Below are 144,179 nucleotides of genomic sequence, written 5' to 3' on the forward strand. Positions count from 1 at the left end.
TTCAGTTGCAGAAAGCTGATTTCCTGCGGGTGAATTCCTGTGTATATGTGCAGTATGAATCAAGATTTATCCATTGGTGTGAAAATGTGACAAGGTTGATGCAGTGTTGCCATTTAAAAAGACTATTTGGCAACATTGTTGTAAAATTACTGCAACAGGTGTGTTTTAGGTTAATTAATGATAAGCAATGAAAATTTGCACATAATTGATAAAACTAATTTTTATTCCAAAATTTGCGATATCGCAAATTTTTGCATAACAACAGTCAACAGTGATTCACAAAAAGACTCTTTGCAAATGCAACTCATTCTTACAAGCAAAAACTTACCTGCTTTAATCTTGAAGTAACACGAGACCTTCTTCCCTATCTAAATCTTGGTGGAACCCTACAGATATAACCGAGAGCTGTTTTTGTGTAGATGAAATAATGAAAAATTTAAATGTTCGAGTCAATATTTTTATTAATATACAGTAGAATAAATGGAACAAATTACAATACTATTAAACGGACGTAGTAAACTTATTATCTTTCGAACATATATAACAAAAATAACCAATATTATTCCAACAAAATCATCAAACTACGTATTTTCTTTAATTAAAGTTATGTTACCTACGATTGTCGGAGAAATATATATTTCGAATGATCATTATTTTGTTCCCATTTCACCTATTAAATGGGCGTTTATTTATTTATTTATTTATTTTATTAAGACGAAATAACAAGAAGAAACAAGAAACGCTCATAGTTCCGTGTGCGTAGGGAATTTTTTAAGTATTGCAAAATATAAGTTCTGAAATGCATAGAAACTGACACTAATGATCATTGTGAGAACGACTCCGAAGACCATGCTCAGGAAGCTGCCGTCAATGATAGAATCCGGGTGTTTTGTTCGAGATTGTTCCACGCTTGCTAGACTGCTCTTCGATTTCATTAACATCTTCATGGTCTCTAGCCGCTGCCTTAATTCTTCGACTGACTCGTGCAGTTCCTCCACGGAAACTAAACATAAACAAGAAAACATAAATGTTAAGATTAGGTTTGACCTAAAATGTTTATGAAAAGCACATACATGCTGAAACTAATTGGATAATACATTTATTGTACCTTTGTTGAACTGCATATATACGAGGGTAAGTCAAAAATTATCAGCAATTTTGACATATAACTTCTTATATTGTTCATATTGAACCCTGTCCTCGTCTATTTTATTGTTATGCTGTTGTGGCCATGCTATGAAAGTTTAATCCAAATTCCTCCATTTGTTTACCTTTTGTTGCAGATAGATGATGGCCGCTCCATTAGAAGTATGCCCCGAGAGGAACAACGAGGAGTGATTCGGTTTTTGTGGTCGGAAGGTGTATCAGGGACCATGACTAATTTCCAGACGACGTGCCACTTCATCAATAGTCATTCGTCTGTCTAACAGAACCATGTTACGTCATTTTCATCATTTTCATCATTTGTGGCCGTAGATGGTCTTCCGGCTTCTTCCTCGTGCGTAACATTTCTACGACCATTTTTTGAATTTTTCAATCCATTCGTAGACACTCCGCTGCTGCAAGACACTGTTCCCGTATTGTGCCATAAGTCTTTGATGGATTGCGGCCCCTGATACACCTTCCGACCACAAAAACCGGATCACTGCTCGTTGTTCCTTTTTGGTGCAAATTTCTAATGGAGCGGCCATAATCTATCTGCAACAAAAGGAAGGAGAAATTTGAATCAAACTTTCATAGCATGACCACAACAACATAACAATAAAATAAGTAAGGACAGCTGTTAGTATGAATAATATAAGAAGAGTTATGTCAAAATTGGCTTTTTTTAATACTTACTCTCGTAGTTTAGGCATAATAGAAGTTTAAAATGATATCAGTGTAATCGTGAGTGCTTCTGTCGTGTGATTGATTTATAGAAATCTTACACATGAGTTCTTTCAATATTTGAGATATCACAACAATAAGAAATGAACATAATACATAATTTGAATAACAAATCAAGATATAACACTTTCAAATTTGAAAGAACACACAGTTAACAATTACACTTAGTGAATGTCGAATCTATAAGTGATCAGAATACTCTAGAATTCTTTATACGACATGACATACCGGTAGATGTAAGACATTTGATGTGTAAATTGATTTCAATCAATTTCTATTATTTCAATCATATCATTTTATCGTGTAATGTGTGCTAATATAAACTTTTATCAAATATAACATTGTAACAATATAGGGGTGTCCCACTTTTCTATCCGTGGTTACAATTATTCATAAGGCTTAAAATATGATACATAGACAAATACATCTTATCTTGAATTGCATGTAATATATTCAAGTTTTTATTTACACAATTAATAAATATTTACGTGTGATCCCTTCGTTGTTAGAAGGACATCTAAACAATATTTCAATTCCATCTATGTGTTAGTCAATATTACAGAGGGTTGAATGCTACGACTTCAGTAACTCTGTGTCGTAATGCTCCAATGCCGTTCACTGATGTTTGGTAAACCTGGTCATTACAGAACCCTAAAGGAAGAAATCCAGTGGTGTTATGTCCGGTGATCGCGGAGGCCTGTTTATAGGACCATCACGCCCGATCCATCTTCTCAGAAATGTTGTATGCAAATAGGCAGGTACATCTAATCACCAAGAGTTCGATTCCCGGCGGAAGCTCATGTGGTTCGGATTCCACGTTAATCAGTAGGTCCACGTCTCATATAGCCTCACTGCCGAACGGGAAGCTAAACTAAAATCAACTCAACTCAACTCTAATCACCAAGGAGGTGGCGCGCCATCTTTTTGGAAAATGAAGTCCAGAACGCCCTGAATCTGTGGCACAACAAATAACTGCAATATATTAAGATACATATTGTCTGTGATCGTCTTTTCACTGAAGAAAAAAGGTCCTATGATTTTATTGTGCATAAGACCGCACCACATGTTCAGTTCAGCTTAGGGTTGTCTCTGACGGTCTCAAACACCGCATGGGGATTCTCTAACCCTCAGATCTTAGTTTCGTGTCTGTTGACAACACCATTCAAATGAAATCTGGCCTTATCTGAGAAAAGGATACGTTTCAGATAGCCAACATCTTCCTTAATCTCAGACAGCATGGCAACGGAAAAGATATTTATGTAGGATGCGGTGCACTGATATCATAGTAATTTGTATTTCGCGGGAGGCTCTGAGGACTGAGTTCTTGGGACTTCTCACGAAGGCGTCTTTTACTATCTGGATCGTCTGCGCACTAGGTTCAAGCTTGCCTGTTGTAGGAAGATTACTGACGCTGCCTGCTTTCTTAAACTTACAACGGACACCAACCAAGTATCCGGCTCCGATTTCAATGATTTTTTTCTGACAAAGGGCATGTATGCATTATTTGTGATGACAGAAATTTTTGCCATGGTGCATGCTTTCTATTTTTTAAATATAATTTTTAGGAGTTGTGATGTGGTTATCAGAGATTACTGCAGAAGTCCCTTACTACTCTTTGTAAACGGAGTGTTAATGAAAGAACAACCATGTAGATAAATATAAGGCCTAGGGAGAAGTCGAATGGTAGGTATGACCTTGACAGCAGTCATCTTAAAATCCGCCATTTTGAATTAAGGGCAAGTTTTTTTTTTTTAATGGGAATAGGGTAATATGATACATAATTTCGGGCTAGAATTCAATCAGGAAAACAATGGTGAAGTTAGTTTTAAGACACGCTCATTTGGGGAAAAGTTACAGCATATTAATTGTTTATACTTACTGTGTACGTAAGTCCCTTACCCCCGCTTCTAACTTGCGTATTAATGAAAATAAGTGGATATAAGCTTCGATAATACATATTATGCCTAGAGGCAGATGATACGGTAAGGGTAACCTTGACGGCAGCCATCTTGAAATCAGCCATTTTGAATTAAAGTGAAGTTTTGAAAAATGAAAACCATAGCATGTGACACCTCATTTAAATGGCAATTTTTCCGAAAAAGCCAATGGTATGCTATTTTTCTTCTATAGTTAACCAGAATGAATTTAGGACTCTTCTAATGTGCACTAAAGGTCCATTATTCGATCTTTCAAATTGGCAGCACTTAATTTTCACCACATGTTTTAAGATTTCAACTGGCACTTTGCAATTGTTGCCATAACTCACGTTTTCTAAATTTATTACATTTTTTAAGAGTTGCGATTTGTCAGTTCATGAATAGTGTTGGTATAAGCATCCAGCAATCTTTAGTGTTAGTTGTAGTTTGTAGTTTGTTTGTTGTGTTTGTACAACTAACACAAAACAAACACTAAAAATTGGGAATTGTGGTGGAGTACTTCTATATATATATAGTACTTCGTTATATCAACTTTGCTGTTTTACCCTAGTTAATCCTAACACTATTGCATGATGAAATAAATACAATTTTGAATAATTACCACACTGAAGGAAAAACTTGCTGCAGTTTTTTGATTTTTATTTTTCATAAAAAAGTAGAAGAGCATCTCACAAGGGAACATCTTATATTGATAGTAGCGTTGCACAATCAAACAATGTGCAATCCATAGATGAGTGAAGAAAAGTAAGAAATCCAAAGTTTTACGGGCCGACACGCAGAAACACAGGAGATACAGAGGAAAGAAGAATCTAGAATCATGTGAAGATAGCAATGCAAAAGATACACTGACACAGAAAGAACTTCAAAATGATTAAAGTAATCAAAATGACATTTACGCAACAGTATAATAAGCAAACATTGTACCCATAGACATGCTCAATAACATCATATGTAATGCAGTGTTGCCAACTGAACACAAAATGAAGTTTTGCTAAATGGCACGGAACACAAATTATAACATGTAGAAAATCTAATTATGAATAAAACCATACCTGTGAAGTCATGATGTACTGTGTTGCCAACGTTTGAAGATAGGCCTATATGCATATCGGAGTAGAAGAGAACATGCAGTACACGATTCAAACTACTTAAAACCAAAATATGAGATCACAAATAATAATATAATCAGTGAAGCACGAAAATAAGTCACTAATTACAGTGTCGAAGCAGGTTTGACCAAGTGGAAAATCGGAATAGTATCAAACACAACACACAAAACTGATATGATGCTTGCTCTTGAATTGGCAATTGATTAACAGGCTCACATTTCTGATGCACGTAATATTGTATCATCTCACACATTATTGGTAGTCAATTTTTTAGTGTTGCTGTTGATAAAGCGCTCCGCAGTGTGTTGGTAATGTATGTACTCTTCTACATCCGAGATTCATGTAGGAATTCATATAGGCCTATCTTCAAATGTTGGCAACACTGTACATCATGACTTCACAGGTATGGTTCTAATCATAATTAGATTTTCTACATGTTTTAATTTGTGTTCCGTGCCATTTAACGAAACTTCATTTTGTGCTCAATTGGCAACACTGCATTACGTATGATGTTATTGAGCATGTCTATGGGTACAATATTTGTTTACTATACTGTTGTGTAAATGCCATTTTGATTAGTTTAATCATTTTGAAGTTCTTTCTGTGTCAGTGTGTCTTTTGCATTGTTATCTTCACATGATTCTAAATCCTTCTTTCCTTTGTATCTCCTGTGTTTCTGCGTGTCGGCCCATAAAACTTTGGATTTCTTACTTTTCTTCACTCCTCTATCGATTGCACATTGTTTGATTGGGCAATGCTACTATCAATATAAGATGTTCCCTTGTCAGTGATCGACTCGCAATTATCTTCAGTGAGGCTCAAATTGATTGTGTAGCCATGAATTCATAAAAGTAAAATGTATTAAATTATCACACAGGCTTTAAACTAAAATCAATGGAAACAAACTACACAGGCATAAAATTAAATAAAACAAATTTTGAAATATTCATATGTTACAACAACATGGCTCTTTACTGGTCTTTTGTTTATTAAAACAGAACACGAAATTATGATTCGTCAGAAATTACACAAACATGTAAGTAATTCCTAACAGTTACGTACCTCGTTCATCTGTGTCATTTTGCATTGCTACAGAATTTATACTTAATATCTTAACGTGATGGAAAGTGAAGCTTTCCTTGTTTTGACGAAATGACTCCTCTTCACACTAAAAGGAAAAAAGAAATAAAAATAAAAATAATAAAGTTTAACTATATCTGACTAAATTTCACTTTATGTATTAACTTACATTGAACACTAGCTATGTACAGAGCCTAATTTTGATTTGCATGTGGTGGTACGGTAGAATAGTTCGAAAATGTTCGGGGATAAAATTAGATCTACAACGGTCGACAGTAGATCAAGAATTGGAAACAGGAAAGGTGAATGGAAAAACACTGTGCACGAGGATTTCCTGGAAGTTCTTCCGTTCCCATTTCCCCACTTTTTTCATTCCACTATTTCACTCATTATCAGCATCACCCCTTAATCTCGGAGCATAAATGTGAAATGTTAAATATAAAATTAAAAAAGAGAAAGAGAAAGGTGAAACGTAAACATAAAAGAAAACGAATACCCGATAATAGAGTATGAACTGGGGCATATGTATTATCCTAAAGAAAAAGCATACTTGGTGTTTGATATAACCCTTTGACATAACATCCATTTAGAAAGCAGTCATCTTATTATTAAAACGTGAAAAATTGAGGTGAAATTCGTGATTATTATTGGCCTAATGCTTTTTCTTTCCTTCATATTTTAAAAATTCTTCTACGCAGTTATTTAATACTTAGAGAATGCTACTTATCGAAATACTGTTTGTTGTCATTGTCCACCACTGTCAAGGAACACTTCTAAATTGTAATGTAGGCTTTCATTGTTTTTTTTTTTTTTGGAAAGAATGCAGACCCTCTAAAAGAAAGAGAGAGAGAGAAAAAAACTAATTGAGCAGTATCTTGTATGAATTAGAATTACATTATCCTTTGATGCCTGCAATATTATGTAAGAGTGAAAACGTCGGAAAACTAGTTGAGCAATGTTAGGTAGATAATACCATAGGCTTAGTACTGAAGCGAAATTATGATTTTTCAAATTTATCATTTGTAATCTAAAACATTTGTTTCTGTTTCTTTTTCGATAAACTTTATGAAATGAAATCTTTGACGTCCTACGTCCCACAGTTATGCCGATTAGGTTAAAGGAGACGATGATGATGAGAAATGAATTAAATGGTGGAATGAAGAAAGTGGGAGGAAACGGGAGAACCCCGAGGAAACCAACGCACACGGTGTTTGTCCAACACAAAGTAATATCATAATTGCATCGCTATAGAACTTCTGTGGTATCTGGTTAAAAAAAATCGTGACCGTGGTTTTCACAGACCTCTTTTAAAACTATATTAACACCACTAAGGGAATTCTGCAGACATCTAAACAAACGATACTCTGAAAATTCCAGATCCGGGCTATACGGTGGATGATTGAAACTCCCCAGACAGGTTATCGCAGTTTCTAACAGATCGTTAAAAATGTATGCATTCTGATAGTGTCAAGCATGATATACGACACCCTTTCTGTTGATCAGTTCCGGTCATTTCTTTTGAGTTGCTAGGTTCACTTGCACTATTTATCGACAGTGCAGTTTCAAGTCTGTGGTTTTACCAGGCGGCAGCAAACTGTAATGCATAGTGTCCTTCCAATTCCACCAAATACACAGTATAATCTTCCTGGTCGTCAGTGTGTGCTTTGCCACAGACTGTAGAGATTTTCCTTCATCGACCACAATATTTTGAGCACACTGTTGTTGTAGGATATCTACTTTTCGTCAGTCGTAATCAACATCTCCAGAATCAATTGGCTTGAATAAATGTTGCTGAGTAACACCATGTGGCACTCAAATATCAAATTTCTTTTAGCAGCCAGCGTTCTCTAAATGATTTACCGCTCTTTGATGATGGATGTTTAGATCTTGGCGATATAATGGTTTCTACATATCGGTCTTGTTCGATTTTTGCCAGTATAGCATCCACTTTTGCCGTAGTTGGTCGCCCACAGTGAGAAGCGCCTTGGACACCGAAATTTCCGGAACGAAAGCGAATGAATCATCTTTTGGCTGTTCATAATGTATCTTGCAGATACACAAGACAAATTTCTTGACAGGCCTGCGTAGCATTTGTGCCTTTATCGAAATAAAATTGTAAGATATTTCATGACGCAATATCTTACGTCTGATCATAAGAATTTCATCAGTTTTGCACACCTAGTAACTTCAACTGTCAACTGTTAGACCTGGCCCATTGCGACGCATATACCCTGATATTTAGGACACTACCTCCATCTCATGCTCCACAGGCTCACTATTTTTTTTAACTACCTAATACAAAGGTTCCTACTAAATAGGATTCAGTTACATTAAGCTTAATACTAGTGCTGTCGAATTTTTGTGACATTTGCGGTGCGGTTTTTGGTTTTTGAGAAAACCGCCTTTCTGAAAACAGAAACTGCAAATGCGGTTTTCGAAACCGAAACCGCAAAAGCGGTTTTCAAGACCGAAACCACAAAATCGGTTTTCAAAACCGAAACCGCAAAAGCGGATTTCAAAACGGAGTCCGCAAAAGCTCTTTTCGAAAGCGAAAGGCGCCCGAAATCGTGTTTGCGGTTTTATAAGCGAAACCATGTTTGTCCTTTTTAAAGCAGAAACAATGTTTGCTGTTTTTAATTACACCTTTCAACAATTGTGAAAGCATCAATCAATCGAGACAATTGTATTGATTTATATGTGTGTTTTAACTTTTTTTTTTTTTAATTTGCTCCAAGACTATTACGGTGCAGCACTGTGCGAAAGGGATAGTTCGATGGTTGTATATACAAGTCACAGCTAAATTAGGGTTGCCATATTTTAAAATCAGAAAAGTGGGGGTTCTAAGTCGTAAGTACTGATGTGAACTTGTGTGTTACAAATAGTGGCCTGGGATCCTTCGGAATTTATTTATTTATTGATTTTTTTAGTTATTTCTTTGATGATAGTTCCAATGTACTTTTCGGCTGCAGGGAAGAAAAGTGGACCCCACCTAATTTTTATATATTTTGTAAAGTAGACCACGAGGAACACGAATCTGAAGGCATTTTGAATTTCGGAACTCGAGATATTCGAACATAAAGTGACCACGGAAGCAAAAAGGACCCCATTTGATTTTTATATATTTTGTAAACTAGACCAAAATGAGCAATAATATGAAGGAATTTTGACATTCCGACTTCCCGAACTCGAGATACTAGAACTTATACAGTAGTTTTATATAGTATGTATAAAAGTAACGAAGAAAGTTCTGTCGCTTTTTGACCTATCACCTTAGAGCATCAATATGTCACTTAAGACGTACCTGGAAGATTAAAAATAGTACCCATCAGTATCAACGACCTTCTTCCAACTTTCGGGATGGGCATTGATTCCTTTGTGGTAGAACTTGGTTTGCCGTGAAGCGAAGAAGGTATCAAGTGTATTTTGCACCTATACTACGGAGTTCAACTGGAGTCCTCTAAGAAGAGTATCCAAGGAATGGAACAGGTGATAATCGGACGGTGCAATATCCGGGTAGTGTGGCGAATGAAATAGTGTTTCCCATCCAGGGCGTAGAATGATGTCTCGCGTCATTCTAGCCATGTGGGGCTTAGCGTTGTCCAGTAACGGGAGAACCCCTTAGCGATTGAGAAGTGCTGGCTACAGGGTTTTGAGTTTTTCGTGAACACGCCTCAACTGCTGACAGTAGACAATTGCATTGATGTTCTGCTTTGACCAGTCGGTAGCAGTTCCCGATGCACGATGTCGCGAGCAGTCCATCAAACACACAGCAGGACTTTCTGCTGCATTACTGGTTTCAGCTGTTTTGGAACCGGTTCATGGGATTTTAACCAATGATGACGACGCCGTGGAGCTTCGTACAGGACCCGCTTCTCATCACATGTCAACATCCTGTCCAGAAATGGCTCCTTCCTCAGACGAGACAAAAAAAAAAAGTGTCTGCTTGCGTAGCCTTCTGACCCGGAGTCAAATCATGTGGGACCCATAGACGCAACTTGTAGTTCTTCCCAAGTTGATGGAGGTGTTGCCGAATAGTTTCTCCACTCACATTGAATGTTAGCCCCAGTTCCTCACATGTCTGACCACTGTTTGCCTCAATTGCTACCTGAAGATCTTTATTTTGTACATGTGTTGGTCTTCCGGCACGTAGTGCGTCTTTCGTGATTGTTTCGTCACCGCCCTTAAACTTGCTAAACCACCCTTGGTCTATCTGCTTAATCACGACACCCTCACGAAAGGCCTGAGATATCTTCCGCCCCGCTGCAGTGGCGTTTGACCCAAGTTTGAACTCGTACAGCATACACGACCTTATGACTCTCTGTGGAGGTTCCATATTCACTGTCCTTACACAAGTTCACGTTGTAACTGAACTGCCACAACCAGGTAAAATGTTGGATGTACCCACACCAACATGACTTTCGCCTTATCTCCATTCGCATTCAACTCACGGTGTGATTACCAATTGAACACAGACCTCCACAAAAAACGAAAGAACTTTCTTGGTTACTTTTATATATCTCACAGGACATAATATGTTTCGTATAGAGAATATTGCGTTTTTTCATATAGATACATAACGTCTATATTAAACTTTAAGTTGTAATATCTCGGAAGTCGGAATGTCAAAACTCCTTCAGATTCGTGTTCCTCGTGATCTTTTTACAAAATATATAAAAATCAGGTGGAGGCCGGTTTACTTCCGTGGTCACTTTATGTTCGAATATCTCGAGTTCCGAAATTCGGAATGTCAAAATTCCTTCAGATTCGTGTTTCCCGTGGTCTAGTTTACAAAATATGTAAAAATCAGGTGGGGTCCAGTTTGCTTCCGTAGTCACTTTATATTCGAATATCTCGAGTTCCGAAATTCGGAATGTGAAAATTCCTACAGATTCGTGTTTCTCGTGGTCTATTTTACAAAATATATAAAAATCATATGCGGTCCAGTTTGCTTCCCTGCAGCCTACTTTTCAGACGAAACTGAGTTTTTCAGAGTGTACATTATGCTTCAAACTGAGTTCTGCCCTGGCTAACATACGTAAATTCGCTTCTATAAGTCTTTAAAGCTACACTTGAAATTGTCGTTCGGCATTCTTGTAGCTTATGAAGACATGAATAATTTAAATATGTTTGTCGTGGCTAAGCGGTTAGCGTACGCGCCTTTGGCGTGGGAGACCCGGGTTTGATTCCCGGCGGGAGCTCATGTGGTCCTGATTCCACGTTAATCAGTAGGTCCACGTCTCTTTTAGCCTCGCTGCTGAAAGAGACGCTAAACTAACATTAACTCAACTCAACATCTACAAACGAATATTCATTAGTATAGAACTTCCAATACATTACATTAAAAACACATGAACTACACAAAGAAAACCATTGTGCATTAGGGCAGATCTCTTATTAGCAAATGGCCCTGCACGCGCGCACTGCTCAGAAAGCGTCTGAGCCTGAGCGCGAGTCCAAATTTAACTCAATCGCGATTGAGATTGTCAGAGGTGGAGCGGTTTATGTTGAATATACCAACACTTTATCAACTAAGTCGTCTTAGATTTTTCTCCAATCCCAAAAAGCGGGTAGTTTTTCATGATTAAGATATGATTAAGCGGGGGACGAATATAGAACCTGAAAATCGGGTGGTACCCGCTAAAATGGGGTAATATGGCAACACTAAGCTAAATAGAAAATAAGGTATATCCCTATTTAAGATCACTACCAGTGACGACGCCAGAGGGGGGGCAGGGGGGCGAGCGCCCCCCTGGTGGCTACACCTGCCCCCCTGACTGCCATCCAGACTGCCCCCCCAGACTCCTACAATCATAAAACATTCTACATATAGTATTTTATATCAGTATCATAACCAATCTCATTGTCAGATCGTACTTCTTTGAGCGTCTGGGTATGCGTGCATATTTCTGTTTTCTAATTTAGCGTCTTTTCCGGTAAATTTTAGTTCTTTCTTATGAATTTTAATTACTGTGCCTAGCGAACAATAGATTTGGTCGACTTGTTTTCTTCTCATTAGATCAACTTCGATTAGAAACAAAAGGAAGGTAAAACCAGTTACGTAAGTTGTTTGTATTTATCCAGGTTTGAAGTTCTCAGTTTCATATTTTGTTTTATTTAAAGGTTCTATACTTCTATTTCCTGAAACATTCTCAGCTTTCAATATTCGGAGGATGGGCTTATAACAGCTTAATTTGCGACTACCAGGCTTAATTTTTTGAAGAAAAAAAAGTTGAGTTTTCCCTTCCTGCAAATGATAATAATAATAAATATATGGAATTAAATCGATTATTTATTTAGCTCCCAATAAAACGTATTGTCAGTGTGTTGATCTTTAGTAATTGGTATGCACTAGTGCTCCCTTACTTATTTTGTTTAAAAGTACTGACATGACGTCTACCATATTGACTAGAAATGTACGTGGAGCTGCTGAAAAATTCGTAGCCCAACCCAGGAGTGCACATGGAATGGTAAAGTTTTACTTCTACACTTCCCCCGAGAGTCAATATACTACCTTGTACAGTGCTCCAGTTTTGCAGAAGTTAAAAAAATCTGGAGACTTCCTCGCACCACTGTTCGTAACACTACCCTTATCAGATCTAAAGTTCAATCAGATCTAAGTTTGGGAAATAAATACAGGCAATAGTTAGACGGAGCTAAATTTGGGGAATAAGGATGATGATCTAGACATTGAAATACTAGATTATGCAATGATAATTGTGTTCGCAGGGGTTCGATGGACAGGTGTATTCTCTTAAAGGAACACAATTCCTTTCTTTTCATTTTCCGCGGTGTTGAACTTTGAATTTTTCTTTCAGTTTTGTGAGTAATGTAGAAATTCTGAATTAAATATCTGACCGTTGCGGAGGTAGTCTATGAGTAGGACTCCATACTTATCCCAGAAGAATGTTGCAAACACTTTTTCAACCTACTTCTGTGTCTTGAACTTCTTGGGGCGAGGGAGAAATGAGTGCTACTACTCCATTGACTCCATTTCAGGATCATAGTGGTACAACCATATTTCGTTCATGGTTACTTTTCGTGAGCGAAGTGATCAGCATTACATTCAAATTGGAAGAAGACTTCTCTTAATGCCGTCACTCTTTTATTCTCCTGACAGATTTTTTGGAAACCCATTGTGTCAAGAACTTGCGCATACCCAAGCCATTCTGAATTATAGTACCGACGCGTTCCAAAGAAATGCCCACAATCTCTGACACAAGTTTTACTGAGACGGTAAAAACTGGGGAAGGTGGTTGCAGCCAGACCTCAGACTGTAATAAGTATATCGTGAGTTTACTATACACTTTAAAAAGTGTATAAATAATAGCTTAAATTGTTTTTGTCAGTCAAAAAGTGGGGTGACGTAGGAACCCCGGCCCCAGGTTATATCTACCACTGGCCGAAATGCTGCAATTTTCAAGAATAATGTCACAAATTGCATCCATGATTTCGGGAACAGTCAGTGGATGTAAAGCATAATTTGTTGAGAAACCGCCACGTTTGAACTAAGCCATCACTTCTTCACCACTGTATATAATGGAGGAGAGTCCCGTAGTGCTTCACTGATTTTCTCATTAATTTACTTTGGTGACTATCCTTGGTGGAACAAAAATGTTACAATAGTTGTGATCTGGATGTTCGTGAAATTCGCTGTTTGGGCACACATAATCACTTCAGAGGCCTGAGAAATGTATAGTACTAGACGAATTTGTTACTTGTAGCAAACGCGAAAGTAATTCAATTTAGGTTTCAAAAGTTGCATTGAAAAATATTTCATGCGCAGACGTTACTTATTTGTTAGTTACAAATTTTACTTGAAATAAGTTTACCATATAGACCTAATATAAAACCAACAACGAAATACAAAATGTAAAGTAAGTCAAACATAATATATGTCATTTTTGGTGTGGAAAATAGCCGACCCCCCGAAAATGTATCTGCCCCCCCTTTGCCCCCCTAGGAACTTACAGCTGGCGTCGTCACTGATCACTACACATGAAACTCATGAAATTCAATTTGAAATCTCATCCACTTAGACTGAGACCTTTTATAGTATTATTATTATTCTTTCCCCTTGTTTTTAATAGGGATGGCCAGAACCGGCTCCTAGTGGAACCGGTTTTCGGATCTGAACGGATCCGGTTTTAGAAGATCCGGTTCCGGTACCGGTTTTCGGATCCGGGTCTGGAACCGGTTTTCGGATCCGGGTCTGGAACCGGTTCTGAAAACCAAATCTCCAAGAACCGGTTCTTCGCGGAACCGGTTCCGCTGAAACCGAAACTTTGTGACCATCCCTACGCTAAACCCAAGCTACTGGCAGGCTGTGAACAGTGTGCTAGATGAATTGGTGGAAGCGACAGGCAGGCGCCCGGGCGGCAGCCGCTTGTCTCATTTGGCTAAATAAACTGGGTACTGGCAAACTCATTGGCTAAACAAGCAAACTGGCCAACTCATTTGGCTAAACACCCACTGGTAGACCAAAAATTTTTTTCTGGGGGCATAAGCGGGTCTGGGCGCGGATAGCAAAAGCGCATGGTCCTTTTTACAGTGTTTTGAAGGTGAGCTTTGTGCCTTCTTTACGGGTCTTTGGGGGCTTTCAAATCCAGGTCTGGAACCGGGTTTTCAGATCCATATCTGGAACCGGTTCCTAAGATCCGGTTCTGGAACTGGGTTTTCGGATCCAGGTCTGGAACCGGTTTCGAAGATCCGTTTCTGGAACCGGGTGTTTGGATCCAGGCCCGGAACCGGTTCTGAAAACCGGCCATTCCTAGTTTTTAAAAGTAGTACTGCCACTTTTTGTTTTGTTAACAAAAAAGCACCACCTCCCTTTTTTAAAAAAAGAGAGAAAAAGAAAGAAAAGAAAAGAAAGAAAGAAAATGTTGATCGCAATATACAATTTTATTGTTGATTTGTTGCCACTGCGATAAATGTGAATATTGTGGTTTTGCATGTGTTGACTGGTTTCTTATCCCAAGTCCCAGACACCTGCAATAGTTTATATGTGAAGGAGACACTGATCATATTTTATTCTGTATCTTTTTACTTCCCAATAACGATAGCCATGCCTCTTTGTGAGAAATTCCAACTTATTTTTTTATTCTGCCAGTTGTAAAAGTATACTCAACATGAATTTCTTTACACTTTAAGACATTTTAAGAAAAAAATACCTTCTTTCCACTCTGCAAATTTTGAGCATTTTTTTCTCTACGCCGAGGGAAATTTCCCTCCATCTGGCAACTGTGAGCCGAAGTTGAGAAAGATTCTTTGCTGTTTTCTCGTCGTTACTTGATATTAGTGCTGTCGAATTTTTGTGACATTTGCGATTTGCGTTTTTTTTGAAAACCGAAAACCGCAACTGCGGTTTTGGAAACCGAAACAGAAAAAGCGGTTTTCAAAACCGACATTTCGGTTCTATGGAATTTCACTTTTTTCAAAAACCGATTTTCGTTTTTTTCAAAAAACGATTTCGACAGCACTACTTAATACTGACTACAAATCCGAGTGAGATTATAGTTTTTAATGTATATCCTTTCCAAGAACATTACTGTTTTGTACTATAACAGATAAATACTAATATTTTATTTAAATATACATAACCATGATTATGTTTCTTGTTATTTCCAGCATAAAATAGCTGTGGAATTTGTAGCAACTTCTTTTTTATGAATAAATAAGATATATTAGAAACTCTTGAATTGATAAAACTTTTGCGTTTAATTTTGAAGACTCAAAATACCATTTGAGCTTTTTCGTTGTATATGCCTTCCCCGCTGGTGTAACCTTCACCGCTAGCGCGAGCGCACGTTTGGTGTACGGGATAGTTGGTTTGATTCGTGGTTGGAAGAGCTTTGAAATCTGAACACATTACGGTGGTTCGGATTTCACCTTAAATTGGAACCATATCTCATATGTGATATACTCGTTGCTGAAAAGGGATGCAAAACTCCAAATATAACCCGTATAGTTATATTGTTTGCCTTTCAAAAGAAGAGCTGGATTATGTTCCCAAGAAAACTCAGATGGTTAGAGATCCACGTTGAATTTCTATGTTTGCACAGAAATACAGGCATGGAAGGAGGGAGGAGAAATTAGAGCCCATCCTACCCGAAATGGGTTTCAACTGTTGTGTGTTTATTAAACTGCTTAATTATTTAATACTTTCAGTAAATTCATCGTGTTTATATAGAATGTGAAAGAAGACACCTTAAAAAAATTAAACTACGTTAACACTAAAATAATTAGAACAACTGAAATTAATCATCCACTTTGTACTTTCATTTACTAAATTGCGCACGTACACAGTTCCGAATTTACTACTCCATAGGCGAAGCTACGAGGTGTACTCGGTATGCCTTTGCATAGTAATTAAATGGTTTGGTTATTTTATTTTATTCAACTGTCATGTATCCTAAAATTTTGAAATCCTCCAAATTGAAGTAACATTTATCTGATTTTTAACGCGCTTAAAACTCAATAAAATAACCACTTGAGAATTATGTACTTATTTTATGTGTATTATGTTCTTATTTTAGTGAGAATTCTATAGGTGTGGCGGCCTTAATTATTTTTGTGCAAACCCATATGAGAATTTCTGCTTTATTCACTCTTGTGCACACCCACATGAAAAGTACTGGTTAGTCTCATGATATTGCATAAGTGTCATTTTGATGTTATTTTTTAAATCATTTATATCAACATAAACAGTCAAATAAACTGAATTCCATAAACAGCTTTTGTTTTCTTATTAATAGCTTATTTGTACATTTCCTACAATCTGCGATTCTAACTTCACATTGTCAAGACCTTTCTAGAAGGTAACTTATTGATAACATAATAATAATATTCATGTGTAATATGTATGCATATTTAGTGAGTTATTAATGGCTTCATATTCTGATAGAAGACCTTTGGTTTGCTGTTAGCATGTAACAAACTCGAGCTCCCTGATAAAGTCATGCTATCCCTAGAACAACTTGCTGGCCACACCACTGGATTTGCATTTTTAAAAATTGACGAGAACCGCTTATTGCTATTATTAATATTGCTGATTAGGTGATTTACTAGTATTTTCAATGTTGACCACAGGAAACCAATGTAGCGGGTTTTTCAGTTAAAACGTGTTTTTTTTTTTTCTAAATGAACTATGCAAATAAAAGAATGAAACAAAAAGTGACATAAGTCTTAGGAAAATGTCATAGGGCGCATGGAATGAAGTGTCCTACTTGACCCACAGGATCTCCTGTCGTATAGTCACGAGAGTTATTCGAAAATTTTAAATAGTAAGGTATGTACTTTTTTTTTTACATCACTGAAAAGATAATGAAAAAATCGTAGGATGTAGTTTTTTCCCTTACAAAACTGTCTGTTTGCGAAATGGTCACCATTTAATTGTGAATTGTTGCTTAGTCAGTACAGTTAAATGATGGCTATTTCCGAAACGGTCCCCCACACGAAAAATGTTTTTCCTACAGAAATTCTTTCTTTGTCCATGATCGTTTTAATGGTATATCAAATTATATACTTTACTATTTACAATTTTCAAATGACTCCCCCTCTGGGCTCCACGATGGGGGGCATATATATTAAGCAGAGCATGCCATTCGATGAGCCTTATGATATCTTCTTAGACCACACCTTTTATTTAATCATTTTATCTCGTAATTGTTTGTGATTTCTAAGTACTGAAGATTTTATGTTAAACGTACTGTGTATACATATATTTTTGTAGTAAACATTACATAGTACCTTAAACATATTCTCTATGTATGCCTCTGGTCAACAAACATAATTGTGCCCCTTTATAAGCGAAGGTCCATCGCGCATGGTTCCAGGTTCGATTTCTGGTGGGGATACTTGCCTCATTACCAACCCGACTATTATTCTTTAATTCCAAACCTCCTTATGACAGTAAATCCAATCATATAGCCTTAGCGTACGCGCCTTTGGCGTGGGAGGCCCGGGTTCGATTCCCGGCGGGAGCTCATGTGGTTCGGATTCCACGTTAATCAGTAGGTCCACGTCTCATATAGCCTCGCTGCTGAACGGGACGTTAAACTCAAAATCAACTCAACAACCATCATACAGCCGTAAAGGGCTAGCGACCTATTGAAGGGATGTCGTAATTGATCAATGAAAAGGAAATACGTATGCACTGCACAAGCGCCCCCCTCCACACACATACATATATATATATAACTTACAGCAAAATTACATCTTCAAATTTTGGAAGCGATTCCTAATGTGAAATTGAAGAAAAACAGTTCTGCTAAGAACATGAGTAGGTTGAAAAATGCCCCCTTTCAGAACTGCGAAAAATTCGATTTTCAAGTTTACTTTGAAACGGGATTCGCCTGTGGACGCCCTCAGGGTAGGGAAATTTCCCTTCCGCAGGTTTTCGAACTGACCTCACTCTTCGAAATGCATGCCAAAACATATTAGATTTGCCTTGTCACACATTACAGGATTTAATATATTGATATTAAATGCTATAGTATAAAATTATGCATATGAGTAAATAGCTGTTGTTTTGCATTTGGTATTGTACACGCGTGTGCATCGAAGTGCGTGCGTATATTAGAGACTGCCTTGTGTTTCGGTCTTCTGGACACATCCTTCTTGAGGGGGAAAAAAACTTATGGGCATCTTAGCAGAGCCTAAAAATCCTGCGGCCTATATTTATTGGAAATACTTTTTCATTTAGTTGATATAAAGAATCAGTCCTGGCCCCGCGTAGCGTAGTCGCTAACGCTCTCAACTTCGGTGCCAGCGGTCCCGGGTTCGATTCCCGGTTGGGTCACTCGGTCGAAAAAGTGTAACACGCTTTTTCAGGCCAGCCACCCTGAATGAGTCTTTCCTGGGTTTTCCTCATTCACACCAGGCAAATGCCGGGGTGGTACCTAACTTATAGGTTCCAGGCCGCTTCCTTCCTTCCCCAATCCTTCCTTCCTTCCCTTTCCCCGGATTGTGTGCTCGTCCTCAAATCGTGACGGGCTAAATGGCCTTAGATGCCGAAAGCCCAGAAATCTAAATCTTAAATCCTCTAAAGAATCAGTTCCCTTATTTGATTTCTTTTAGCTGGAAATGTCACTATTACATTTCAAACACACACACACACACACACACACAAATTCATACCAGAAACATGGACAAAGAAAAGACTGTAAGCTTTCAAAATGTGGACGTGGAGAAGAATGGAGAGAATTAGTTGGATCGAGCTTAAAATGAATTAGAGAATGTTAGAAATGTCGGGGAGAAAAAAACAGTTTAAGTTATTACTGAGAAGAGGAACTGGTTGGGACAATGGCTAAGAAGGAATTGTATCATGAGGGGCGTGCTAGCAGGTATGGTATCATGAAAGAGAGGGAGGGGGCGAAGGAGATTACAATTAATGGACGATATCAAAACAGAAAAATCGTACGTGAAGACGAAGAGGTTAGTGGAAGACCGTGGTGTATGGAAGCTTCTCAGTGACCTGCCAATAATGACAGATCTTATGATAGTGATTATGAGCAAACAAAATTAAAACACTTACATTTTTCTTTCAATATTGCATTAATAACACTGGTACAAAACAATAATAATTGGCCGCGCCCGGTTTCATGTAATCCAGTTCTCTTGGAGGTTAGTGTAATGGGGAATAACCGATACTATGAGGCTTGGTCTTGCATAATGTACTGTACAGCCTCCAAGTACATCAGATTTAAGCCCCGGTCGTGGTTCATAGCTCACGCTAATGGTAGGTTTCGTCCTTCGTGGTGTTGCATAAGGACGCAAACACACACACACACACACACACATAAATAAATAAATAATAATCTATATATTAAAATGCTAGGTTTATATCTTTGTGGTCAAGAAAAGTTTATATGTTTGTGGCCAATTCTTTTGACAATAATATCTCGAAAATCACAAGTTCTAGAAAGATACGGTTTTCGCTGATCGATTGCAAATTTTGTGTACATTGTTCAGTTCTAATTGAATATATATATATATATATATATATATATATATATATATATATATATATATATATATATATATATATATATATATATATATATATATATTAAAAAAATGGCCATTATTTCTTTATTAATTGTTTTAGGGGTACACTGGAAGTATTGAAATTTTAAAAAGTAGAGCATCATATAGTGAGAGTTATACATTCAAACACAACACATTTGTATACGGGATTAGTATATATCTTTGGCGTTTGTTTCATGGCCAAATGATAATCAAAATCGAAGGATAAACATTTCTCCAGTCTAAGATGAATCTTTATTGTTTGGCGTGTTTTGCCCAATGAACACCATATATCACTGGCATTATAATTAATTGTGTGCGTAATGTATTTTCTTATTACACACTGAATGCAAGAAGAAACAAAACACTGATCATTCATGTAGAAACTCCAACCGGAAGTAGGCTCAAATCTTACAAACGGTGCGAAATACTAAAAAAATCTCCTCATTATGATACCCCCTTTATCAAGACGTCCTTTACCTGTCTGTAAAAGTATATGTATAGATCTGAGGAATGACAAGGAGATTCATGCTCATATGTGAATGATGCGCTGTGTAGAGACCGCAAGTTCAGCTAATAATAATAATAATGATGATAATAATAATAATAATAACGAAATAAAGTGAAATCATGGCATATTATTGTTTAGGTAGGTATCATACAATTTTATATTTAAATAAAAATGAAATGAAACGAAACCTTTTATTCAATGTCCTGCTATTATGGCTTTTAGGCTAAATAAGCTCGATGATTAATGAAAATAAATGAGCATGAAATCATTGGTGGAATGAGAATGTGACAGGGAACGCAAAAATTCCGGGAAAACCTATGCCCATGATATTGTCCACCATAAACGCAAATACCCTGCGATCAAACCAAGGACCCCTCGCACAAGATCATCGATCTACAACTGAGCCAACTTGTCCCAGATTTTATGTTTAAGCACACATGACCAACGACATTATAAAACATAAAAAAGAAGTTTCAACTTTTGTTTTTCTAGCTTGCTTTTGATCAAAATAAAACCACTTTTAAAAAAATCCACGGATTAAATTTCCTCTTTTAGAGATCATATGTAATATACGTAAGATAAAAACTATCAAAAACACTGTATGTGTTCAGTTTCGTATTCTAATTCAATCGTGACTTTATCATGAAACATAAACACGTACTACTTAATATAGTTGTAAAATTACAAGAAAGACACGAAAAAAATAATATATGGTTTAGCTTTTATCTTACCAATTATCCACACGCAAAAGTTCACTTGGTTTCAGATGAAGATGCTTTCTCTCGTTTCCTGCTCTGATGTCTTCTTGTGATGCAGAGGTATTGATCCAACGACAGAAGCGCATGTGCACCAACCACAAAGGAGTGTCCCTTCAATGAACAATTACTGTATCTGTAGATTTACGTAAAATGAGAAAAACAAACAAAATACGTCGCCAATAATTATTCACTGTGTGATACCAAAAAAAATGTTTCTACTGATTTACCGTAACGTTTAAGGCAGATCACGTTTGTATTAATATTTGAATCTGTTTTTGAAGACTTTATTTGATTAAATAATTTTTGCCACTTTTTTTTTTTTTTTTTTTTAAATATTGCTTCTGGGTAATGCAAACTATGTTTAGCTTCCTGTCATTTTTTTCATTAATTCCGAAGAAAGAAAAAAAAATGTTTTTCCTTTGATCATGCCCTTGGATGATTATGTAGAATGAGAATGTGGGAGGGAACGGAAGTTTGAGAAATCTCACGGACACGATGTCTACCAGAAACTTGTACGGCCTGGATCCAACCAGGAACCGCTTACACCACAGTTGAGCGCTGTTAAACTTTTATTTATATATTTAATTTTACTTTAACTATTTCGCACTCTTATTTCATGTTTCTTCCACATTTTGTTATTACCGGACTCGACAGAGACACGAATTCACAAACATCAAGGACAGTTAAAAACGACCATATTCTTCAGAGTGATTTCAAATCTGAATGCATTTCGCGTTACGATCGTCAGCCTAATATTTCAGAAATGAAAAGTTTCAGTTTTACGTCCCATGAGTCTGCTGTGTAGACTGAAGGAGACGGTGATGAGAATGAATGAAATGGTAAAATTAAGAAAGTGGGAGAAAACTGGGGAACTCCGAGAAAACTCACGCACACAATGTTTTGTCTACCACAATCCCCTCTTGGTACGAGCTGGGATCGAACGAGGGACCCCATCAGATGTGATGCCTCTACCACTGAGCTACAGTGACCAGGTACCTAATGCTTCAGATCATTCGACCACACCAAACCAGCTTGAGGGTGCGTTTTTTATGAATCTCGAGAAAAAATTCAACAATGGCAGTGTTACCGTAATATCAAGAAGGCACCAAGAAAAAAAAGCTCTGTTGCAAATTGAACTCACGCAAGCTAGTATATATTAATCCGGTACAGAAGGCTATTTTAAATCAGTCTTTCTGCAGAGATACGTAAAACAAAAAAAAAAAAAAAAAAAAAAAGGAAAAAATTCAAACTGAAGTTTTACTATATTGCAATACATAGAATAACTCATCTAGCAAATTAAACACAATTGACTGTGTTTATATGTCACGCATATCTATAAGGGTTTAGTTTTTTTTTCCTGAAAGGGATATTTTGAAAAAAAAGAAATAGAGAGTGTTTGTTGGGGCTCCAGTCAGCTACAATCACAAAACGTAGTTCCAAAAATTCTACATGTCCTAGCCCAACATGTGTTTTCCAAGTTTCATTAACGAAGAATTAGAACATATGAAGGTATAGAAGGTTTTCGAATCGAAAACGTCATTTTTTTTTTTTAATTTTTGTCTAGAAAGTGTGAATCCTGATAGAGCAGAGGAGAATCGGAGAGTCCAAAAGGTTATTTCATTATATATATTTGATAAACCATATCCTTAAGTATAAGAAGGGATACATAACCATTGTATCCAGTGGCATGCAAATACCAGTGGAATTATATTGCCCTTCAATGAGTTATGTGCTGATTCAAGGATTTTAAAACAATTACATTTCTAATAGTGAGTTATTTTTGTTCCAACCTGTGTATCGTATATAAATTTCTCAAGAGAAAAGAAAAAATACATAGCATTAACTGTACTGAACAAACTTCCTTAATCCTGAGACGTTTGGTTTTTACTATGTATTTTAGACAAATCATGAGATAGCCGAGAATATTCTATTTGCTATATATATAATTTAACCAAACGTCTTTTGTCTGTGTATTAATACCTCCCAAGCTATTGTCAGTAATGGTTTAAGTGTAGGCATCCAATATCCATATCTTCTGTTTAAACGGTGTTATCGCGTGACATGCTTCCAAACTTCAATCGAAACAGAGTAATATCAATGTATTAATTTTGTAAGATCTACCTTAAGATTAGGAAAGAGCGTTTTATACACGATGAATTTGAGTGTTTATTTTGTCATTACTCACAATTCATAGGCTGTTTGTGTGTTTACTTTATCATTATTCCTCGTAGAACATGATTTTTTAAATATTATTATAATCTGATTGCATATTATGATATTAGGACATTTTTCTACTTCTGTTTACATCCAGAAGCAATTTGATGACCTAGAGAATACCTAAGTGTAAACGTTTCAACATCAGTTGGCGAGCATGCAACTCAGAAATATAGTGTTTAAGATTTTTATTCTTTATTGATAGTATTGTGCTTCACCACAAGAACAAGGAAATGTATTTTTCCGGTAAAATCTTTGTGTTCATAATCTGTGCTGCAATTAATTCAGATACTAATTATTATTTCACGTATTTTATCAGTGCTAATCCAAATGGACGTTTTGTTAACAAAAGTAGTGAAGTCCTAATTGAGAATGAGACACATCTATCCGGAGAGAAATTGCTAAAATACATTATTGATGTCTCCCTGGCTTGGAAACACAAGTACTTCGTGATTGTTTTCAACTCTAATGTGAAAGGTAATTAATTACTCCTATTAAATGTTCTCCTTACTTATAAGTCTGAGTTATTTAGAGAACACTAGGCCATAAGCAGGAAACTAGCAGTGGTATTATAAAACAGTGTTTTTCATTCTTCATTTTTTTAATGAATGTACAATTATTATTATCCATTGTAACGTGGACCCCTTGAAGAAGAATTTTACCAATAAACTCAAATGTTATTACTTTTGCTCCTCTAAGTTTCTATAGATCGTTTGAAAAATAATACTATTGAACGCCAAGTTTTCGCTTACAACTGTCAACATTTTCAAAACCAGAGTAAGAAATTGTATTTAATTAAGGGGTAAAAGTGGGTCTCAAAAGATAGGGGGATGCATGACGTCACGCCGCCCCTCGTGCCTAACTTTGCCCATTGTAATTTTTTAGAAAGTGGGGGGACGCCACATATATTTTCTGGAAGTGGGGGGACGACGTCCCCTTACGTTCTCCCGCACTTTTATCCCTGATTTGCTAGAATAACATCATTGACATCTTCACCAACTACTGAAAAAGAAGAAAGATTTAAAATGTGTTTTAATTTTTGACTATAAAGATTTAATTTCTGTACTTCTATCCATACCTAAATACAGTTTATTTGTACTTTTTGAATATTATCTGTAAGAATTTAGAGGAGCAACAGTAATTACCTTTGAGTTTATTCACCAATCATTATATTGGTCATTACATTTAGCACAAGTGTCTTTCATTAGTACGTAAATACCAGCATCTTCCTTACCTTTGTTTCATCACATCACTCGCAGGATCATGAGTCAGGCATCTTAGCAATTTGGAAAAAGAATACAGTTCGGCTGACACCAAGAGGAGGTATCATGGCGCATATTTATATCAATTATTTCGTTAATTGTATTTGATCGCAGCATTATTATTTAATCTTGTTACTGTCTCTCATTACAGGATTAGTGTTTTAAGTTTCATATGGTTATTTGATAGTAAACTTACTGTATACTAATACTTCCAATTACGAACTATTGTGATAAGAGCACATCACCTCTGGTGCGTGGGGTCCTTGGTTCGATCCCAGCTCAAACCAAGTAGGCTTTGTGGTGGTGTGCATGGGTTTTCTCGGTATTCTTCCGTTTCCTCTCACTCTCTTTATTTTATCATTTCTTTCATTATTATCACCCTTAGCCTCGCAGTATAAACTAGGGGATTTAAAAAAGAAGAAGTAAGACTACATGCGCCAATAACTCAACAGCAAAATCAGCGTTTTTTTAGTTAGAGGCGGCTTTTTTTAAATAGTCGTTTAAAAGTAAAGTATAACAGATAATAATAACGTTTACAAACATGTAACTATGTAAATTAGACACCTTAACTGTGATCTATTGATTTCTTAGGTCATTTTAGTTATGTTAGGTAACTGGGATAGACAAGGAAGTAATGAGGCATATATGAAAGTATATGGAGTTTACCCATCTAATATTCAATTCCTAAAGAACGAGCGGATACAGGGAGAAGGGGTATACGCTATATTTTTGAAAACGGTCGAACGTATATCTTTTTTTTTTTTTTCGGAAAAGATGTTTCCCAAAATGACTGTTAAAAATAACTACCTGATTTACGGTTCTATAAATTATTAATGTAATTTATTTCTCTTGAAAACCTACAGGAAGAGTGTCGTGTGTTAATTCTTTTTGTATGGTGTGTTTTGGAGAATGGGTAATTTAATGTTCATATTTCAAAAAAATATATATCATTCAAAGTGCTATAATATACTTCATTTTTGTTCGAAAAGGAAACAAGAGACAATAGTTTAGTAATGGGGTTGAGTTTCCTTCACGCAATATTTCTCTAGAACGGGTGTAGTGATTTTGTTCATATTTTATAAATTAACATTTCACTAGCAACTCTACAATATGATATTTTTTTTCAAAAAAAATCAGGAAGGTAGTTTATTAGTGAGGAGTTTTATTCATTAACATCACTACGACATTATTTTAATAATAGTCAATCGTATTTTAAAGAATGTCAATCCTCCGAACATTTTTGAGGCTGTGAAGAGTACACAAATAAAGCAAAGTTTTAATAATGAATTAATTATTTTCAATTCTTGTGATCAATGTCTGAATACTATATAGAATTTTCGACATTAACTCAGCTTACGGGGCAATTGAGAAGTTACTTAAATTAAGAAGTAGTAAACTCCGGTCTAAAAAGCCTTGGTAATGGCGTTGGAATTGGTAATTGGTGTGCTGACCACATTGCAAACCACCCAACTAAAATTTGGCTCGCTGGCGTAACTCATTGGCTGTAGCGCCAACGATTTTAGTTTTAACCTTACAAATCATTATCATGTAAAGCTCTTTGACTCCAGAAATTTTATCTGATTCATAATAAATGTTTGTATTTTAATTTTGCTCTAGGTTCATTGATAAGAGAATTAAATGTGGTAGCTCATGGGATGACTCGGGCACAATTGAGGATTGCGTTTCGTGATATCAATTCAAGAGATGTCACTCCAATAGCAAACAATCAATATCCTCCAACCTGCTACGTAATTATCAACCATGATAATGGAACGAAGCAATTTCTGGCCAAGGTATGACGCTAATATTGAGTTTCGAACATCTGAAAAAAGAAAGAAATGATATAGTCTATACTATATTCTTGACTACACATACACACACACACACACACACACACACACATATATATATATATATATATATATATATATATATATATATATATATATATATATAGCAAAGGGTGTCGAGTAATATATCGTTGGAAAGGTAATATACCGCGCTTCCCCTCCCTCTTGAAAAGATTCCGTTGTTTCGGTCGGAAGAGACGAAACTGTTTTTTTTTTCTTTATGTCAGCGGAAGGACGATAGCATGTAGCAAGCAAGTCGACCCAGAAAGTTGCACGTAGTTTAACTCCTTGCAAGATGGAAAATAAGTTGTATATCCCTTTCAAGACTATGTTTACATAGAGAAATATTATAGGGTTTCAAGATTTTTTTATGACAGCTACAAGATTCATGTAAAATAGAAACGCGGTTCCACTTTCTGGGCCATCTTGCTTGCTACCTGCTATCTCTCCTCCCCCTCCCCCGCGGACATAAAGAAAAAGCAGTTTCACCGCTTCTTGGATTCTTTTGCACGAGGAGGGGAAGATCGCCAAAATACACGTTTTTAATGTGGAGGTTCACTATTTGTCCACTAGAGTGCAATGCTGCACGGAAGGAGATATCTTTCTTGCTTTCAAAAAGTTGTAATGTGTAAACAGTATATAGAAAGACCGGGCTACAATATTTTTTAATAAAAGCTACAAGATTCTTGTAAAGTGACAACCCAACTTTAGAGAAACTGAAAAAGGAAGCCGGGAAAACTCCAAACCAGACTCGTTCCAATATCATAAGTAAAAGAAAAATGTTGCTCTTATAAAAAGTAAGAGTGCAAACCAGTGGCGGCTGGTGACAATTTATTAGGTAGTGACAGAACTATATTATTATTATTATTATTATTATTATTATTATTATTATTATTATTATTATTATTATTATTATTATTATTATTATTATTATTATTAGAACATATATAGAATTTCAATTTAATTATAATCGATTGTGCTTACATTATCAGTAATCAGGTAGGTACTGGTTCTCTTGCTCCTTTCACTGAAATTCAATTCTTCTTCATGCCAGTCAGTTATATATTGAAGTGAATTCAGAAATCAAATTTGGGGAATAAATCTTGAGATGCTATTATTTAAGTAAGTTTGTTATTTATCTTGTTGATAAAAAAGACACATATACACTGATATTGAATAAAACACGAGTACACTGTTTAAAAAGAAACACTTCACTTGCACTGTTTATTCTCTTCGAACTTTCAACTGAACACGTTTGGTTGACTAGTTAAGATGCACGATACTGAAACTCCATGCGACGATTTTTCTTGCTGGAAAAGGCGTCGATTTTTTTTTTTTTTTTTGTTAAAATTATCTATCTCAGTAACGAATGTCTTTTCACATAACAACATGCCTAACGCAGTTAATCTTTCCTCTTTCATAGTATTTCTTAGGAATGTTTTTATTCTGTTCAACATTGAGAAACATCTCTCTGCTTCTGCTGTTGACATTGGCATAGTTATCAATAACTTTAAGAGTTTAACTGTTTCTTGAAACGTGTCGCACAATTCATCGTCTATAATGAACATTAAGAATGACACCGCGCCAGACACCATTCTCAGTTCGCGTCTCGAATAGCACACTTGAAGTTCGCTTTTTAATTTCTTTTCCTCCAAGAAGGGATATTTTTTAACCATCTCACTGAGATAATTATCGGGGAACTCCTTTTTGTAATTGTCAAATTCTTCTACAGCAAATAATCTCGTAGCTACAATGTGCTCAGTGAAGTGAAATCTAGATTTGATCTCCACTAGGATTGCATCACAAACTTCTAATGCTTGTCTTTTTTTGTCGTTATAGAACGCCTCACTTGGCCATATTTTTGCACATTCTCTTGCAGTTTCTAATTCGGTTTCTACTTCCTGAATAATGTCAATTTGTTCTCTGACTGACTGCATACCAAGTTGAAAATTACGCAGATGTTTTCGAACCTTGACAGGATCAGTACATTTCTTCTGTAGTTGGCTGAAAATAATTTCTACGTGTGGCATAATCTTGTGGAAAAAAGTCAACCAAAATACGAAATTTTCTTCATTTAATAATACCTTGTACGCGGAATGTTATATCTTCACAGTTTTCTATTGCTAACATAACATCAATTAGATCTTTTCGATACTCGTAAACTGTATTTACTCCACAAGACTGAAAATTCCACCTGGTGTGAGAAACCCGCGGCAACCCCCAAGCAGTGTATATGAGATCGTGAAATATCGGCTGCTTTCGGATTCTGCGTGACAAGCTTTCGGAGCACCACACAATATGACGTCACTAAATGTGATAGTAAGTTGAGCAGTGTTTGCAACTGATTTGGTGTCAACTTATTAATTTTATACTAAAGCGTTTTTCACAGTCCTTTGCACCTCTCATAAACAAACCGCGTAACTTGATGTTGTATCACTGCGCGCACGACTATTGCTGATTGGTGAAGAGGAAATTGTTTCGCCTGTTTCCCGCAATATTTCTGCTGCAGCACGTGCATGTATTTCTACTACTGCTATGTGCATTACTCGTTTCACTCTCATACCATCGCCGTGATATGGGGCAAAATACTCAATACTATCCTCCTTTAAGAGCAACTGAACATTGTTATTTTTCTCCAAATTGTAATTACAGATGAAACTGCAATGAGTTATGTCAAATTATCAACTGAACGATAAAGAGATGGCGCTGGTATGTAACAGCAAGCATACTTACGGGAGATTATTTCTTTTTCATCTATTACCTAAATCATTACGCATATCCATGAAAACAGATAGTACTTTTCCCCCTTAAGTTTAATTTATTGATGTGCTTTCTTACATTGTATAGCATGCGAATGTACAAATAGTAACTTCAGTACTACAAAATAAGCAAATAAATATTCTATGAGAACATAAAAATTAGCTATTATAGGTCTTAATTTTCTTCAAGTGAATTGAACAACGTTGATATCGTTTGATGAAGTATTTGCTTTTCTTCTGCACTTACTGGTTTGCCTTGTTTATGTTGAAAAGAATAACTGGGAGCAGCCTGGTAACCTGCTGGCTTCCTTAGGCGACATCTTTAAATTGTGGCGCGCACTTCGCGTGTTTTGTCATTTATTGTAACAATTTTCTCTTACAAATTCGATTTTGGTTCAAGATTTCGATCCCATATAGATACATACTTTGAGCCGGATCCTAAATGTTCTTACTGTGCCTCAACAATACATTAATTACCATAATACATTGCATTTATTGTGTACTATTTGCTCATGGAAGAATAAACTGCTATTAGTCTCATTTTCAATGTTGCTAACTCACAGTTATTTTTCAGTTTTTCTCAAAGAATGGTTGTCAAACAGTTGTCATTTCATGAAAATGGGCTAAGAAAATGAAAAAGAGAAATCAAGTGTACCCGCTGTTCTTATTGAAGATAATTATTTCCTTATAGTATTTCAGATCATTGTTTGACCTTTCATTAGACATGAGGAAATAGTCAATTAAAAAAAGAAAGATAGAGTAAGGGGGATAGAGAGAAGTTAAAAAGGATAAAACCAGCTTTAGTGATTCATTACGAAGTAATATGAGGCTAATTTTTTCAGTTATAATTTGTATATCGCCTTTTTAAAATGCGATCAGAATAAATGACCATTTAAAAGATGCAAAAACCGAATATTCGGTGCCAGAAATGAAATAATGTACACAGGAATCTTCAACATTTAAGAATTTTATAATATTGGATAGGAATGTTCATAATTTTTGAGTCTTATTTTTTTTCTGGCTGCAGTGAAATTAAGAGGGTGTACTATATGCATGTTAAATAATGTGTCTTTATTTCTATGTAGAATCTAAAAAGTTTCTTGGAATTTGTTGAATAAGATGTCGATAGAGTCTTCACACTCTCATGATTGATATTAGTTTATGGCGTAACTTTTCTGTTAGATATCAAATGAAAGGATAAGTCACGAAGATTCAAAACATATTTTATAGGTATTTTATTAAATATAACAAAGGAAATAATAAATTCTCTATTCAATAAATAAGTAAACTCAGTAGTTTTCAAGTTTTTGCAGAATTAACAATAGCTTGTTCCAAACACTCGCTCGCCTATGAAATGAAATCTTTTGAGTTTTATGTCCCACGATTATGCAGGCTAGGCTAAAGGAGACGGTGATGATGAAAACATGAATGAAATGGTGGAATGAAGAAAGTGGGAGGAAACTGAAGAACCCCAAGGAAACCCACGCACACGGTGTTTGTCCACAAGATTCACTTGGCGCTAGCTGGGAACGAACCAGGAACCCCATGTGCTAGAGGTGAACGCTCTACCATTGAGCCACCGCGGCCCCCCAAGAGCTCAATTTTGTATAGAAGTCGTGAGTACAACTGCACATGTTTGAGATCTAATAATTAACTCCGTTGTGGCTATATGATCCGCGTACTCGTCATCGGGCGGCAGACCCGCGTTCGATTTCCGGAGGAAATTTATGTAGTTCGGATCGCTCGTTCGGCTGTAGGTCCAAAGTTGAAGGAGACAATAAACTTTAATCCATCCATCCAACCATAGATCTGCTAGTAGGGCCACTAAGTCATCATGTAATAGTGGCTCTGAATCCTAACATTTTAGGTAGATTCTCAGCTAGAGGAAACGTTAGGAGTGGGGGTAGTAAGTTTTAGTTATTATTTACACTGGTAGAGGAAATTCAACGTTCTGCCCTTCTTCCTACTGGTGCGTGTCTGCATTTACACAGTAGTTCAAAGATTCAGGAAAGCAGTGCGTACGCCACCGCAAACGAGAGAAAATGGTTCCTGATTCTCCTATCATAAGCCAATGCCATTTCATTTTTAATCTCATTGTTTTTCTCCCTTCAGTTTGTTTATTAATTTCTTAGCACAAAATTACATATAACATTTTTTGTTTAATTAGTTGGCAACATTTCTGCACTGCAGTCTGCATTGTTTACAAGGGGTGCAAAGCTTCGTGAAAATCAGATTAGAGTAACAGACCGGTAAAGAAAATATGTTTACAAATGATTATCTGTTAATGAAATAATATACTTAAAGAGATATTTGTATATTTGTATGAAAACATAGCATCTCCACACGCGAAATTTGATGATGTGCTCCGCGAAAGATTTGTTGCCACAAAAAATTTGGAGATCCACAATATACAATTGACATAAAAATTAATGATAGGTCTACATCATATTAATATGTGATAGGCCCTTATCCATGGGGTCTAGGGGGCGGGCCCCTCTAAATTTTTAGGGTACTGGTCCCCTAAAATTTTTACAGTACGCTTGCAAGTGAACTATAATAGGGTGCAAAATTTCAAAGTCAGACGCACTCGCCAATCCAAAAATAATGGTCGCCAGTATCATTCACGTACAAATTGAGATGTCCCCCCCCCCCAAACGGCCTTTGGTTTGACGAAGAAAGACTTCACATTCCGTGTTTTCTCTCATTCAGTGACAATTATTTTCTTACGAAACAGAAAATGCGCTGCCCTGTGAGTTCAGGCAGAAACCATTCCTACCGAACACTGGTCGCCAGCTCTAAATTCTAATCGCCAATTTCTAGTCGAAAAATTGTACGCTGAGCTATAATATGATGATTAACTATAATACGTTTGGATTGGGACTCCCTCCCAAACTTCTACCGGGCTTCCCCTAGATTTTTGGGCTGGTTACCAGCCTAGTATGTGATAAGTGACAGGGCCGTAACTTGAGGAGGGAGAGGGCAAATGCTTCCCCAAGGAAGCTCCCCTCCGCTCGAGGAGACCCATTTTAAGACAAAATTTTCTTACTCCGTATACGATACGAACATGAAATTATAAATGAAGCATTGAATATGTCCACTATAATACATAAACAAAACAACACATAAAAGGTAATTAAAACAAAAATGAGTCGTGGGCCCATTTCAAAAAAAAAGTTTCTATTAGGGGCCCTAGAAGTAATGTTTATTCATATGGCTTTGATATTTGTCAATATTGCCCCCTTAATTCATTTTTCATGTATGGAACAAGATCAAAGGTGTAACTAACGACCCGGGCCCATAAAGAGTAAGAGAAAGATGGAAAGAGGGAGCCCAAGATTAGAGAAACAACTTTCTTCTAGGAGCACCAAATGCTTACCCCCTCCCAAGAAAACAATCTAAGTTACGGCGCTGGATAAATGGATGCAGGTGTAGAATACATAAACATAAAAACAGTAATTTATGATTAAAATGAATGACTGCGTGTGAAAGAGGACTGTACTACTAATTTGTAAAAATTATATATTGTTTACTGTATGTAGAAAACGATGGTGCTGTCCTATTTCATGAGTTTGAATTTGCAAAATTTACGAAAGAAGTATGTAATATATTTCTCGGGTTCTGTGGGATTACGGGGGACCAAAACTACGTAAAAACACAATGATTATAGGTGGAATGAGTTCATGTTGCGGAAAGATAATTGATATTGATATGTGAGTAATTTGTGAACTTAGTAGACTGGAAATGCCGTGTACTGAATGGAAAATTTTGCAATTACTATTTGCTATTAATTAGAATGGACAAATATAACGTGCATTGCGGCGTTCTAACCCGACTTCGCTTGCTAGCGCTCGCTAGTCAATATTTATTTATTTATTTATTGATACAAGTCATGGCCATTACCGGCATCTATGGCCTTAAACACGTCAGGTTGGAGGGATGACATCCTCGGCGAGCACACAATCACGGTATGGGGGAAGGATATAAGGAACGGATAAGGAAAGAAGCGGCATGAGTCCTGTAAATTAGATACCATCCCGGCATTTACCTGGTGTGAATGAGGAAATCCCAGGAAAAAACTCATTTAGGATAGCTGTTACATCTTTTCGACCGACTGACCCTGCCGGAAATCGAGCCCAGGACCGAAGGCGAGAGCATTAGCGACTACTCATGCTCAGCAATACTGTCTGAAACTCTTTAGTTAGTGGTATGTTTGGCTTTAGGAAGACTAACCTCAAAAATATTTAAGAAAACAGCAATGATTTTCAACAAAAAATGCTTTTTCCCAGTAATCCGACACATGGCAGTTTTCAAAGCACATACTGAGAAAAAAAAATTGTAGGTAGCGTACTCAAAACGGTAGGTTACATTCGTAATTCCTGTAGTTTTTGGACTTAACGTACAGCAAACGTATAACTGAAAACGCATGTTTTATAATACTTACTTTCCGTATAAGTGTTCCATCTATACGTACTTTCCGTATGAAACAATATAGGCGGTCAGGATCTCACATACAAATCGACGCAGAATGTCCATAGTAGAATAGAATATAGCTGCAGAATGTAACATAGGTGATATACGAAAAACTGTTAGATGTCAGACATCCTGCAATGGCATGATGTAACATCTAAGGGCAGTGCGTATGTAGCATATGCTCCATACTGATTTCTGTAGTAAGCAAGAGGATTTTGTATATTTGTACAATATACCGCTGTCCGGAGAACGGATTTTTCTTAGTGTGCAGTTCATAAGCAAGGGCGCCCATGTTGTGGTTTGCAAGGGGGGCAAGTATAAGCGACGTTTCAAATATAGTTTCAAATTTTGCTGTAAGTAATGTAAAAATTCTATTGGGTTTTCAGTATTCCCAGTGTGTACAATTTCCTCTTAGGGGGCGAGCGCCCCACCTTGCCCCCCTTGATGGGCGCCCTTGTTCATAAGTAATGCAGTTATGTGGGTGCTGAACCTGTGGGTTCAGTATTTCTTGATAAATCCATTAAATGTTGTGCGTGTAATCCACAACGCACACAGATATAAGCGGGAACACAGATATAGGCGGGAATTCATGTCACTTAATGACCTTCCCATTTTAAGGCAGTAATAAATGTGAAAATTGTCGATAAGTGATTCGCCTAGTTTGATTTTGCGAATAGTTCGTATTATGTGCGACTTTGTCCGTGCGGCGTCTAGGGTATGGTCGACGTCGATAAGCTAATAAAACGAAACACTTCAAAAGTTGAGCCAGTGAGTAGTAATCGCGGGACTTGAGGCAAATTTTTCCGCCCCCTAGAGCGTGGTGCCCGCCGCCGCCGCCAAAATTTTGCGCCCCGGGCGCCCGGCGCCCATTTTTGGGGTTACATGTTATGACGTCATAGGGTCACGTGATGTTAGGCCATGCCTTTTTGGGTTACGTGATGTTAGGCCCTGGAGCATGGAGCCCGCCGCCAAAATTTTGCGCCTCGGGCGCCCGGCGCCCATTTTGGGGTTACATGTTATGACGTCATAGGGTTACGTGATGTTAGGCCATGCTTTTTTTTTGGGGGGTTACGTGATGTTAGGCCACGCCTTTATGGGTTACGTGGTGTTAGGCCACGTCTTTATGGGGTAGTTTTACCGAGGGGGGTTGATTTTGTTTTCTTTTACGGCATAAAATTTTTGGAGATCGTTACTTTTTAATGGAATATAGGTGTATGTATAGTTTACTTTGCGGTATATATTTTCAATTTAGCGCCCCTAGGCCACACCCCCGTTCGCCTTTATGGGGTAGGTTGTTGATTTTGTTCCCTTTACGGTATAAAATTTGGAGATTGTTACCTTATGATGAAGTACAGGTGTATGTATAGCTTATTTTGTGTTACTTGATTTTAACTTTTGCGCCCCTGGAGTGTGACGCCACTGAAATTTTGCGCCCCGGTCCCTTTAGTTTACATAGTTTACGATCCGCCTTTATGGGGCAGTTTCACGTATGAGTTTATTTGTTTCTTTTTATGGTTATAAATTTGAAGAATGTTATTTCCTTTTTACCTTATAGGATGTATATATAGCTTACCTTATTTTTGTTCCCTTTGATACACCCATGCGCACACCTTAGCATTACGTCATGGGGTCACGTGGTGTTAGGCTTTATGGGTAGACCTACCGAAGGGGTGCAGGGGTACATAGGACCCCCCCTTAAATTTTGGAAATTGCCAAATCTAAAAATTTGGTATGGTAGCCTAGGACCATAGTATGTACCTCTACTAGTATTGGGTGTCTATGTCGTTCCCTTTCATGGGTAAAAAATTGCCAAAAATTCAAATTTCGGGGTTTTTTGACCTAATTTATCCCCTTTGATGAGGTGTTATTACCCTATATGGATATATGTGCATATACAGGGTCAATTACCTTTCATAAGACATGGATATATTTGTGCACCCCGGCAGGAGTACATTGGCCCACCCCTTAAATTTTTGGAAATCGCCCAATTTAAACATTTGGTATAATAGTATAAAACCCTAATATAGATCACTATAAATTTGGGTGGTCTACCTCGTTCCCTTTTAGGGGTATAAAATTGCCAAAATATAAAGGTAAGCAATACGTTGTATCACGTGTTTGGTTTTTTGACCTAATTTATTCCAATGGATGAGGTCCTATTACCTTATATGGTTATATGGTCATGTATAGGGGTCCATCCCCTATTATGAAACAGGTACATTTGTGCACCCCTTGATTTTTTTTGGGGGGGAATGATACTTTGGCCCACCCCTTAAGTTTTTTAGAAATTGCCAAATTTAAACATTTGGTATCATAGTACTGGACCCTAATATATATTACTATAAATTTGGGTGGTCCACCTCGTTCCCTTTTAGGAGCCATTTTGTTCCGCTTTAGGGGTGAACATGGATACAGTGGGCCACCTCGTTCCCTTTTAGGGGGCATTTTTGTTCCGCTTTAGGAGTGAACCTTGCAATCGTCCCGAGTTTGATTCTTGGAAATGTTGAATTTAACGTCCCCGCGAAAACGATGAGAAATGATAGGACGAAACATGAACTTACTTGACTGAGGATTGAAGCAGGGACCTCATACACTAGAGACAATCGCTGAGCCATCGTACACGTGTGTTGATTACTATGCAATGGTCCCGAGTTTGATTCTAGGTGTTAGTTTCAGGAAATGTTAACGTTCCCTTGAAACGATGATGAGAAATGAGAAAACATCATAAACTTACTTGCTTGCGGATTGAAGCTGAGACCTCACACATCAGAAAAAAAAAAAACGCTGAGTCACCGTACTCCATTCAGTGCGAGCAGTTTTGCGTATGAAAAGAACATGATCAGATTATGTTACATTACTACACATTTCTGCTCGTTGTTACGCATAGAAGTTTGTTATTGTGAAATTGCAGCATGTGCTTATACTACATCAGCATTTTTTCTCAGCTGACGGACTTTTAAAGCTCAACTTTACATTTATGTCAAAGACAGTTTCGTAACATATCGATGAGTGTTACATTTTTTCAATCAAGTTTAAGGAAAATGAATCACATTTTAGATGTGATAATTTGAATGTCGTATTAAACTAACGAGTCAACGGTATGATGTCATGATCAGAAAATTGCGATACTAGATGTCGTAACGATTGATGTGTAAGGGGAAAAACGTGAATAATGTCACAACCAATCAGATTGTTTCTTACATCACGTTTCGGCTCATGATACATGATGAAAGCTGTGTTTTCATTGGTTCTCCGTGATGTCATTGATTCATTTCCTCGTTTCTGATTGGCTGATAGTGTTGTCACTTTATAGTTGAACCGTTTCAGACCTAAATAAATTTCTTAATTTCATTTTCAAATCCTACTTCCACGAAGATCTTGAATGAACGTAGGTGTACCTCTAGTGACAGCGTGACTTTACTCCGTTCCTTGAATTTGAGGTAAGTATCAACCGCGTTTTCTTAACATCAATGGAGTGTTTTTTTTGCATGAGGATAACATTGTTATCATTGTTTTATTTTAACACGAAATATTTAGCAAATGGAAGAATAACTTGACCGGGGATCGAATTAGGAATCCCACACATTAGAAGTAGGCACGAGAAATTTGTTGATTTTGGTTTAGCGTCCCTTCAGTAGTGGGGGCTAGGAATACAGCTTAATGTTGAATTTGAGCGCATACTGGGTGTTGAACCGGGCCAGAGGTGCGTAACGCTAACCACTTGGCTCAGTTTCTGAAAGTAAACAAAGAAACTACGCACGATTTTGTTCCCTACAACGTGAGACGTGGACTTGCAGTTTAATGTGGGATCTGATCTCCCGCCGAGAAACGAATTCGAGTCTTTCTTGTCTTAGCTCGAGAAAAGCAAGCGCATGAGATTTTGTTTTCGTTTCATGTTCGTCATACGTTTTAAAGTTCAGTGTCAGAGGAAAAAATGCTTACTACAATGATTCTCTTAGCACGCTTAGAAAAACAATTTCATTCATTCTTTTTATCACTACAGAAAGTTAGGTCAGTTACATGTTGGTCCCGGGTTTGATTTCCAGTATGACGACAATAAAAATTTTTAACAGTAAAACTATTTGAGATATGATAATTCTTTTAGGATTGATCGTGTAGTCATTTTGATACAGTTAAACATGTTAGCGATTTTCTGAATTCAATTTAATTCGTGCTTTTTTTTTTCGTTTTAGATATTTGTTTTTCTTTGCCTATTCCTTTTTTGCTTACCTTACCTTTTTCCCTATTTGAATATGGCTACTTCTGGCTTTACTGTCTTGCGAGAAATCAATAGACATTATCGGCGTTTTAATCTTGAAGGACGAATGCTGGAAATTCAAATTAATGCTCCGACCAGTGGCACCGATATTGTGGAGTGGGTTCAGGCCTCCTTTCAACAGATGTTGGATTATTTATTGGAAAACGTCGACGAATCATCGATGGTTGGATTATCGATTTTATCCCACGATGAGAAGAACAAACCGTTTTATCTATCTTTCCGGCATGCAAGTAATTTGACACTGGAGACTTTATGGGCATCCTTTGATCGCATCCTTCAAAGTAACGATAGTTTTCTCATGAACGAACCGTTCATTGTCCATTTTCATCATGTGGATGTGCCCCGTGGATTTGGATTGGTGCGTCGAGGTCTTTTATCAAACGACGAATTATTAAAGTGCAAGAAAGGCATTTTACGTGTAAAAAACACCGACAAGAAATGTTTAGCGTATGCGATTGTGATTGCTATTGGCCTAAAGAAATATAAAGATACAAATCAGAAACTGTACAATCAATATCGCAAACAGCTCAAGTTTGTTGTTATTCCAGACGTACATGAACTTTTGTCCAGATCATCAGTGAATTTAGATCATGGGGGATCCGTGGAAGAATTGCGACAATTGCAACGCTACTTGACAAATTATAAACTTACCGTATACACTAGCTTTTCCGGAGAAGATATTCTGTATGAAGGGCCTGGTGGCGAAGACAAGATTCCAATCAATTTAATGTGCATCAATTCTCATTATGACATCATCACATCATTAACGTCTGTTTTTTCTACCAGCTATTACTGTACTGCATGCCACAAAAAATATGATCATCGTAATGCACACGTCAAGAACTGTTCGGCCATGTGTGAGAAATGTTTGCAGAAACCGCCATGCAGTAAGACCAATACGGAGAAGCAGTGCCCAGAATGCAATCGTGAATTTTATGGTGAAACATGCTATACAAATCATCTGACTGTACCATACCATAAAGGCCAACCAATATGCAAGATGGTGAAACAGTGTGCCAAATGTCTACGCATTTATTCGTTTGTCCATACAGGGGAAAGAAAACATGATTGTACTGATTATTTTTGTAATGTGTGCCATAAACATGTTACGTCTACCCACCAATGCTACATGAAGCCTGATACGACTCAATTAAAACCTGGAGTTCCATCAGTGTTACATGCCAAGAAAGCTATGATTGTCTTCTATGATATCGAAGCCACACAGGATACTTTCTTCGATGAAGACACGTTCATTCATAAGCCCAATTTACTGGTGGCCCAACAAGTATGTTACAACTGTGTTCAAGATGAGGATATACATCATCCGTGTGAAGTTTGTGGACAGCGAGAACATATTTTTCAAGATGATCCGATCAATGCCTTTCTTGCGTATTTACGTCAACCACGACCCAGCATCAAACTTATTGTATCTTTGGCACATAACTGTAAGGGATATGATGGTCATTTTATTCTTAAATCTTTAGTGGAAGAACATGAATTGAAACCTACTTTGATCTTGAACGGAGCAAAAATTTTAAGCATGAAAGTGAATCACTTATCGTTTATTGACTCCTTAAATTTCATGCCAATGGCTTTAAGTAAATTATCCAAGGCATTTCATTTACCAGCGACCAAAGGATATTTTCCACACTTTTTTAATACTGCTGCAAATCAAACGTATGTGGGAAAATTACCGGACATCCATTATTATGGTGCAGATGAAATGAAAGTGGATGAACGAGAGAAATTCATGACATGGTACAACGAACACCAGAACGATACGTTTATTTTCCAAGAAGAATTGGTAAACTATTGTGTCCAGGACGTCAACGTACTTCGAATGGCTTGTATATCTTTCATGACCACTTTTGAACAAGAAACTCATGTCAATCCTTTCCTGGAGGCTATCACTTTGGCGAGTGCGTGCAATTTAGTATTTCGACGAAATTTCTTAAAACCTAATACTATTAGCATTCTCCCTGCACGTGGATACCGTCACAGAAACAATCAGTCACGGATTGCTTTGCAGTGGCTTGCCTACATGGAAGAAAAAGAGGGTCATTCAATTCAACATGCTGCGAGAGGAAAAGAAGTTTATGTTGCTGGTTTTCATCTGGACGGCTACTACCAAAATCCCGACACTAAAGAGGAACACGTGTATGAATTTGAAGGGTGCAAATTCCACGGCTGTCCTCTATGTGTCCCTACAGGCCGTGATCAGCCCATTTATGAGAACTCCGAAGAAACGATGAACTATCGTTACGAGAGAACACAGCGTAAAATGAAATTATTACGATCCATGGGATATAAAGTACATGAAATGTGGGAATGTGAATTTCGTCAAGTGTTAAAATCCAATCCAGCATTGGCCTCTTCTTTAAGCACACATCCTTATATTAATAAGACACCATTAAATCCAAGAGACAGCTTCTATGGTGGCCGTGTTAATGCCATTAAATTGTATCACGTCGCAAATGAAAATGAAGGCGAAGAAATAAAATTCTTGGATATCGTTTCCCTGTATCCTTATGTAAATAAATGTGGACGGTATCCAATAGGGCATCCACGAATATATCTACAGGGAGATCCAGAAATGCCCGACATTCAAGATGTCAACGGATTGGTCAAGTTGAAGATCTTGCCTAGCAGAAATGTGTTTCATCCAGTGCTGCCATTTCGCTCAAATAAGAAGTTGTTGTTTCCACTTTGTGCTGCCTGTGCCACAGCATTAAATCAAGATTCTGAATGTACACATTCGGACAGTGAACGAAGCCTAACAGGAACATGGGTGTCCTATGAAATTCAAAAAGCCATTGAACTTGGGTATCAAGTCATTGAAATTTACGAAATTTGGGATTACGACATCACCGTATATGATCCAGAAACCAAGACTGGCGGATTATTCAGCGAATACATTAACACATTTTTGAAATCTAAGCTGGAAGCTTCTGGATGGCCTGCCAATTGCGTCACCGAAGAAGAAAAGCAGCAGTATATTCAAGTGGTACAACAACGGGAAGGCATAACTTTAGATGCAGCAAATATAATGACAAATTCAGCACGTCGTAGTCTTGCAAAACTCTGTTTGAATGCCTTCTGGGGACGACTCGCTATAAGAGACAATTTCAGCCAAACGACCATCATTAACGACCCCAAAGAACTGTATCAGAAATTAACTGCTCCAGACATAAAAGTCAACCAAATTTTACCTGTTAACGATTCGATGTTATACCTTTATTGGCAGTATGAAGATGATGTTCCAGTACAAAATAACAATGCTAATGTTGTCCTTGGAGCATTTACAACGTGTCAAGCTCGTCTGGAACTCTACAAATATTTAGAACTGCTGCAAGAAAGAGTATTATATTTCGATACAGATTCCGTGATATTCACGCAGCGACCATCAGAGACCACAATAGAACCAGAAGTATTTCTTGGTTCAATGTCAAATGAACTGGAATCAATTGGACCAAAAGCATACATTAAAAAATTCGTGTCTGGTGGCCCAAAACAGTACGCCTTGGAAATCTACGACCCCGACACGAAATCAACCAGTTATGTATGCAAAATTCGTGGATTCACACTCAATTATACTGCAAGTCAAAAGTTAAATTTTAATAGTCTGGAGCAAATGATCATAAATCAATCGAGTGAAAAAATCTCCATTAGCACGCCGCACAAAATTTACAGAACCCACGATCATCATCTTGTCACAAAACCTGAAGAAAAGAAGTACAGTTTCAACTATAAAAAACGCCGATTAATATCAGACACATACGAGACATTGCCCTATGGGTATAAAAAAGCCAGAACAGAATAACAGCCATATTTTTCCCTAATCCCACCAACATCACCTCCCAAAGACGGGGCAAAGAATCAACGCAACACGGGACATGCTTCAACGATGCACGAGCGAAGACAAAAACTCAGATGACATCACCTTGCAGAAACCCGTGGAGAAAAAAAAAAAGGAATTCAGGTACGTCACATTTGCGTTTCTTTTCTCACCTCACTCTCTCTTGATCAGTTAGTTCGATGTTAATAATCTGTTTTTCTTCTTTCACAGGAAACAAAATAAATATTACCATGTATATTCATATGTTTTATTTTCTCTTTACAGAATTTGTACCCGTCACGGACACGTCTTCCTTTGAAGAAAAAAGAAATTCTGTATTCATTTTCACATGCTAAAAATAAATGTACAAAAACATGATTCTGTGTTTTTATTTCACATCCTAAAATCAAATTCTTTTTCCTGTACTGCGATTTCAATTTCTTTTTTCTGAATCAGTTTACCGGTAAAATAAATCAATGTTTTACGAAAAAAAAAATCAAACTAAATTTTTGTTTCAGAAAATTTTTAGTGTACGAAAAAAAAAACTGATTCAGAAAATTTTTTTTTGTACGAAAAAAAAATGTTTTCAGAAAAATTTTTTGTGTACGAAAACAAAATTCTGTTTCAGAAATTTTTTGTGTGTACAAAACAAAAACTGTTTCAGAAAAATTTTTATGTACAAACAAAATTCTGTTTCAGAAAAATTTTTATGTACAAACAAAATTCTGTTTCAGAAAAATTTTTGTGTGCAAAACAAAAATCAGTTTTCGTCACGAAACTGCTCCGACTAAATGAATCGATTCATTCTGATAGTGTTGGCAACACTGGAAAAATTTCGGTAAGTATCGCTCAGACCCTGAGTTACAGCGAACACAACTAGATTCGAACCAGCAACCTTACATGTCTGATTCATCTCTAAATACAGCCAACTAAACAATAAGATTATGTGTATACGTCAATGCTTTGCACTGAGTCACCAAAGTTTTCTTCAAGGTCAAAGTTGCACACGAAGTAAAAAAGATGACAACGCAGATCTTCTATCTTTCTATATGAAACATAAACCTAGTATAAACTGCTCGCACTGAAATGTGTAATGTAACATAATCTGCTCGTCTTCTTTTCATACGCGAAACTGTTCGCACTGAATGGAGTACGGCGGCTCAGCGCTTCAATCCACAACGAAGTAAGTTCATGTTTCCTCCTATCATTTTTCATCATCGTTTCAAGGGGACGTTAAACTCAACATTTCCAAGAATCGAACTCGGGACCATGACATAGTAATCAACAAACTGAACTTCTCAATCGAGTATGGTGACTCAGCTCTTATTTCTGATGTGTGAGATCTCTGCTTCAATCCGCAAGCAAGTAAGTTTATGATGTTTTCTCATTTCTCATCATCGTTTCAAGGGAACGTTAACATTTCCTGAAACTAACACCTAGAATCAAACTCGGGACTATTGCATAGTAATCAACACACGTGTACGATGGCTCAGCGATTGTCTCTAGTGTATGAGGTCCCTGCTTCAATCCTCAGTCAAGTAAGTTCATGTTTCGTCCTATCATTTCTCATCGTTTTCGCGGGGACGTTAAATTCAACATTTCCAAGAATCAAACTCGGGACGATTGCAAGGTTCACTCCTAAAGCGGAACAAAAATGCCCCCTAAAAGGGAACGAGGTGGCCCACTGTATCCATGTTCACCCCTAAAGCGGAACAAAATGGCTCCTAAAAGGGAACGAGGTGGACCACCCAAATTTATAGTAATATATATTAGGGTCCAGTACTATGATACCAAATGTTTAAATTTGGCAATTTCTAAAAAACTTAAGGGGTGGGCCAAAGTATCATTCCCCCCAAAAAAAAATCAAGGGGTGCACAAATGTACCTGTTTCATAATAGGGGATGGACCCCTATACATGACCATATAACCATATAAGGTAATAGGACCTCATCCATTGGAATAAATTAGGTCAAAAAACCAAACACGTGATACAACGTATTGCTTACCTTTATATTTTGGCAATTTTATACCCCTAAAAGGGAACGAGGTAGACCACCCAAATTTATAGTGATCTATATTAGGGTTTTATACTATTATACCAAATGTTTAAATTGGGCGATTTCCAAAAATTTAAGGGGTGGGCCAATGTACTCCTGCCGGGGTGCACAAATATATCCATGTCTTATGAAAGGTAATTGACCCTGTATATGCACATATATCCATATAGGGTAATAACACCTCATCAAAGGGGATAAATTAGGTCAAAAAACCCCGAAATTTGAATTTTTGGCAATTTTTTACCCATGAAAGGGAACGACATAGACACCCAATACTAGTAGAGGTACATACTATGGTCCTAGGCTACCATACCAAATTTTTAGATTTGGCAATTTCCAAAATTTAAGGGGGGGGTCCTATGTACCCCTGCACCCCTTCGGTAGGTCTACCCATAAAGCCTAACACCACGTGACCCCATGACGTAATGCTAAGGTGTGCGCATGGGTGTATCAAAGGGAACAAAAATAAGGTAAGCTATATATACATCCTATAAGGTAAAAAGGAAATAACATTCTTCAAATTTATAACCATAAAAAGAAACAAATAAACTCATACGTGAAACTGCCCCATAAAGGCGGATCGTAAACTATGTAAACTAAAGGGACCGGGGCGCAAAATTTCAGTGGCGTCACACTCCAGGGGCGCAAAAGTTAAAATCAAGTAACACAAAATAAGCTATACATACACCTGTACTTCATCATAAGGTAACAATCTCCAAATTTTATACCGTAAAGGGAACAAAATCAACAACCTACCCCATAAAGGCGAACGGGGGTGTGGCCTAGGGGCGCTAAATTGAAAATATATACCGCAAAGTAAACTATACATACACCTATATTCCATTAAAAAGTAACGATCTCCAAAAATTTTATGCCGTAAAAGAAAACAAAATCAACCCCCCTCGGTAAAACTACCCCATAAAGACGTGGCCTAACACCACGTAACCCATAAAGGCGTGGCCTAACATCACGTAACCCAAAAAAAAGCATGGCCTAACATCACGTAACCCTATGACGTCATAACATGTAACCCCAAAATGGGCGCCGGGCGCCCGGGGCGCAAAATTTTGGCGGCGGGCTCCATGCTCCAGGGCCTAACATCACGTAACCCAAAAAGGCATGGCCTAACATCACGTGACCCTATGACGTCATAACATGTAACCCCAAAAATGGGCGCCGGGCGCCCGGGGCGCAAAATTTTGGCGGCGGCGGCGGGCACCACGCTCTAGGGGGCGGAAAAATTTGCCTCAAGTCCCGCGATTACTACTCAGTGGGTGCGTAAACGTAAACCTCGTGTAGCTTAGGTATAGGCTGCATAATTACTTTATTACATCAGTGTTAATATGCATCCTTAAATTGGGATAAAGCAGTTTCCGCAGTTCAGATAAACAATACGTGGACAAATTCATATTACTTCGAAACTCACATTTCTTGATGAAAATAGTGTCATCACGCCTTCTAGGCTGTACATGTGTTGGCGCATGCCAGTGATCCACCAGAAACAGGTAAAATTCAGGGGCGCTACAGGAGATAATTGTTCAAAAATTACATTTTTTTTTAATTTATGGGTGCACACTTAGTAATGGTAATAATAGTAATATAGTATAGTAGTAGTAAGGCAGTAGTAGTAGTAGGGTAGTAGCCAGGCCCGCAACCAGAGGGGGCTAGGGGGGCCAGGTCCCCCTAAACTTTTTGTGGCCCCTCCAGACTTCAATACATAATTTTATTATTAATACAAAAACACAATTTAGATATTTATAAGATAATTTTAATGACTTGGCCCTCCCAAACTTTTGTAGCTGGTTTCGGCCCTGGTAGTAGCAATGATAGTATAATAATAGGCTAGTAGCAGTAGACTGGTGTAGGAGCAGCCATTGCCGCCGGCAGTCATGCAGAAAAAGGAATTTGTGCACTTTTCGTTATTGCTGCCAAAATAATCAATAGTAGTAGTATAGTAAGGCAGTAATGGTAGTAGTTGAGTAGTAGTAGTAATAATAGTATACTACTAGTAGTAGAGTAGCAGTAGTTCGGGTTAGGTTAGGGTAGGTTTAGGCAGCGAAATAGTCATATTTCAAGTCCCTTGTACATTAGTTTGCAGCCCAGGAATAACGTCCTTATGGAGAGTTTCATAGAAATGAACTCATTATCTTATTGCTGTATCTATGTCCACAGATGGCATACATATTCTGCGCCCCCATAAATAAATTCCCTAAACATTTGTCTTTTGTTCTGAATTAACACCTTTTACCTGTAAATTGTAATTTTAAAAATTTCCACGTATTCTTAATCCCGTTTCTGCCACTCCAAAACACTTACTAAACCTACAAGAGTTCTTTGGTACTAAAAGAAATTGATATATCATGAATGTCAGTAGGGCTCAGTACACTTATAAAATAGAACATAACTGAGGAAACCTGAAATTTCAATCTTGATACCAGTATCAGTGCGCAGCACGAAATGAGATTTTTTTTTTTTAATTCCGGCGTTCTTCCCACCTTTGATGGGAGAAGCCACAATTATTTATGCATTATTCAGTGCATTGTTTGTGTATAATCTTGTTCGTTTGTTGAATGTAAAACGCAACTCACACAACCACTGTAACAACATAATGTGTTTTTTATTGTCCACCAGTACACGAACAAATTCCAGGTATGTCTTAAATTATAATCCACCTTGGCATATTATCTCAGCCGTAATGCTGTCAACAGAGCTGCCTTGCTTATGGATACACTGCGCATGAAGTGCTCCAGGGTAGTGACGACATTAAGTGACGTCATGTCCTGTTGCTCTGGTTGTGTCAACTTAAGAACTCCCCTTTCGTTGTCACGAGCTAGAAGCAATGGACACGCAATGGAAAGCCTTTCCCGTACACAGCTGATAGGGCGCGTATATGGTGATACCACTATGCCAAGCAGTATTCAGAAGCAAGGGCCTGGTGACAGTCACCGAAGCAGAGTTGCCATCGCTAGGTCTTTCGCGCTAGGTCTTGCGACTAAATAGATACGGCAGCGGGCAGAAAAAAGGAAGAAATTCAGAAGCAGTTATGATATTTAACTCGCTTTCTTTTAATATTCTGAATCTTCTACTTCTCAAGGCAGTGACATGTCACGGCGTCACTGCCTCAGAGGCCGCCACTGGTGCAAACATTGCTCGTGTCATTGTGAAACAAACAGTTTATTTTTTGTTCTCTGTGAAATTGTCGGGAAATATGCAAGACCCAGAAAAAAAGGAATAAAATTGTTAGGGAAGGGAAGATCTTTCGCATACAATTCTCTTGCGTACTACTGGCCCTGTATGAATGTTATTGCTAGAATTTCCACCAGAAAGCAGTTTATTGCGGGCAGAAAAAGAGAAGAATTAAAAAAAAGACTGTCCGCGTCCGTACCTGAGAGTGTCCGTAAAAGGGAAGGGTTTGTTCCGTAAGATAACATATATTTTTGCCGGGGCAAAAAAAAAAAAAAAAAAAAAAAAAAATCTGTCCGTATTATAGAGGTGTCCGTTATTGAGAGGTGTCCATTATTAAGGGAAGTTTCACTGTATAAGAATATTTGAAAAGAAGAGATAGAATGATTGCACACATTGAACCCTGGGGAAGTCACTTTTTTAACTATGGAAATGAAAGAAACTTACTACTTCTAAGACATATTACCTAGGTACTTACTAATTACCTGTTTTGCTCTAGCTTTTAGCTTAAATTATTATTATTATTATTATTATTATTATTATTATTATTATTATTATTATTATTATTATTATTATTATTATTATTATTATTATTATTATTGATATTATTATTATTATTATTATTATTATTGATATTATTGTAATATGATCACCATTGTACAAAATGGGGCATCTTTCGGGAATTTGCCGGGCCTGAGAAGATGCCAATTGATTGTTATAAAGACCCGCAGCGCTCATGACCTGCAAATTACAAAGTGAAAATGAACCTGAGGAAGATACTAAATAAATAACCGTCGCAGCTTCCTTTTCATAGAGGGATTTATTCCAGGGCGCTGTTCCCCTTCCCTCTGTTGCCCCTAAGTAATCTTAACAGCCAAGTAACAAACTAGCATATTGATTAAACATTCATGCTAGTTCTTTTGTACATATAGTGACTCTAATTCCTAGTAACGTTTTTAGCCTCAACGCTACTAGAAAAAAAAAAGTGGGGAAGGAACATACTTACCTTAACAAACACTGAATTTCATCACATGAATAAGAGAAACTTAATTCTTAGTAACGGCTTGATTGTTGACCTTTTAAACAGTAATTTATAAATTAACAATCATGATCTTAAGTAGCGTTAAAACTTTTGAACAATGAAAAAAATTCTTTGTCTAATTTTTTGTATGAACTAGCTGAAATGATCGTTATTTGCACGAGAATAATTACAATTACGGAAATATTCAGGGCATATCTCCCTTTCAACCCGTTAGGATATGTACTTACGATACTTTTTCTTTTAATCCTAGAAAGTCCGTGCTCACATCTGCTACGTGAAGGTCCAAGGGGGGTCAAATTTGCCCCCGTCGGTTTTAAGTAGCTTTTAGAGTATATTTGTTCAATTTGAGTTAATGTGTTGAACTAAATTTCAAAAACAAAATTTTTCAAGGAATTGTGCTTTTTGTTTGTAAAAAAAAAAAGAAAAGAAAAAGAAAAAAGCTAAACACAATGCGTAGAACAGCTTATATATTATACCAAATTTCTTATAATACTATGCAGAAAACCAGTATTATAACTAACGCTTGACAAGTTCTATGAAAACATAAGCGTTTATATAAAGGAGAAAAGTAACATTTTTAAAAAGTATTACAAGTTTTAGGTATAAAATAACAAATGAAAGGAAAACAAAGGTGGGTAGTACCTATGGCCAAAGGGGGTTTCAAATCAGCCCTCACAACATGATTTTTTTTTTTACAAAAAAACAATGCAGTATATTCCAGTTGAAAAAAGCGAAAATGAACTTTATATCAAAAGGAACAATAACAATAAAACAGAGAATCCTGAATACATATTAATCCATATAAACTAAATAAAAAAGAACTCGCGGACAAAATTAACCCCCTTCTCCTTGGTCTTTCTAGGGTTAATAGATTGAACTTATAGAAACCCAACTGGAGCCAAGTATTGTTCAAAACCCATTTTCAATGGGTTCAGCCGTGTTTCCTTGAAAAGGCGACATACAAAATCCAAAATATTATATTCTCTTCCTCGCTTTTGAAGGTTAATTTTCAAAAATGCTTTCGTCACGTGTTCAGTTATTCTTAATGAGGGATTTATAAGTCGAACCTCAGATATTTATACGAAAAAAATAAACCCTTTTTGTCTCTTTAGGGTGTTCACTGCAATGAAACTGACATATTGAAAGCTTAAGGCGGATTTTCATGCCCGCGTTAGAACGGAAGCATCACATGTAGCGTATTCACCGTAAATTATTTTCGTTTTCATACATCCGTGCGTGTATTGCGCCAAATTACTACTCCCTAGCTAATGCGCATGCGTAAAATAGAAAGTTTGCGACTTCCGCCATGTTAGTCAGTGAATACAATAGTGTACGCGCGCTACTTCCGTCAGAATTGAACAAATTTCTACTCTGACGCGAGTGTAGCGCGCCATCTCCGATGCGTGATTTCATTGGCTGTTTAGCACAATCGCTCGCAACTCACGGAGGTAAAGGACACATGAAAATCCGCCTTTAGGGTGTTCAAGTGATAAAGGCTGGTTTGCATTAGTGGAGTAAATGAAGGAGTAAGTGAACGAATAGCAGCTCGCCAATCTACTCGATTAATGTAAACAATCAGGCGAGTATGTATGTTGACGACCGAGTGCCAGGCCTAGTGGGGTGGTTTAGGCGGAGACCCAGTAACTCGACCACTCGCCTTCCCCTCCACCAATTTTTATGCTTTGCAAGCGACTTGTAACGTACTAGACCTGTGTAAAAAGTCAGTCGAGTGTGCCAGTCTATGAAGAAAGACAGTGACGGCATAGAAAACCATTCGTTTCACTGTTGTGTAAACACTCCTTTCCTACGGGGTAGAGTAACGTTCTGGGATCAGTACTAGGCCGAGTATAATCGTTCATTTAATCCACCAATATGCTAGGCTTTACTATGTTCAAAGGGTCATTTTAAACGATATAGCTATTCTTTCGTGACGATATAACAGTCCAAGAAAATACTGTAAAAACTACCCCTTTCCCCTGTAGAACCTGAAGTTTTGAAAACTCTAGACCAACCACTTATCTTTATTTACGAGTATTTTACTGTGAAGTTTATTTTCGTAACGTAAAGGTCTACATCGTGTACAAACTTCAGAAGATAGAATTCCTCATGCAACAAAAGAAAACTCCCTTTATTAAGAACAGTCCTTGGATCATATCCTCGTACAAGCATATCGTATCTCAATATCAAAGATGAAAATATACAAAAAGTTCCGTCACTTCCATGTTTTGCCTGGCATTATTACTCCAATTTGGTTCATGTTAAAGCTACTCCATAAATAACCCATTATATCAAGATTGCAAACGAAGAGTTGAAACATAAAATCTATCAAAACATCTGGAAAGACCTAACTCAGCAATTCGATGCGGATTCTACATTTATATATACTGACGCTTCAAAATATTCACTTGACTATTGAAGGAATTGACTTGAAATGAATTTTCAATACAGACTACATACAGTCCCTTGCAGAGACGGCTCACAGTACACAAAATTTAAATCTTGATTTGTGTTTTCTGAATTGGAAGAAGTTTTGGATTAATGTATTAACACAAGACAACGTATGTTCAAAAAAAAAAAAAATTCTAAAATCTGTTTTGTACTCTTCTGGAAAATAAAGGAAGAAAGAAAGAATATATATGTACTTACGTCTACGTAACCAAATAATTGAAACTGACCGTCAGTAACTTAAAAGATAAATAATAGTTTCAAATTGTGTTCTGTATTGAAAGTTTTGTTTGAATCTTATATAGTCGTTTGGCAATCAAATGAATTAATTCGGGATCAGATAAAGAAAAATTTCTGTTTCCTTTCAAAGCAGAATTTGGTTCTTTTGTTTTCTATATAAACAAATCTTTGGAAGAACCCTTACTGTTTTGTTGCAGGCACAAAATATTTTGTCATTTTAAATAAAATGTTAACATTTAATAATACAGTTTCAAGGAAAACTAGGGTAAAATAAGTATTTATAATCTTTTGGATAATCTATTTTAAGAAAAAATAATTTAGCAAAACATTGTATTATTTTAACAGGCTAATCTTACGAACGGCAGTAGATATATTATGATCCTGCCACTTACTGTTTCAATCACCCAGTTCTTCTCTGATATCCCTACGCCTTTCAACAGTGAGGTTTATGTGCTTCAAGGAGACATACTTACAGAAATTTATCGCATTAAGGAAAACTTCCCATTACTTACAAACTATGTAGGAACATTTGGAGAGAAATCTGGGCTTTCCCTTACCAGTATTTCCATTTGGGCTAGACGGAAGAACTTACACGGAATACAGGTTTCTGCTACATCTGCATCTGTAAGTAAAAATTTCAGACAGGAAATCAAAAGTTAGATGTTACATCTTTACTTCAAATAATATTTCCCTTGAAGTGTAATTTAAGACAAATATAACAGTACAGTGTCCAGTTGTTTGATTAATATAGTAATCTATATTCTAGATTTTGCCAACAACTTTTTTTAAACATCATCATAATTTTCAATTCATATTTAAGAACAAGAGTTACATTACCTGCAAAGCGAGTATACTGTAATCTGTAATTAAACTCAATCTATTAAAACACCATTTTACAGTGTCTAAATTTCTGTTAACTCAACTAGATTATAAAATATACAATATTATTACACTGTAAAAAATCGTTGTGTTATTTCAACGACATGCCTATGTGTTAACACGATTGTGTTAAAATATAACACAAACAGGTGGTTAGAACAACTCACTCTCCATTTGGAGTTGTGTGCCAAATGCCGGTAGTTGAAATGACACACAGCCTGTGTGTTAAATTAACACAAGTGTAGAACTTTCGGTGTTGTTTTCTGCGTGATTGCCAAATATATTAGGCTTCTAATTATAAAGACTCATGAATTGAAGCTACAGACAAATGCAGTAGAAAGAAATACTTAAACAAATCCAGGTATACGCAAAATTTCAACATGCGAACCGCGCGATGTGTTTTCAATTGTTTTACATAATGTTTCTGAAGAAATACGTCAACAGCGAGAAACAGCATCATATTACTGTGTCACTTGTACACTGCACTAGAGCTCACCAGTCAGCACCAGGGTCTGTGCTTCAAAAATGGCGGAAAGCAAGTAGAATCACGATTAAGAGGCAAACATATTATAAGGATATAGTTTCCTATCATTCTTGAACATTCTTTCCTACCATTCAGATGTTGGTGAAGGTTGTGTTTCGCACCATCAAGAAATACTTCACAATAAATGTTGGAGAGCACGACAAAAACTTTTATGAAGATTTTCTATATGAAGTGTTCTGTAGTTTACTATTCTTATTTTAAAATTAGAATCTTCGGTAAGCGTAAGCATGCACACCACATAGTTTTCCAACCAGAAAAATTGTTATATCAACACCACACACGAAGTTATTTCAACACCGAAATAGGTGTCGTAGTAACACAGATGTGGAGTCGAATTAACACCAAAAATGGTGTTAATGTAGTGGTATGACCTTGAATTTTAACACAGGAAGTGTTGAATTAACACCAAAACGGTGTTACTTATATGGTTTTGACCTTGAATTATGATACAGATTGTGTGTTGAAATAATAAGAAAATGATGTTGAGGTAACACAGGGACTGTGTTATATTGATACTTGACATCGTTTAATATTAACACAAAATAATTAACACACTACACACTGTGTTACTTTCTTTGTGTTGGTGCTACACCGTCACAAGTAACACTCAACACTTTTCTCCACACTACCGACCCTGACGTGGTGTTGAATCTACACCGAAAATACTAACACTGGTCCGAATTTAATACCACTCAACACCGGTTGTGTTAAAAATGTAACACACCCCTTGTGTTAAACGCCACACCACGGGGTTTGTGTTGAACTAACACCGCATAGTGGTAGTCACACTGGAACCACTGCCCTGTGTTAAAATTGAGTTGAATTAACACAACCATTTTTTACTGTGTACTTGTTGAGGTGAAATTGATACTGAAATATACCCTCATTAATCATATGTGTGAAATATACCACATATTCGTCGCTATGCTACACGTAGTTCAGTCGATAGCTAACAGATAGCGTTGAACAGGCTGAGGTCCAGACAGGGCTGTTACGTCAGTCGTTAGTGTAGTTTCTTACAATATATGTAGCAAAATACACTTAAGTAGTAGATTGAATCAATTCTTGTTTGTATTTTCCATCAGTGACGCATATACTTCTTTACGCTCGTATGAGCCCCTCGTGGCTGAGTGGTTAGTGTACAAGTCTATGGCCGTTGAAGACCGATTCCTGACGGAAGCTCATGTGACTTAGATTTCACATTAAGCTGTAGGTTCACGTCTCATAAAGCATCGCTGCTGAACTGAACGCTAAACTCAAAATCAATTCAATTCAATTTACGCTCGTACTATTGTAAAATACATATTTTATCACAAATTGGACTAAGTTTTAATTTTGTTTATTAAGTAATTGTTCTCTGACATTTTTCACATATTGCTAAGTAGTATTACCACTCTGGTATTATTTTAAAACCGATCAATTTGGTAAACATTTCCTTAATTTTGTAACTATATAGAACACAGATTGGCAATATGAATCATATAGGGGTCGACGTATTATATTTAAGCGTATAATTTGATTAAGAAAAAGCAAACTTTTGTAGTCCTGGACAAAACTACGTTAGGAATGTTTATCTAGCTGATTACGCATGAAAATTTAGATCTGTTGATATCTTAATTTCTACATCTCCCTTTGTTATTGTGCTATGGAAGTGTTAATCCCGGTGTGGGTTATAAATAACTTTTAATTACACATTTAAATTCATGGACATAATGGAAATTTAAGGAACATTTAAAATAATAAATTATTGTTAAAATTTATACAGGATCCTCCGATTATATTTGCTGAAGAAGACTCGAATAATAAGATTACTGTGTCTGGATATGTTGGAAATCTATGGAACCACCTGGAGCAAGAACTAAATTTCACGTAAGTTTTGTAATTGAGAAACTTATTTTCAAAATACTCCATTAAAAAAAAGTGACTTTTAACGGTTTCTGAGTCTATGAGATGAACTCTGGATTATACGATAAGGTTTATGCAAACTAATGATTTTTAAATAAAAATCACAGTGTAAAGTTAGTCGTGTCTCTCAAAAACGAATATATCCACCTCGTTCATCCACTTTTACTGTAAAATGGGTAATTGTGAAACATTTCATCTCAAAGATTTAGAAACCATTGAAGTTAAATTTAGCCGAAAACTGGATATAGAAATGTTCCTTTTGAAAATAAGATCTTCAATGACATACTGTTATAAGTGCTATCTTCGTAAGTAGCACTGCTAAGAACGTGTACTTTTGGAACAAAGACAATCCACAATATTATAATGAATTGAAGAACAGTCCATTATATGTCGTGATTTGAGATGTACTATACAGTAAACATTTGATAGACCCTTATTGTTATGTATGTGTTTTATTGGAAGTGACAGGAATTTTGGACCATTCTGGAAAGTTGATTGATAGATTAATTTGAGGTTTAATGTCTCGTTTAGCACTCTGACTATATGAAACGAAGTCCTACAATTTTACGTAGGGTTCGAACTATATAAGTGTCTACCACGAATTGAACCCGGATCTCCCGCACCGAAACCACGTATTCTAATCAGGTGGCCAATAGTGTAAAATATAACATAATGTATTAATGTATAATTACATCACACTTTCATAAACTCTTAAATCAACCATTGAAATTAGGATTTATCGTATATAAAATGCACTTTTACCCGTAAAATGGTCTGTACATGTTCTCTTGTCAAGTAACTCCCTAGTGAATTGATATATTAAAGCAGAATTTTCAGCATTCTATAATGTATGGTAATCGTGTAAAAAATGGAAAAGTATCACTTTAAAACAAAATATCGAAAATTACTCAACAAGATTTTAATATCATAATTATAATATTTTATTTATTTTTTGTCTTCACATAAGGTTATATTTTTTGTTTAACAATCTTAAAGCTGGTGTTTTATCTAGGTATTAATTAACTAGGAACTATATAACTAAAAATGTGTTTCAATGAAAGTTTAGGCAGGCACATCAAAGGTTAATTTATTAAACAACACGTCAACATTTGGTATAAAAATAGTGTTATATAACTTTTTCTTTACTCAGTATTTGACAGACGATCTTCATAGGTACAACGTTTCTTGAACTTAGTATTCGTTCTTATATGTTCTAAAACATCAATATTTAGGTTTCGTTTTGAAACATAAGCTTAAACTTTCTTATTAGTTTACTTTGTGGTGAACAAACACCATGTGCATGGGTTTTCTCTGGATTCTCCCGTTTTCTCTTTTTTTATTCCATCATTTTCATTCATTTCATCATCACATCTTCCTTATCCTCTGTATTCGTAGAATGTTAAATTAAAAAAAAAGCAATTTGTAAAAGAAATGATAAATTATGTTACATAAAAGTTACTGTCAATTAGCTTTAATATATATATATGTAACTAAATTAAATTTGCTGTACTCGTTCCGAAGATATTAACAAAGCAAAGATAATAGTATGTGTATGTACACAACTTTTTTCTAGTGACTGAACAAAACGTAAACTGAGTACTTTGATTTAGTTTAAGAGACAGATTATTGTTCATAGGGAAGAGAGATTTTCCAGTGAACATGGAGACTTGTTTTGTTCAGAAGGTAAAGGTGGAAAAAATGCTGATAATTCTAGAAAAGCTATATCTTGAGATGATGTGGAAATCCGAAAACGGGAAAATGAACTATATTTTCACATGTTTAAAATAAAGGCGCATGATTGCTAATGTGAGTAAGGAAACTATTGTTGGTATAATTGCGTATCGTTGATACCTGGAAGGTCTATAATTTAGTGATCAGCCTAAATTATAATTTTACAATAAGACAGCAGTTTTCAATTCGCATACATAAAAAGATAGTTTTGTAGCATAAAATACAGAAAAAGACTGCACCTAAAATATCTTCAATATTATTTGAGTTTAACAAACAAAAATGTTTTAAGATGAGACGTATAAACAATCAACAGATCTAATATGAGTTTAACAAAATGATATAGGCGAGTATAACGTACCGGTTTACCGATAACGGTATATTGTTTTTTTTTTTGTTGTTGTCTGTGTTATTATTCTGTGGCACCCGTATAGTTGATTAGTGCAGCGTTGGTACTGTTAATATGTTTGTTGGAGTGTATTTGTGGTCAGGTTAATTTCCCATTGATTCTTTCTTTGATTCACTATAGTTGCTTTTGTGTTACTATTCTTGACCTAAGCCGTAGGCAACTGTTGACTTGCTATTGTTCGTGTGAAAGTAAACAAGCCAATATGCGTGATGTCACTCTCGTAAACTTTAGTATAAGATTACCGCGATAATATTGACATTGGCAAGTTATACTAAATCTGAACATCAAAATAGAGTAAATTAGTACATAAGATATAAATAATAAATTTGTAGATTGGATTACGTACACTGTAAAGTTTTATAATATTCCAATGCTTACCAGAATTCGCGTTTGCAATGAATGTTATGAGTGTACATTTAGTATCATTTTCTTCGTGTTAATGAAGCTTGAGACTGATGACGACAGTTGCTATTCAACTATCAATAACAAGTAATACGTTACTCTTTTGTTTAGAAAGCTATGTCTGCTGTTGCCTGACCCAAATAAGTGAGTGAGATGAAATTATCCTGAACGTCTTTAGAAAGTTAAAGTTTAGCAGAAAAGGGATAGGATGCAATTTTAATAATAATATTAAGATATACATGGTTGCAATAACGAATAATTCGTAGGTGTTTCAAAATAATTACTATATATAGTTACTGTGTGCGAGTAGTTATGTTGTATATATATATAGAAGAAGAAGAAGAAGAAAATATATAGTTAGTGGTAGAAAGGTGGTAGGGAAACTCCGATATGTTCAAAAAGTTTAAGATGAGAAATTACTACTTTTGGAAAACCTTTGCTAAATTATTACTTTTGGACAAACCTGTGCGATATTTTGGTCTCAACGGAGTTCCCGTCAAAAATTTTATTTAACCTGTTTTGGCTATACCACCTACGAGCTAATGGTTCCATGGACGTCATTTTGAAGTGGACTAGAATTTAGTAGACGTAGAAATCAGGACATAAGGGGAGTCCAACCCTGAAAGAAATTAAAGCAGAGTCGGAGTGTCACTCGTGTCAGGAATTTTCTGCCTACGGGTAGAAGTACTTGCAGTTCAGGTAACCTAATTTCCTATATTTAATTATCAGGAATTGAAGTTGCCAGCCCAAGATGGCGACGACGGAGCTACAATCATAATGCTACCGTGATGATATAGTGCATGTGTAGGAACTGTGATGACAATTTCAGCTTAGTTAAATATGCAAATGTCTCAAGTTATTAATATGTGTAACTAAATTAGCGTTGCGTCACGCATCTTATCCATCTTATAAATGTCTCCACTTCACTATTTCTTTACTAGAGAATGAAATCTATTATTACAGTTTTACAACATTTGGTATTGATATAAGACTTGGAACAAATTTCTTTCCGTTATCAGTATTCCTATTAGTCAGAATCAATTTAGTTTTCGGACTGTCACATTGGGAAATAGTTGTTGCTATATAAACATTTAAAGAAATCGTGTAGAATATTATTTAGCCTCATGTTTCATTTAATGTGAATTTAGCTTCAGTTTGCTGCCCTTCCTATAATAAGACTGACTTATAATTATTATTCTGGTTAGATTAAATGCTGGTGCTGATCAAGAATATAAACGTTATGTCTCCCAGCTGTAGGTCTTGATATGTAGATTGCTAAAACTGCGTTCCATTGTAATACTAATAGTCTGTCACTTAGATTTTTTTTCCTTTTATTCATTTATAACTGCATGACATATGTATATATTTCATAGATCATCATCAAGGAATAGTTATAGTGTAATGGTATTCTCTTTTATGGCTATATGTAATAGCCGGAGATGTTTAGTATTGGCTACTACTTTGAAATTGATTTATAAAGAAGATAGATTGTAGCAATACATGCGTCCGATATCTAATTAAGACTGACTTAACACACTATATATATATATATATATATATATATATATATATATATATATATATATATATATATATATATATATATATATATATATATATAGTGTGTTAAGTCAGTCTTAATTAGATTCCGTAGATGGCTATCCATAATACTATAATGAACAAAATTTCCAATGTGAATGGTCCAATTAAATAATGAAAGCCAAATAATGTAATTTTTATTGAATTGTAATTAATCAAATCGAATAATACATTCAAAATTTAAGTACAGACTGAAATTTTGTGAAAACATAAACGTGTATGAATATCAATTTGAATACTATTGTAATTTATCTCTGACGAAATTATTACAATTTCCTTCGCCTTGGATATTTGGATTGATATAGTTTATGGCTTGTAACAATGATATTATCTGAAAGCAATTTAAGCAATTATTCAAATTAATATTATATTTTGAGTAAAATATTTCGTATCAATACATACATATATATATATATATATATATATATATATATATATATATATATATATATATATATATATATATATATATATATATATATATATAACGGTGAAATAAGCAATTTGATGGATCTCATGACTGGGGTAATACTTTAGGAAGAATCTGAATCTTTCTTTTCGTGCATGGGTTAGTTGTGCGTTTTGGGTTACACAATCTCTTGTGTATTTATTTTTTTATTTTTTTTTAAATGTGTATTTCAAAATTGGCATCTTCAGGATTTATTTAGTATGTTTTCTTTTCTTTTTTCTTTTCTGTTATGGAATGAAAGTCCTGTATCAGGATTGAATTTACTCATTCAGGATTTTGGTACTTTGATATTTGTCCATTTTAGATAAGTAAATGAAACAAAATAGTATATATCAAGAATAGTAATCCAATCCAGGATCCATTTCCGTGGAAACGAAAATGTTAAATTTAGTTAACTGGGCATAATAAGCATATAGCAAAATTGGCGACTACATCCAAGATTTGTGATTTTTTTCGAGAAGTAGATACCTATTTCAAAAATGGCTTAATTCAGCCAGGATATTAGTTACTTCTATACTATTTCGTTTTTAAATAACTTGTGAAAACGAGTGTAGCGCAGCTTTCGGGAATTCGAGAAAAAACGAATTATTTTGTAAACCTAAAAACTGATGCTGACCACGATAATCATGCCACCTATGAAGGTGAAGCTGACAATGAAACTTCAATTTTTGTTTACTATTATGTTGTGCAAAGATGAGACATATATTACTTGAGAAATGAAATTGACATGAACAAAATGGAATGCTTGAAGGTAAATTAACATTGCTTCACGTACAGGTCTAGTTTCAGTAAATTAACAAGCTCGACAAAAACTAATTTTTATGGCCCTAAATACTGAGTCATACATTGTCAATAATGATTGATAGTTTTTATTTATTTATTTATTTATGTAATGTACATTTAAAAATATATTATTAGTTAACAGATTGCATATATTATTGTTGATCTCCTCTTAGTAGTGACACATATGCTCCCAACAGTGTCATATACTACTTGTAAGTGCTACAAACAGAATGAATTGTCTCGATGATGAATTATTCATTTACGTTTACTCTGATCACCCACTGAGTATAGACCAACATTTAGGTACATGAAAAAAATGTGCAGGTCCAAGTTACTAAGTGCCAAGAAGTTAAAAAGTACTTTTTTTTCTAAATGGTAACTTGAATAACGGTATCAAAATTGTGTTTCGGACTCACTGGACTTGGCCCGTGGGCTCCGTTTGCAAACCATTTCTGTATAGTTTTCTTATTGTTAATATATCTTTACAGAACCATAATATATCCCTGTGTGGATGGAAAATGGGGTACCCGCTCTAAAAATGGAACATGGAATGGTATGATAGGAATGCTTCATAGGGGTGAGGTCGAAGTTGCTGTAGCTCATTTTATTGTAACGGATATCCGGTCGCAAGTTGCAGATTTCACAAAGACTATCACAGTAATAAGGTATGTCTATATACAGGAAATTCGGAAGATGCAACGAGAACCAACTTTGGTAATGATTGCTCATACGAAAACAAGAAAGCAAATTATAGGCCAACATAGTTTGGATAAGATGTACTTACGCATCATATCGGAGATATATGTGTAGCTCCCTAAAAATTTAAGTAACGACATCAAAATAGCCATTGCTCAAGAATGAAATGCCAGATAAATGTTGGGTAAGAACACTGAGTGATTAGCAGTAGATTCCATTAATGTGTCAGTGGGTAGGGCTGGATTTTTCTTTAATGCCCCCATACATCCAATCACATCTACCGATCCCTGTTTTCCTGTCACAGATGTAAAAAGAAAGTGTAAACTGTTAATTAAAAAGCAAACAGATAATAAAAATAGTCAAATTCCCACTTTTGACACATTAAGAACAGCTACATTAGGGGATGTCTTTACATTACTACAAAGTACTTTTAATTGCTCCACTGCATGTGTATACGGTGCATTTGACAATGAAAACAAATTTTCATCCTTGACACAGGCACGTAGCCAAGGAGTGGGTCCGGGGGGTTCGGACCGTCCCCCTTAGAAACCATAAATGAAAAAAAATTAAGGAACGATTAAACAAAAAGAAACGAGGAAAAGAAGAATCAGCGTTAAAAATATTATATAAAACTACAGCAAACGTTTGGTTACTCTTTTTATGAGGAGCTTTGTGTGGAGGAAACGGAAGGGGTTCAAGTTTAAAATGAACATTATTATTGGAACGAAGCATTCCGAATTCCATCTAGCTCCATGCTAATCCTATGGACTACAAATGACAATCGATAAACCGGTTCGATCAGATAGACTCTCAGATAGAACATAGGAAAAGCCCACAATCACCAATAATATGAGCCTGGCAACATAGATTCCAGTTATACGTGTTAAAGAAATTTTCAATTTCGCAGGAACACTAATCCATTTTATAGGATGTCTTTACTGCCAAAGAGATCTCATTGTTATCCTTGACGGCATTAAACGAAGATAAGAAAAAGAAGAAAGAAGACAAGACGAAGCGAGTTTGAATGACCTCGGAACACTATACCTTTTTCAATATTTTAAAATATTATTTTACTGGAGATTTCTTTATAGTTTGTTATTAAAATACTTGCTAACATATTCTGATTTTATTGTCCTAATAAACCAATATGGGTATGTTGCCAGTAAAATAGATTAGATAGATCGAGCCCCTGGTGTGTAACCACAATATTTCATCTCATGACCCCCCTCCCTATTACGAAATCCTGGCTAAACGAGCTAATATATGTTTCCGGTAAAATATTTTAGAACGATTCAGCCCTTAGTGTGATAACCACAGTGTTTCGTCAGGACCCCCCTATTACGAAATTCTGGCTACGTGCCTGCCTTGACAAAGTACAAAAAATCCAATTGACTTGTGAGCAATTTGTGACATCTGTAGAAAAAATAATTTTTTATGTATATTTGGGTATAAATCTTGTAGGGATTTTTTTAATGCTAAAATTTTATAAAGTTTACACAATGACAGGGTATCACATTAAATATTTTCTTATAACAAGAAGGTATTCAAATAAACATATTCAACTGCAACTGATTGGTTTTTAATATATAACAAACTCTCACAAGTAAACCTTACGTTTGGGTGAATCGAGTTGCTGATTGAGACATATATGAGAAAGTAGTACTAAATGTGGTCAGTATTTCAGTGAAGTTGTAGGTGCGAAGCTCCAGGGGTTTAGGAGATACTGCTACCAGAACATCACATGGAAGTACAGAATAGTCTTCATACAGTTGGAGGTAACAGCTCTGTAAGACCTCTTGTAACGACAAAAGATGAATAACAAATATATGGGTACATATTAGGACTAGGGGGAAGTCATATAATAAGGGTATACCTGACGGCGGCCATCTTGAAATCCGCCATTTTGAATTAAGGTTAAGTTTTTAAAAATAGGAATAGGGTCATGTGATACATGATTTAAGGCGCAAATTTAATCAGAAGCACAATGGTGACGTTACTTTTGATTTACGCGCAATTGGTAAAAAGTTACAGGGAAATTAAATATTGTTGCAGCATATGTATTAGTCCTTTACCCCACCTTGTAAATTTTGTGTTAATGATAATAATTAAATAAATAGCAGGTGGATAAATATTAGGTCTATGGTAAGAGTTGCCTTGATGGCGGCCATGTTCAAATCCGCCATTTTGAATCAGACAAAAGTTTTAAACAAAACGCATAACATTGACATCGTATTAATAGCAAATTTTACCATAAATCCAACGGTATAACCATTTTGGCTTTATCATTAACCAGCACAAAATTAAATGGGAATAGAGTAATGCAATAGTCTTCGGACTGATACAGCAGTAACAGAAAGTGACGTGAACATATGGCGTCGTGATAGGTTCATATAACTTTAGTCGTTTACAATTTACCAGTTCAGTGCTCCTCGTTTTCGCAATATGATTCGATTCGCTTTCAATCAGGTTGGATATTTGAATGAAGAACCTGGACGTTGGATCGCTCCTTACGACTACTGCTTTGACGGAATTGTTAACGACAAATGTGTCAACTGTAACGCGATTGCCTTTGTCAGGTGTGCTCACTGTGAGCAGAGCATTTGTGCAAGTCATGCACTCTTTTCTGAACTACATATTAATTGTACTAATTGAGGACTTTTCTGGAAGAAAGACCCAAGTTCAATTATGACTCAATTCCACTTTGGTCATTTTTCCTTAAATTAGCAACTTGTTCATGCGATAACAAATGCTGGTTAATAATAAAGCAAAAATGGTTACACTGTTGGATTTATGGTAAAATTTGCTATTAATACGATGCCAATGTTATGCGTTTTGTTTAAAACTTTTGTCTGATTCAAAATGGCGGATTTGAACATGGCCACCATCAAGGCAACTCTTACCATAGACCTAATATTTATCCACCTGCTATTTATTTAATTATTATCATTAACACAAAATTTACAAGGTGGGGTAAAGGACTAATACATATGCTGCAACAATATTTAATTTCCCTGTAACTTTTTACCAATTGCGCGTAAATCAAAAGTAACGTCACCATTGTGCTTCTGATTAAATTTGCGCCTTAAATCATGTATCACATGACCCTATTCCTATTTTTAAAAACTTAACCTTAATTCAAAATGGCGGATTTCAAGATGGCCGCCGTCAGGTATACCCTTATTATATGACTTCCCCCTAGTCCTAATATGTACCCATATATTTGTTATTCATCTTTTGTAGTTACAAGAGGTCTTACAGAGCTTTTACCTCCAACTGTATGAAGACTATTCTGTACTTCCATGTGATGTTCTGGTAGCAGTATCTCCTAAACCCCTGGAGCTTCGCACCTACAACTTCACTGAAATACTGACCACATTTAGTACTACTTTCTCATATATGTCTCAATCAGCAACTCGATTCACCCAAACGTAAGGTTTACTTGTCAGACTATCCGCCCTAGTTCCAAAAAAGATAAAAAACACTGTGATAATACGAGATTTTTTGAGCGATCTACTCGTCTTGTAGCGCTTCATAAAAACATAGCTTTAACAAGGAAAAGCAGTTATCTATCAAGGACTCTTCAAAAACTAAAAACTTTAAGTTTTGTCTCTTTTAGGCCTATCTTTTTGAATTCGTGCAATGATTTATCAGTAAACAATAAACAAGTTTAAAACATTTTTTTAAAAAAATTAGGCCTATGTTTCAGGTTAATATTGCTTTATTTTAAAATTGTATGTATGAGCAGTGTACATTATTTTATCTTTCGTGCAATATAAGTTGCACATTATAAAACTTATCTTAAAATGTGAACAATATTTTTATTCTTGGACTTTCTATTTCTGTATTTTTTTTTAAAACTACAGTATACTACTTAAGAAACATTTATAAATACTGACCTGTATTAAGTGGTCAGAAATGAGTTTTGGTATGGGTGAGGCAAGAAGTGAGCTATTATAGAACTCCGGCCTATCTGACTTTTTCATTATCCGGTCTGCCCTTCCTCCACATTAGACCAGATAGTAGGGGGTCGACTGTATATTGGAATAAACATTTTGCGGAGATTCAGTGGCACTGCTAATATCATGAGATTTCTTATTAGTTAAGAATAAAAACTTGTTTGAAAACTCATAGTAGCTTAAATATCGCTAATTTCGTAACACAACTTTTTTTTTTCAAAATTGACAAAAACTTCAAATTTTAACTTGCCGCCCTGGGTCCATGTGGCCGACCATGCACTGGGTATCGGGCAAGAATGTCACAAAGTAAAAGAAAAAAATCATGAGACCTTCTACATAAATGAATTATAAATCAGAAACTGTAAACTGATATACACTTCACATCCTCTTGTATATTGAAGGAGACCACCGCTCAAAATATTCTCAAAATGTTTTACTTGACCTCTATCGAACATTTTATCCTCTACTTATGAATCTTCTTGTATCATGCCTTTCAAATTTCGATGGGCTATGTCTCCGAAATGATACATTTACACATCTATGTTTGGTATATAACTTTCTTCATCTTCTTGTATAAGGAACAATTTTCCAAAGTTTGTCAGTGTTGTTTTCGAACACCCTATATGTGCTTACATTGGATAAGAGGTGAAAAAGTAGCCCTGCTCCAATAGTATGAACACAATATAAGTTGCACACATATGGTATAGTATAATATAGTATGAACACATATGAAAGACAGTATAGGATGAACATATATGGAGGACAAGGCTCGAGTATTTTAGCGTTTATATCAGAATATGTTCAACCATCACGAAAGTGTATGGATTGTAAAGTCGATCATTTTCAGCATCTTTACTATCATATAAACACACCAGAATTCTCCACGCTCTTTTGTACGTTTCTAACACAATGGTGCAGGCTATGATAGTAAAGATGCTGAAAAGGAAGATGTAGGTTATGATAAATAATTATTATCACCTTTATTGAATACCACTACAATTACTAATAATAATAATTTTTATTATTTAACAATCAAGATTGTTGGAATTCTCGAGAAATACTGTTATTATCTGTAAAAAGATTAATTTCATCCATCAGCATAGCTAATTACATTCATTCTCAAAAATTTAAAGCGTTGACTGGAATTCCAAGACATCTTGAAATCTACTTTATGTATTTGTACTTTATGATGTTTTATTTCAATACTTTTGTTTATATATGTTTGACCAAAAGCATTTTATTCTGTAAAATTAGAAAATACTGGAGAGTAATTAATTTCAAACTAAAGATTAACAACTGTTATTTCCCTAATACTGTTTGATATTTATTAGTATTGAATTATAAGTAGAGCCTACTGTATATTGAAAACCAGTTGTTGCCATTTATCATGGAAGTCTATGAAAATTTCAGATTTCATTCCAAACAATTTCTAAGAAGCTTGAATATAAAAATCTTGAGTGTACCTAATGTAGGAACATGCCTACGTAGAATCAAATTAATAGCATTTTTAAAAAATCATTTTCAGATACAGAATGTTCATAAAACAACCTGGAGAGGCATCTGCTTGGGATTCGTTTATCATTCCTTTCTCTCCTGGACTCTGGTGGTCAGTTGGAGCATGCATAACGGTCATGACTATATGTCTTTGGGCACTGTATATAGTTTCCCAGAGATTTAAAATTATTCAAACAAGATCCCATACTGCCTCATTCTTCGTATGTTTCCTAAATATTTATGGAACCTTCTGTCAGCAGAGTAAGTGTACATGAAACTATGATAATTTACTATAATGTTCAATACTATAATATTAGGAAGAAACCAGATATTTTCCTAGTCGGAGGGTCAGCTATAAATTTCACTGCTTGCGAAGTGGCTTTACAATCAAGAATTAATCTTTGAATAGTATTCACTTTAATGCATATGCCTGGATATAATTTAATGCATATGCCTGGATTAAGTTGGTGGGATGTGAACCGAAGAACGTTTTATATTTGACCGAACTTGAAAACTATAATGCTTAATTGTCGTTAGGCTTGTGAGAAAATAAATAAATAAATACAAGATTTTAGATACAGTGTGCTTTAAAAAAAATCATACAATATTTAGAAAAATGATCAGCTTAAAATAAGAGGCTGGCGATTTAGTAGTCGCACTTTCTCAAATCTAAATACAAGTGAAAGCTTTGCCCATTGAATGGTGCAATCATTTCATTTTTAAATAACTAGACACTTGTAACTTGGGTGTGCGAATTCATTTTTTGGAACAATGTTTGTTCTCTGTTTTCATATTGTTTAAAATTAACTATAAAATAAATTTTAGATTATAGATTATTAATTTCTAGTTAGAAACAATCTAAATATTAAAATGCTATCTTTATATGTTTTTCTTCAAAAAAAGTTTATATGTTTGTCTCCAATCCTTTCGACAATAAGATCTCGAAAACCACAAATACTAGAAACTGCCGTTTTCACTGGTCGAATCCAAAATTTGTGTAGATTGTCCAGTTCTAATTGGATATTTAAAAAAATATTTGGTCTAGGAATTAATTCGTGCGGGTGGACAAGAGATGGCGCAACGAACGGAGCGTCCCACAGTTCCGTGTATCCACACATGTGTTGCAAACCCCTGTCATCGCGTATCGTTCGTAGTATAGGGCAGTGGATTAAAGCGTCAACAACACCAGTTTGTAGTTAAGTGAACATGGCGCAATTTGTGCCTGATAAAGTGTTTTTGCGGGGAGTCCTGCTGCATTACTTTAACATGCAGAAACGTGCGACTGAAAGTCATCGTATTTTGGTGGAAGTGTATGGTGACCATGCTCTAGCTGAGCGAACGTGTTAGAAGTGGTTTGTACGGTTTAGAAGTGGTGATTTCGGCTTGGCAGACCAAGAGCGAGCTGGACAGCCAAAAAAATTTCAAGACGAAGAATTGACAGCATTGCTCGAGCAGGATTCGTGTCAAACGCAGGAACAACTTACAGCAGCATTAGGCGTTGATCAAACAACAGTCTCCAAACGCTTGAAAGCCATGGGAATGATTCAAAAGATGTCACATTGGGTTCCACATGAATTGAAAGACAGAGACGTTGAAAGACGAAAAACCATTTGCGAATTGCTGCTTCAACGACAGAGCAGAAAGGGGTTTCTGCATCGAATTATTACGGGTGATGAGAAGTGGATCCATTACGAGAACCCTAAACGAAAAAAGGCCTGGGTGAAACCAGGTGAACCAGGTCCATCACAACCAAAACGAGATATTCACTGTGCAAAGGTTATGCTGTGCATATGGTGGGATATGAAAGGTGTGGTGTACTATGAGCTGCTGCAACCGGGTGAAACTATGAATGGAGAACGTTATCGACGACAATTAATGCGTTTGAAGCAAGCTCTGGCCAGAACACGACCAGAATGGGAGAACAGACATGATAAACTTATTGTTCAACATGATAACGCTCGCCCACATGTCGCAAAACCGGTCAAAACCTATTTAGAAAATGTCGGATGGGAAGTTTTACCCCACCCGCCGTATTCACCAGACGTTGCTCCTTCGGACTACTACTTGTTCGATTGCATGAACAACGATTTGATTGGACAGCGGTTTACTTCTTCAGAAGATATCGAAACATGGGTCTCTGACTGGATCGCTTCCAAGGATGAGGACTTCTTTCGCCACGGAATCCGTACATTGCCTGACAGATGGGCGAAAGTGGTGGCTAGCGATGGACAATATTTTTCTTAAGGTATTTATGTATTTTGTGTTTGTACTACAGCTTCAATGTGTGCGTACCAACCGCACGAATTAATTCCTAGACCAAATATATATGGCCATTGTTTCTTTATTACATTTTTTGGGGTACACTGTAAGTGAGGCGCCTAGTATCAAAATCCGCCACATCCACTTCAGTTAGTTTCCTGGATGCAGTGAACGTGCAGGGAAGCTCCATATACACGCGTACAAAGTCCCATATTTGAACTAGTTTAGTATGAAATATTAAGCTTTTAAACAAAATTCTGTTCCCATGGAATTTCTTTAGATCAAACATATAACAAGCTATATATAACTCGATTTCGGTAGAAAATGGATTTAGCGGCTTTTAATACTAGGCGCCTCAAGTGTTGAAACTTAAAAATGTAAAGCATCATATCCTACAAGTTATACATTCCAACACCACACGGTTGTATATAGAAGTTGTATATCTCTTAGGCGTTTGTTTTATGGGCAAATTATGAAAAACGAAAGATAACCATTTCTCCAGTCTAAAATGAATCGTTATTGTTTCGAGGATTTTGCCCAATGAACGCCATACATCACTGACATAATTAACTGTGTGTGTATTGTATTTGCTTATTACATACTGCAAGCAAGAAAAAACCTGATCATACATGAATTAGAAACTCCAGCCGGAAGTAGGCTCAAATCTTGCAAACGGTGCGAGATATTAAAAAAGTAGAAAAATCTCCTTTATGATACCCCTTCCCGATTTTTATCAATAAGTCCTTCACTTGGGTCTGTAGAGGGACATATACAGACGTTGTGAACAATGGCAAGGAGATTCATGCTCATATGTGAAGAGAGCGCAGGTTCAGCTAGTCTATATATTAAAATGTTAGGTTTATATGTTTGTCCGCAATTCTTTCGACAATGAGATATCGAAAATCACACGTGCTAGAAACGTGCCGTTTTCGCTGGTCGATTCCAAATTTTGTGTAGATTGTCCACTTCTCATCCAAATTTTCAAAAACCGTGTCGTTATTGTTCTATTCAACATTTTAGTGGCCGTTTTGAGCCCATAAGATTAACATTGTTGCAGGCCGAAACTACGGTGTTAGGCAACCAATAGAGAAGTTACGTGTAGTGAGTTGACGGACATTGCAGGTGCTTTGCTTAAATCTGAATGGCAAAACCTATTGCATGCTGGCAACTTCAAAAGCATCAAGAGATGCATTGAGGCGTACTCGAACGGATATGGATTTATGGGAAGAAGATTCATGGTCATGACAGAACGATGCGCTGAGTAGACAGCGCAGGTTCAGCTAGTGCTTGATTAAAATATTAACTCTGAGATTTCTAAGGTGGTGTTTTGTAATTCATTATATCCTTTAGTGTTTATTCTTTTTAGTTCTTCATATATTAATATACACTGCCTAAACTTAAGATTAACATCATTTCGAGGGGAATAAGGTGGTAGAGCGCTTACCTCTCGTGCATAGGGCGCCCAGCTCGATCCCCGGCCAAGTAAGTTTGTGGTGGACAACATTGTGTTCGTGGGTTTTCTCGGAGTACTCCTGTTTCCTCCTACTTTCTCGTTCCATCACATCTTCCATCATTATTAACTTGCCTTAATTATCCTCTACCTTATCCTAAAGTGTTAAATTGTGGGACGTTAAACTGAAAGATTTCATTTCATTTCATTCTCACTTCATTTCGAACGTTACGTTTCGTGAATGTTCTATTCTGTATGATTAAGAATTGATTTCAATTCCAGACAAATACGCAATAACTCTTAATTCTCTCAATCTTTTCTCCTTTTGTCGATTTGAGATGTATTCCTAAATATATAAAGGTGACCAAGAAAGTTCTATCGCTTTTTGTGGAGGGTTGTGTTCAATTGGCCCTCACACCGTGAGTTGAATGCGAATGGAAATAAGGCGAAAGTCATGTTGGTGTGGGTATATCCAACATACTACTGGTTGCGGCAATTCAGTTACATTGTGAACTTGTGTAAAGAGAGATCGAACATGGAACCTGCACAGAGAGTCATAAGGGCATGTATGCTGTACGAGTTCAAACTGAGGTCAAACGCCGCTGCAGCGGGGCACAAAATATACCAGGCCTTTGGTGAGGGTGTCGTGACTACGCGGACAGTGCAACGGTGGTTTAACAAGTTTAATGACGGTGACGAAACACTCGAAGACACACCACATGCCGGAAGACCAACATATGTACAAAATGAAGATATACAGGCAGCAATTGAGGCGAACAGTGGCCAGATATGTGAGGAACTGGAATTACAATTCAGTGTGAGTGGAGAAACCATTTTGCACCGCGTCCATCAAGGTGAGAAGCACAACAAATTGGGTCGATGGGTCCCACATGATTTGACTCCAGGCCAGAAGGCAACACGAGCAGACACCTGTGTTTCTTTGCTGTCTCGTCTCAGTAAGGAGCCATTTCTGGACAGGGTGTTGACGTGTGATGAGAAGTGTGTCCTGTGCAAAGCTCCACGGCGCCGTCATCATTGGTTAGCATTCCATAAACCGGTTCCGAAACAGCACTGCACCAGAAGAAGATCCTCCTGTGTGTTTGGTGGATTACTCGCGGCATCGTGCATCGGGAACTGCTCCCAGCTGGTCAGAGTATCAATAAAACTGTGTACTATCAGAAGTTGAGCCGTGTTCAAGAAAAACAATTGATACAATAGTCTGCTTAGTCGAACTTGTTAGTCTGAGAACATCTCTTAATTTATAGCCAAGTAATAGATAGTCCTAATGATCTTTCCAACTAATATAATGGATTGTAAGAAAGATTGACGAATAAAGAAGAAAACAATTGCAAGTTTATTTGCAACTGGAAATATAAAATATTGTACGCTGGGAACTTCCATCAACACAAGTGACTAACATCAAATTAGAAATATCTAGTTTCACCCTCTCAGAAGAGCTCGTAGAAGAAAAACTGGACGCTGACCAAGGGAAATTAAGAGCTAAGTTAGACTTACAGTAGACGTGCTTGCTTACTAAGTTGTAATCTTCCATAGATAATTTCCATTACACCTGGACCCAGAACAACTTTTGTATTCATCACTGGTAAAAAGTCCAACAAACTCATTTTGTGAATACAAAATGTGTGATTTTAAATTCCGGCACCTGGTAAATTAAAGGAAGTTAGTTTATGGAGTAAGAAATTTTCTTTATAGTACGTTTGGATCTCAAAGGGTTTAGACTTGAAAAGATTAGGAAACGCTTCCTTTGGCGCTATAGATATGGGTTGTGTCTTACTTGTGTAAATAGTTTCTGGAACTCGTGCCTCTGCCGTGAATCACCTTGTAATGTGCTCAACTTCGAAAATTACATTATATTATTCAATTATTTGCTATGACCATTAGAGATTTAGATCGCAGTCATTATCAGAAGCCCAACTTTTTGATCTGTAAAGAATAACTACATCAGAATATCGTTTTCCCAATACCTTTGTTCTATTATATTACAGGTGCAGATGTCACTCCTCCCACTTTATCCACCCAAGTTGTGTTTCTATTGTCCTGTTTCACTGCGGTAGTAGTATATGCTGGATATTCTGCATCATTGATGTCTTACCTTACAATGGACCGCAGTGTGCTACCTTTTACCAATCTACGAGAATTGCTAGAGGCAGATGATGATTGGAGAATTGGGTTTGTGGCTGGTACTGTTGTTGAAGATTTATTCAAGGTAAGAAACTAACAGGATAATCACGAACTGCGGCAGGGTTGACAAGAAACTACATTTCGTCTGTCAAAAATAACAGTATGGAGTCCAACTAACCATTAACTATCTTAAATAAGAGTCAGTTGCAATAAGCAATTCATTACGCTTTGTCTATCAGAACACATCTCGAACACTAACCATAAATTGTAATCTAACTGATTCTCGTCTTCCTAAACTCATCACCTCTACTATGGAGGAAAGAGTATCCTTCCTTCATGCACGAACTGGCAAATACCACCAGCTTCACACCGATCTAATTGATCCTTGACTGATTGATGCATCTTGCTGGAAATAGATTTCGGGCAACATACCAGAATATGCATAAAGCTTAAATTATTGCCTAAACAAGTAATGTTTCATAATTAACTATTTCTCATCAAATTCATAGCACACTATGGCTTGTGAGGAGCTTAATTTCGTTTCCATTTGTCTTAAATCGCTTTAATTTATACTCTAAATCTTGTTATAAGCTACGACAGGAAAGCAACGGGAGTGAAGTACGAGTATGTTGCGCCTGATTTTCGCTTGAAGTACACGCTAATTAAAAGCGAGTACATTTTTAATGCAAAGTTTGTTCCAAACATGGAATATCACGTGATGTACATATTTTCACGGTCTACTTTGTTCGTGTGCCTGTTCGCGGGGCCATTTTTCACGATTAGCTTTACCGAAGTTTGAGTCCGACTGGAGTCGAACCTCGGTTCAGCTGAAAACGCTACACATGCGGGGATTCGTCCGCTGCGCCGTCTGACTATGACTTCCCCTCCTACTTCACTTCTAGACCAACCCCTCTCCGAACGGATCCCAGGGCTTTGGAGAAAGGCAAGTCTTAAAAGTGGAATTTAAAGAAAATGTCATAAACGCTAAATAAAATGTTTTGGCCAGTTTTCTTTCACATGCTGCATGGCTGAAATACAATCACGCTAATGCAATTCGATTGGAATAGCCTGGCTGACCATCTCTCAAGAAGCAAGTGAATTCTTAAATGTTTAAGAATTTAGTTGCTGCCTGATGCAATTTTTAGACTTTACTAAAAGTATTTTTTAAAATGAAAATAAAACCTAGTATTTAACTGAGTGATTTGAGTGAATGGCGTTAGTGATAGTCAGCTCAACTATCACCAAAAACACTAATAGTATAGACTCAATAATAATAATAATAATAATAATAAAAGGATTACTGAGTTAGCCAAAGTAAATAAGTTAAAGATGTTTTACATAAATGAAAACAGTTAGGAATTTGATAACGGAAATAAACTTTTAATGATTAAAGAAAAATTTGAATGTGAATATTAAATGAGTCAACAATAATTTTGATTTTCTTTTCCTTGAAACAACAATAAAATAAAGAAATAAAAAAATGGTTACGTAACAGGAATTTTGTTATAGAAATAATTACCGTGACTTTGAAAATGGTTAATAACAATGACCTTTTTGCAATCTTTTTAATTTTACAAAGAGAATTGAATCTGTTATCTTGTTTGAGTACAAGAATATTATTTAAACCACATTCACAATATCAGGCCTTAAAAATCCTTTTTGACACCTAAATGAATTGAATTGATTTTGATCTACCTTTTACGAGATAGTACATTGATACACAGGTATCGAGTTACACGTAAAATGATTTATTACAAACAAATACCATTTATTAAAAGAAGAAATATATTAAAAAGAGAAAAATGATGAAAGGAGAAAAATACTTGAGTAATTTAGAGGTTGTGGATACTTTTGAATTTCTGTGCAGTCATGACTTGCTAGATGAGTGAAAGCTCGAAAATATATGAGAGATAGATAGAATAAAAGTGCACTTACGAAGTTTAGAATATATAACGTTAAGTTTGTATATGAGCGTATGAAATACATTTACACAAATTAAACATACGAAATAATTATTAATTATATATAGATATAGATATAGATATATAACCTTAATACCAAATCATTTTTATCTTCACAATCATATAAATATATGTATATAAAGCACTTGATACACAAAACTACGTCTAATAATACACACAGAAATATTCATACTTGTACATAAAAAAATATTGACGTTTACTTATTAATTGGTCATATTTATAATATCGACATTTATTTAATGAAAATTGACTCGTGCACAACCTTACGTTAACTTGGCTATAGGTTTAACGTTGTATTGTCCTAACAGTAAAAATTTAATTATGAATATATTTGACTTGATGTCTAATAATGATATAAATCATACCATATTAATTGCTACTTTGATTATAACAATCTGACTATGAACTGACCATAGTATTAATTTTGTCATCAATGACATGGATAATAAATAAGAAAGCGATTTTACAATATTTGTGAATATTAATTTATAAATGGTTTCAATTTACGGAATACATATCCAATAATTAAATTATAACCACTAGCAACCCTAAATCATTAAAAGACCGATGTAAGTAACAGCTTAGTTCAATCAAAAAAAAATAGTTATGGTCGTTATTATTCCAATTTGATCATAAGGATAGTTTTTATTGCAGGAAAAAAAATAGTTTTAATTTCGCACACAATAAAAATAAGAGTCACTTCTTCTTTCGGGAATTAAATATACATTATTGATAAGTCTCCAAAATAACGAACGTTGAAGTTAAAGTTCGTTGAGATTCCCCCAACACAGAAGCTATGGATAGGTGCAGCAAAAGGTAATGTAATGGATGATAACCACAGTGGCCATGAAACCGTGATCCATCGCACATCCAACAGTCTGATTAATAAATAAAGATTTAAACAGCCTACCTCAGTTTTAATGTGTGAAAACTCTTGATCCCTTACTTCGCTATTACTCGTATACACTCGAGATTGGAGGCTGGAGGCTGAGTCCTCTCCTTCCCTCTGCGACAAGCAAGTCGTAAGCTCTGGTACTGACATTTCTTTGAAGCTTACTAGCCAAGCCATGTTACTGCACACAAATACACTGTCCAATACACACATCAGGAGAGAGTGAGTCCAGATAATAAACGACGTTCGGCACATTTACGAAGACGACACTGGTAACTTTATCGATGCATGATTATGATGTTAGAATATACAAAAAATTGCACTTCGAACAAAGAAGGCACTGTCTACCGTGGTGTCTTTTCCAATGCTTCCGTACAACTGCCTTAGTTTTTAAAATTTTGTCTTTCTCTCTCTCTCTCCTGTTAATTTTAAAATTTTGTGTGTGTGTGCGTGTGTAGTTCGTTAAGATGGCTGGGGTTTCTTCGCCACCCGAGAACAATAAATTACCCTAGTGACAAGCGAGGGTGTCCTGTTGGATGCTGAACGTGATGACCACTGCCCAGTTTCGTGAAAGAAAACGTAGACAAAAAAAATACATCCAAATTGAAACAAAAATAGGAAAAATAAAAATACAAATTTTTATTTAACAATATAAATACAATTGTAGGAGGTGACGACTGTCATAATTACCCCCCTCCTAAATGAAGCACGAGATGAAGTGAAACTGAAGATCTGCTTCATCTCAACGAAGTCCTTGTAAGTGACAATGAGTCACCGACAACAATTATGCAGATATGTTTTACATGAAAATCCTGACCCTGATGTTGCTTTAACCATTTTTTGTTTAAGGGTTATTAAAGAACTTTTTTCTGTCAAAGCGTAACACATTGTAGGGTTTCGAGTCCGATTACAGTTTGACGAGCCGCTAGAGTGCTATTTATGTTTGCTTTATTTTGCGTATTTTTGGCGCCATTTATGACATATAAATATATTGTAACAAATTATTATTAAATTTTTTTTAACGCAATTTTAACATATTTTGAATGCAAGGTTATTGGCTTTTTGATATTTATTTATTGATGTGTTGATATATTATTTATTTATTTATTTTTTTTTCGGGGATGCGTTTTGGTACGTCCGGAGGGTGCTGTTGGAGCTTTTGTTTTTTTTTGTGAGGTTAACTTTTTTATTAATACTTTAGCTTGTACTTTTGTTATGCTGTACTAATTTTACATGATCCACTTGGACTTCGTCTATACAATCAATTAATAAAATAAGAGGACGTTTTCTATTTTTTACCATACTGGGTAGGAACAAACTTATAATTTTGGTGGACTCTGAGGAAGTTCGCTGCTTTAAGCGAGTATGTACTCAAGCTTGGCGCGTTAAGTCCTACAGAAAGTCTACACCTCAAATACGAAGGAAGGTTGCGTTGAGCTTTTTAATAAGTGCCTCTAACGCAAGCTCTACTTCGGAGCTCAATCGGGACCGTAGTACAACCGAGTGCTCTAACTTTTATTTTTTTTCAGTCAACAAGTGTCATCTTCATTGCCAGCCACAATACGTGGTTATTTACATGCGTAAAAACCTTCTTTTTAAATTCTCCTCCGTCGTCAGTATCGCATCTCTCCGTTTTTAGATCGCTTTTTTCAATTATTCTTAAGCTTAGTTTTTAAGCATTAATTACGTGTTTTCTTATGTTTTCTTCTTTCTCTCCCTTGTGAGAGCAATGTTACAGCGATATGTTTTTTAACTTTGGGAGGGCGCGCTGTTTTTGTTATCACAAGAGCGCTGCTCACCTTGACCAGATAGTCTTTTTTTTTCGATTTACATTACTACGAATTTTCTCTTCCTGGCGCGTTTCTTACATGACAAGTAGCGGCTTATTCCTCTGGCACTCTATTTGATCGTAAACTCGAACCATGGAGTTACCGGCATCTAATAATTTGTTTGGCTTAGCAATATGCTTCTGATTTTTAATATGTTGTTCTTTTTTACAAATTTTTTCAGTGCATTTTCTGTCTTCCTCTTTTCGGAGACTTTCGCTGGCCACAATAATTTCACTTGGCATTTTTTGCTCGCACTCAACATCTTGGACATTATTTAATGCATTTTCAGAAATTTCTTCTCGTTCTTCTCTTACCTTCTCAGACTCTTGCATTTGTTTTTCATTTGATCTCTGCAAGTTTTGGGTCTGCGCCTCTACGTTTGAACAGATTTGCCGCACATTTTGCAGCAACTGTTCTTGCTTTTTTTCAATTTGGTGCACCACTCTTTTTTCCATTTCTCTAATTTTTTTGCTTAATCCCTCTTCAAGCTGTTGTAGCTTGTCTTCTAATATCTTAATTTGTTCATTCTTCCGTTTTTCCTGTTCTCCTATTCGTTTTTTTTCTTGCTCTTCTCGTTCCTTTTTTTGCTGTTCCACGTACATGCGAAACCATACTGGCATTTTTATGTCGCTCTGTGTACTGTTGTTCGGCGTGACGCCTTCCTCGGATGTATTTTTTACATCCATAGTGTTCCCTACTTGTTTGTTGCCTAGCTGTGCCGCCTTCGTTCCAGTGCCGTTTGAACATCATAAATTATCTAATCTCTCTCTCTTTCGTGTAAATACTCACTAATATTAGATATTTTTTACATTATATACAAATAAATCAAGATATCCTAGCAGTAAATACTGTACATTTAACATACTAACAGTCATAAATAGAAAATATAAGACCAATAAATATACAATACTTAACACAAGAAAATAAATATATTGATGTTTTATTAATATAATGTGGAGCATAAAAATGAATACTTAAACTTAAAACGTTACTAAACTTACGAGTATATAAATACCTCATGAATAGAATAATACTAATAATTGATTAACTGGGTTTGAAGTAGATACATATAACAAAAGATAAAAAGAATAAATTAACTTAGAGTTAATTGTACTTACTTTTTTATATTTACCTGCTTTTTTTCGGTGTTCCGTTTATTTTTGTCTTTTACTTTTCATCTCTCTTTTTTTTAAAAAAAACAGTTAAGTTTAGGCAAAGGACAGAAAGAAAACGGACCATTTTAGGCTTAGCCAATACAGTACTTTTTATTTTATTTTTTTTTTAACAATAGTTAGAAGGTTCACCCCCTGTCGCTAACGAAGTCTTTTTGACCTGAGCTTTTTTTTTTGTGATTTAAATATTCAGAAGAGTAACAAAAAAAATTGAACGGTTGACAGAATGTGATTCTTTTTTTTTTTACAGGATACTTGGGTCCCTGTTCGGGCGCCATTTTTCACGGTCTACTTTGTTCGTGTGCCTGTTCGCGGGGCCATTTTTCACGATTAGCTTTACCGAAGTTTGAGTCCGACTGGAGTCGAACCTCGGTTCAGCTGAAAACGCTACAGATGCGGGGATTCGTCCGCTGCGCCGTCTGACTATGACTTCCCCTCCTACTTCACTTCTAGACCAACCCCTCTCCGAACGGATTCCAGGGCTTTGGAGAAAGGCAAGTCTTAAAAGTGGAATTTAAAGAAAATGTCATAAACGCTAAATAAAATGTTTTGGCCAGTTTTCTTTCACATGCTGCATGGCTGAAATACAATCACGCTAATGCAATTCGATTGGAATAGCCTGGCTGACCATCTCTCAAGAAGCAAGTGAATTCTTAAATGTTTAAGAATTTAGTTGCTGCCTGATGCAATTTTTAGACTTTACTAAAAGTATTTTTTAAAATAAAAATAAAACCTAGTATTTAACTGAGTGATTTGAGTGAATGGCGTTAGTGATAGTCAGCTCAACTATCACCAAAAACACTAATAGTATAAACTCAAAAATAATAATAATAATAATAAAAGGATTACTGAGTTAGCCAAAGTAAATAAGTTAAAGATGTTTTACATAAATGAAAACAGTTAGGAATTTAATAACGGAAATAAACTTTTAATGATTAAAGAAAAATTTAAATGTGAATATTAAATGAGTCAACAATAATTTTGATTTTCTTTTCCTTGAAACAACAATAAAATAAAGAAATAAAAAAATGGTTACGTAACAGGAATTTTGTTATAGAAATAATTACCGTGACTTTGAAAATGGTTAATAACAATGACCTTTTTGCAATCTTTTTAATTTTACAAAGAGAATTGAATCTGTTATCTTGTTTGAGTACAAGAATATTATTTAAACCACATTCACAATATCAGGCCTTAAAAATCCTTTTTGACACCTAAATGAATTGAATTGATTTTGATCTACCTTTTACGAGATAGTACATTGATACACAGGTATCGAGTTACACGTAAAATGATTTATTACAAACAAATACCATTTATTAAAAGAAGAAATATATTAAAAAGAGAAAAATGATGAAAGGAGAAAAATACTTGAGTAATTTAGAGGTTGTGGATACTTTTGAATTTCTGTGCAGTCATGACTTGCTAGATGAGTGAAAGCTCGAAAATATATGAAAGATAGATAAAATAAAAGTGCACTTACGAAGTTTAGAATATATAACGTTAAGTTTGTATATGAGCGTATAAAATACATTTACACAAATTAAACATACGAAATAATTATTAATTATATATAGATATAGATATATAACCTTAATACCAAATCATTTTTATCTTCACAATCATATAAATATATGTATATAAAGCACTTAATACACAAAACTACGTCTAATAATACACACAGAAATATTCATACTTGTACATAAAAAAATATTGACGTTTACTTATTAATTGGTCATATTTATAATATCGACATTTATTTAATGAAAATTGACTCGTGCACAACCTTTCGTTAACTTGGCTATAGGTTTAACGTTGTATTGTCCTAACAGTAAAAATTTAATTATGAATATATTTGACTTGATGTCTAATAATGATATAAATCATACCATATTAATTGCTACTTTGATTATAACAATCTGACTATGAACTGACCATAGTATTAATTTTGTCATCAATGACATGGATAATAAATAAGAAAGCGATTTTATAATATTTGTGAATATTAATTTATAAATGGTTTCAATTTACGGAATACATATCCAATAATTAAATTATAACCACTAGCAACCCTAAATCATTAAAAAACCGATGTAAGTAACAGCTTAGTTCAATCAAAAAAAAATAGTTATGGTCGTTATTATTCCAATTTGATCATAAGGATAGTTTTTATTGCAGGAGAAAAAAATAGTTTTAATTTCGCACACAATAAAAATAAAAGTCACTTCTTCTTTCGGGAATTAAATATACATTATTGATAAGTCTCCAAAATAACGAACGTTGAAGTTAAAGTTCGTTGAGATTCCCCCAACACAGAAGCTATGGATAGGTGCAGCAAAAGGTAATGTAATGGATGATAACCACAGTGGCCATGAAACCGTGATCCATCGCACATCCAACAGTCTAATTAATAAATAAAGATTTAAACAGCCTACCTCAGTTTTAATGTGTGAAAACTCTTGATCCCTTACTTCGCTATTACTCGTATACACTCGAAATTGGAGGCTGGGGGCTGAATCCTCTCCTTCCCTCTGCGACAAGCAAGTCGTAAGCTCTGGTACTGACATTTCTTTAAAGCTTACTAGCCAAGCCATGTTACTGCACACAAATACACTGTCCAATACACACATCAGGAGAGAGTGAGTCCAAATAATAAACGACGTTCGGCACATTTACAAAGACGACACTGGTAACTTTATCGATGCATGATTATGATGTTAAAATATACAAAAAAATTGCACTTCGAACAAAGAAGGCACTGTCTACCGTGGTGTCTTTTCCAATGCTTCCGTACAACTGCCTTAGTTTTTAAAATTTTGTCTTTCTCTCTCTCTCTCTCCTGTTAATTTTAAAATTTTGTGTGTGTGTGCGTGTGTAGTTCGTTAAGATGGCTGGGGTTTCTTCGCCACCCGAAAACAATAAATTACCCTAGTGACAAGCGAGGGTGTCCTGTTGGATGCTAAACGTGATGACCACTGCCCAGTTTCGTGAAAGAAAACGTAGACAAAAAAAAATACATCCAAATTGAAACAAAAATAGGAAAAATAAAAATACAAATTTTTATTTAACAATATAAATACAATTGTAGGAGGTGACAACTGTCATAATATTATTAATTCATAGGAGCATGGTATCTGGCTGCCTGATAGAGTTCTCTTGGTTTAATGATATTCGTATCAGTGGTAGATACTCACAATAGAATAACTTGTTTTGTTAATACGTATTAAGATATTAAATTTATCAACTTGAAGATTTAAACACTGATATAACACTGATAAAGTAATGTGATAATAATATGCTTTTCTTGTTGGAATCACTGAAACATTTTTATAAATAAATATTATAAGGAAGTTAAATTTATATGTTTTAATTTTGGGCCATTTTTGCAAGCCATGGGTTCAAATAATTCCAAATGAGTTAACTTACAAATTATATTGCCTGTTCCTTATAATTTGATCTTTGATCGACCTTTCGTTTAGCTTGGCTATTTTTTTCTTTCTTTCTTTTCTTTTTTGTTTTTCCCCGATAAATTTGCTGGATTCTCTGGTGTAAGTTACGTGGTTTGCCTATGAATGCTAATTCACATTTATTGGATTCTTTTTTTTATGTTTGTGATTAACTTAAGTTGTTTCGAAATACGAAATTATTCTGATTATTCTCCAACTTTTAACAATCTTTAACTTTCTTTTTTGAAGTATGCTAAAGATCCAGTAGTAAAGCGAGCTTGGGATGAAATAATTGTCCAACACCCTTCTGATATGGTCTCCTCAATTCCAATAGCTTTGAGGATTACTTGTGAAGAAAAGTTCGCCTTTATGGGAGTATTTGAATTGGTGCTATGGTACCTTTCAGAGTCGCCATGTCACGTCATTTTTCTGAAACAAGCCTATTTTAAAAGTGGTGTGTCAATGGCATTAGGAAAAGGATTTCCCTACAAAGAGCTCTTCAATTATTAGTAAGTATAATTTTATTATTTATCTTTGCAACTCTTAAACTTTAATCATCATCCTCCTGCTATTATTGGCAGGTTGCTTGTCGTACGATTGAAATGTTTCCATGCATCATGGTCTTCAGCCAACTTCTTTCTCTTCACGTAGGAATTTTGTTTTAATACCGTCCATCAACTGTAGCCTCTATCGCCCTCGCACTCTTTTTTCCTGCTACCATACTCTATAATACGTTCCTCATGACCCAGTTTCTTCTCAGCCAATGTCCAGCTATTTTTCTTCATCATTTCAATTTCATATAATTCGTTTCTTTCCTTCTATACTATATCTTGCACTTCCTGATTTGTTTACCATTCGGCCCATTTCTCCACTCTTCTCGACACCCACATATAAAATCTCCAATCTTTTCTCATTGTTTTGCGTAATGTTCATGTTTTTGCACCATCCAATATAACACTCCATACGAAACACTATGAGTTTTACATAACTCTCTATTGAAGGACTCACAAAACAGACATTTCTTTGTTCTAAATGCTTCTTTCGCCATTCCTATTCTCGCTTTTACAGTATTTCACATAGCAGACAAATGAATCTTCCATGTACTGCTTCCTGTATATGAGAGATGATACAAAATATGGTTATTGGAGAACATTTACTATTAATTTTATGACAAGTTAAGAACTGTTTATACAATATTTAATCTGAAAGATTTCATTTCATTTTTTATACAATATTTAACCGTATATTTGTAGATTATTCACAACTTAACATAAAAGTTAAGAATTTTGGTAACCATTTTTAGAATATGTTGCCATTTTTCTTAGATTTTGTTACATTTTGCTATTTTTTCTAAATTGACTCCCGCTCAGTAGCGGTTTCTGAGGGAAATTAAATCGGTAAAAATTATATTTTTGTCGCTGCAATCTAACTGAAGAACACTATCTAATGCTCTAATTCTTGTGTATCTAAGGTTAGTTTTCCCGGTGGAGATAAAAGGGTATTTTTTACTGATATGACTTCAACAAATGTTTTCTGTATTTAATTTTGTTTTCTCATTATGATATTTTGTTGTCACTGAAGTAACATAAAGTGGCAAATTTGAAGTAAGATAGTGAATATTCATCTTAACGTTATTTTAAGCTAAAACGAATACTCGATTACATTACTTAATCTAATTTATAAGGATATTGGTTTTATAGGAAAGAAATTATTCGGTTTTACATCACCAATAGGCATGGTGGCTTAATGGTAGAGTGCTTACATTTGCCGATCCCCGCTCAAGTAAGTTTGTGGTGGACCACATCGTGCTCGTGGGTTTTCTCGGGGTACTCTACTGCGTGCGCAAGGAAAGGTGGCTTCTGACAGTTGGGTAGAGCACGTAGAGTACTGGAGGCGCTCTTGCCAGAGGCTCCGCAACAGAGACAGCAGCTCTGGCGACAAACTTTAGATATTTAACAAGTTGCCTCAACTACCGGCAACAGCGCGGTCAGTGACCTTCGTTGCCTGGCAACAGCGTGAAAGCATACTGCTGTGATTGGTGAAGAATCCTCCCTCTCGTTTTGTTTACATGTGCAGCTATCTGTCAGAGGCCACCTTTCAGTAACTCTATAATAATTTCTCGGGGTATTCGGGGTACTTTCTCATTCCACCAATTCATCTATCATCATTCATTTGCTTTAATCATCGTCTCCCTTAGCCTAACAGATATAATCGCGTAACGTTGAAGATTTCATTTCAATTTAATTTTACCAGCAAGTAAACGTTTGTTTTCTTTTATAGCTTGCAAAAAATGGAGGAAGCTGGTCTGTTCTACGAATTGCATTCCAAATGGTGGTCTTTCCTTCAACCTTTGCCGAAAGGAAATACATTCCAAAGTCTCGGCATAGATCAACTATTCAGTGTTTTCTGTTTCTATCTGTTTTTCTTGATTTTAGCTTGCATTTTTTTCTCAGTGGAGATGATTTGCATCAGATTTTCAAAAATAAGAAGGAAGAGCGTCGTGCGCAAACTTTCAACGAAACAGTTCGTCATGAGCTCTAGATATAACATTTTAAATATTCGCAAATTGCAACCATACTTCAAGAAACGATTGTAATGATAATAATAATAATAATAAACTTCCTTCTGAAAATGTGTAAATAAAAACTTATTTTGATTTTATTGTATATGATATCGGCTTATTGATTGATTAAAAAATATGCCATTGGTTACCACTAGCAAGCACTAATAAGAAGTCTCACTTATAGAGCAATATTTATTTATGCATTTACAGTATTTATTTAGCTATTACAGTTGACTCAGGGTTACGCTCTTGCCAGGGTTACGTAATCCATTCCATTACGTTATTCGTAAATCGAAATTATTGTTTCCTATTGAAACTAATGTAAATGTAATTAATCCATTCCAGACACAGAAACATTGTATAGGAAGCATGTATATATATATATATATATACACGAGGGTTATTTAAATAGAACTGACAACACTGCTACGATTAGAGTGTCGTGTGCGTAGGAGACAAATAACGAACGTAGTGTTCGCTGCTGCAGTCCCATATTACGATGTGTGTGACGAGTAGACATTGCTAAAATGATTGTTGTGTGAAATAAGGCCCTAACGCAATGTTCAAGCATGCAGTACAGCGTGTGTTTATGAAATTCCAGGTGGCACGAGGGCGAAATGCTAGGACGATTCACAAAGGATTAGTAGAGGCCTGTGGTGAAGCTGCTATACCGTATCGTACAGTGGCGAGATGGGTTGCAGCATTTCAGGCGGGACGACAGTCAACAGACAAAATGCACGGTGTAGGGCATATGCGAACGGCTACGGACAAAATTCATTTTTCAAGACTATGGACACTGCTCGACGGTGATCGGCGCTGGACTTAATAGTGAATTAGCGCAGGAGCTGAACATTTCTTCCGGATCAGTGTTCCGCATGTTAACACAAGATCTTGGTATGCGGAAAATTGCAGCCAGATGGGTACCCCGTGCTCTGACTGACGTTCAAAAGTGGAATAGGTGGGTATATGCGTGCCTACATCTTCAGCGTTACAATGAGCAAGATGATGACTTCTTGTACCGCATTATTGAAAGTGATGAAACGTGGAGAAGATCCTTGGAGCCTGAATTGAAACGTCAATCGAGTGAATGGCGCCACCGAGAATCTCCACGACCCAGAATGTTAGGCAAGAGCCAACAAACGTGAAGGTGATGATGATAATGTCATACGACCACGAAGGCATTATCCTGTCACATCAAGTTCCACCGGGCGTTACCGTTAATGCTGCATACTATGTTTCATACCTCAGTCACCATTTGCGACCAGCTTTGCGGCGCAAACGTACAGACCTCCTGAAGTCTGGACCAATTCTCCTACACGACAATGCCAGATGCTATACAGCCAATCTAGTACAGACTCTGTTACGACGATGGGGTTGGGAGGTACTGGAACACCCGCCATATTTCCCGGATATGAACCCCTGCGATTTTGATCTTTTCCCAAAAATGAAAGAACCTCTCAGGGGCAAACGTTTCAGAGACATTTCGAGCATTGTTCGTGCGTTAGGGTGCACTGTCAACAGCCTCTCACAAAGAGGGTCTTTGACAGATATTCAGTGGTTACTAGACATCTGACAAAGGGTTCAACAGACTGGCGGAGACTACATCGAAGGACTGTAAGCTTCTTGAGATGATTCACTACATTCCATTTCACAACTATGTTGCCACTTCGAGTTAAATGACCATCGTGTATATAAATTGTTTTACTGTGATGAAGAATATAAAATGAAATGACATTATCCTTTCTAAGGACACATAAGTAGCACTAAATTAAACAAGACAATATGAGGAGTAAAAAAAGCTTAAAGTGCAATAAAAATAGAAACTAAGTTTTCAACACAAAACTCTGGCAAATAATGTTTACGGTAAAAACGTAAATGCTCCTAGATACGTGTTGTTACAGACGTGCCTGTGCATTCGTACCCGAAATATTGTTCATAAGCCTAGGGATTTTTTCTTCACAAAACTTGCTTCTAAACCGAATTGTTCGCAAAACGAGGAGTTCGTAAGTGTAAGATTCACTGTACAAACATTCGACGAAAACAGCTACAAACTATCTCATAGTCCTCAATTATGTAACAGAATTGTGGGAAACCTTCGATAGCCTAGGCGTTAGAAGTTATTATAGCCTGCTTTCCGCTTGCGTTGTCTATTATGTTCTACTAAGTAAGCAATGTTGTTACAGACTAGGTTGAGATGTACATAAATCCAGTTTCCAAACTCTATTCCACACCCAAATAGTTTAAGCGCTATACAACTCTAATAAAATATACACGTATAACGCTTAAATATGAAATCCCAATTCTTAATTGCTGGTAAGCAAAAGGTGCTTCATGTCGTGTACTAGCCGAAAACGAAAGAGAAAAGAAAATGTGTCTGCTGTTCTGTGTTGAGTTTCTTTGACGTTGTTGACGACTTGCTCGGGAGAGTAATACTCCCGAAGTACGTTCTTTTCACGCGCTACTCTAACCAGCTGTTTTACGCGCTATCCTAGCCAGCTATTTTAAGTTGGTCACAAAATTTATATCACGGGGGTCAAGGTGGAACAAAACGAGCCCTGCGGGTCTTCTAAGCCGTTCTCACTACTACTACTACTACTACTACTTATCTGCACAAAAGTAACAAATAACTTTTTTGAGTATTATTTTCATCTTGTTTTAATAAAAAAATGTTATTAATTTTTTTAAAAAAATAAAAGTTTCATGAGAACTTTCAAGAAAAAAGAACTTTTATGAAAATTTTTAAAATAAAAAGGAACTTTCGTGGAGCGGGTTTGAACCCACGCCAAAAACCGATTTGCGTCACTAGCACATAGCGCTAGCACACTACACCACGAAGGCCAACAGCGAGAAGCGTTTGATTTTTGATATATGAATGCTACATTTCAAGAAATGGATAACGCTAACCAATCATAACCCTGTACTTCGTTCATACTTCCGGAAGCATTACTCTCCCGAGCTAGCCCTCGTTGTTGTTCTTTTTCTGAGGTTTTATATCTCCAGAAGCAGGCCTAGGTTCTAGTTATACAGAGTTGGCGTGGGTCAATGAAAATTTGACCCACGACCCACTGATCCACCACCCACCGTGACCCACTCTGACCCACGACCCACTGTGAATACCACCCACCGTAACCCACTCTGACCCACCACCCACTGTGACCCACCGTGACCCACTCTGACCCACCACCCACCATGAACCACTCTCATCCACTATGACCTACTCTAACTCACCAAAATCCATCATCATCAACTCTGAACACGATCCATGGCCTCTTCTGTACTGATTAAAGAGTTTACAGGTGTAATAAAAGAAGACTGTGAAATTGTCACTAATCGGAGTTTGAATTTCTAGTCAATCGCTCAAGCACCACTCTCTTACAATAACAGTGGATCTGATCTTTACGATATAAAATGGTAAAGTGTTTGTCAGTGAGGAAATTGAAACAGTTCGAGGTGAGGGGAAATTGGTGTGTGCCTAAAATATACTTGTACTAAGAGAGTATTCTTGCAAGTGTTAATTTCTGAACGCATTTCAGAAGAAACTTCTATTCGCAGGAAAATATTCCTGTACAATATGGAAAAGGTTATGGTTTCTCAGTTCACAGTATTTTTTTCACAAAAGACTTGAAAAATCAGTTTTTCATAGTGTATAAAGGTGCTCGGGTACCCTATGTGAGAGTATCTCCATAAAGTATGCTCATAATTGTAATTTGTATAATCACTAAAACACCATGTTAAATTTAAGTTACAAATATGCATAATTGCAATTATTATGAATATTTATTCAAAATAGTTTACCTAAAGCAAAGAAGAGACTTACTAAAAATTAGGTACAAAGTTGAATAACACAAATAAGCCATACATTTTCCATAACTCGTAATTTTCCACCTTAAAACAAATCTGAAATCGGGTTTATTTCCTATAGGTAACTTTTTCGTGGTAAATCATCTGCAGCGGAATGATGTCCATCCTTCAGCCAAGAAATAACTAGCTCATCTACTTTGAGCTTGTCTACAGGTGAGCCATTAACATTAATGAACAACAAGTTAGACAATCTTTGAGCACTTAGTCTATTCCTAATATCAGTCATCTGTAAATTCATAAGGGGAAGTCCCCATTCGCACTCATGCCGTGGAAATTGATAATACTTCTACCCGATTTCTACAACTCCTCATCGACAATTTGCTTGTTAGATTTTTCTTGGTCAGTTTTGAAATACTCAGCAAGAAGTAACATCTCTCTATCACCATACAACATCTTTTCCATATCGACCATGTTAGTTGGCAATGTCAACTCATGGAGAACAGAAGCTTCATCTACTACGCCTTCGATAGGGAATCTTCTGAATAAATTATCATTAAAGCCTGATAAACTGTTGTTTATAAATTTAATTTTTGTAATTACACATGAAGGTTTGATGCCATTACCAAGTTCCCTCAACCGTCTAGAAAGGGAAGGGGAACGATGTTCCTGGAGAGTGTTCAGAGGTGAATGGGAATTTCCCTCCTTCTTCCCCTTCAATTATCACATTGCTGTTTGACATGTGCCAAATTACGACGAATTTCAATTAAATTATCATAGTATAATTATTTCCTTGTTGAGTTATCGATACTTTTCAGTGGAAAAAAGGATGAAAATTGAAAATTCCAAATCAAGGTAAGTAACAACGTAAAGGGAAAAAAGTGTAAAATTTTCCATATAATTATGCGTACAAACCTAACTTAAAATTTTATGCCTATTTTTCTCACAACTTTATGGGTTGATTGCCCTGTGCTGTAAGCGCTCCATATAATAAATATAAGCTTCAGCAATTATTATAGTAGAAAGGAATGGATATATGAAGCCAAACATTGTATTTTTTGTTTCTGATTTTTTTCTTAACATCGATCGTTTTCGATCATTTTTACAAACCAACTCACTATCAATTTTCCATATATAGAAAGTCTCCACCGCCCCATAAAGGAGAATTTTTAAAAAAATGCTAGGATGTTTATTTTCAATAAAGAGTTAATACACTGAACTTCATCTCCGTAAGTTTAACGGCTTGCGAGATACTCATTTTTTTCCCGCACCTCCTTAGAATATTATGCATTGTAATTAAAGCAATATAACATTCCAGTTTGGATTAAGACCTAACTATATACCAAAAGTAATTTCTTTTGACTTTGCAGTTTGACCGTGATGATCAGGCACACATAGTTACATTCAATTTTTTATATAATAATTTATATATTACAGTGATTCAAAAATGTATTTTTTTTTCAGTAATTAGCTCCTCTAAAAATTCACAGGTCTCGAGAGTCAAGTAGTAGTATAAGCCCTATTGCTCTTATTACAATTAAAAATATCAATATCCAAAAGTGACTGAAGTTCTTTTTTCACTTGTTTAGATTTACTCAACTCAGGTAAGTAGATAGGAACAAATGGAAAAGGAAGGGAAATGAAGGTCTTGAAAGTAAAACGAAGACAAATTTACCAGTCTTCAGAAGATACTGTCTACAATGCAGTGAGCAGAGTGGGTTGGTAGATCATACTAAGTCGGTGGGTCGCAGTAGATCATACTGAGTCGGTGAGTCACAGTGGGTCACGGTGGGTGGTGGGTCGTAGAGGTCATGGTGGGTGATGGGTCGCAGTGGGTCAAGGTCGGTCACAGTGGGTCACATGCTGTTGACCCACGACCCACTGACCCACTCAGAAAACTTAACCCATTTGACCCACTGACCCACTCCATCTCTGGTTACCTACATAACTAAATTTATTTAAAAGTAATTGTTTTGTAATACAGTAATTTTAACGTAAAAATTGATTAAAATGATGAAAAGCAACATGTGAATGATTATTGATTTGAAAATTGTCATAGTGAATAAATTAATATAAATTACGAAATGAAGAAAAAAAACATTTCTAGGGGGAGAAACTTAAGATCAAGATCGGTAGGAGAAGAGTTAAAATTAAGAAATGGTGTCCTGCCATCTCGCTTAACTCCTTATCAACCACCGATTTTTTTCAGGATAAAATTTCCATCATTTTAGGCAATTCCATCTTGCCTACCACATCTCGCCTAAAATTGTGATTAGGAAAATTCTGTACTAAAGAGGGAGTTTTTGTACTATATTATTAACTATCAATACTACGAAATTATGAAATCATGAATAGGGATGCGCACGAGACAAAATTTGGGCTGTCTCGTATCGAAAACGTGCTGCAAAAAAGTGATGTCTCGACTCGAAAAATGTATATTTTTCTATTGGAAGAGCCGTGTCTCAACTCGAATTTTATCAGGAAAACCCTGTCTCGACTCGTCTCGTGCGCTTTCCTAATCATGAAGCGAAATCATAATCATTGATTGTTGTTTTGTTGCCGGACTTGAAATATTGCATACAGACTATAAGTAAATAATAAGTAAATATCCCAAATAAAGGGTGTAAACCTTTGTGCGACAATTCTCCATGCTAACATTAATTAAAACAAGTAAATATACCATATTCTCTTACAGTTGGATAAAATAATATTTTTAGTTATATAATAGCGAATTACATTATTAGGAGCTCATTGACTGCATTTAAAATCAAAGATAAGGGGTAAGTTTCAACAAATTTCGAAGTTTCCTTACTTTCCGAGCGCTACTCCATAACCAAACGCTAACAATTTATCCTCTTGTTAAATCAAGTCACTCTTTTATACTAATCCGCTTACTTAGTTCATTGCACACTACCCCCCCCCCTCATGAAGTACAAAGTTTGTCTTAACACAACGCGGAAAGCTACGGTCGCCATCTGATACTTGTCAACCCAGACACCTGACATTTTCCAATTTGAGATGTCTCCATTAAATTGATAAGGATCTGTGACGCCAAGTAATGTAATGAAAGCTAAAAATAACCTATTTTTTCTATTATTTTTGTCAACTGAACTAATGAAAAAGTTGATGAGGAACATTTTAGGTTTAAGAGAGGTAACAGCATAAGAGATCAATTGGCTTACTAGGGGTAATCGGTGAAAGATTTATAGAAAAAGGGGGAAGGTGTACGTTGTATTTACAGACTTAGAGAAAGCTTTTGACCTGCTAGACTGGTAATTGTTGATGAGCGTTCTAAAGAAGAGTTCTAAAGAAATATGGTCCGAAAAGCAGTATATCTTAAATTGATTACGATGAATTGCAAAATAAAATTTTTATACGCTATGGCCCATCCTCTTCTATATTGTAAGGATCCCCATATCACGGCAGACGCACTTGTCAACTCAACACGTGCTACTGATTATAAACAACCTAGCAGACAAGAAGCCGACACGAAAGACACCGGGGAACGCCGAAAGAAGACGGACCTCACGGAAGGACCCGAAGAGGACAAATAAAAAATGAAAATCTTTAAGTTTTACGTCCCACGGTTATGCCGGTTAGGCTAAAGGAGAAGAGGACAAATAAAACGAGGACTACCGAGGGACCAAACTAGAAGACATCAACAAATTAATCACTCACGGATTGAAGACAGAAAACAAAACTTACAAAGTTGAGCAGTCAAGAAACCAACCGCGCCCCATGCCATGTTGGAATTGTTACTCATATGGGCATCTCAAACACCAATGTCATAACGATAGAGTATGCAATAGATGTGGCAACTCGCACACCAACCCATGTGACCTTCCGCTAAACAAGAAATTCTGCGCAACCTGCAAGATGTCTGGACACAGGACAGGGAGTAGCTACTGCCCTCTACCAAAAAACCAAATCCAAATGAAGAAACCCACTGTAATCACAGAAGAAGATTTTACAAAAGACAAACCTTTTCAGAGCCAGGCTGCAAGCAAGAATGAAAAACAAAACAAAGATGTAGAGCGAAAAACCACAAATTCACCCACAATGGAAGAAATAGAGGACGCAATAGCAAAGGCGACAAATAAAATCATAACTTGGGTAACATCAATATTAACTTCCACCACCCCACCAGAAAGCAGGCACGTAATAGCTGAAGCAATCTCCAATACAACTAGAAAAATTTTCCAAGCCACGATCAACATCATCCCAACAACAAACGGGCAGCTGTACATCACAAGACCGCAGGCAGCCACTAAGAAACAACGCAGGGGAAGTAACACGAAAGTCACGCACACCCAAGATGTAGGGAGATGACCAGCCGCTACCTCTGCAGACAGATGACGACCACAGCACCGACATTGGATCAAGAAGAGGCCATTGCATGTTCAAAAAATAACACAAATCTCACTAACAATACACTCCCCATTACAGACAACACAGATAGGTATCACTAATAATTCAGATAGGTTTTTAATTTAACAGATAAGATATATTAATACAGACATGTTTACATGGATTTTTACCACCCTTCCAATGTGGTTTTGCCATGTAAATTCTTATGCATGCAGCATGACCGATACAGGGTTTTTTTCCCCTGGTTTCCAGGTTTTTTGTCCCTCTCAAAAAACATAATAAATCTTCTCTCGCGCTTTCCTATCTTCTTCTTTACCCTTCTTTCCTTCTATCTACACAACTATAGATCCGCGGAAAATGTCTCCGTATAAGATAGAAGCCGCGACATACATCCCCAACCGACAGATGCTATAGATTACTAACTGCATGTGAGGAGAGGCATGTAGACAGATGGTTGATGCCTTACTCTCTGTCAGGGCGCGGGCTATCCTGAGGGGCGTCCTTATTTTTAAATTTTCTGTTTCTGTTTCTGCGGACCCAGCATCAGTCGTCCAACTGATCAAATCACCTACATCGCCCTGAGGTCGCACTGGAGTAGGGGTACACCTATCCTTCGCGAGGTCACACTGCACTAGGGGTCCTTTCTACAACCAAGCCTCGCGAAGCTGCCTTGAGCTGAGGGGGCTATCCTTCAAGACTCACCGGAACCGGCAGGTGCCTTGGAGACTGCCTTGAGAGAGGTGGCACCGTGCAAAACACATATTCTCCTTTTACTTGGACATTAACAAGATATATACTATTTTGCTCTTTGTAAATCAAAGACGTTTTGTATTTATCAAACTTTAATAAAAATGTGAAGGGAATAAAATCTCGGTCCATTATTGACTCTACCAAAATCATTACAATATATATAAAATTAAAAATCACTGTTTGTGACTAAATCTCCTAAACCGCCCGACCGATCGCGATCAAATTTGTAACATGGATAATGTTCGAGGCTGGGCTGGTTTTAGGCTATTACTTTAAAGGCAGAACTGTGGGGAGGGAGTATAAAAATAAATAAAATTTAATTACTCCTGAACCACTCGACCAATCTTGATCAAATTTTCAACATAGATGAGGTTCAGGCCTGGGATCGTTTTTATGATTTAAATTTGACGGAGCAACGTAGGGGAGGAGAAGAAACCTGAGATACATAAAAATCCTAACTATATATAAAACTACATGAGCTGGCATAAATTATTGAGCACTTCCTGTAGGGCTACAATGATTAAATTTGGCATGAATGTAGCTTTCCGGAACTAACCCACAGGAAAATTGTCAAAAGTGAATATTTTTAATTTTTAGGAGTCTAAAGAGGGGATGAAAATTTTCCCATGTTATTTAAATGGACCTTTTTTTGGACATAATCTCATGTTTTAGGTACTTAGAATTGGAATAGAAACTTGAAATTCGGTATGCTTACACATTTTCGTTAGCACTACCTAAGTAAATCAGTACAAGTAAAAAATTCCGACCTTAGAGTGGTTTTATAGGGAACTGAAAAATCTTTGCAATGTTATTTATATGGGACACCTTTGACACCCTCAAATTATTGAGCACTTCCTGCAGGGCTACAATGATTAAATTTGACATGATTATAGCTTTTCGGGACAAACCCACAGGAAAATTGCCAAAAGTGAATATTTTTAATTTTTAGAGGGTCTAACGAGGGGATGAAGAATTTCCCCATGTTATTTAAATGAGACTTTTTCTGGACCTATAATCTCATGTTTTAGGTACTTAGAATTGGAATAAAAACTTCAAATTCGGTATGCTTGTACGTTTTCGTTAGCTTTACCTAAGTGAATCATCAGAAATGAAAATTTCTAACCGTAAAGCGGTTTTATGGGGAACTGAAAAATCTTTCCAATGTTATTTATGTGGGACGTCTTCTATACCCCAAAATGTTTAGGCGCTTCCGGCAGGATTAGAATGATGAAATTTGGCATGATTGTAGCCTTCCAGGACTAACCGACAGAAAAATTGCCAAAAGTAAAAAAAATCCAACTTTAGAGTGGTTTTATAGGGAACTGAAAAATCTTTTCATGTTATTTATATGAGACATCTTTTACAGCCCCAAATTATTGAGCACTTCCTGTAGGGCTAAAATGATTAAATTTGACATGATTGTGGCTTTTCGAGACAAAGCCACAGAAAAATGCCAGAAGTGAATATTTTTAATATTTAGGGGTTCTAAAGAGGGAATGAAGAATTTCCCCATGTTATTTAAATGGACCTTTTTTTGACGTATAACCTCATGTTTTAGGTACTTTGAATTGGAATAAAAGCTTGAAATTCGGTATGCTTCTACGTTTTCGTTAGCTTTACCTAAGTGAATCATCAGAAATTAAAATTTGCAACCGTATATTGGTTTTATGGAGAACTGAAAAAATCTTTCGCATGTTATTTATGTGGGACGTCTGCTACACCCTAAAATGTTTAGGCACTTCCGGTATGATTAGAATGATGAAATTTGGCATGATTGTAGCCTTTGAGAACTAACCGTGAAAAAATTGCCAAAAGTGAATACAGTGAAACCTGTCTTCAGCGGATTCGAGCGGGACTCGCAAAAATTTCCGTTAAAGACAGGTTTCCGCTTAATGGAGATAGACCTTTCCGTTAAAAAAATATATATGCTTATAACGGACATAATGAGAAAATATATTGATGTACGCAACTTGTCAATTACAGTACTTTTTCCTTCTACGGATTAATACCCCAAAAAACTTCAAATAAACACAAAATATGCTGTGCACACTTTCCTTTATTTTTCCCAATAGTCAAGCAGGATTTTTTGCATACATTGCTACTACTTGGCTGCGGTATACTTCAGGACACAGAAAAGCTTTCTCTGGAATTTTGAAAGTCCTCTGAACTCTTTCCTCCTTGTTTTCACGACACGTGATGGAGATATATAACTTCTGCTTTACCTCAAATCCTTTTTTCCAGAACTTTGTTTTGTCAGTTTTCTTCTCATTTTTGTTGGCTGTCGCTAGTTGCTACACAAGCGGAACAGAAGTACGCCTACAAAGAAGACTGACAGCTGACATGCTACGTAGGAATAGCGAAAAATTGTAGGAGCTGAATATGAGTAGTGACTGACGAAGGTCAACACTGCCCATAAAGATTTAACAAAAGAACCAAGTATTTATCGCAGACAAGTAGTATACGGACCGAATCTCACGAGAATTGGAGAAAAGTGCAAATTTCTCACGAGAATTCGTGTAATTTCCCCTTATTTCTTACGAAAAATGATGCAAATTTCCTTTATTTTTTTACGAGAATTAATGTATAGTGCAAAATTCTCACGAAAACTGGTACAAATTTCCTTCATTCTCACAACAATTGGTTAACAGTGCAAATTTCTCACGAAAATGGGTGTAAATTTCCTCTGATCTATTTTATCATATATTTTAATACAATTTATGTTGATTTATACAATTTATGCTGATTACTTACCGTTTTTCCCCAAACCTTTAAGAAACTTGTTTCTTCCTTTCTTATTTCTCCCTCAAGTGGTGAAGAATAGCTGAAGGAACTTCAGAAGATGACCACAGAGGTCTTTTTTCTTAATCTTGAACACAGTTGGTCTTGGTATTCAAGAAACTAATTCTAAAGAAAGAAGACACATATAATGAAAGAATGGGATGTCGTAAGGTGAGGTAACTAAAGGGGGAAGGAGGAAAACAAAGGATAAAAAAGTAGCTGTATTGCTATATGTCCAGATACCAAACGACGGGGTACCATTGTTATAACAATGGATAGAAAGTATTTGTAACAGAGAAGCTCTTTGTGTAACACTGACATAATTTGAACCTCCTGTCATTAAAAGAAAAGAAGAAACTGTCACTTAAAAGTGACATATAGGTGTCGGACAATACTTTAACTGTAGGAAGCCAGAAAGACATGTCAAATAACTTAGTTTTATGTATTTAGAAGCATGGGAAATGTCGATAAAGAACAAATGTTAAAAGACATTGAATGTTAGCTAAGAGTCAAAAGAGGGAGAGAACCCTTTGAGCTCAAGTAAAGAAAGGAACATAGACACCTGCTTGTATGTGTGTGTGTGTGTGTTCCAGGTTGTTGGAGGGGCGAAGTGTAATGTCCTTTAGAGTAAAAGACCTTGTTTAATTTGGGCTGAGACTTCTACCCTATGAAGACTGAAAATATGTGGAAAAAAAGGAAATAGAACTCATTATTCTGAAGGACAGAGATTTTAAGAAAACAGATAGTTAAATGTTACATGTCACTTTGTAAAAAGTTATTGTATTGCCACATACTGTTGGAGCAGACATAAGATTGGAGGGGCGAAGTGTGCTCTTCTTTTGTGAGCAAAGGACCACTTTTTTTAATTGGCGTGCGACTTGTTAAGCATTTTTTTAAGGACCTTGCCACATAGAGGGAGAGAAAGAGTGACCCTTCTTACCTGAGTTTCAAAGGGGGAAAAAGACTGAATGAAATCTTTACGTAAGGCAACTTTCCCTTTTTGCTTTTGGAAGAAGTGTTCAAACAAGGTTTCTTTAAGGTATTTTATGCATAAATGATTTTATCCTTTTAAAAACTAGATTATTGAATTAATTATTTATGAATATTAATGAGATGGTAATGAATATTAATGAGGTGGTAAAGAAAGGGTTAGAAAGAATGATTTTTTGTGTTTTTCGTATATTTTAGAGGTATATTGGGATATATGTAATATAGAGCAGTACATATTGTACATAAATGTATCAGAAATTGGGGAGGAAATGGGCGCAACTCTAAGAAACGTATTTTATGTATTGATATGGTATTTTCAGTAGCTGATATGGGATTTTAGCATAGAATATCATCTTTTGGATACTGTATGGGTCTAATGGTGTACGAAGCTTAGACGAATGACAAATTACATGTATATATGAATATATGATTAGTTTGTAAGTGGGTACATGTATGTGTAGCTGATATGGGATTTTAGCATAGAATATCATCTTTCGGATACTGTATGGGTCTAATGGTGTACGAAGCTTAGACGAATAACAAATTACATGTATATATGAATATATGATTAGTTTGTAAGTGGGTACATGTATGTATGTATATTGGTTTTGATATCGGGACAGGAATATATGTATCATATTGTAGACATATTATCTTTCGTTTCCATGTAACTGTTTTAAGCATGTGTTGTTGGTTGAGTGGCTTTAGGGGTTATACTAGGCTGGATGCAAACACCTGAAGAGTTTCTATTGTATTAATATTGGATTGTAGCCTTATTTTAACGTAATGTAGAGCTGTATATGTTGTTTTCGTGATATGCTGGGTGAATGCAAACGCCTGAACTGATTGTATTATATTAATATTGGATTATATTGTAGGCTTATATTGTGAACTCCTTATGTATATAAGTGTTTTAGATTACCTGGAATACGATGTTAGGATGTATATATTGTGATTTTTACGTACGTAGATGGTTGTTAGACATGTTCTAGTGGTATTTTAAGCACAAAGGATATCACTGTGGTATAAGCCATTTACTTATAGATATCTTTTCACTACAGTATTGTAATGATATTTATTGGTACCTTTACTTACTTGTAAGATGCTTCTTCACCTTGTAGAAGACATTATGGCGTCAGCATGGTTTCCAACGTGGGATAATTTATTGTAGGAACATAAAATATGATAAATACGTATAAATAACCTTATATGAAGCATACGTATTCTTCCTTTATCTTATATAGAATACAGATACTTCGTAATATATCAATATTTGTTTGGATATAGCCATAGGAATAACACATAATATCATAAATTGTAACGCTTTATTGTATTTATATAGTCTACAATATTTTAGTGACAATATTGGCATATTTATATACATATATAGATATATTTAAATAAGATATTTACTATACTTAGAATATTCTTAATAACTTATTCCCATATTTACATTATATATACGTAGAAGTATTAACTGATAGGTCTTGTGAAAACTTATGTACATATTTGAGGATATTATGACCATGTTACGACATCATGGCACCTTTAGACAGTCTACTATTTACATATTTACTTCTATATATACAGAATACCAATCATTTAACACACTTAATACTTTGATAACCATATGGCAATGTTCTATAGTCAGTAATACTGTTATGATTTAATCGTCGTCTTTTATTTTGAACTTTCTGATGTGTTTTAGTTTCAGACTTGGATACGATGACAAACCCTGGCTTACGAACAATTCTTCCTGGATTGTGTAACTGTTTTTTCTCAGCTTTATCCCGAACTAGTTGATAAAAATGATCAAAGTTAATTTCTTGTCGTGTACGATGATTTAAAGTTATTCCTCTAATTTTAAATACATAATCTACTTTACCTGTTTGAACTTCTTTCATTCTATAGGCATAATTTTTTGGCCCTAAGCCTATAAATGCATCAATTTCCCACCCATCAGGAACTTCATTAGTTAACTGACCCAAATAGGAACCGAAAGAAAGTGGAGGCTCTTCATTACGTCGTTGTACAAACATAATACTATCAGTGTCGCAGTACAATACACGATCAGGATGTACAGCTGTTAGTAACTCATAAAGTTTTAGACGCGCCCACGAGGTGATGAAGGCTGCAAGGACATCATTGGAAAATTTCCATGGTTTGTTTTTGTTTTCAATGTTTTTATATGATACAATGAGATGTTGCTCTCCAATAGGCAATACAGTTTGTACCTCATATTGTGGTGCCCAGAGATAACTTAAAAATTTTTCTGGAGTATCTACAATTACAGATTGAGATAAATCTGTTCGCTGTCCGTATTTGCCATATAAGGAATTGAGAAATATTTTGGAAATATATCTTAGACCAGGATTTGATTCAATGTTATTTTCCGTTAACTGAATGCATTCATGAACATAATAGTCTGCAATATATTTCTCTTGATCTTGTTTAGTTTTGCACCAGTTAGGAAACCCTGAAGACTCCTGTTTCATTTTTAAGAAGGAATTGACATAATCTTTAAACAGATTATCTTCTGATCCAGATAATTTGAATTCCCAAATTTCGATAATTTGTAGAATTTTGTATCCGAGATCTAAAGCCACATGAAGTTCAGGAGTACAGTATGTACCAGTAAGGACACGCTCGGTATCATTATGCATGCAATTGTTGTCACTTTGTTCCATACACGTACGACATAACCCAAACAAAAGGCGTTCATTACATGTATATGGTAAAATTGTAAAATATGTCTTTGGGAGGTAAGATACTACATTTAACTAATCCATGAATACTTTGCACTTGTGGAAAGTCAGGCCCCTTGTATATTATAGGTTTACCTATAGGCAATGGCTTACGTGCCATCACCCAGGGGTAAAGACTAGTAACATCATAATATGACACAAACTCTTCGCTGGTACATTCGTATAACGCATTAAAACATTCGGTACGTCCACCATGAAAACTATCTTTAGGTATTAGATGGTCGACAAGATCATGACACTGTGTTTGAATAAACTGCTGTAATTTTTTGTCATTTTTTACCATATGATCCCATTCACACTCCCACATTTCAATGACATTAAGATTTAATTTTTTAAGAAATGCTATTTTTATGGTAGTGTTTTCATACCGATCTTGTAGTGATGTACCTTGCTTAGTGGCTGAATCTAGGGCACGTGTCGTAGTGTATGATGATAACCTTTCAAACAATACTGACAATATTTCCGTTTGTTTAATAGTGTTGTAATGTTGGTAATTAATTCGTAGTGTTCTTCAGTGTACAAAATCAAAATTTTCTTTGATGCATGTATTCCAGGATAAATTACATTATAGTTTTGAGTGAAACCATTCTTTTCGTAAACAACAATTTGATAATGAGGGGCTAGCTTATTTTGAAACTTTTTTACATCATCAATAGTACACCCATTACGGATTTCAATGTCAACTTTAGCACTGACACACAATTGTTTTGCTTGTTTTATTAATCGTTCAGAATGATTTTTCAATTCATATACGTAGTTATAACGATCATCAGCCCTACCCATTCCAAGAATAATACTCTTGGGAAGACAATACACATCCTTTTCTACAGGAATAGTACATTGTTCCAGGTGTGTTACAAGATCAACAAATTTTGATGAACCCCTAGTTCGTCCCCAACCTTTACGTGAATCAACAATATGAATTTTGAAATTTACTTTATCACCTAATAAATAATTTTCACTACTATTTAAAACATTTTCAATATTACGAAATAAAATGTCGGAGCTTAAATTCGACTTTTGACGCCACGAAATGTATATCGGTTTATTAATCGTAGAAGCAGAACTTTCTATTGTTATACCAACATACATATCATCATCGGCATCATTTAAAACGTGCTCCTTTACAAATTCAAATAACAACTGAATATATTTTTCAGGATCATCTATTCCGCTAGTTTGCATACGTTCAATTGTAACTTCTTTTCCCGTAAGTCCAGAATAAGTATATTGTTTGATTCTACTATTAACAATACGAAAATATTCATTTGTTTTACCACTTCCATATATGTTAGGTTGTGATACAGTATTAGTATTGGGACTTGGAAAGTTTATAAAATTTTCCATGAACACGCTAAAGTCATCTGTAGTTAAACTATCAGTTTTTCCTTCAGACACAAGTTCCATAAACTTTTCACGACCTAAATTCTTTATATTATCTTGACGAAAGAAGCCTACATGATATAAATAAATAATATCTTTTGCAGACTTACATTTTTTCAAACCAACATGAGGATCGCAACCAAAATGCATAAACAACGCCTGCAATAGCTTAGAATAAGCTTCATTGCTTACCCTTGCACCCGTAGCATGACATTGTGTTAACACTTCCCATGTAAATAAAACTTCGTTTGGATTTTCATATCCACGTGCTTCTTGTGCGGACAACATGGTATAGATCACAATGTGTCCTTCCATTGTATTATTGACGCACAAAATTATGTAATTGCAATTTGAATTATTGTTTCTTATACAGTAAATATTTTACACAAGGATGTATTATAAATAAATTAATAGTGTTATTTACTGTACACACAGAACTTTGATAATTGTTTTCGCAGTTTTCAAATGACAAGGATTTGAAAGTAGACTTTTATGATATGATATGATTTACAATGTGTTGAGAAAAGATACACTTTTAAGAATTTTTACACTTACCAGTAAATATAAATTACAATATTCCGTATCTTTTTAAGTTTACCGACACTACACTTGAAAGCTTGTCGGGAATTGCACTAACACTTGCCGTTAACTACAATCATAAAACTTCCCTAACTTTTTTCAGTTTAGTATCGATGCACTATCACTTGCCACTCACTAACTATATTTTTAGTTCACCGAAGATATACTTTTAAGTTTATCGGTTCCTACTTCCCGATAATTGTAATTTACAAATTGCCGTAATGAAAATTGCTTTAGACTAATTGCACCACTCAGTCTAAACTAAAAAAATGTGTTTACTTTTCATTGATTGTTTATTATCAACACTGATAATTGGAAATTTCAAGAACTCCGCACGAAGATTTCCGAAGATTTCCGAAGATTGCCGAAGTTTCCCGAAGTTTTATGAAAATTGCCGAACTTAACCGAAGATGAACATAAGAGTTTATTCACAATTCCTATACATGTTGGTAATTGTACCACACGAATGGTTTCGAAAATTGCCGAACTTAACCTAAGATGGACATAAGAATGTATCAACAATTTCTGTACACGTTTAGTAAATGTAACTTTCAAAAGACTTGTAACTTTAAAGATCATCAAAGATATACTTCAAAGTTTATTATTAGATGTAACTTTGTAACAAAATTGGTATTTTAAAATAAATGATTTAACAACACAGAGTATAACGATAATTGACTTTACTTTAACACTAGTAATTCTATAGTGCGCGGCGCGGCTTGCTGCACTGAATTTACACTTTTAAAATTTAATCTCGTACCCAAAGACATTTAGTTTTGTAATCTCGTACCCAAACGCACTTAGTTTTGTAATCTCGTACCCAAAAGCAATTAGTTTGTAGTCTCGTACGCAGGTGCTTTAAAATATTTTAAATTAGTAACAGTAATATTACGAAATGTATTATAATTTACTCGAACAATTTGTAAATGCACTATTAAAGTTTGTAACACTTCAAACTCGTAATTTTTAATGGTTCGCTTCACAGAAAGCTCAATGGAATTACATTTTGAAAATATTAAAAATTGTTGTGAACTTGTGTTACTGGTTTAAAAAACTTCCTTTGTTAGTAATGCTAGGAATTTCTTTTGTTTGCCTTGCTACAGGTGTTTAAACTGGTTTAAACTAGTTTATTGTTTTCTTATTGTGAAAGACCCATTTGCTGTGCAAACTCGGAAGACAAATTGCGTTTTGAAAATAATAAAAGTTGTGTCAACCTACAAATAATTCCGTTAAAAAACTCAAAGTAACATAGTTGCAATTATTTTATTCGTTAGCTTCATTAGAAGCTCAACTATTTTTTTATCAAAACATAAACTTGAACATAAGAAAGTTATTTTTAACACAACACAAGACGATTAAATTAAAAATTTATTACATGGAACTTTTTGATTGTTAAAATGAACAAGTAAAATTTAAGTCAGTGTTGCAATTCAATACACAAACTGAAAGTAAAAGAACAAGAAATAAAAGTGCCGAAACTTAACTTAAATTTTACTTGTTCATTTTAACAATCAAAAAGTTCCATGTAATAAATTTTAAGTTTAATCGTCTTGTGTTGTGTTAAAAATAACTTTCTTACGTTCAAGTTTATGTTTTGATAACAAAAAAATAGTTGAGCTTCTAATGAAGCGAACGAATAAAATAATTGCAACTATGTTACTTTGAGTTTTTAAAGGAATTATTTGTAGGTTGACACAACTTTTAATATTTTCAAAACGCAATTTCTCTTCCGAGTTTGCATAGCAAATGGGTCTTTCACAATAAGAAAACAATAAACTAGTTTAAACCAGTTTAAACACCTGTAGCAAGGCAAACAAAAGAAATTCCTAGCATTACTAATAAAAAATAATTTTCTTGTTTTAACTTATCAGTTTTAATATTTCTGATTATCTAACAGTTTACAGTTTTAGTAATTTCGGAATTATTTGTATGTTGACAACGATTTTAATATAATTACACTTTAGTATTTTCAAAACATAGTTTCTCTTTATGAACTTTTTTGGAAGCGAATTATTTACAAGTTCACAACAATTTTTAATATTTTCAAAATGTAATTCCATTGAGCTTTCTGTGAAGCGAACCATTAAAAATTACGAGTTTGAAGTGTTACAAACTTTAATAGTGCATTTACAAATTGTTCGAGTAAATTATAATACATTTCGTAATATTACTGTCACTAATTTAAAATATTTTAAAGCACCTGCGTACGAGACTACAAACTAATTGCTTTTGGGTACGAGATTACAAAACTAAGTGCGTTTGGGTACGAGACTACAAAACTAAATGTCTTTGGGTACGAGATTAAATTTTAAAAGTATAAATTCAGTGCAGCAAGCCGCGCCGCGCACTATAGAATTACTAGTGTTAAAGTAAAGTCAATTATCGTTATACTCTGTGTTGTTAAATCATTTATTTTAAAATACCAATTTTGTTACAAAGTTACATCTAATAATAAACTTTGAAGTATATCTTTGATGATCTTTAAAGTTACAAGTCTTTTGAAAGTTACATTTACTAAACGTGTACAGAAATTGTTGATACATTCTTATGTCCATCTTAGGTTAAGTTCGGCAATTTTCGAAACCATTCGTGTGGTACAATTACCAACATGTATAGGAATTGTGAATAAACTCTTATGTTCATCTTCGGTTAAGTTCGGCAATTTTCGTAAAACTTCGGGAAACTTCGGCAATCTTCGGAAATCTTCGGAAATCTTCGTGCGGAGTTCTTGAAATTTCCAATTATCAGTGTTGATAATAAACAATGAAAAGTAAACACATTTTTTTAGTTTAGACTGAGTGGTGCAATTAGTCTAAAGCAATTTTCATTACGGCAATTTGTAAATTACAATTATCGGAAAGTAGTGAACCGATAAACTTAAAAGTATATCTTCGGTGAACTAAAAATATAGTTAGTGAGTGGCAAGTGATAGTGCATCGATACTAAACTGAAAAAAGTTAGGGAAGTTTTATGATTGTAGTTAACGGCAAGTGTTAGTGCAATTCCCGACAAGCTTTCAAGTGTAGTGTCGGTAAACTTAAAAAGATACGGAATATTGTAATTTATATTTACTGGTAAGTGTAAAAATTCTTAAAAGTGTATCTTTTCTCAACACATTGTAAATCATATCATATCATAAAAGTCTACTTTCAAATCCTTGTCATTTGAAAACTGCGAAAACAATTATCAAAGTTCTGTGTGTACAGTAAATAACACTATTAATTTATTTATAATACATCCTTGTGTAAAATATTTACTGTATAAGAAACAATAATTCAAATTGCAATTACATAATTTTGTGCGTCAATAATACAATGGAAGGACACATTGTGATCTATACCATGTTGTCCGCACAAGAAGCACGTGGATATGAAAATCCAAACGAAGTTTTATTTACATGGGAAGTGTTAACACAATGTCATGCTACGGGTGCAAGGGTAAGCAATGAAGCTTATTCTAAGCTATTGCAGGCGTTGTTTATGCATTTTGGTTGCGATCCTCATGTTGGTTTGAAAAAATGTAAGTCTGCAAAAGATATTATTTATTTATATCATGTAGGCTTCTTTCGTCAAGATAATATAAAGAATTTAGGTCGTGAAAAGTTTATGGAACTTGTGTCTGAAGGAAAAACTGATAGTTTAACTACAGATGACTTTAGCGTGTTCATGGAAAATTTTATAAACTTTCCAAGTCCCAATACTAATACTGTATCACAACCTAACATATATGGAAGTGGTAAAACAAATGAATATTTTCGTATTGTTAATAGTAGAATCAAACAATATACTTATTCTGGACTTACGGGAAAAGAAGTTACAATTGAACGTATGCAAACTAGCGGAATAGATGATCCTGAAAAATATATTCAGTTGTTATTTGAATTTGTAAAGGAGCACGTTTTAAATGATGCCGATGATGATATGTATGTTGGTATAACAATAGAAAGTTCTGCTTCTACGATTAATAAACCGATATACATTTCGTGGCGTCAAAAGTCGAATTTAAGCTCCGACATTTTATTTCGTAATATTGAAAATGTTTTAAATAGTAGTGAAAATTATTTATTAGGTGATAAAGTAAATTTCAAAATTCATATTGTTGATTCACGTAAAGGTTGGGGACGAACTAGGGGTTCATCAAAATTTGTTGATCTTGTAACACACCTGGAACAATGTACTATTCCTGTAGAAAAGGATGTGTATTGTCTTCCCAAGAGTATTATTCTTGGAATGGGTAGGGCTGATGATCGTTATAACTACGTATATGAATTGAAAAATCATTCTGAACGATTAATAAAACAAGCAAAACAATTGTGTGTCAGTGCTAAAGTTGACATTGAAATCCGTAATGGGTGTACTATTGATGATGTAAAAAAGTTTCAAAATAAGCTAGCCCCTCATTATCAAATTGTTGTTTACGAAAAGAATGGTTTCACTCGAAACTATAATGTAATTTATCCTGGAATACATGCATCAAAGAAAATTTTGATTTTGTACACTGAAAGACACTACGAATTAATTACCAACATTACAACACTATTAAACAAACGGAAATATTGTCAGTATTGTTTGAAAGGTTATCATCATACACAAAATCATAAGTGTATCTTCAAATGCACAATGTGTGAAAAGTATCACAATGTTTGTAATAATGAGAATAATATTAAAGTCGAGTGCATTGATTGTCATAGACTGTTTTCTTCAGAAAGATGTTTGCGGAAAAAGTTTATGCGAAACAAAGAAAATTTGTGTCCATTGTGGTACTATAATTGACATGCGTTCACGCAAGTCTGAACATGAATGTGGTGAACGTTACTGTAAAACATGTTATACATATGTAAGCGATGACCATATTTGTTTTGTTCAAACGGTTATAATGCAGCATGTAGATACCTTTTTGTACATTATCTTTGATGTATAAACAATGTTGCTTCCTAAAAATGAACAGGGAGAACAAGAACATCACGTAAATTTCGTAAATTGTATTCATGCTTGTTATAAGTGTAAGGATATAAAGCTTGATGATACATGCTTTGTATGCGGCGATAAAAGTGGATTCCGTTCGTTTGATTTTCACAACATTGATGAATTTGTTAATCATGTATTAATAACTCGACCAATGTTTAAAAAAATCATTGTACTTTCCCATAATGGCAGTAATTATGATATGAAATTCTGTGCTAAAACTTTGATAATAAACCATCATTTTACACCTGAAGTAATAATGTCGGGGCAAAAAATTATTGAAATGCGTTTAGGACAAAAGATTTACTTCCGTGACACATATTTGTATATGGGAGTTAAATTACCTAAATTACCTAAGACGTTAGGTCTTTCTGCAAATTTACGAAAGGGAGAATTCCCATTCTTGTTTAATACATTAGAAAACCAAAATTACATAGGGAAAATTCCTGATCTAAAATATTTTGATCCTGATTCAAGGAGCACTGAAGATCGAAACGAACTTATCATATGGCACAAAGAACGTGTTGCAAGTAATGAAGAGTATAATCTCCAAAAGGAAATGATTGAATACTCTCGGAATGATGTTAAAATTTTAGCAGAGGCTGTCATTAAATTTTCAAACTTAATTGAAGACAAAACAGATGGTATCCAATGTTTTATCGTCGCGTCAACTATTGCTAGTTTGGCAATACTAACGTTTCATACCTTATATTTACCCAAAGAAATTATTCCCATTATTCCACCTTATGGGTTTGACCATCGTGATCGTCAAAGTCTGAAGGCAATGTACTGGCTGCGATACTTAGAACGTACTACTGGTAATAAAATTCTTCATTCTGGAAATGGCTTGGAAAAACGATTTGGGAGGTATAAGGTTGATGGATTTGAAAGTAAAACAAATACAGTTTACGAATTTCATGGCTGTTACTATCACGGGTGTTTAAACTGTTATCCTACACTACGACACGTGTCCCTAGATTCAGCCTCTAAGCAAGGTACATCACTACAAGATCGGTATGAAAACACTACCATAAAAATAGCATTTCTTAAAAAATTAAATCTTAATGTCATTGAAATGTGGGAGTGTGAATGGGATCATATGGTAAAAAATGACAAAAAATTACAGCAGTTTATTCAAACACAGTGTCATGATCTTGTCGACCATCTAATACCTAAAGATAGTTTTCATGGTGGACGTACCGAATGTTTTAATGCGTTATACGAATGTACCAGCGAAGAGTTTGTGTCATATTATGATGTTACTAGTCTTTACCCCTGGGTGATGGCACGTAAGCCATTGCCTATAGGTAAACCTATAATATACAAGGGGCCTGACTTTCCACAAGTGCAAAGTATTCATGGATTAGTTAAATGTAGTATCTTACCTCCCAAAGACATATTTTACAATTTTACCATATACATGTAATGAACGCCTTTTGTTTGGGTTATGTCGTACGTGTATGGAACAAAGTGACAACAATTGCATGCATAATGATACCGAGCGTGTCCTTACTGGTACATACTGTACTCCTGAACTTCATGTGGCTTTAGATCTCGGATACAAAATTCTACAAATTATCGAAATTTGGGAATTCAAATTATCTGGATCAGAAGATAATCTGTTTAAAGATTATGTCTATTCCTTCTTAAAAATGAAACAGGAGTCTTCAGGGTTTCCTAACTGGTGCAAAACGAAACAAGATCAAAAGAAATATATTACAGACTATTATGTTCATGAATGCATTCAGTTAACGGAAAATAACATTGAATCAAATCCTGGTCTAAGATATATTTCCAAAATATTTCTCAATTCCTTATATGGCAAATGGGGACAGCGAACAGATTTATCTCAATCTGTAATTGTAGATACTCCAGAAAAATTTTTAAGTTATCTATGGGCACCACAATATGAGGTACAAACTGTATTGCCTATTGGAGAGCAACATCTCATTGTATCATATAAAAACATTGAAAACAAAAACAAACCATGGAAATTTTCCAATGTTGTCCTTGCAGCCTTCATCACCTCGTGAGCGCGTCTAAAACTTTATGAGTTACTAACAGCTGTACATCCTGATCGTGTATTGTACTGCGACACTGATAGTATTATGTTTGTACAACGACGTAATGAAGAGCCTCCACTTTCTTTCGGTTCCTATTTGGGTCAGTTAACTAATGAAGTTCCTGATGGGTGGGAAATTGATGCATTTATAGGCTTAGGGCCAAAAAATTATGCCTATAGAATGAAAGAAGTTCAAACAGGTAAAGTAGATTATGTATTTAAAATTAGAGGAATAACTTTAAATCATCGTACACGACAAGAAATTAACTTTGATCATTTTTATCAACTAGTTCGGGATAAAGCTGAGAAAAAACAGTTACACAATCCAGGAAGAATTGTTCGTAAGCCAGGGTTTGTCATCGTATCCAAGTCTGAAACTAAAACACATCAGAAAGTTCAAAATAAAAGACGACGATTAAATCATAACAGTATTACTGACTATAGAACATTGCCATATGGTTATCAAAGTATTAAGTGTGTTAAATGATTGGTATTCTGTATATATAGAAGTAAATATGTAAATAGTAGACTGTCTAAAGGTGCCATGATGTCGTAACATGGTCATAATATCCTCAAATATGTACATAAGTTTTCACAAGACCTATCAGTTAATACTTCTACGTATATATAATGTAAATATGGGAATAAGTTATTAAGAATATTCTAAGTATAGTAAATATCTTATTTAAATATATCTATATATGTATATAAATATGCCAATATTGTCACTAAAATATTGTAGACTATATAAATACAATAAAGCGTTACAATTTATGATATTATGTGTTATTCCTATGGCTATATCCAAACAAATATTGATATATTACGAAGTATCTGTATTCTATATAAGATAAAGGAAGAATACGTATGCTTCATATAAGGTTATTTATACGTATTTATCATATTTTATGTTCCTACAATAAATTATCCCACGTTGGAAACTATGCTGACGCCATAATGTCTTCTACAAGGTGAAAAAGCATCTTACAAGTAAGTAAAGGTACCAATAAATATCATTACAATACTGTAGTGAAAAGATATCTATAAGTAAATGGCTTATACCACAGTGATATCCTTTGTGCTTAAAATACCACTAGAACATGTCTAACAACCATCTACGTACGTAAAAATCACAATATATACATCCTAACATCGTATTCCAGGTAATCTAAAACACTTATATACATAAGGAGTTCACAATATAAGCCTACAATATAATCCAATATTAATATAATACAATCAGTTCAGGCGTTTGCATTCACCCAGCATATCACGAAAACAACATATACAGCTCTACATTACGTTAAAATAAGGCTACAATCCAATATTAATACAATAGAAACTCTTCAGGTGTTTGCATCCAGCCTAGTATAACCCCTAAAGCCACTCAACCAACAACACATGCTTAAAACAGTTACATGGAAACGAAAGATAATATGTCTACAATATGATACATATATTCCTGTCCCGATATCAAAACCAATATACATACATACATGTACCCACTTACAAACTAATCATATATTCATATATACATGTAATTTGTTATTCGTCTAAGCTTCGTACACCATTAGACCCATACAGTATCCGAAAGATGATATTCTATGCTAAAATCCCATATCAGCTACACATACATGTACCCACTTACAAACTAATCATATATTCATATATACATGTAATTTGTCATTCGTCTAAGCTTCGTACACCATTAGACCCATACAGTATCCAAAAGATGATATTCTATGCTAAAATCCCATATCAGCTACTGAAAATACCATATCAATACATAAAATACGTTTCTTAGAGTTGCGCCCATTTCCTCCCCAATTTCTGATACATTTATGTACAATATGTACTGCTCTATATTACATATATCCCAATATACCTCTAAAATATACGAAAAACACAAAAAATCATTCTTTCTAACCCTTTCTTTACCACCTCATTAATATTCATTACCATCTCATTAATATTCATAAATAATTAATTCAATAATCTAGTTTTTAAAAGGATAAAATCATTTATGCATAAAATACCTTAAAGAAACCTTGTTTGAACACTTCTTCCAAAAGCAAAAAGGGAAAGTTGCCTTACGTAAAGATTTCATTCAGTCTTTTTCCCCCTTTGAAACTCAGGTAAGAAGGGTCACTCTTTCTCTCCCTCTATGTGGCAAGGTCCTTAAAAAAATGCTTAACAAGTCGCACGCCAATTAAAAAAAGTGGTCCTTTGCTCACAAAAGAAGAGCACACTTCGCCCCTCCAATCTTATGTCTGCTCCAACAGTATGTGGCAATACAATAACTTTTTACAAAGTGACATGTAACATTTAACTATCTGTTTTCTTAAAATCTCTGTCCTTCAGAATAATGAGTTCTATTTCTTTTTTTTCACATATTTTCAGTCTTCATAGGGTAGAAGTCTCAGCCCAAATTAAACAAGGTCTTTTACTCTAAAGGACATTACACTTCGCCCCTCCAACAACCTGGAACACACACACACATACAAGCAGGTGTCTATGTTCCTTTCTTTACTTGAGCTCAAAGGGTTCTCTCCCTCTTTTGACTCTTAGCTAACATTCAATGTCTTTTAACATTTGTTCTTTATCGACATTTCCCATGCTTCTAAATACATAAAACTAAGTTATTTGACATGTCTTTCTGGCTTCCTACAGTTAAAGTATTGTCCGACACCTATATGTCACTTTTAAGTGACAGTTTCTTCTTTTCTTTTAATGACAGGAGGTTCAAATTATGTCAGTGTTACACAAAGAGCTTCTCTGTTACAAATACTTTCTATCCATTGTTATAACAATGGTACCCCGTCGTTTGGTATCTGGACATATAGCAATACAGCTACTTTTTTATCCTTTGTTTTCCTCCTTCCCCCTTTAGTTACCTCACCTTACGACATCCCATTCTTTCATTATATGTGTCTTCTTTCTTTAGAATTAGTTTCTTGAATACCAAGACCAACTGTGTTCAAGATTAAGAAAAAAGACCTCTGTGGTCATCTTCTGAAGTTCCTTCAGCTATTCTTCACCACTTGAGGGAGAAATAAGAAAGGAAGAAACAAGTTTCTTAAAGGTTTGGGGAAAAACGGTAAGTAATCAGCATAAATTGTATAAATCAACATAAATTGTATTAAAATATATGATAAAATAGATCAGAGGAAATTTACACCCATTTTCGTGAGAAATTTGCACTGTTAACCAATTGTTGTGAGAATGAAGGAAATTTGTACCAGTTTTCGTGAGAATTTTGCACTATACATTAATTCTCGTAAAAAATAAAGGAAATTTGCATCATTTTTCGTAAGAAATAAGGGGAAATTACACGAATTCTCGTGAGAAATTTGCACTTTTCTCCAATTCTCGTGAGATTCTGTCCGTATACTACTCAGACAGTATATGTTTACCCTCTCACAGGATGTTTAAAAATTTTCTAAACGATGTAGTCTGAAACTCAGAATTTTCCGTTAAAGGTTTATTTTGCTTTCTGTTGTCCGCATAACACAGTTTCCGCTTAATGAAGGGACTTTTACATGTCTTTTACTCCAAAATGCATGGGACCATGAAATATTTCCCTTTAAGACAGTTTTCCGTTTAATAAAGGGTCCGTTGAAGGCAGGTTTTACTGTATTTTTAATTTTTCAGGGGCCGAAAGGGGATGAAGAAATTCCTATGCTATTTAAATGGGCGTTTTCTTGGGATACAAAATCTTATCTTTCAGATAGTTGAGATAGGAAAAAAAAAAAAGAAAGTCGGTAGAATTCCGCTCTGCTGCAGCTGCCTTTGTCCCCACTTTGAACTCGTATTGCATACACGCCCTTATGACGCTCTGTGGAGGTCTCATTCACTCTGTTCTTACGCAAGTTCACAATGTAACTGAACTACCATAACCAGGTAGTATGCTGCACATACGCAGAACAACAGCTGACCTTCGTCTTATCCTCATTCGCATTCAACTCACGGTGGGAGGTCCAATTGAACACAGACCTCCACAAAAGCGACAGAACTTTCTTGCTTACCTTTATAAATTAACAGAAATAAAAAATTCAAACTTTGATGTGGTTTATTTATAGGAACTCCTTTTATATCTCAAAATTATTGGGCAATTTCTTTAGGATTACAATGATTAAATTTGGCATGTCAAAGGAAAATTGCCAAAAGTGAATATTTTTAGTTTTAGGGGATTTTTGAAACGGGTATTACGGAACGTGTTTGTTACAGTTGCTTTATATGTTGTATTCTTGTTGATCTCTTGTTAAAATGCACGGTTATTGTTACCTTAAGTTATCATTATAGCGGTTGCTGTTAATTGTTTAATTTTATTTAATGTTATTTGTTTTAAACAGTTGTGCACTACATATCAAAGCAGTACCTCCGATAATTGTAATCGTTCCGAGGACAAGAACCTGCGCTCTCTACACAGCGCATCATTCGCATATGAGCATGAATCTCCTTGACATTCCTGGAAACATCTGTACATGTTCATTACAGACAAAAGTTATAGACGCCGTGATAAAAATTGGCAAATGATACTATAAAAGGGAGATTTTTTCGATTATTTTTTCAATATCTCGGACCGTTTGCAAGATTTGAGCCTACTTCCGTTTGAAGTTTCTAATTCATGTATGATAAGTGTATTCTTTCTTGTTGCATTCAGTATGTAATAAGCAAACAGATAACATACACAATTAATTACAATGTCAATTATAGATGGTGTTCAATGGGCAAAACACTGCAAAAATAAAATTTCGTCTTAGGCTGCAGAAATGGTTATCGTTCCTTTTCAATTATTTGGGCATAAAACAAACGTCTGAGACATATACAACCCCAATATACAACGATGTGGTGTTGCAATGCATAATGCTTAGGATATGATGCTCTTTTTTTTTTTAAAAAAAAAAAAAAAAAAAAACAACACTTCCAGTGTACCCGTAAAAATGTAATAAAGAAATAACAACTATACCCAGGGAACCACATCATTGGACTTTCATTTCGGAGTATGATACATGTCTGCTGCAAAAATTCCTTTTCACTTATACTTGATAGTAACATAAGAGTCTACGCAAAAAGAAATCCCTTTAAGCTTCTTTATGGAGAATGCTTGGTACCTGTTCAAATACAAATCATATTGAACTTCATTTTCACACTATGATACGAACCTTTCCAGACACAAATACCACTTACGTTCCAGTTTTTTTATTATACGAAAGACATGACGAAGCAAAAGCTTTCATTCAAAGGAGTATGCGTGTAGCAGGATACCACAAGGGTGGTGTGTAAATACTACAAAGTTACAAGAAAAAGAATCGACCTTTGTCTTACAAATATGCAAGAGTTATGGTCGAACAAAAATCCCAGATTTCTTTTTTGAAAATTATAAATAAAAAAAAAAACTCTGAAAATGAGAATCCAACATCATCATTCATTATATAATAAGTCGATAAATTGTGGTTGACAAAACAAAGGTTGCTATAAAAAAAATAAACTGTGAGTTATTAAGCAGAGTATTAAGGAGCAAAGGATGATAAATATGAGATCTGGGGATGTTGGGCCGATTTAAGGAAACATTAAGAATAAATGCACGAACATATGACATGCGAGGCCGTAGGCCGAGCAAATACGGGGGTCTGGGGGCGAAGCCCCCAGCTGGCCAAAGGCTAGTTACTATATATAAAACTACATGAGCTGACATAAATTATTGAACACTTCCTATAGAACTACAACGATTAAATTTGGCATGATTGTAGCTTTCCGGAACTAACCGACAGGAAAATTGCCAAAAGTGAATATTTTAAATTTTTAGGGAGTCTAAAGAGGGGATGAAGAATTTCCCCATGTTATTTAAATGATCCTTTTTTTATTTATTTTTTTATACCTATAATCTCGTGTGTTAGGTACTTAGAATTGGAATAAAAAGTTGAAATTCGGCATGCTTGTACGTTTTAGTTAGCGTTACCTGAGTGAATCATCAGAAATAAAAATTTCCAACCATAGAGTGGTTTTATGGGGAACTGAAAAATCTTTCCCATGTTATTTATATGGGACGTCTTCTACACCCCAAAATGTTTAGGCATTTACGGCAGGATTAGAATAATGAAATTTGGTATGATTGTAACCCTCCAGAACTAACCAACAGAAAAATTGCCAAAAATGAATATTTTTTAATTTTTTAGGGGTCTAAAGGGGATGAAGAAATTCCCATGCTATTTAAATGGACGTTTTCTTGGGATACAAAATCTTATCTTTTAGATAGTTAAAATAGGAAAAGGAATGATAGAATTGTGGGTTCAAGAGGTGCGAGGCCGTAGGCCGAGTGGAGCGAAGCTCCCGGATGGGCAAATTCAGGAAATATGAAGAGCAAGTTCACGAAATTCACTGTTGATGCAAAGGTCGATAGATAAGAAATGCGAGGTCGTAGGCCGAGCGGACCTGGGGGGTCTGGGGGCGAAGCCCCCAGCTAACCAAGGGCTAGTCAATTTATATAAGAAAGACTGAAAGTTGCTAATTTTGTAACTTAATAACATTTGAATTATCCAACCGATCTCAATCAAATTTTCAAGATTCATGAGGTTCGGATCTGGAAACACTTTTGTAATTTCACTTTAACGGTAGATCCTAGGGGAGGGGGAGGGGAGGGAACGTATAGATAAAAACTAATAATACCTAATAATTGTTGAGCCACCCAATCAATCTCGATCAAATTTTCGATATATATGAGGGTTGGGCTTTGGATGTTTTTTATCGTTTCACTTTGACGAGCCGACCTAGGGGAGGGGAAGGGGGACATATATGTAAAAAAATAAAAATGACTGCCTTTGTGACGTCTCACTCTTGAACCATCCGACCGATCTTAATCAAATTTTCAACATACATGAGTTTATGGTATTGATTAATTTAGGTTATTCACTTTGACGATGTATCGTAGGGGAGGGGGTGAGGAAGAGAAATTTAAAAATGATTTTAAAAAATGACCGATATTAGTGTTGAATCCATAGTTTTCGATGTCAACGAGAGAAACAGTGACACTTCTGATGCTGTTTCAATCCGATTTCAGCCCTGATAGTTGGTGAGGGGGAGGATACAACGTAGGGAAGGGAAATAAACATTTAAAATTATCAAAAATGACCAATATGAGTGTCTAATTCATAGTTTTTGGGATCATTTTTATGAATAGTAACATTTCCGATCCGGTTTAAATCCAAAATCAGCCCCGCCACTTGGGGGAGGGGCAAAAGAGAGACATATATAAAAATGATCGAAAATGGCCAATATAAATGTCGAATTTATAGTTTTCTGGGTCGCTTAGATTTCGATCCCGTTTAAATTCAAATTCAATCCCGCAAACTAGTGTGTAAATAATATAAATATGTTGTGTTCTTACCTGTGAGATGCGTATCTACGTAAAAATACATTAATGAAAGTCAAACCTGTTATGCACGAATTCGCCCATAAGGCAGCTATTAACCACAGTATACAAAGTGAAATGAAGTGCAGTATCTGAAATCAACGTGTTAACTCATGATGAGCAATATACAAGTGGCCGAGAGTTAATAGATTCACATAATTGTAAAATTTACGTTAGAAATGTGTTATGTTACTTTGGAATACATATATGCAAGCAATGAAAACATATCGAGATTTTACCCATAACGTCTTTTGTAACGTACAAATACATAATTCAACATCTAAGGTAAGTAATTTTATGCCAGTGTTTTGCGCTATGTTTACTTATGTGTATACTCACCTTCGCTGACACGCCTAGTCCCTACGAACTTACCCTTCGCTGTCGCGTTCGGGCCTTTCTGCTGTGCTCTCCTCTGACTCGGTTAGATAGCATTCGTGCTTTTTAGTGACCACCTACCACAAGTTGGTTAGTGTCTTTTCGACAATAGCTCTTATCGTGTATGTACACTGAAGCACCCTACAGTGAATCTGTACAGAGGAATGTAAGTCTACATCCCAAAAATGATTGTTTAAGATACAAAAAGTCCGCTGGAAACCGCAGGAACCCCTGGTAAAAATAATTAAATCAAATAATACAAAAAACTATGTAAAAAATCCTAAAAACAAAATTAACAATTCGTTGGAGTCTCAGGTTCTATTCCCAGTGGGGACACGGTCGAAAAAGTGTAAAAATCTTTTTCATGGCAGCCATCCTGAGCGAAGTTTCCTTACTCATTCACATCAGGCAAATGCCGGGATGGTACCTAACATACAGATCCCAGATCGATTCCTTCCTTTCTCAATCCTTTCTTCTTTCTCTTTCCCCGGATAGTGTGCTCGCCGGGGAAGTCATCCGTCAATCGTGACGGGCTAATATGGCCATAGATGCCGAAAGCCCCGAAATCTAATTCTTAAAGCCTAACAATTTGTTGGAAATGACAATCATACTATATAAAGCTGAACTACCGGTTAAGAAGAGGAAAGAAAGGAAGAAAGAGTGAAATTTAATGAAGACTCATATCATGAGAAGGAGAAAGGCGACTGGATTTTTGAACTGTGCTTGAAGATTTACCTCCCAAAACTTCGAATAAATGTAGGAATTATTATAGTCTAAAGCTAATAATCTTTGGCTATGATAGTCACGATGACTATGGATTTGACGACATTTGAATAAAATCCCTGTTGAGAAGTAAAATCCCTGTTGATGATATTTGGAATTTCGTCCATAATTAGACATAATTAGTAAGTATAACAATGTTTATTACTTCTTATTTTCTCTTATTTTATTTTCTTCTTTTAAGATAATTGATATAATTTTATACATTAGTTGTTATGGTGAAAACAGCACGGTAATACGAAAAACTCCTCTAGCGTAAGTAAAGTAACAATATTTCTTGCCAATGAAACTAAATTTATTGGATATATTTAATAGATCAAGTGTAATGAATATTACGTGTTACAGAGTGTTATCTGTCACCACGAGCAAACTTAATAGTAAATAATTTAACAATTCAATTGAAAAGTGAATCAGTTCCTAGTGGCAGGTCGGCCGTATGCGTTTGCATGGACCAGACCAAGGGCGTCCATCAGGAGGGAGGGGCAAGATGAGGCGCTTGCCCCCCTAAGAGGAAATTGTACTTGGGAATATCGAAAACCCAATAGCATTTTTACATTAGTTACAGCAAAATTTCAAACTATATTTGAAACGTCGCTTATACTTGACCCCCTTGGAAACCACAACATGGGCGCCCTTGGACCGGACCCTCACAATAGAGTTTAGTAATTAACTAAAATACTTCTGAATTGGTCAACAAAGTTTCTGGCTGTTGTAAGTATCACTATTTATAACTCTAGCGGCAAAGTTACAAACTGGAAAAGGAACTCAGCTAACCACCAATGTGAAGATCTTAGTTTATAAGGTAGCGCTGGACTCGGCCAAAATTAAACTTTTAAGAAAAGGATGGTGTTCGTTATCCTGATAAAACCTTGATAGCTAACAACCCTTTGGGATATCACTGAGAACAAAAACTCAAAGATCTTTTCCTTGCAGCACACTTGCGGTTTATTGGTCCTACTCAGGCCCGTGCTGGCCCACCGGGACATGTCCCGGTGCGCCGTTCGAAATGTCACATTATAAATAAAGGTACACGTTTTTTTTTTTAAATAATAAATTCTTACAGTTGTTATTGGTAAAGAGCCCATTACAAGTACAGTGCGCTTTTTACATAAGGCATTCTTGCGAAATCACACCAAAGATAAACGCTTTAATTTATTTTTCTGTATGGCACAGGTTCTGTACAATGAATACATACTGTTACTGATGGTAAAGAACCCGTGAAGGGTACAGTGCGCCCTTTAAATGAGGCGCCCTCGCGTAACCTCATCAAAGATAAAAGGTTTTATTTATTATTCTGTACAGCACAGTTCTGTACAATACATAAATACATAATAAATACATCAACGGTGTCTGTTAATAAAGAACCCTTTAAGGGTACAGTGCGCCCCGCGAAACAATACATTATAAATAAGGGTTTTAGTTTTTCTTCTGTATACCAGTTGTGTATAGTAACTTCATTTAATAGCTGTCGGTAAGGAACCTGTGAAGAGTACCGTGCGCTCTTATAAATTCTGCCTGTGAAATATCACATTATAAATATTTTTTAAAAATTCGTGTATACCAGTTTTGTATTATACATTCATACAGTTGCTATTGGCAGAGAACATGTAAAGAGTAAAGCAATTAACATGTAGGTCTATTTGATAAGATAATATAGGAGTTTTCGTGCTGCTACTCATTTATTACCAGAAACTTTCAGAAGCTAAGTGTAATTGATATAGCGCAGCTTAAACAATTCAAGTTTTTTAAAGCTCCTTATTTAAAAATTTGATTGTTCCTATGTGTTTTAGAGCAGTGTATTTCTCAACTTTAGCTACATTGATTTATTGATGTATATTTAGCTTCATTTTGTTACAAAAACTATTACAAGAACTAAAAAGTGTTTCTCTAGTAAAAAAATAGAAGTTTAGCTATTTATGTTACTAAAGGAAACAAATTCGGTGGTTTTAATACATAAAATGGCTCTCGTATATATATATATAGGGTGCAGTGGCGTATTTAGGGGGGGCTTCCGGGCTTAAGCCCCCCGAAATCTTACCTACTATAGTAAAGTATATGAAATATCTTGCAGAATTTTAACATTTTCAGGCAAAGCCCCCCCCCCGAAAGTTAGCAAAGCCCTCTCCGAAACAAAATCGTAAATACGCCACTGCTAGGGTGTAACGTTATTAACGTAACAAATGTCGGGAGATGATTCCTGACACCGAGGTAAAACAAAAAGTATGCACCAAGCTAGGTGTAAAAATGCCTCTCTTCGACGCCTTGATCACCGAAAATTTGACGGAAAAATATAAAAACAGCCATAACTCAAGAAATAAATGCCGGATCGAATTCGGGTAAAAGAGAATGTCCATTATTTTTAATCGTAGATTTCATTAGTGTACTATCAAATATAGTGCAGAGGCGGTGCAAGGGTGACTCGCAAATAACTGGAGTATTCCTTAGTAGTTGTATTCCTGTATGTATCCAACGTGTGTGGTCCAGAAACAAAGGAATGGAGATAAAGAACCTTAGTATCCGAAATAATAGACTATTATTTAACTGTCACATAATTTTCATCCTTCTAGAATTAATACAATGGAAGATATTGACATTTGAAATTGACAGATAGCTGTGGGACAATACTTTAACTGTAGGAAGTCAAAAATCAGCAGAATAGCCTTTTTATGTATTTGTCATATAACTTAGTTACATGTATTTAGAAACATCGTAAATGTAGATAATACAAAAAATGTTAAAAATGACATAAAATGATAGCTAAGAGATGGTGGGAGAGACTGAGGAGATGTAAGAAAATTCTTTGACGGCATGTAAAGAAAGGAATACAGGCAGATGTTATGTTATGTATGTTGGGTGGTCCATAGGGTTGGGGTGAAATGTGAAGTTGTTTCGTGTGTAAAGGACCGCTCTTTAATTGGGTTGTGACTTGTCACCCAGTTGTTAATGACCTTGCCACCTAAAGGCAGAGGAAGACTGACCCTTCTTACCTGAGTTTCAATGGAATAAAGAATGGATGAAATGTTTACGTAAGGTGAGCCTTCCTTTGTTGCTTTTGGAAGAAGTCTTCAAACAAGATTTCTTTAAGATATTTCTGCATAAATTAGTTTAATTTTTTAAACTAAATTAATGAATTAATTATTTATGAATATTAATGAGGTGGTAATGAAAGGGTTAGAAAAAATGATTTTTGTGTTTTTGTATATTTTAGAGGTATATTGGGGATATATATAGTATAGAGTAGTACATATTATACATAAATGTATGAGATATTGTGGGAGGAAACAGCCGCAACTCTAAGAAACGTATTTTATGTATTGATATGGTATTTTTACTATTTGATATGGGATTTTAGCATAGAATATCATGTTTTGGATGCTGTAAGGGTATATAGATGTACGAAAGGCAGATGAATGACAAATTACATGTATATATGAACATATGTAAATATGAATATATGAATAGTTTGTGAATGGGTGCATGTATGTGTGTATATTGGTTCGGATATTTGGACAGGAATATATGTATCATATTGTAGACATATTATCTTTCGTTTCCATGTAAGTGTTTTAAGCATGTTTTGTTGGGTTGCATAGCTTTACGCGCTATGCTAGTATGGATAGCTTGTACCTCTTGGTTTGTATTGTTTTAATATTGGTTTGTATTGTAGAGTTATATATTGTGACTTTTTATGCATGTAGCCTTATTTTAACGTAATGTAGGGTTGCATATCTTGTTTTGGTGATATGCTAGGTGAATGCAAACGCCTGAAGTGTTTGTATTGTATTTATATTGGATTGTATTGTAGGGTTATTAATTGTGACTCCTTATGTATATAAGTGTTTTAGATTACCCTGAATGTACTGTTGGAATATATATTGTGATTTTTACTTATGTAGATACTTGTTAGCCATGTCCTAGTGGTATTTTAAGCACAAATGCTATCACTGTAGTATAAGCCCTTTACTTATAGATATCTTTTAACTAAAGTTTTCTAATGAAAATATTGGTACCTTTACTTACTTCTAAGATACTTCACCTTGTAGAAGACATTATGACGTCATTATGGTTTAAAATGAGTGAATGAAAGCTATGAGGGTTGGAAAAAATGGTTTAGCTACAATTTGAAACGCCCAGAAGCGAATAGGATATAAGAAAGAAACAAGCTTGCGTACCTTTGCAAACGACTATGGAAGGCAAGATAGAGCGAGAGAGAGAGGAAAAAAGAAAAAATTGGTTTGCTTGCAGGTGATACTAGAACCGGAGAGAAGGGCAGGGGGAAATTTGTGTTGCTACTTTGAAGGAAAGAGAGAGAGAGGTGGGGAGAGAGAATTTATACTTGTATTGCCGTGTGTTTGTGTGTGTGTGTGTGTGTGTGTGAGAGAGAGAGAGAGAGAGAGAAAGTTAGCGTGAATGAGTATAAGTTAGCAACGCTTTGAGCTGACTTGAATGGTTGCTGAATGGGATGGGTTTTATGGCATTCCAAAGGAAGGGAGGAAAGAGTAGGGAAAGAAAAAATGATTTGGAGACAAAAACTCCACGAGTTTTTGTAAACTAAGAATGCAGTTTAAGATATATTTTTTTAAAAACGAATAGCAAATGATTGAGTTGAATTATTATTAACGACGGGAATAATTTGTTTGTTGAGAACAGTGGCGTATGCAGAATATGATTATGTGGGCGGATTTTTAAGAGTAAATTAAGATTGAACGATATGTAAATGGTTATTTTTTGGCTATTTAGCGTTACTTTAAAGATATTTTTACAATTTGAAAGGAGGAAAATTAGGTTTTGTGTATAATATATGTCTATGTAATGCTACATTATACGGCTATGGCTACTACTGCAAAGCACATGGAGATTATACAACTTTAAAAACGTTGTTACTTACCTAACACAGATTGTTCTTTTGCATGTTTGAAGCACGTACGGAAAATGTATACGAAGAAATAAAATATGGCGGGAAAAAAACTTGATTAGAAAACACGGGAAGCGACAAACTATTTTTGCCGGTAAACGTACGAGGCATTGCCGATTGTAGGAATAACACTATGCCCGTAACCTTTGAAGCTAAACGCACAAAATCCAGTATAGTACTGACATTGGTTGCTATATAGACGGCGCTAATGGAAAAAAGTAAGATTTTTCCGTATAATAACTTTAAATGGACGTAAATCCCAAACTATTCATGTTAGGACAAAATGGACTAAAGAAAACGATTTATCAGGTCAAAAACTATATAGAGTGACACCTCACACGATAAACTTGAACAATTTTTTCGGGGTGTGTTAGGGGCGGATCGGAAAATAAGTTGTGACATTACATTTTTTGCTTTTTACGTCAAACTATTGAAAGTAGAAAGAAAAGAAAGATATTTTCCTGAACAATGTAACTTTAAAAATTTAATGATCATAACTCCTAAACTATTCATGTTAAGAGAAAATGGACAGTTATAAAGAATAATAGAAGTATACAATATGTTGTAGGAAGAATCTTTAAATAAAAGAAGAGTATAATAAAAGAGAAACCTTGCAGCTGTATGCTTCAAAAACTAATAATAAAAGAGAAACATTGGAAACTTCTTAAACAATGGTAGATTGTTATAAAGAAATAATAGAACTATACAATACATTGTAGAAAGAATTTTTAAATAAAAGAAGAGAATAATAAAAGAGAAACTTTGCAGCTGTATGCTTTAAAGAATAATAATAAAAGAGAAACATAGGAAACTTGTTGAACAATGCTAGATAGTTATAAAGAATAATAGAAGTATACAATAAATTGTAGGAAAAATTTTAATAAAAGAAACAGATTAAGAAAAGAGAAACCTTGCAGCTGTATGCTTGAAAAATAATAAAAGAGAAACCTTGGAAACTTGTTGAAGAATACTACATTGTTATAAAGAAAAAGAAAAGAAAAAAATGAAATCTTTAAGTTTTACGTCCCACGGTTATGCCGGTGAGGCTAAAGGAGACGGTGATGACGAGAGATGAGTGAAATGGTGGAATGAAGAAAGTGGGAGGAAACGGGAGAACCCCGAGGAAACCCACGAGCACGGTGTTTGTCCACAACAAAGTCCAAGAAAAAGAAAAGAATAATAGCTTATGTTGATGTGGGAAGTTGCATTGTACAATAGATGAAATGTTTATGACAAGATTTTTAAGCAGGTGCTGGTTGCCGGAAACGTGGACGCGGCGCGGGAAGGCGCGGGGCGCGAATGGGCGAGCGTGAACGGTAACATAAATGTGGGCGCGAACGGGAAATAAACTTGAAAATGAAGTAAAAGCCAAGATGATTTAGAATTTTAAAAGAAAACAATAGTATTTACCTTGAACGTATGTATGAAAAGAATTTTGGGATTTTTTTGTTAGTGTAAAGAAATTTTTTGTTTTTGTATTGTGTTAGTGACATGTTTAAATATTGTTTTGAAAAGGAATATGTGACTTGTATGAACTTGGTGCTGTTGGTGGATGCCATCTTGTTTGTTTGAACTGTTTAAATACCTGAGTTTTGGAAAATGTATGTATTTTAGCTATAGCTGCTATGCAGAAAGAAGATTTTGTGTACGCCGATGAAGAGAACTTTGCTTTCTCCACCATGTGTGGAGAAAAAGCCGAACACAGAGAATAGCGGTTTTCCGGTAAACCCAAGACCGGATTCTCCAGAAGTTGTAAAAACTATTTATTTATCATCATCTTCGGATGATGATACAGATATTGAAGAAGAATTTTTACCAGGATCACCATCGTTATTATCAAGAACGGTACGATTTTGTAGCTTACATTGTACGTGTGGAAATTTTAAAGTGGACTCAAAGTGCATTTTAAATGCTATTAAAGACTAGAAGACGAATAAAATTTTAATTTGTAATGGTTGTTTTCAAAGTGTGGAGAACCAAATGGCCGACGAATGTTTATTTATGTCTGAAGAAGAATTGGTGGAAAGAGCCATATCAACTTTAATAGAAACAGAAATTGATGAACTGTTTTATACATATGCCAAATCGCATATAATTGGCATATGTACACAGATGTTTTTTGAGTTGTATTATGATTTGATTGAAGAAAGGGACAAGACATTTTTAAGTGAAGTGATTGATATTTTTAGAATGAAAGATAGAAATCATGTGTGAACTGATCTGCAGATGTAAAGTGCACTTTGTGTTTGTGGTTGTGTTAATTGTATAAAGAGATACAAAAAGTGAAACAACGATTTATACTTGAAACTTTTGACTATGCATGTATGCATATTACGAATTCAGAAAAAACATGATTTGTGTATCATGTAGTGAAGATCATATTAGTGAAGTTTGTGTTTAAAAACTATAAATGCATACTCACGTTTTAATAATATTTTTTGTGAACAATGTTTTTGCATGTTGAACATTAATGTTTATTTCTTCATGATATTGGAACTTATGCTGTTATTGATTTGTTTGAAAAACATCATAGTGAAATTTCAAGTATAAACTTTATATACAAAGAGGGTGAACACTGAATTTGTTGATCCGTTTTGAAAGTAACATATCTTTGATATTGATTTTCTTTTGCATTTACTTATATTATTTGGCGATTAGTATTGTTTCACATGTTTGCATTATTTTAATTTTTCGTAATATTGTTTTACATTTTAAGAAAATATTTAAAGTTAAATACGAATAATAAGAAAATACCTAGCAAAGTATTAAAATTTAAAACATATATATATATATATATTGCTTTAGAGTAATATAAAAGTTTAATACTTAAAAAATTTATGTATGAATTAATAAAAAAGAAATGTTTTGAAAATACTAATTATTTACATTCTTGTAGTAAGTTAGACGAACACTTCGTGTGATCGTGTTAATAATTGCAAAGAAAACTTTACCTTCGTATTCTATCGTTTCTTTTGGAAAAAACTCGGTTAAAAAGTGTGACTACGAATAATTCTTTCGTGTTATTTCAAGTAACATGTTATGTAGCAAATATTTGGACGATTTGTTTTACTACGTAAACTTTTTATTTTTAACCTTACGTATTATTAACACAATCGTTTTTACGAAAACTCTATTTATTTATTTAACCTTGCGCAATAAATTACTCGAACACTTCGTGTGAACTAATAAAAATGATTTGAAAATAATAAAATGTGCGAACTTAGAAAAACATATATTAATATTAAATGTGTTCTGGATATAGAATACAATTTTAGTTTGTTTTGGTGTTAGTATACTTTTTTAAAAAAATATACATACATACATACATGTATAATGAAATGTAAAACACATGTTGCAATTGGAAGCTCTGGTAACCAATGGAAGTTATGTTGTCCAATGGAAGTAAATACAAACTTTGTAACACGCGTGCGCAATCGTTAGAAGTTTATACGCATGCCCAGATTTATTTATGTATACATAGGAACATTACTTAAATAGTATAGTATTTGTGAAGATGTGTAGTAGACGGGTATATCATTCCGAGTATATTTCGCAACGAGAGAAAGAACTTAAACTTGTTAATAGGAAAAAAGTTATTTTTGTAGCTGATGATAATATTTGTGAAGTGAAAATATTATATCCTAATGAAGAACATTGTAATTCGTTTAGAAGATTTTATTGAAATGATGATGAAATACAATTTGAAAAAGTGTATCCTAATACACATATTGAAATTCATGAATTAGATATTGTGAACTGTAAGTGCAATCGATTTAAAGTAAGTGACTTGTGCATAAAAGAACTTTTTGAAAATTATAAACTGAATGAACCACTACTTTGTTGTGCTTGTTCATTAAGAATACCCGATGAGCGCCTTCATTTATGTTTATTATCATATAATAATCGATTAAAACGTGCTGTGTGGGAATTTGTAATTAAGAAAAAACTCGTGACAGTGTTGAATTGTACTTGAAGATACATTGTTTAGACGATAATTACAGAGGAAACAAAACGCTTTTAAATAGATTTAATTTATCATATGAATCACTTACATTTTTAGATTCTTATATTGTCGATTTAGTGGAACTGTTTTTTAAAAAAGACAAAAATGCCTACAGGAAACAGACCGTGTGTGTATAATTGTAATTCTTTTTTTGTGAGTGAACAATGCGTGTTGGAATGTATTTCAAGATGGAAGCTAGAATATAAACTTTTATGTGTCGGTTGTTTTGAAAATTCCCGTATTATAGATGAACATGAATGTATTAATGTGGACTATGAAATGTTGTGCTTTACTGCATGGCGTGTTATGGTACGAGGGGATACTTTTGATGAACTTTATGAAATTTTTTCATCATATCACGATATTGAAATAGATGATTGGCGTTTTATTTATGCATTATATAATATTTTATTAAACAAAAATTATGTCGATTTAATCACAGAGCTATTCTTAGAAAAAGATTTTATTTATAATTTTAATTCGTTTCATGTGTTAGTGAAATAAGTAAACAAAGTGAAAGTTGTACAATGTAAATACAATAAATTTTGTATTGTAAAATACTTATTATAATTTGAAACAAAAAATTTTAGTATGATAAAATTGTTTACATGTACCTGAATTTAAAATTAAAATAGAATATAACATTACATATTTATTTATATTATATATTTTGCAACAATTTTATTTATATGTAATCAGTTTTAAATTATGTGAAAAATAAAAAAATATTATTTTTATAAAACTATTTTTGTTATTTTTATTTGTTTTTTAAATACATAGTTTGTAATTTGTATACACAAATAGTTTGTAATGTGTACAAACGTATTTAGTTGTAATTTTGCACACATTGGAATTTAGTATGTAATGTTATATCTACATGTTTTCATTTCGTAATCTTGCATAAAATCGAATTACTTAATTATTTTAATATAATTTTAATACATTAAGTAAACTATAAAAAATAAAAAACATGTAAAAAATAAAAAATATATAAGATAGAATAAAATAATGATGTTTGAATTACATATACAGAAAAAAAACTTTTGAAAGGAAATTAGAAAACAATGTTTAGTTTAATTTTAAAATAAAATTATAACCTATATTTGTACTTTAATATGATGAAAGACATTTTAACATTGAGTTTTTTCTTTAGTATACTCTTATTTTGATTGAACATGTTTTTTACAATGACCTAATGAAGCGAAAGAGTGAAAAAAGAACCGATTCGTAAAAATAATTTAAATACATACAAACTAATAATGAAGAAATAAGAAACAATGTTTACAAAAATTTTACGGGAAACTGTATCATGAACTTTATCGGTTAATGCTATTGATATTTCCGTTAACAGTTTATTTTGATATTTCCCTAAAAGTATAACAGTAGTGAAAAAAAGATTTCTTAGTAAACATACTACAAATTCAATAAGTTAAAAAGTTGAAACCGTATACTACATAGTAATAGAAATACTGAGAAAAGTATATTGAAAACATAAAAGATAAAACATGTACACATAGACATATATAGAGTTAGTAATACACACAATATTGTATACTGAAAAGGAATATAACAATTGTAAAATATAAAACATCAAATGGAAACACAGAATTAACAAAAAGTTTTTATTAAGGCAATTAAAAAAATAATTACCTAAAAATTTATAATAGAAAACATTAAGTTGAAACATTCACAAAATTAACAACGAGCTTCCAATGAAGCGATCAAACAAAAAACACTCACATAAAACTTTGTAATTTAAGTTTCCGTATTACTAATTTGTATATACATATGTAGTTAAATTTCTTTTCAGTATTTCTACTACTCATTTATATTTGTATGTATGTGAGTGTTTTTTTTGTTTGATCTCTTTTATCTCTCTCTATATACGTAATGTTATATTCTATTTTAATTTTAAATTCAGGTATATGTAAACAATTTTATCATACTAAACTTTTTCTATGTTTCAAATCATAATAAGTATTTTACAATACAAAATTTATTGTATTTACATTGTACAACTTTCACTTTGTTTACTTATTTCACTAACACATGAAACAAATTAAAAATTATAAATAAAATCTTTTTCTAAGAAAAGCTCTGTGATTAAATCGATATAATTTTTGTTTAATAAAATATTATATAATGCATAAATAAAACTCCAATCATCTATTTCAATATCGTGATATGATGAAAAAATTTCATAAAGTTCATCAAAAGTATCCCCTCGTACCATAACACGCCATGCATTAAAGCACATTTCATAGTCCACATTAATACATTCATGTTCATCTATAATACGGGAATTTTCAAAACAACCGACACATAAAAGTTTATATTCTAGCTTCCATCTTGAAATACATTCCAACACGCATTGTTCACTCACAAAAAAAGAATTACAATTATACACACACGGTCTGTTTCCTGTAGGCATTTTTGTCTTTTTTAAAAAACAGTTCCACTAAATCGACAATATAAGAATCTAAAAATGTAAGTGATTCATATGGTAAATTAAATCTATTTAAAAGCATTTTGTTTCCTCTGTAATTATCGTCTAAACAATGTATCTTCAAGTACAATTCAAACACTGTCACGAGTTTTTTCTTAATTACAAATTCCCACACAGCACGTTTTAATCGATTATTATATGATAATAAACATAAATGAAGGCGCTCATCGGGTATTCTTAATGAACAAGCACAACAAAGTAGTGGTTCATTCAGTTTATAATTTTCAAAAAGTTCTTTTATGCACAAGTCACTTACTTTAAATCGATTGCACTTACAGTTCACAATATCTAATTCATGAATTTCAATATGTGTATTAGGATACACTTTTTCAAATTGTATTTCATCATCATTTCAATAAAATCTTCTAAACGAATTACAATGTTCTTCATTAGGATATGATAATTTCACTTCACAAATATTATCATCAGCTACAAAAAAAACTTTTTTCCTATTAACAAGTTTTTCTTTCTCTCGTTGCGAAATATACTCGGAATGATATACCCGTCTACTACACATCTTCACAAATACTATACTATTTAACTAAAGTTCCTATGTATACATAAATAAATCTGGGCATGCGTATAAACTTCTAACGATTGCGCATGCGTGTTACAAAGTTTGTATTTACTTCCATTGGTGAACATAGCTTCCATTGGTTACCAGAGCTTCCAATTGCAACATGTGTTTTACATTTCATTATACATGTATGTATGTATGTATGTATGTATATTTTTTTAAAAAAGTATACTAACACCAAAACAAACTAAAATTGTATTCTATATCCAGAACACATTTAATATTAATATATGTTTTTCTAAGTTCGCACATTTTATTATTTTCAAATCATTTTTATTAGTTCACACGAAGTGTTCGAGTAATTTATTGCGCAAGGTTAAATAAATAAATAAAGAGTTTTCGTAAAAACGATTGTGTTAATAATACGTAAGGTTAAAAATAAAAAGTTTACGTAGTAAAACAAATTGTCCAAACATTTGCTACATAACATGTTACTTGAAATAACACGAAAGAATTATTCGTAGAGTCACACTTTTTTAACTGAGTTTTTTCCAAAAGAAACGATAGAATACGAAGGTAATGTTTTCTTTGCAATTTTTAACACGGTCACACGAAGTGTTCGTCTAATTTAGTACAAGAATATAAATAATTAGTATTTTCAAAACATTTCTTTTTTATTAGTTCATACATAAATTATTTAAGTATTAAACTTTTATATTACTCTAAAGCAATATATATATGTGTGTGTGTGTTTTAAATTGTAATACTTTGCTAGGTATTTTCTTATTATTCTTATTATTCAATCATTACACATAATAATAAGAATTATTATTATTATTTCTTGTTGCATACAATACATTCAATGTTATATTTTTTATTTTCCAAATTAAAAAAAATAGCTAATGCGAAAAATATTTTTTAATCCACAGTGTTTTTTCTACAGCTTTACAATACAATGTTACATGTTATTTATAAAGTTGATATATAAGGTTACGTTTATGTAATACAATATAATAATATTATATGAATTTAGCATAGTTAAATGAAAATAATATAATTCAATCAAAGTTAATACATGTAAGTTTAATGGTCAATTTGTTTTTAACAATGTATGTTCATTGTATTCTACTAATGAACATATGATGAAATTTTATGTTTACGTTCTAAGAAAACCGGATCAACAAATTCAGTGTTCACGCGCTTTGCATATAAAGTTTATACTTGAAATTTCACTATGATGTTCTTCAAACAAATCAATAACAGCATAAGTTCCAATATCATGAAGAAATAAACATTAATGTTCAACATGCAAAAACATTGTTCACAAAAAATATTATTAAAACGTAAGTATGCATTTATAGTTTTTAAAACAAACTTCACTAATATGATCTTCACTACATGAGACACAAATCATGTTTTTTCGGAATACATAATATGCATACATGCATAGTCGAAAGTTTCAAGTATAAATCGTTGTTTTATTTTTTGTATCTCTTTATACAATTAACACAACCACAAACACAAAGTGCACTTTACATCTGCAGATCAGTTCACACATGATTTCTATCTTTCATTCTAAAAATATCAATCACTTCACTTAAAAATGTCTTGTCCCTTTCTTCAATCAAATCATAATACAACTCAAAAAACATCTCCTGTGTACATATGCCAATTATATGCGATTTGGCATATGTATAAAACAGTTCATCAATTTCTGTTTCTATTAAAATTGATATGGCTCTTTCCACCAATTCTTCTTCAGACATAAATAAACATTCGTCGGCCATTTGGTTCTCCACACTTTGAAAACAACCATTACAAATTAAAATTTTATTCGTCTTCTAGTCTTTAATAGCATTTAAAATGCACTTTGAGTCCACTTTAAAATTTCCACACGTACAATGTAATCTACAAAATCGTACCGTTCTTGATAATAACGATGGTGATCCTGGTAAAAATTCTTCTTCTTCAATATCTGTATCATCATCCGAAGAAGATGATAAATAGTTTTCACACTATCTCGAGAATCCGGTCTTGGGTTTACCGGAAAATCGCTATATATATGTAAGTATTCGTTATAATTATTCGTATATAAGTATTTGTTAGGTTGTAAGCTTCAAGAAAATATCTTTCTTTTCTTTCTACGACCAATACTTTGCCGTAAAAAGCAAAAAAGTAGTGTCACATAACTTATATTTCGAGCCACCCGTAACACACCCCGAAAAAATGGTTCAAGTTTATCGTGTGAGGTCTCATTCTATATATTTTTTGACCTGACAAATCGATTTCTTTAGTCCATTTTGTCCTAACATGAATAGTTTAGGATTTACGTCCATTTAAAGTTATTATGCGGAAAAATCTTACTTTTTTCCATTAGCGCCGTCTATATAGCAACCAATGTCAGTACTATACCGGATTTTGTGCGTTTAACTTCAACAGTTACGGGCATAGTGTTATTCCTACAATCGGCAATGCCTCGTACGTTTACCGGCAAAAATAGTTTGTCGCTTCCCGTGTTTTCTAATCAAGTTTTTTTTTCCGCCATATTTTATTTCTTCGTATACATTTTCCGTACGTGCTTCAAACATGCAAGAGAACAATCTGTGTTAGGTAAGTAACAACGCTTTTAAATTTGTATAATCTCCATGTGCTTTGCAGTAGTAGCCATAGCCGTATAATGTAGCATTACATAGACATATATTATACACAAAACCTAATTTTCCTCCTTTCAAATTGTAAAAATATCTTTAAAATAACGCTAAATAGCCAAAAAATAACCATTTACATATCGTTCAATCTTAATTTACTCTTAATAAGCCGCCCACATAATCATATTCTGCATACGCCACTGTTCTCAACAAACAAATTATTCCCGTCGTTAATAATAATTCAACTCAATCATTTGCTATCCGTTTTTAAAAAAATATATCTTAAACTTCATTCTTATTTTACGAAAACTTTTGGAGTTTTTTCTCTAAATCATTTTTTCTTTCCCTACTCTTTCCTTCCTTCCTTTGGAATGCCATAAAACCCATCCCATTCAGCAATCATTCAAGTCAGCTCAAAGCGTTGCTAACTTATACTCATTCACGCTAACTTTCTCTCTCTCTCTCTCTCTCTCTCTCTCACACACACACACACACACACACACAAACACACGGCAATACAAGTATAAATTCTCTCTCCCCACCTCTCTCTCTCTTTCCTTCAAAGTAGCAACACAAATTTCCCCCTGCCCTTCTCTCCGGTTCTAGTATCACCTGCAAGCAAACCAACCTTTTTTCTTTTTTTCCTCTCTCTCGCTCTATCTTGCCTTCCATAGTCGTTTGCAAAGGTACGCAAGCTTGTTTCTTTCTTATATCCTATTCGCTTCTGGGCGTTTCAAATTGTAGCTAAACCATTTTTTCCAACCCTCATAGCTTTCATTCACTCATTTTAAACCATAATGACGTCATAATGTCTTCTACAAGGTGAAGTATCTTAGAAGTAAGTAAAGGTACCAATATTTTCATTAGAAGACTTTAGTTAAAAGATATCTATAAGTAAATGGCTTATACTACAGTGATAGCATTTGTGCTTAAAATACCACTAGGACATGGCTAACAAGTATCTACATAGGTAAAAATCACAATATATATTCCAACAATGCATTCAAGGTAGTCTAAAACACTTATATACATAAGGAGTCACAATTAATAACCCTACAATACAATCCAATATAAATACAATACAAACACTTCAGGCGTTTGCATTCACCTAGCATATCACCAAAACAAGATATGCAACCCTACATTACGTTAAAATAAGGCTACATGCATAAAAAGTCACAATATATAACTCTACAATACAAACCAATATTAAAACAATACAAATCAAGAGGTACAAGCTATCCATACTAGCATAGCGCGTAAAGCTATGCAACCCAACAAAACATGCTTAAAACACTTACATGGAAACGAAAGATAATATGTCTACAATATGATACATATATTCCTGTCCAAATATCCAAACCAATATACACACATACATGCACCCATTCACAAACTATTCATATATTCATATTTACATATGTTCATATATACATGTAATTTGTCATTCATCTGTCTTTCGTACATCTATATACCCTTACAGCATCCAAAACATGATATTCTATGCTAAAATCCCATATCAAATAGTAAAAATACCATATCAATACATAAAATACGTTTCTTAGAGTTGCGGCTGTTTCCTCCCACAATATCTCATACATTTATGTATAATATGTACTACTCTATACTATATATATCCCCAATATACCTCTAAAATATACAAAAACACAAAAATCATTTTTTCTAACCCTTTCATTACCACCTCATTAATATTCATAAATAATTAATTCATTAATTTAGTTTAAAAAAATAAACTAATTTATGCAAAAATATCTTAAAGAAATCTTGTTTGAAGACTTCTTCCAAAAGCAACAAAGGAAGCCTCACCTTACGTAAACATTTCATCCATTCTTTATTCCATTGAAACTCAGGTAAGAAGGGTCAGTCTTCCTCTGCCTTTAGGTGGCAAGGTCATTAACAACTGGGTGACAAGTCACAACCCAATTAAAGAGCGGTCCTTTACACACGAAACAACTTCACATTTCACCCCAACCCTATGGACCACCCAACATACATAACATAACATCTGCCTGTATTCCTTTCTTTACATGCCGTCAAAGAATTCTCTTACATCTCCTCAGTCTCTCCCACCATCCCTTAGCTATCATTCTATGTCATTTTAAACAATTTTTGTATTATCTACATTTACGTTGTTTCTAAATACATGTAACTAAGTTATGTGACAAATACATAAAAAAGCTATTCTGCTCTTTTTTGACTTCCTACAGTTAAAGTATTGTCCCACAGCTATCTGTCAATTTCAAATGTCAATATCTTCCATTGTATTAATTCTAGAAGGATGAAAATTATGTGACAGTTAAATAATAGTCTATTATTTCGGATACTAAGGTTCTTTATCTCCATTCCTTTGTTTCTGGACCACACACGTTGGATACATACAGGAATACAACTACTTTCCTTTCAGTATTTTATCAAACGTTGAATAAGGGAAATGAACAACAATCAAGTACAATATTTTAACAATCAAAAATAATAGTGCATCGTTCAAATTAGAATAGTTAGAATTCGAAAGAAAGAGCGTTACACATGTGTGATTGATCTATTTTGTCTCAGTACAGAATAAAGGAGAATTTAAATGAAACGAAGTCTTTAAAGTATCACAGTTGTATCTTCTAGGCTAATTGTGACGGATAATAAATAAATGGTTTCTTGTCCAAGTTATGAGTGTGTGAAAATGAAAAAAAAGAAAGAAAGAAAGAAATGTTGATCCAGATTAGGTAGGTTTAAAACGACTGTGCATAAGACAGACAGGCGGCATGTAAAGAAACATAACATGTAGTATGTGATGAACGTGCGTAGAAGGGATTCTCCACATGACACAGAGGTTCTCAAATGTTGCGTGAATACATTTCGGGCAAAAGTAAGCAGAATCAAAGGGTTTCCTCCTCGTAATATGTAATTTCGTGGAATACGAGATGTACTCGTTGCATAACGCTACAAAGAAATGCGCTGGGTCAGTATATTTGATTTATCCGGTAGGCGAATGTTCTTTCAGGAATACTTTCGAGGGGCTTTTCCCCACCCTTGGAGTTGGCAAACCGCCCCATATCCCTGAGCTACGAAAAACTACATTGCTATTGTAAATATACCAAAATTGCGTCCTGGTGTAGCCTACTTACATTTTAACTTTGTCACTGCTGGAGAAATTTTCTAGAAGAAACCTCGTTGGAGTTACGTGTGGAATTGCTGTATAACAGAATAGGAAGTTTGCGTTCAACGATAGAGAGTTGTGTCCAGGGATTCACGGTCGTGTAAAAGTGTAGACGTTGGTGTTTAAGTAAAATTGATTGTGTTAACCTGTATGTGCCTTCGTAAGGGCAGATTACCCTGTCCACGAACTTGCAGACATGCATCTCATTTGTGGAAAGACAAGAGGAGAGGCGTTTACGTCATGACCGTCGCTCTCAAAGGAGAGTAACTTTCCCTGTATTTTTCCACACCTCCATATTCGCCTTCGAGAGATATGCTCTCCTCAATTTCCCCTACGTGAAACCGGAGGAAATCACACCATGTGAACAGCTGAATTTGAAGACAGCGTACTGGGAATGATTAGAGACCATCGAGAAACTAGCAGTAGGCATGTGTAGGCTGTAGATTTTAAAAATCCACATTCACCTCTAGTGAACGATCAGCACCAGAGATTTAATGTGAGCGTGCGGTACGTTATGGTGGATAATTTTGTGGTAGGACCTTGTTTATTACCGGCCCACCTGTGTGGGAGTACATATCTTTTATATTTACGTAATGTTCTCTCAAAATTGTTAGAATATGTGCGCTTGAACACAAGACAGCAGATATGATACCAGTATGACTGCACCTGCACATTTTGACAGGAATATGCAGAGCTACCTAAATGAAATATCTCAGATCGTTAGATTGGGAGAGAAGGACCTGTGTTTAGAGACCTGCACGGGCCGAATTTTTCGGCCCGAGCCCGGCCCGGCCCGATAAGTTTTTAAAAAGTTCTTGGCCCAAACCCGGTCCGAGCCCGATAAATTTTAAAAGTTTCATTTTGTAACATTTTCACGGGCACACTTCTTCAACGTTTGCCTTTATTCTAATTATCGTTTAACGAAAGTCAATAATTATTAAAGAACTGCAATTAATCTACCCCAGCTCGGCCCGACCTGAAGAGAAATCAGTGTCAGCCCGCCCAAGCCCGGCCCGGCCCAAAGAAATAACAGAGTCGGCCCTCTCAAGCCCAACCCGCGGGCCGGGCCCCCGGCCCGTGCAGGTCTCTACCTGTGTTATGACCACCTCGTTCATCCTACCTCACGCCCCTTGATTTCTTTCTTTCTTTCTTTTTTCGGAGGGGGATATGAAACGCCTTTTGTATGCAACACCAGCCACAACAGCCGAAGAACTTGTTGCTCGAGTTAATGTATCTGCGACAGTCATCTCTGAATTTTGAGGTGTATTTGACCGCACTCGGAAAAATTTGCTTCTCCAATAACATCTTTGCAATGCGGCCAAACGGTCGACAATATCAGACTAAACTGTTATTCTTCACAACTGTCTCGTGTACACATACTGCATTGCATAAATACTGTACAAGATATCTCTGAGTGTTTCACAGTTATCCTACTTTGCACAAAACAGAATAAATTTCTGGTTTGAAACTGTATTTTTTTGTATCATTACTGGATTTTAATTTTGGGTAGACCCGCTCTCTCGCTTATGGATATATAAACACATTTGATTGATTAATAACAGTAGGAAATTACTTTTACAGTAGTGCTTGATGCTATTTGTTAAATAATTATCTACAATTAATGTAAATAGTGGAAAATAAATTTACTCTTCATTGTATCTTTTAGCGTATATATATTTTTCAAAATGTTTGGGTAGGCCCGTGCCTACCCAGCCTACCCGCTAAAGCAGCAACTGCGATCATTTATCATCCGTTACGATTAGCCTAAAAGATATGACTGTGATACATTAAAGACTTCGTTTCATTCAAATACATTTTCCGATATATTATTCTGTGCTGAGACAAAAATAGATGAATCACACATGTGTATCTCTCTTTCTTTCGAATTCTAAGTGTTCTAATTTCAACGATGTACTATTAGTTTTGATTGTTGAAATCTTGTACTTGATTGTTGTTCACTTTCCTCATTCAACGTTTGACAAAATACTCAAAGGAATACTCCAATTTCTATGCAAATTACCCTTGCACCGTCACTGCACTACATTCAATTGTACACTAATGGAACCTACGATTAAAAGTAATGGACATTCCCTTTTGCCCGATTTTGATCCGACATTTTGTTCTCAAGTATGCCTGTTTTTGCATTTTTCCGAAAATATTCGAATGGTCATAGCTCCGAGGTAATTCTACACCCAGATTGTTCTATACTTTTCGTTTTATCTCGGGGACAGGATCACCTCCCGACGTTTACTACATTAATTAAGTTGCCGCATATATATATATATATATATATATATATATATATATATATATATATATATATATATATATACTACCGGCCAAAAGTATTGCAACACCCATGGAAATGCTGTAAATACGTACAAGGTGTACCGATTTTCATGAAAATATGTTGGAATGTTATACATAAATTATCGTTAAATCATTCTGAAACGTTTCTAAATTTGTCACCAGTAAAATAACTTCTCGCGATCAAAAGTTAGTTCAAAATGTTGCGAGACCTCACTCTCACAGCAAAAAGAAAAGTTCTTGACAAGTAGGAGGATAATATGCTTTTAGCTGGTATAAATATTAACATGAATACTTGTTTACATACAAAATGAAATGTCATTTTAAGTACGAAATCAGCTGCAACTGTGCCTAGTTTTCTTTTCTGTTCGCCTTTCAGGGACCAGTGGTCATCAAGAGTTGTCAGCTCAAATATACTAAATAAGTGATTGTTTGTCCGCCACCTATGAACAGTATGGCTCAAGTTCGTGAACTTAGTAAAGAACAAGGTGCTATTATTGTGGAATTGTACACGTTAAAGTTTTCTACGTGCCAGATCGCTAGAAGAGTGAACATACATCAATCTACAGTTGTTCACACTATTCAACGTTTCAACGAAACTCTGTCAAATGTTTATCGTCGATGACCTGAAAGACCGCGAATAACGTCAAAGAATAAAGATCAGTTTATTGTGGTCACAAGCAAACGTCACCGAACACAAACTGCCCCAGAAATTCGAGAAAACCTTAATGCTACCCGAGAAACAGTCGTATCTGTTAAAACACTGAAACGCAGATTTCGAAAACACGGTTCATCAAGGGGATGCATTGCACCACCACCAACAAAAAACTTTTGAGTAAACAAAACAAACGTAAACGATTGCAATGGGCTCAAGAACATAAGAATTGGTCAGTACAACAATGGTATAAGGTGCTCTTTAGTAACGAAAGTAAATTCGAAATTTTTGGAAGTAAACGCAGAAAGTTTGTTCGTCGACTTCCTGGAGAACGCATGCTCGAACAATGCATTAATCCAAGTGTCAAACATAGTGGTGGATTTCTCATGGTATGGGTTGTATCGCTGGTGAAAATGTTGGTGATTTAGTGAAAATTGAGAGAACAATGAAAAAAGATTATCATCGCATCATGAAGAGAAATGCTCTACCCAGTGGCAAAAGGATTGTCGGTCAGGGAGTTTTCAACAAGATAATGATCCCAAACACACATTTCATTTGTGTAAGTCGTACTTAGAAAAGAAAGAAAGACAAAAAGAATTGATAAACATGCGATGGCCACCGGAAAGCACGGACTTAAATCTGGTCGAGTTATTGTGGATGAGTTAGACAGAAACGTTCGAAAACGTCGACCAGTTAATAAAACACAGTTTTGGGTACATTTACAAACGTGTTGGAATGGACTTAAACCCCAAACATTACGGAAATTACTCGCGAGGATGCCTAGGTTGTGTGCTGCTGTATTGAGAGTTATTGGTGGATATTTTGAAGAATCACAAATTTGAATGCTTTCGTTTCACATTCTGACTCTTCTGTTTTGGTTTTGTGTTACCCTTTGTTGTTTTGTTTTGCAAATATAAAATTGTTTTATTTGTGTTCATAATTATGTGCATTCATTTCGTTTTCTACTGATATCGGTGGTGATGCAATACTTTTGGTCGGTAGTATATATATATAATAGGTATTAACGTTTGTATGGCCGCTCTTTGGTAGGTTTGTCCACCGCCCTCGTTAGTATCCCAGCACGGGCCTGGACTCCCACTGATATTACAAGTCCACGAGCCAGGGCTTTTAGTATAGATAAGTGCTCTAGAATATATATATATATATATATATATATATATATATATATATATATATATATATATATATATATATATATATATATATATATATATATATATATATATATATATATATATATGTGTGTGTGTGTGTGTGTGTGTGTCTAAAACTTACGTGACAAGTTCCAATCTCTAATTACTCTCACAAGGGAAACTCACTAACAAAGCAAAACTTCACTAGACTGGGAGGGCACGAGTCAGTCCTAGTATAAGAGTCAGATGTACATAGACAACTATTTGATTTACCGGTGAGTTATGGGCTAGCTAGGCAATGAACCTAGATTCTATCTAAACTCACATCAAATAGTGGAGGTTTACCAGGTGTGACTATTTGATCTACCGTTGAGTTATGGACTAGATAGGCAATAAACCTAGAGTCTATCCAAACCAACATCAAATAGGGAAGTAAAAGAACTTCGACCGTCAGCTTCCTAAGTCTGGCCAGCGGTTTCTTGCGCTTACATCCGGCCTGAAGCCAAACTTGCAGACGCAGATTGTCAAGTTCAAAGGAGGCAGACTTGGACCTTCAGTTTCCTAAGCCGACCAGCAACTATGGGCAGACCCCTGGCTGTCGTCGAACTTTCAACAACAGAGTGCCAAGTTAGCCAAGAGGATAAGGTTTGTAATGATTGGAATATGTCAGGCTGGAAACAGAATTTAACATCAAACTGGGCTTATACAAAACTGCCTAGGCGGCACTGACTAAGAAACAATGGTTCTGTTTGTGCGCATGCGTGTATGTGGGTGTATTCTGTACTCCGTGCTCTTGTGTGTGTTGCTCCCAAACTCTGGGGAAGGCTTTTACATCGAAATATACAATAATCACACATAATATCATTTAAGATATTGAACAAAGATTTTTATATATGTTTGTACAATGGATCATCTTCATATAATTTATCTATAAAACACACACTTTTAAAACATATATAACATTTGCAGTTTGAGGACAGAAAAATATACTTCTTTATCTGGCTTTTAAAAACAAGAATGAAAAGAATTTTAAACACACAGATTGTATTGGCTTTTCTTATTCTTTCTAACACCAATAATATTAATAATAATATCACTAATACTAAGATTACACATATAGTATACATAGAGTTGTGAAACATAGATATTTCCTTGGTAACTGAAGGGATTCTTTAACGACCAGAGAGCTTGAACTTGAGGTCAGCGCGAAGGGAGATAAGCGAGCTAAAACAAGGAAGGCAATAAATCCTTCTTTCTGACTAACATAAAACAAAAATCTCAACATGAATTTGTATTTAAAAAGAAGTAATTGAAATACTAATTCTGTTGCAAAAAATAAAAATGCAAAAAAAAAAAAAAAGAAAAGAAAAGAAAAAAAGAAGAAAAGGAAAAAGTTAACATGGGAATTTGCACGTCACTACAGTATATAGAATACTTAAACAAACACACTGAAACTAAATGTGAAGAGATGGCGGCCCTGAAATACAAAATTTACGGGGAAACGAACAGAATCAGACTAAATTTGATAATGAGAGTAGTGATGGCGCAAGAGTCTTGATCTTGCAGTTTGTGCAAGGGTATTGCATGCAAGACCAAGACCAGGAATCCCGACGGAAGACCAAGAACAAGACCGAGGGGTGCAAGAACAAGACTAAGACCATACCTGCAAGTCCAAGACTCTTGCGCAAGAGTTGCACAAGTACCGGTACTACTTGATTTTTTTTATAATGTAAAAAGGAAGGGGAAAAATTCATTACATCTTTCACCTGAATTTCTTGGCTTTAGTAAAAATGACGCTGGAGTGAATGTGTTCCCTGCAGTTTATGTAATCCGTGTGAGTCGATCTGCCCCTGTAGCATATAGCTACAGTATGTCGTTTTCTGAATCGGTTGTTTCTGAAACGACCGAGAGCATAATTCTATAAATTGTTACCAGGTATAAGAACTTCAGTGTCTAATTTACTTTGGTAATCATTTGACTCATTAATGACAGTCCATGATTAGATATTGGGAAATCATACGAAGAATAATTGTGTCCGTAAGAAGCAGATAAGCGAAACGTAAAATAAAACACGTTATGGTCGCGGTGGCTCAGTGGCAGAGCATTCACATGTGGTGCATGGGATCACTGGTTCGATCCCAGCTCGCGCCATTTGAACTTTCTTTGGTGCACAAACAGTGCGTGCGTGGGTTTTCTCGAGGTTTTCCGTTTCCTACTGCTTTCTTAATTCCACCTTTCATTCATTTCTCATCATCACCGTCTTCCTTAGCTTCAGTGCATAATCGTCCGGAACGTTAAAGTAGATATTTCATTTCATTTCAAAACATAGTGGTGTTCTTCCAAAACTAAAGAGAAATGTAGTATTGATCGGTAATTCCGTACACCATAGGTGCCGACTGTATGGGTATGGCCGTGACTCCGACCGCTCAAGCATCCATTGAAAATTTTTAATGTGTGCTTATAAAATTAATATCGAAATAACATTTTCATGATATTGACAAAAACTTAGTGTATGTCGTGTATGTAGTGTATGTATTGGACACCCGTTTTTGTCCAATATTACTAAACATATCATCATAGCTATTCTGCCATTAATGGCAGGTCACTTGCTGCAACTGAGAAGCTTCGATCTCGGTGGTCCTCAGCTAATCTCTTCGTCTTGACGTAGCAATTTCCTGTTTTTAATACTTTCCTGCAATACAATCTCCTTCGCTCCCTCCCTCTCTTTCCTTCCCCATACCCTCTAGCACGTCTCATAATACAGTTCCTCCTCAGCTAATGTCCCAACCAGTTTATATTATAGGTAAGATATAAAAGAGCTAAACTGCCGCAGATGGCGGCCCTGATACAACCCACATGAATCTGTTTTCAACGTTGTATCACAACTTACCTGTTTTTACTTTCACATATCTTACCTACAATTAGGGCCTACCTCTATTTCATTTCTGGCCTTCACTATTAACTATCTATTAATCACAAATATTTTTTATCTTCATGCTTCTTTTGGCCTTTTCTACATCTGTAAACATCAGTATAGTATTACTGCGCAAAATTAGTACCTTGGAACTGTTAACTGTTGCAAACTACACACTACTCACTAATGACTAAAACAATGCGGCCGATTAAATGTCATAGAAGTTGCACCACCCGAGTGCGACATGTCACGTGGTATTTAATCCACTTTGCACACAAAACTTTATTGATAAAAAAGTGATTTACTGAAATCACGAAACATAGCTGAGCGAGCGTCCGCGATCGAAGGGTGTTGGAAGACCCACAGGGTTCGTTTTGTTCCATCTTTACTTCCATGATGATACAATAGCATACATAGCCTAAGTTAGTTAATAACTAGAACAACCCACATTATGCTTTATTTTTTTTGTTAAATTATGCTGTATTTTTTCCAAATTATGCTTTATTATTAATTTCAATCATTGTTTTACATTAATCGTGTATAACAGTGTTCGAAGGCGAAAAAGAGCAGAGGCGGTATGTTTTATTATGATTTTGTCTCAGCATACCGGCTATTTAAATATTGTCTTGATCTTTAAAAAGCCAGAGAAGGTATGTCCTCATTACTGAAAAAACAGATGGGGTGTGGCATACCACCGCATACAGTCTCACTTCGACCACTGGTGTATAATGTATAATATTTACTGTATATTAAATATTCTAAATATTTTGATCTATTTATGAGTATTTTATGCAATCAGTTTCTTTCATATTTAATGAACTTTTTTTTTTTTTTTTTACTTAATGCACTGTAAAGAGATATTCTTTACTTGAGTCAGTTTTTTCTATAACTTCTTTGCGCCTTAGAGGTGCATATATACAGAAAGGGAAAGTAAAAATGCCACCAAAAGTACAGAAAGTGCTCAAGTTCAAGAGGTACACATAACGTGGAGTTCTTGTATACTATTCATTGTTGGCGGAAAGTTTTTTCCTTCCTTCTTTCTTTTCTCCACATCAAAGGATTACATCGAAAAGTTTACAAAAATATAAATAAGCTTTTCATTGTTGCATTGTTATGTTCTCAATGATTTTGCATAGTGAATATTGGTTTTAAAAATTATTAATACAGTGTGTTAAACTTACAGTTAAACCGAATTTTTTCAGAATTGTGCTATATATTTTAAATTATGCTTTATTTTCTATTATGCTTTTAAAATTAGTTTCTTCTGCCCCTTAGACAACCACAACCGTGTTCAAGGTACCAACCATATGTGTATATTGCTGTTATGCTTTTAATGCTTTTGGGTTGCCCTATTAATAACACAATGGGTTTGAAACACTGCCAAATTAGGCTCTTCTGCCACCTCACGTTATATCGCATCAATCCGCGAACACATGCAGTCCACAATTTAACTTACGTTTTCACCCTTATTAATCACCCTACAGTATAATGACCTTTCTAACGTTTGTTACTCTCATTATCACGTTTAGTCTAATTCTGTTCATTTCTCCGTAAAAATTTGTATTTTGGGGCCGCCATCTGCGGCAGTTAACCCTATGAAAGTAAGAGCAGGTAAGTTGTAATACAGCGTTGAAGACATATTCATGTGTCGGGGCTACCATCCGCGACAGTTTAGACAAAATATTTGTTTAGTGATTGAAGTTGATTTCTTCAGTTCAAGGCATTACAATGCACAGACCTTAAATTTAACATGTGACCTGATTCCTACATTCTCCCAGCGGTAGTAGAGCCGAGCTTCCATAATCAACATCATAAATATTAGCTTTAAAATTTAATAGAGCTTGAAATATGGAATATAATATATTCACTATTTCACTATTTCTTCGACGCTCAGTCAAGAGTCCATGAATATGTAGGGCATAAACATAAAACTTTATTGTGTACTGTGAATCTTCTAATGTTTGAAATTCTTTATGAAGCAATGCCACCTGAATTTAATAATATTGTTTTATGATCCTCCAGCGAAAAGATAGCTTAATATATCTGAAGAATATAACACAACTTATCTCATTGATAGCAGGGGTAAATGTGGATTTGAAAAGGTAGGGGGACGGTTAGGGATGCGCACGAGACAAGATTTGTGCCTGTCTCGTCTCGAAAATGTGCTGTAAAAGTGATGTCTCGACTCGAAAAATGTATATTTTTATATTGGAAGAACTGTGTCTCGACTCGAATTTTGTCAGGAAAATCCTGTCTCGACTCGTCTCGTGCGCATCCCTAGGGACGGTAGGTAGCGGCATGACGTCTCGCCATCCCCTTGCCTATCTTTGCCCATTGTAATTTTTTAGGAACTAGGCGGACATCGTACAGATTTTATGATGGAGGAGGGATGGCGTCCCCCGCGTTTCCCCTCACTTTTACCCCTGATTGAGACAATAAATGTCAGTATTTGTTGCTTTTCCTTAAACTCAATTCGATGGCTTCCAAGATGGTCGCTGAGATTCTAATATCTCCTGCTGTATTTTTCCCCTCTTCCATATCACATCTGTAGGCTTTGCCTTCATATTTTACGCACCATTCCAATAGTAATTGGATGTTTCCACCATCTTGTTTAATTTGGTCTCATCAACTGATTGAGAGTACAAATCTACATCTTTAGCATTTCCTGGTTGAAATTATATCAGCCTGAAACAGAACTGTCATACATTATTATTGAACAATTTAAATAAAAAGAATAATTTAAAACTGAGTATACGATGCTTGACTGTATACAGTAATATAGTGCTTAATACAACTCAATTTTGCCAATACAACCATATACTCTACACAAAAGGTACGGTGTGAAC

At 35.1% G+C, this 144,179-nt stretch overlaps 4 protein-coding genes across 4 annotated transcripts in view; 3 read left to right on the plus strand and 1 right to left on the minus strand.

Moving 5' to 3' along the window:
• Positions 1–443: 443 nt before the first annotated feature.
• On the minus strand, positions 444–21,425 carry LOC145686086 (uncharacterized). The gene is made up of 3 exons (XM_081759020.1): positions 21,278–21,425; positions 5,996–6,101; positions 444–1,003 (listed from the first exon to the last, which is right to left on the minus strand). Exons 2-3 carry the CDS (start codon positions 6,018–6,020, stop codon positions 744–746), a joined length of 285 nt encoding a protein of 94 aa, XP_081615146.1. The 5' UTR covers positions 6,021–6,101; positions 21,278–21,425; the 3' UTR covers positions 444–743.
• Positions 21,426–23,545: 2,120 nt separating this feature from the next.
• LOC145685229 (glutamate receptor ionotropic, delta-1-like) lies at positions 23,546–83,572 on the plus strand. The gene is made up of 9 exons (XM_081757590.1): positions 23,546–23,995; positions 26,398–26,573; positions 51,286–51,564; positions 54,129–54,232; positions 60,147–60,323; positions 65,836–66,065; positions 71,520–71,740; positions 81,226–81,485; positions 83,257–83,572. The coding sequence occupies exons 1-9, from the start codon at positions 23,752–23,754 to the stop codon at positions 83,570–83,572; spliced, it is 2,007 nt and encodes a 668-aa protein (XP_081613716.1). The 5' UTR covers positions 23,546–23,751.
• Positions 39,839–42,348, plus strand: LOC145684688 (uncharacterized). The gene is made up of 2 exons (XM_081757069.1): positions 39,839–42,117; positions 42,259–42,348. Exon 1 carries the CDS (start codon positions 39,862–39,864, stop codon positions 41,956–41,958), a length of 2,097 nt encoding a protein of 698 aa, XP_081613195.1. The 5' UTR covers positions 39,839–39,861; the 3' UTR covers positions 41,959–42,117; positions 42,259–42,348.
• A 32,954-nt stretch (positions 83,573–116,526) lies between the features above and the next one.
• Positions 116,527–144,179, plus strand: part of LOC145686085 (uncharacterized) — a 105,156-nt gene continuing 77,503 nt past the window's right edge. The window contains exon 1 of the mRNA XM_081759019.1: positions 116,527–116,667. The gene's annotated coding sequence lies outside the window, so the exon portion shown is untranslated. The remainder of the gene's footprint in view (positions 116,668–144,179) is intronic.

This window comes from Thermobia domestica, chromosome 5 (assembly GCF_964235325.1).
Source record: "Thermobia domestica chromosome 5, izTheDome1.hap1.1, whole genome shotgun sequence".
Classification (NCBI taxonomy): Eukaryota; Metazoa; Arthropoda; class Insecta; order Zygentoma; family Lepismatidae; genus Thermobia; species Thermobia domestica.

Excerpts from the sequence above, each read along its gene's own strand:
- LOC145686086 (XM_081759020.1), bottom strand. The coding sequence starts at position 6,020 with ATGCAAAATGACACAGATGAACGAG. Across the intron at positions 1,004-5,995 it reads AAATGACACAGATGAACGAG|TTTCCGTGGAGGAACTGCAC; the intron begins GTACGTAACTGT and ends GTTTATGTTTAG.
- LOC145684688 (XM_081757069.1), top strand. The coding sequence starts at position 39,862 with ATGAAAGTGGATGAACGAGAGAAATTCATGACATGGTACAACGAACAC.
- LOC145685229 (XM_081757590.1), top strand. The coding sequence starts at position 23,752 with ATGTATTTTTCCGGTAAAATCTTTGTGTTCATAATCTGTGCTGCAATT. Across the intron at positions 23,996-26,397 it reads TTTCAACTCTAATGTGAAAG|GTTCATTGATAAGAGAATTA; the intron begins GTAATTAATTAC and ends ATTTTGCTCTAG. Across the intron at positions 71,741-81,225 it reads TTGTTGAAGATTTATTCAAG|TATGCTAAAGATCCAGTAGT; the intron begins GTAAGAAACTAA and ends TCTTTTTTGAAG.